The sequence below is a fragment of the Marmota flaviventris genome, chromosome 1 (genome assembly GCF_047511675.1).
Source record: "Marmota flaviventris isolate mMarFla1 chromosome 1, mMarFla1.hap1, whole genome shotgun sequence".
NCBI classification, from domain to species: domain Eukaryota; kingdom Metazoa; phylum Chordata; class Mammalia; order Rodentia; family Sciuridae; genus Marmota; species Marmota flaviventris.
The window spans coordinates 176600101-176744279 of record NC_092498.1 but is presented as its reverse complement, the minus strand read 5'-3'; the positions used below and the strand labels follow the sequence as shown (position 1 = coordinate 176744279).

The 144179-nt window shown below is 34.1% G+C and overlaps 1 pseudogene; it reads left to right on the top strand.

The window, feature by feature from the left end:
• Window positions 1–59158: 59158 nt before the first annotated feature.
• On the top strand, window positions 59159–127617 carry LOC139706690 (chromobox protein homolog 1 pseudogene; annotated as a pseudogene).
• The last annotated feature ends 16562 nt before the right edge of the window (window positions 127618–144179 follow it).

Sequence of the window (144179 nt, the reverse complement as noted above, 5' to 3'; positions counted from 1 at the left end):
ATAGCATCTTCAACAAATGGTGCTGGGAAAACTGGAAATCCATATGCAACAAAATGAAACTGAATCCCTTTCTCTCGCCATGCACAAAAGTGAATTCTAAATGGATCAAGGAGCTTGATATCAAATCAGAGACACGGCGTCTGATAGAAGAAAAAGTTGGCTACGATCTACATACTGTGGGGTCGGGCTCCAAATTCCTCAATAGGACACCCATAGCACAAAAGTTAATAACTAGAATCAACAAATGGGACTTACTCAAACTAAAAAGTTTTTTCTCAGCAAAAGAAACAATAAGAGAGGTAAATAGGGAGCCTACACCCTGGGAACAAATCTTTACTCCTCACACTTCAGATAGAGCCCTAATATCCAGAGTATACAAAGAACTCAAAAAATTAGACAATAAGAAAACAAACAACCCAATCAACAAATGGGCCAAGGACCTGAACAGACACTTCTCAGAGGAGGACATACAGTCAATCAACAAGTACATGAAAAAATGCTCAACATCTCTAGCTGTCAGAGAAATGCAAATCAAAACCACCCTAAGATGCCATCTCACTCCAGTAAGATTGGCAGCCATTAGGAAGTCAAACAACAACAAGTGCTGGCGAGGATGTGGGGAAAAGGGTACACTTGTACATTGCTGGTGGGACTGCAGAGTGGTGCAGCCAATTTGGAAAGCAGTATGGAGATTTCTTGGAAAGCTGGGAATGGAGCCACCATTTGACCCAGCTATTCCCCTTCTTGGTCTATTCCCTAAAGACCTAAAAAGAGCATGCTACAGGGACACTGCTACATCGATGTTCATAGCAGCACAGTTCACAATAGCAAGACTGTGGAACCAACCTAGATGCCCTTCAATAGACGAATGGATAAAAAAAATGTGGCATTTATACACAATGGAGTATTACTCTGCATTAAAAAATGACAAAATCATAGAATTTACAGGGAAATGGATGGCATTAGAGCAGATTATTCTAAGTGAAGTTAGCCAATCCCTAAAAAACAAATGCCAAATGTCTTCTTTGATATAAGGAGAGTAACTAAGAACAGTGTAGGGACGAAGAACAGGAGAAGAAGATTAACATTTAACAAGGATGAGAGGTGGGAGGGAAAGGGAGAGAGAAGGGAAATTGCATGGTAATGGAAGGAGACCCTCAGGGTTATACAGTGGAGGAGGTAGAGAGAGAGGAGGGGAGGGGAGGGGAGAGGTGGGGAGGGGGGAGGGTGGAGGATGGGAAAGGCAGCGGAGCACAACAGACACTAGTATGGCAATTTGTAAATCAATGGATGTGTAACTGATGTGATTCTGCAATCTGTGTATGGGGTGAAGGTGGGAGTTCATAACCCACTTGAATCAAAGTGTGGAATATGATATGTCAAGAAATTTGTAATGTTTTGAACAACCCACAATAAAAATTTAAAAAATAAAAAAAAAAAAAAGAATTAGAATGTCAAATTGTTTTTCCATAAGTCATGTGTTTTTGGTCTGAAATGGAGCTTATTTTATGTAAGTTTTTCACATTTAAACTCTCCCTCCCCTTCTAATTCTTGGAGATGAATCTTACTTTAGCAATTTAGAGATAGTTTTAGCTACCCTGCTAAGTCATTTGCTTTTGTAGTTTCAGGTAATACTATGGGATTTGGGTACTTTTTCAAATTCATAAATATTACTTCTACATCTTTTTTTTTTTTTGATTTGGCACATACAGGTAGTCCTCAGCAAGGTGCGATGAACAAGTTCGGCAACCTTCACGCATCTGCTCAGATACCAGCTATCCCTGAATTACCCTTCATGGTAAAGACTTTGATTATTATCAGACAGCGCTTGTGAGAGCCAGCATTTTAAATCCATTTCTTTAAGCTTTGAAGGAATTAATGAGAAATTGTCCTTTTATCCCCACAATATCACACCATGTAGAATGCAGCAGTATTTCTTAGAGTTTAGTCTAAGGAGAGCCTAATGTAACAACTTTTGAATAATAAAAGATAAAAAATATTGCACATTTTTTCTTCCTCAGAGTTTTCCAGAAAAGACAGTCAATATGATCTAATTGGCTTTCCTTTTTTTTAATTTGTCTTGTTTTTTTAATTTAATTTAATTTTGTTAGCTTTGAATTAGTTTTTTTTTTCTTAATTCACCAGATTTAAAGTGGAAAGAATTCCATCTTTTAAATCAATATTCCTTAATTATTGGCATATTCTCCCCTCCCCACAGGTCCAAGTAACTCTTCACTTTTAATTTCTAATTGTATTGCTATTTTCAGTTTATTGTAGTCAATTTTTCATTGTTGTGACCAAAATACCTGATAAGAACAATTTAGAGGAGGAAAAGTTTATTTTTCTCATGATTTCAGAGGTTCAGGCCATGGTCAGCTGACTGCATAACTCTGGGCCTGTCATGATGTAGAACAACATGGCAGAAGGGTATGGTGGAGGAAATCAGCTCAAGACATGGCAAATAGAAAGGAGAGAAAGCTCTGTCCATCTGTAACAAACCATAAAGACCAAGATCACAGCTTCAGTGATCTACTTCCTTCAGGCACACTTAACCTGGCTATGTTACTGCCCAATTAATCCACCAGTGCATTAATTACTGATTAGGTCAAGTCACTTATAAACAAATCACTTCCCCTCTGAAAATTCTTGCATTTTTCTCACAGATGAACTGTTGGAGAACACCTTCTATCAAAACCATATTCCACCCCTCATTTCCAAAAGTCGATACCCAAGTGTTATGGTTTACATATGAGGTATACCACAAAAGCTCATGTGTGAAACAATGCAAGAAAGTTTAGAGGTGAGATGATTGTGTTATGAGATCCTTGACCTAATCAGTTAATTAATCCCTTGATTGGGATCAAATGAGTGATAGTTGTAGGCAGGAAGGGTGCAGCTGGAGAAGGTGGATCATTGGGGGTGAGCCTTTGGGATATATACTTTGTCCCTGGTGTGGGGAATCAATACTGCACCCCCCCCTTCTTAGTGGTCATTTCCTGGATCTATAGTCTTTATTTCCTATCTTAAAATTTTACTTCTTGATCTTTGCTGTTTCAGTATCTGTAATACACTTTTCTTTGTACAATTCCTTTCTGATACACTGAAAGAAAATATGTAAATGTAAATTTTATGTTGTCTACAGCCGTTCAGCACTTTTTAAATGAGAATATTATATTTTTCATGTTCAAGATCTTCAGGCAGTTTGTTCACTTGTGTATGTGTGTGTGTGTATGTGTGCATAAACTGCTCCCCACTCATGTTCCATTGATGAATACCTCTGTCTTCTTTCTGAAGTCATTAGTTTTCTTGGGTTTGACTCTTGCTTTGGCTGACCTGTCATCTGTTTCTTCTGTTTGTTTGCTTTCAATTTGTTGGTCTTTGGTGTTTCTTGGACGTCTGGTTGTGTTTGATGATGGTTGCTGATCCTCTCTCCCAGGCCTCTCCCCATTTTCAGCAAGAGTCCCATTCTATCCTTCTCAGATCCCTTTTGCTTTCAATCACTTGTGTCCATCATAACATTTGTTGCTTTAAGATATCTCCTTTTAACTTGTAGGCATTCCATATTTTTTTTTCCTTTTACCTCCAACATATACTGAGTGTAGAAAAGGAAGCAACAAATTGAAGCATCTTAAACTTTTGTTCTAATGTAGGTAAAATTAATGGTGGGGCAGCCATAAAATTTATCATGAGAGTTAAAGGTGACATTATTAATGGTTAGAACTGTCATGTACTAACTTGAACATATTTTGTACTTTAAACTTTCTGGTAAAAAAAACAAATTATGAGAATATTTAATAAGTTTATAAGCACATCATTCCTACTTAATGAGTTGTCATGAAAATATCTGTTATATGTGTTTTATAGTAATATTTATATAAAAAGCCTATAACTTATTAAGTATAATTTAATTTAGAGGAAACTATATTCTTAATGAAGTTTGCAGATTGCTTTTCCTTTACCATTTTTTGCTTTCAAATGAGGTAAATGACAAATTATTTTAGTACATCAATTATGTGATGCCGTCAAAAAATAACTATGTATTTGAAAATATCCCCCACATTAATTAAATTGCTTAGCATAATCTTTTGTAATGGCAGAAAATAGTTTCCCAATGTTTGCCCACCTTAGCCAATTAACTAACTTTGTTCCTATCTTTTTTTAGGAGAACTAAAACTGGTCTAGGAAATAGATTTGTAATTAATAGGGATTCTAAAAGTGTCATATGAGAAAAGTAAACTTTTGTTGTAAAATGTGGAGCCCATACTCTTGATTCTGATTTAATAAGGCTTACCCATTAAGTCCTCCAGAGTTCTGTGGTAAACACAATAATGCCTCTCTACCAAATGCCCATGTGCTAATCCTAGAACCTGTGAACATGTTACTTTACATTGTACAGGGGGTTTGTTCACTTTAAAAATCTTTCATGTTGGAAGGTTATCCTGGATGATGTGAGTGAGACCAGCATGATCACAAGAGTTCTTACAAGGAGGAAGCAGGAAGGTCAATTCTAAAGAGTCAAAGCTGAGGTTAAGTGGTGAAAGAAGAGTTGGAAAGTGCTAAGCAGCTGGCCTAGAGGATGAAGCAAGTGCCCATGAACCAAAGAGTACAGGCAGCTTCTAATAGCTGGGAAAGTAAAGAAACAGATTCTCCCCTAGAACCACTAGAAAGAACATGGCCCTGTTCATACCCTGACTTTAGGCTTTGTGACTATATTATGATAAGTTTCAAAGAAATAGATTTGAATTTATTTGTTAGAGCAGTAACAGAAATGGATATATGTAGCTGTCCTTGGTAAACTGTCACCATATAACATGTCTTCTGGTCATTAGGCACAGTTTTGCTGATTTGATCCCTTGTTTCTGTCACTCAAAGGGAAGGCATGTTATCTAATAAGGAATTAAATATACAACTATATATATATAATTATATAATAAATATATTATAATATGATAATGTACAATTTGTTACATATTATTTAATATATGGATATAGCATATATAATTATATCATAGTACATAATTAATTATATATTAAATCTAAGCAATATATTTGCATTTGAATATAAATACAGGCACAGTATCAGATATATTTTAGAAAGTTGTTTCCAGTCCCTAAATTGAATTCACACTAATCTATGAGGTACTCCTTGTACTTTTGACAGAAAAGTCTGTTTCCACAATCCCATTTTAAAGTTTTTATTCAATTTTCATCCAGGGTTTCAACAATGAAGGACGAATATAGGTTACGGATATAACTTGGCAGGTTGTTTCTAAATTCTCCAGCTCTTCTCTCTCAATCCTCTCTAATCACCTTTCCATTCACAACCCTGAAAATGTTCTTAAATTCTTGCTGCCTTGCTTGAGGCTTAGGAAAGAGCTCTTCTCTCATCAGAGCTTCTTCCTCAATCAAAATAATTACTCCTTTAGTGTTTTCTTATAATATGCAAGACACAGTTGTAGAATGCCAAAAATACTTTCCTAAAGTCAGGCTCTTACTAATAAAAAGTGCTCCCAAATTTTATTTTTTCTTTCTACTGTGCATACAAAAATATTTATTTAGAAATTATCATGTCCTTTTGTTTTGGGCTGAGCTGCAATCCTCAAGCCAATAAATGTCACTGGGTGGAATGTTGGTAAGAAAGAAAAACAAAACCTTGCTTACTTTAACAAAATAGTGTGTTCTACTAGATCTACTGTTTGGCTCACTCACCCCAAGAAAAAAACCTCAGCCCTAGATGGTGATGCCCTTTCCATCCCTCCGCTTAAGGATTGTGAAAACAACTATGGGCATGCCTCAGGTTCAAGAAGTTTCAGGACCTTAAATCTGCCACATCCATGCTGAGAAATTTATTCTTAAACAAGTATACTGCTTTTATCCTCCCAGCCTGAAGTGTGCTCTTTTTTTTATAAGATCATTTATATATCTCTTTTATATGATTTGAAAAAAAAACGTATCAGAAGAAATTTTCTATTGATAGGAAGTCAGGTAGCAGCCCTCACCACCACCACCTAATGATGCTTAAAGAATGTGATGAGCATCTCTATATTTCATTTTTGTTTCTCCAAATAATTAATTTCTGGTCCCCCATTTATATGTATTAGTCTTTGAATTATGGACTAAACCTCTGAGAATGAAGTCTCCATCACCTGAAAGATTTTATCAGTCTGGAATAGTTATATGTATATATGTATGTGTATACACACACACACATACATAATAATTACTTATTAAATGTGAATAATATATTTGCTCCAGGTTCCCTGGTGGAACAGAACTCTACTGGAGGATCAGGTGAATCTGTGTAGTAGGGGAATCATTTCAGTATTCAAAGAGCCCCCAAAAGAAGGCTTTGCAGTTATATGGACTACAATCAAAGCAAGGATCTGGGAGAGTGTTAGCAATAGAAAAGTGTATTCAAGGGACCCTCCCCTGCCACACCACCACCATTGAGGAGACCTGAGTAGAAGCAACTGACACGATCTCTGCCCACAGCCTTGGATAAAGAAACTTAGGAAAGAAGGCTCCAGGGCTAGAGATGTAAATGCAAAGAAAATGAACAGCCAGGAAGGCACCAGTCCTTCACTGCAACCCCCTTCAAAGATCACAATGCACGGGCTGTGCGCCAAGCCTGGGAGGGTAATTTTCCTCTTTGGCCTGCCAGTGAAAGCCTTTGTACTCAATTATGGTCAGATGTGAAAACTCACATAGAGATGTTTAACTAAGAGCCAGACTTCTCAGATAGTAGGTGCCATTTAACATACCTTAAATTCTTTCTTTGACGGTCACTTAAATTAAGTAATACAATAACTATGCATTTTAGTTTTATTCTTCTGGTTTAGTCTAGAAGTTATCTTTGAATTAAGGAGAGTGACATTTGATTTTTATCTTTGAGGAGCTACATATTACCTGGTTAGAGGTGTCTCATGATGACAGATATTTGAATGAAAAGAAATGCCTCACACAAAATTTTTTCAGTATTTCAATTTGGGGCATTCTACATCCATCATTTATAATTATCCAAGTTTATTGTAACCAAAATTCATATTTTTTATTGCATTTATTATTATTACTGAAACTGCCTTAGTTGAAGCACTGGTGTAGGCAATATGCTAAGTGTTTGCTAGAGTGTATGCAGGAAAGGAATGTTAAATATTAAATGAATATACATATTGTAGTAATCTGCCTGTGTGTCATTCAGAGGATCACCCTTCAAGTAAGGTATTCAAGGACAATAGTTTATTAGTTTTGGCCACAAACTGTAAAGATTAGAACTGACAGAAACTCAAGCCCCAGTAGAGGACTTTTTTTTTTTCCATATTGGCTGCTGACTTCAGCGGTGGCATAGCTCTGAGAATTTCACTTAAATAATAGCAGTGAGATTATCATACCCATGGAATCTTTAACTTCCTGTGAATTGCAAGAACCCATTTTAGATAAAATTCTAGGTGAAAAACATTTAGAAAAAGTGGCATTTGCTGAGAAACACACATTAAGAATGGAGCAAAGTTCATAGCTTTGACTGATACATTGAGCTTTGCAAAATATACCTCAATGGGTAAGTAGTTTTTGGAGCAAAAGCTGATATTTTTTTCATTTAATTCTAAACTTAACAGAGTACTGGTAAACTTCAAATCATTTGTGCTGTGGACTGTACTACTTGAATATCCAATTGTCTGAATAATTGGGAATTGGTGCCTTTATCCATATTACAACAGATATTTGCTTCAGTTATTTGATTCTTTTTTCTTCCCAGAAATAGGATATCTGATGTTTATCTGACCCTAGCATCTACTGAGACATGTGGCATAAAATGTTATGCATATCCTGAATTACATGGCTTTTGTAGGTTTCTGATTTCCTCCATTGTTCTTGATTATCATTTTTCAGGACAATCATGAAAAATGGGAAGAGTATTAAGTATCAGTCCTCTCATAAATTTGAAAATCTGTGACTCTGAAAGACAATATTTTAAACTGACCCAAAGAGTGTATAAAATAAGAATACCTCTTGTCTGAGTGAAAGCTTGGGGTCTCATCTATGAGCAAGCAATACTCTTTTGACTACCTAGAAGTAAGTATTAGTTTCCTTTGTCTAATTTGTGAAACAAGTGGAATTTCTTAGCATTTCTACCAAGGAGAGATAATTCTATATATTTCTGGATTACCTCTCTTGTTGTTGTTGTTTTCACAATGAATTGCAAAGTTTTAAATGCCACACAACAGTGGAAAATAAGTTAATCTGTTTCCTGCATTCCCTCCTCCCCCCCCCTTTTTTTTACACCTTCAAGACAGAGATTTTGGACTCTTGTGGCCCACTAGAATTGTCTAGGAAGATATTTAAAGTGTATGTATCATCATTACTTGCTTTTCTCTAGGTTCTCCAGAGGTAAGGCCCTAGGCAACAGATCAAAGTCCCCAGGAGTCTTTAACATGCAAGAGGTTGAGAATCACTGGTCTAAGTTAAGTCAATTCTATACAACACTTGCTGTAGCAAAGGATTCAGCCACCACAAAGTGCATTGGCAAGGCTGAAGAATAGAAATCTTTAGAGTGGAAAAAGGAAAGGCTTTAAGTGTGCCCTGATTTTGGAGGCTCTAGGAACAGGGAAGCAGTAGGCAGTCTAACTAGAAGAAAGGCACCCTGCGGGATTAGTTAGAAGTGCCTATTTGTCTTTCTTTGGTTTTTCAAACTTGCACACAGAAACAGAAATTAAGAAAGCTGTAAGTAATAAATCATGTCCTTGCCTTTTGGGACTGATTGTTACAAAAGTTCTAGCTTCTAGATTGTTATTAGAAATAATAATCTGTCAGTCTACAAGTTTGACTTAGAGTGCTCTGGCTGCCTGGGTTATTTACTATATAATTAAAAGGATTTGTTTCTAAGACAGGAGAAGTCAGTTGTGAGTCACAGTTTTGTATTTACAAATAGTCTGACCATTGTCAATTTGTATATGTAATCTCTTAAACTTATCCAAATTCCTGTCACCTAAAAAAGAAAAGGAAGAGACATTTTGAAAATGTCTTAAACCTTATGTCATATAATTGTAGGATCTATTTCTCCCTCAACGGTTGTCAATTAATTATCTCCTTTCTCTATCCTGGGGAAGTGGACTTGGAGAAATCCCCCTCTTGAGTGTTTACAGTCTACTTTTCTGCAATTTCCTAGCTCACAAGAATTGTTTTATCATCTCTGAAACATGCCTTCCATTCCTCCGTAGGGACCCATTTTGAATCAGCTTTTTCTTTACTCTCTCCCTAACATAAACATAGCTATCAGTATCATACTACTATTAATATTTTGCAGTCTAAATGTTGTATTGTGATAATTTTAACAAGTATAATGAGGAATAAACAAATTATAACTCTAAAAATCATTAGCTAGGCACAGTGACACATGCCCATGATCCCAGTTCCTTGGGTGGCTGAGGCAGAGAATTCCAAGATCCAGGCCAGGCTCAGCCACTTAGAAGACCCTATCTCAAAATAAAAAATGAAAAAAGGGATGAGATGTAATTCTGCTGTAGATTTCCATGTAGTTCAATTCCCAGTTCCACCAAAATAAAATATATAAGTAGGTAAATAAAATTAATTGATCATCTCTATCACAAGAAAATCCTTATTGATCATTTTTCAGTGATCGCACTTAGTATCATCATGTTGCACAGTAAACTCCCTATGTATGCCCCTCTATGACTCCTCTTCTGCTTCTTGTGTACCAGAGTTACTACCAGAATACTAGCAGTGTTCTGTTTCACTGGTACAGCAGGAGGAAATTGTGTATGGGTCTTACACCATTATATAGTGCAATTGCATATTTGGTATTAAAGTTCTCATACAGGTCAGACACAAAGACTCTTATTTTGTCCACCAAAATGCTAATTAAGATATTTTCTGGAAACTGAATATAACACTATGTTGGAGGATCATATACCATGGTGAAGTGTGATTTATCCCTGGGATGCAAGGAGGATGTAAAATATGCAAATAAGTAAATGCAACAAGAGACATTCACAGAATAAAGAATAAAAATCATATGATGACCACATGGACCTGGAAAAAGCATCTGACAAAATTCGGCATCTTTTCGTAACATGAACTCAACAAATTAGACATAGAATATACTTCAACATAATAAAAATCACACATAAAAGCCCACAGCTAATAATACATAACAATAAGAAACTCCTCTAAGATAAGAAACAAGTGTTCAATATATTATTGGAAGTCCCAGAAAGAAAAACTAGGTAAGAAAAAAAATACAAGCTAACCAAATTAGAAAAAGAAAAATAAATTTTCTCAGGTTTCAGATCACTTGACCTCAAATATAGAAAAACACAAAGATTTCACACTCAAAAATAAATACCTGTTAAAACTAATAAAGTGCATTCTGTACAGTTGCCATGGAATAGAAGAGGGAGCTGGGAAATGTATTTATTTATTTGCTATCAACTTTTTGGATATGAAAACCTTCCACTTGATTCAGAAAATTTTCTTGCATTAGAGTTATATGTGTATATATATCTTGTTTTACTTGACCTGTGGACTTCTTAAAAATAGAGATTTTAACTTTCCTATTCATACATCAAGCATAATAATTTACATAGATAAAATGGCTAGTTTATACAGAATAAGTGCAGTAAAACATTGCTATCCTCTGTCTTTTGAGGTTATTAGCATTTTATCAAAATGATCAGATTAGTCCCTGAAAATAAATGTAATTAAGATTTGCATGAAACCTCATCTCCTCTTATAGTCATTGACATTCTGAGGAAATGTAGTCCACAGGATAATTAAATCTTAAATATTTTAGAAGAATCCTAGGTCTGGAAAATAGCCTAGAAATCATTGAAAATAATAATAATAATAATAATAATAATAATAATAATAATAATAATAGACTACACAGCCTTTTCTATGTTGAAGTTTAGTGAATAACAAGTCCAAATTTTATTTTGATTTCTTTTTCAAAGAAAGGTTGGCCATTTTTACACCAATCTGATTTCCATGACTATCTTCCAGTCTTTTTTGATGAGTTTTGCCTAAAGTTGTCTAGGACTTAACGCTGATTAGTATTTGTTTTTCCTTGCTGCATATAAACCTGTGTTAATTTATAATTTCTTCCAAATTCTTCAGAGTTTTAAAAATCTTTAGCATATATTACTGGATTTTAGTAATTTATTCAAAACCAACGTAATTGGGCTCCCAGAATTACCCATCTTTAGATTGCATAAGGTTTGTTCTCCTATTTAAAAGCAAGAAGTAAAGGAAACCGTGAACTTGATCAACAAAGCTAAAGAACTACTTTTCCACTGAGTGCTTTCTAATTTTATATTTATCTTATTTCACGTTTGTTATTTTTGTTGGGTAAAGAGCATGAGAGTAGGGAGAATAGTAGAATAAATTGGACATTATTATACCATGTACATATATGACTACACATCCAGTATAGTTCTACATGTACAACCAGAAGAATGAGAAGTTATACTCCATTTATGTATGAAGTGTCAATGTGCATTCTACTGTCATGTATAACTAATTAGAACAAATTTTAAAAAGAGCATTTTTTTTGTAGCTGGATGCCAAAAAGAAAAATAAAGATCAAAGCAAATCATATACTGGTCCTAAGTATATGTAATGTTAAATAAATATTCTGGAGAATAAAATGTGTAAAAAGCAAAATCAGGCTGAAACTTTTATTTACAGGAGAAGGACCATGTTAAAGGTTTTCAAATGCAAAGTATGTTGTGTAATTTCATGTAAATCAGTATTCCGAGCTTATTTCACATGTACACAAGTACACACGTGTGTGTGCATTCACAGTACTGTTTCAGTCTTGGAATATCCTCAAAAGGCTAATGTGATAAAGCTTTGGTACCCAACATAGCAGTGTTGGAGGTGATTTTAGGAAGTGCTTGGATCATGATCATGATCAAAAGCTTATTAATCAATTGATGGATTGATAATTTGAATAGACAATTGGGAGATACTGAAAATTTGGGGAGGTAGGACCTAGTTGAAGGGAGCAAGTGTGGGAGTGTTCCCTTGGGGACTATAATTTGCCCTCAGTCTTTTCTCTCTGCCTCTGCTTCCTGACTTCTATGAGTTGAGAATCCTTTCTCTGCTATTCTCTTTTGCCATGGTTCTCTGCCTCACCTCAGCCCCAAAGAAATAGAACTGGCCAACCATTAACAGAAATCTATGAAAGCATATGCTAAAATAAATCTTTCTTCATTTAAGTTGTTTTTCTCAGGTATTTTGTCACAGTGATGAAAAGTTGACAAACACAAACTAGAAACTATGTGACTATGTGTGTGTGTGTGTGTGTATATATATATATATATATATATATATATATATATATATATATATATATATATATAATGTGGGAGGATAATTTAGTTAAAAAGTCAAGGATTTTTGTGCACTCATACTTTTTTGTTACTTAGCAATTTTTTTTTTTTTTTTACAAAACACCAGGAAGGGTGCCTATAGAGGAAAGAATAAGTAAGGCAGTAAAATTGGGGAGTCCAAGTTCATTATGAAAGTGAAATTACAGAGAACTGCCTGGAGGCAACACACAGCTCTGCCTCTCTCTAGCAGAGCACAGAAGGATAACCCAGGAGTGAAAACAGCTTATGCTTTGCAGCTGGAACCACATCCTGCCAGTAATTTGAAGGGAAGTTCTCACCACCTTTTTCAGTAGGCGGCTTCTAAAATGGCTCCAAAGGATCCCCCTTTCCTTGTAGTCACACTCTGTCAATCAATCCCAAACCTTTGAATGTGGATACACCTGGATAGTTGCAATTAGAATTCAGCAAAAATGATGACACGCCACTCCTATGCTTAAGTTACAACAAGATTGTGCCTTCTGATGGGGCACTGTCTCCCTTTCTCTTTAATTCACTCTGAGGAAAGCAAGATATCCAGCTGTGAGCTGCCTCAGGTGAGGCAATACACTTTCAGGGGCTGGAACTAGGCAATGTATGTAAATTTAGTGATAAGCAGGGCTGATACAATCTTGATTTTCATGGTGATATCATTATTAATTAGTAGAAAAGAGAATGATTTCTTTGTTGGGCAGATTTAGGCCTTCTTTCTATTTTTTACACATATTGTCATGAGGTGGGACAAGTCTCTTGGCCTTTCTGAACTCTAATTTCTTCTTCTATAAAATGAAAGTGATAAGAATACTTTCCCCATGAAATTGCTAGGGGTTAAGTTAGATAACAGTGGTAAAGTTCATGGTAAGAGATCATAGTATTTAACAAAGGATAAGTGCTATTTTTCTGTTCTTCATAGTATCTGTATTACCATCAGCATCATTGTTCAAAAAGGGAAAACATCTTTTCTCAGTTTTCAATTACCAGAAAAAAAGAGCTGTTCCGGAGTACATTGTGTATCTCTCCCAACTTTTTACTCTCCACCTTTGGGGAATTGAAATAATTTGTTTTAAGTTAAGAGCGAGAGTGATGGGGGGAGGGTGGACATAAAATCATTGATACTAAAAAACAGATCAGTTTTTATAGTAACAAAGAACAGTCAAGAAGCATCTTGCCTTAGTTTTCCACACTCCAGTTCTCAAAGGGTGATAGGATGAAGATCAAGGACTACCTTTGTGTGAGGTGATGTAGATATCACAAGGGAGATACCTGACATGGGGAGACTTGGAGTTTCTATAGGACTGCTGGTGCACACATTCTTCTTGACTCTGAAAAGAAGGGAGAGAGAAAAAGAATTTCTCATAATACTAAAATGAAAGGCAATGTTTCCAGGAAGTAGAAAGAGACGGTTTTGTAATATTATAGTAGGATATTTCTGGGGAGGCCTATCTTCAAATTTCTCTGGAGAGTTGAAATCCCAATATTAGTTATTCACAGGTGTCCTGCCACTTATGGTGATGCACACCTGTAAATCTCAGCAGCTCAGGAGGCTGAGACAGGAGGTTCAAAAGTTCAAAGATAGCCTCAGCCAACTAAGCAAGGCCCTAAGCAACTTACTGAGAACCTGTCTCAAAATAAAAAAAAAAATAAGACCAGGTGTGGTGAATGGTAGTGCACCCCTAAAATCCCAGTGGTTCAGAAGCTGAGGCAGGAGGATTGTGAGTTCAAACCAGCCTCAGCAACTTAGGGAAGCCCTAAGAAACTCAGACCCTGTCTCTAAATAAATATTTAAAAATGGTCTAGGGATGTGGCTCCATATTTAAGCACACTTGGATTCAATCTCTGATACAAAAAAAAAAAAAAGAAGTAATCACATCCCAACCCCCCACCCCACCCTCTTTTAAAAAAGAGGGTGGGGTGGGGGGTTGGGATGTGATTAAGTGCCCCTGGGTTCATCCCTGGTATAAAAAAAAAAAAAAAAAAAAGATGTTCTTTGCTGAGAAGGCCATGAGTATGTGAAAATGCATGCAAAATTTTTCACCCAACAGTTACCTATTGGGAAATCAAGAAAGAATAATTTACCATGTTGGACTCAGTTCTCCTTTTTTTTGCTCAGACAGATGCTTTCCAATTGGAAGCACTGAAGATCTACAGAAAGCTTGAGTCAGAAAGATTAATAATAAGTGTGTTATGCAGGCAGAAGATCCAATTGGTCTTACACAGTACTTGAGCATTGATCAGACATGAGGTTAAGTGGGAACCTTCTTCCATGCCTCTTTCTTCTCAGTCAATATTTTGGACTCTCTCTTTGAAGAAAGGTACCAATTCTCAAGGATCACTAAGATCTTACAAATTATTATAGTTAGTTATAACCATTTATAATAGTCTTTTGTTAATGAAGCAACAATTGGGCTGGGAATGTAGCTCAGTGATAGAGCGCTTGCCTGGCATGCTCAAGGCTTTGTTTTTAATCTCCCACACCACACACACATCTACACACACACTCACATACATACATACACAGAGAAGCAATTACTTTTAATATGATTTATTTTAACATACATGGAAGTATAATTTAGATTGAAAAATTTTCATCCCATCATGGTAATCAGTTTGTGGTTTTTAAAAATTCTCGCTTATATGTTTTTCAACTAATTTCCACAGGTTGATGATTTAAAAAGAATTTTTATTCTAAGTAACTTTCACACTAATGGTTCAATCCATTCTGTTTACTCAACCAACTTCTTTCTAGTTCTCTGAATTGCTGCAGGGCCAATATGGCAGAACTTCCAAGAGAAGAAGAAAAAAGGCATCAAGACAAGTTCAAAAAACAGGAGCAGTAACTAAATCTGACAAGGACTTGGAGTTCTGGTTGTGGACTGGACACCTTAATAATGATTATAGTGTCCTAAGGAGGACACTGTGATGACTGGATAATGGATTAAAAGAGAACCAGAATTGGTGAGGAGACCAGTTAGCAGAGCATGGCAGTTGTCCAAGCAGGAAATTAAATTGGCCTAAAAAGAGAAGGCAATTGATGCAAAAGAAAGCAATCAGATTCCAGATAAATTTAAGAAGAAGGATTATATTCATTTTTATTCTCCAAAGTGAATCTTGTCTTTTGCACTTAAGAAGCACCAGCAAATGTTCACTTATTGTATTGTTCACATCATCCACAGAGCATTTTTCAATTTACTTAATTCCCTGCTTTTATATAAAGTCAAGAAAAACTGCACAGAACATTATTTCTTAAATAAAATGCAAGCTCAAAGCTAAATCACACAAAGCAGGTAACTAATTAAGAAACAATTGTTTAGACAACCATTGTAAATCTACACTTTTCCTGGTTAATAGTCAAATGTGGAAGGTGGAGTATTCATTGTGATATGTATAATGTTTCCTGTGGGGAAAACGATAAAAATGTGTCTGGAAGTCGTAAAGTTGGATCTGTAAGAGATGCCATTTCAACAATGCAAATGATAGCCATATGACTCCTTCATCAGCGAACAGCTGTTGGGAAAGGGCCTAAGATTTTCTTTCTATGCATTGAGTCCAATTAAGTTGTAAAATCCTGACATACTAAATTGGTCTGTGGCCCACATTTTTGAAGAGTTTTAAATAATTACTCACTCCTGCTGGATACGTTCAATTTTTAAAGACACTGGAGTTATTTAATTGGGGGCATTTATCCTTGCACTTAGAATTTCTACTAGGAGTGATGTGGTTGTGATAAATCCACTATAAATTGATTCTACAAAGATGATTTTTAACACTTTCTCAAAAAATCTGGGGACTATGTTTCTGTAACTTGAAGAAGTAGCTAAAATAATAAGGTTTTGTTTTTTATTTTAGCAAACAAAGATATGGAATGATCCATTTATATTTTATCTAATCAGATTTTTTTTCCTGAGTCCTTCTATTTATCTGGCATTCTGCTAAGCACTGCAAATAGAAGAAATTCAGAAACTCTTGTTTTTTTTTTCAAGTGTGTGTGTGTATATATATATATATATATATTTTTTTTTTTTTTTTTTTTTTTTTTTTTTAAAGCATGATAATGGTAGTGAGACTAAATTAGAAGTGTGCTTTTGGTATGGTAGTAGCAGAAAGAAATTAGTGGTCACTTACCTGAGGTGAAAACAAGATGTTTTGGAAGACATTTAATATGAGTGTTAAAATGAATAGATATTCATTAAGTATATAGAGAAGTAAGTATGCCTTCAAGACAGAGGGATCTGCATATGCAAGAGCACAGCATTTTAAACTAGTGCATGCTTTTGGAAAAAAAAGGATGCAATTTTAGGTGGATTGTAAAATAGGCCAAGAGCTCAACAGAAGTAGGAGTAAATAGGGGTAAAATTCATAAAAGATCATAGAAACAATACTGAAAGTACATACTTGTTAACGAGTTATGAACTCAAATATACTCTGGGACTCAGGGAAAGGTACAGCATGAAGAAAGTCAGGAAGTAAGCACTAGGAAAACAGTGAGTTCTACATTATACTGGGGGGTGAACAAGGTCACTAATTGGACACACTGAAATCATTGTTAATGAAACACCAAAGAATGTAATGCCAAATAAAGTATACCTGAAGAATGAATGAAGAATTTTAAGCTCCTACATGATTTTACAGGCAAAGAATTTCAATGAGGGAAATTGGCAGAGTGAGATTATAATAGTTGCTCTGGCTATAGAATGAGAAAAGGAAGATCATAAGGAGGTCAAGGAACAATGACGTCCACCAGTAATGTAAGTATGGAGGAGGAAAGCCATATCTTACATACCTTAAGGCTCCTAGAACAACTTAAAACTTTACTTCAGGGCAGGAGATGGAGTTCAGTGGTAGCTCACTTGCCTAGCATGCATAAAGCCCTGGATTCATTTCCCAGAACCATAAAAAAAAAAAAAAAGCAAACAAAGAAAAAAGTTTAGTCTGTATTCTAATAAGCTACTGTAATAATTTAGAAATGATAAGAGCAGGGGTGGGATGGGATTAAGGAATATGAAAATAAGTAGATATTTTCAAGAGCTATTTAAAATGCAAAATTAAAACTATTGGAGATGATATGGTCAGAAGTTGGGATGGGAAGAGGGGTGAGCTAAGGATATTCCCGTTTTATGGCTTTAATTCCATTCAGATAAAATATTATTTGCTCAAATTAGTGATTTTAGATTAGGATATTTGAGAAGCAAAAATATCACCAAAGATGAAGTGGTTTAAATATACAACTCATCTCTCAAAGAAAGTCAAATATTAATTTATTTTTTTGATTTAATATTTGAGGAGTCGGAAGGCACCTAAATGGACATACATTCTCTAGGAATCTAGTGCCTAGTGCCTTTAAAGACTTATATTTAGTTATGTGGAGTCAAAGAGGAGTGCTATGGTTTGAATGTCCCTCCAAAACTCCTGTTGAAATTTAATTGCCATTGTAAAAGTCTTAGGGCCTTTAAAAGGGGATTAGCAAAGGAGGGCTCCACTCTTCCCAATCTATTGATACCATTATCCCATGAGTGGGCCAATTATAAACGACTGTTGAAGTCTGACTCCTCAGGATCTCTCTCTCTCTCTCTCTCTCTCTCTCTCTCTCTCTCTCTCTTTCTGTCACACACACACACACACACACACACACACACTTTCATGCTCTCTGGTCCTGTCATATCCTCCACCATGTTATGATGCAGAAGAAAATTTATCACTGGATTTTGGCTACTTATTGTTGGACTTCCCAACCTCAGGTATTGTAGAAATATTTTTTTTCTCTCTCTCTTTTTTTTATTGGTTGTTCAAAACATTACAAAGCTCATGACATATCATATTTCATACATTTGATTCAAGTAGAAATATTTTTTTCTTTACTAACTGCCTGTTGTTGTTGTTTTTAAATTCTGTTATAGCAACATAGAATAGACTGTGACAGGGGGAGTTTAATTTGTAGTAGGTGGCATAAAAATAGTTTGAAGCCATGAAAATGTAGGAATCTTCCTAGAGGCAGTCACAGAATGAGACCACAGAAGAGCTGAGCATAGAACCTTGAATAACAAAACAAATCCCAACAAACTGGGAAGAACTGACTTAGAATTGAGGAATGTCAATTGAAATACTGGAAAAGGAAGAAAGGAAGATCATAAGGAGGTCAAGGAACAATGCTGTCCACCAAATAGACTATTCATATTGTCAAACATAGATTCTGAGTACAAGTTAAGGAATGGCTAAAAATCATACATTGTGTTTAGGAATAAGCAAATTGCAAAAGATTGTAACAAACTTAGCTTTCAGAAAGAGGTAGGAAAGTAAACCAGATTATAATTCAAAAGTTAATAGCAGGTACAAAAAAAATAGATGAAAAATATCAACATCTCATGCAAGAGACTAACATTAGTGAGAAGAAAGATTAACCCCCAAAAATCAACACCACAAATGAATACAGCCTATTCTAAGCTATTGGCTTTAAATTTTAAAAAGAAAAAGGAAATAACCCTTCATCTTTTAATCACCATTAACTATTCCTTTTGAGATTAACTTAATCTCAAAGACACCTTTGTGAGGACTCTATTATCATCATTCTAGCACCAAAAAGTCATCAAATAACTGGGAGGGGATAGGAGAGATTTTTTTTTTTAATGCATATACCAAAGTATGCAGAAGAGCATTGCTAAAGGTTAGGTGGTTTCAATCAATACTGCATGTACTCAGCTGATGATTAGAAAGTCAAATTTTAATTAGAATCCTTATGGATTTGAAAATTCTTAATTATTGTTACAGTTTTATCCTTTACTAAATTTCACTCTTTTCAAGCACAGTAGAGCCTTAAGTCTCTGGTGCAATGCAGGCAACCCTTGCAATTCATTAAGAAACGTTTTCTCTTAGAGAGCTTAGAAGTGTCAGAATTTATGAACATACAAACCCATTTGATTTGATTTGGTCTCTGGAGCATGTTTGCTAATGCACAAATATTATTCATTAATGTGCTAAGGGTGTTCACTAAAGCTGAGCTGTGGAATTACCTTAACTTCAGCAGAAAAGTGATCATTCTTTACAGGTCAAGAATGTTGATTATGAAAGTCCTCTTGTGGTGTAGAACTGCCCAATAAATAAAATAAATGTTACTCTTTTTGTTATTGTGAATGGGAAAATTATTAAGCTTGCATATTTTCCCTTGGAAATATTTTATTGTGCACATGTAAACTGATTAACTTTTAAATTCTTCTTATCATTTCTACCAAGAAGAAAAATATATACTCAGTACATACTCTCTAGCAGTAAGAACTTTGATTCTGTCACATGGTTTAGTGCTTAGGAAATAACCATAGATTTCTTACTTTGTACATAATAAGATGAAATATATTTCTCTCATAAGAGAAACTCAGAAGTTTCCATTTTTAGGGATGGAATAATACTATCCTGGTCATATCATCTGGGATCCAGGAGCCTCCATTATTATTTTTCTGCCATCCTGAGAATGTTCTCTTGACTAGTAGTTCATTACATTCACATTCCAAGTAGTAGGAAGGACAGAGATGGTAAAGAGAAGTATATATTTTCTTTCTTTTTTCTTTTTTTTACATTTATAGTCTATTGAAATATCTTGTTTTGAAAGTGTGTATTAAAGTTCATGCAGTCTTTCTTTTGACAGTCTCTGCTTCTTCTAAAAATTTGTAAAAATTATTTAAATACACTGGAGGAGTCGACTGTGTAGTATATGGACTGAGAATAGCTACTCTACTGCTATGGCTTATATTTTTACTTTCTCTTAAGGTTATCATTTAGAAGTTTAAGGCACCAGGTTTAGTAAAGTTTTCTTTATCAATATCTCCCAATTTAGCTAATATTATTTATATCCTATTTAAAGAACCTTTGATTTTTTATAAACTTGAGAATATTATTATATTTCTGTATAAATCATTAATTATTTTTCCATTTAAATAGATATGTGATCCATTTAAAACTGATTTTATTTATGGAGTGAAGTAGGGATAGGGATTCCATTTTCTTCCACAAGAAAATTCCAATGCAAGAGCATCATTAATTTACACCATTTTTGTACCTATATATTGCAGTGTTAAAAAAACAAGTAACTGTTATAAGATGAATTACCATATCCATGTGGATCTGGCTTGTTTCAAGGCCCTTCTATTTCTTTGGTTTATTGGTATTTTTATATAACAATATTACAGTGTCTGAATTACTGTAGTTTTTTTTTTTTTTTTAAACAAATCATGGTTTCCGTAGTGCAAGTACTTCAGCTTTGTTCTTCAAGATTGTCTTGGCTGTCCTTAGTTCTTTATATTGCCATATAACTATAAAAATAAATTTGCCAACTTTTAAGAATTTTTGGTAGGGATTTTTATTGACACTGTACTGTACTAATGGTTAAATCTTTGGGATGTTGGCATGTTAACAATATTGAGTCTTCCAACCCATGAAAATATCCTCCCCCAACTTTTTTTTTTTTACTTTCTTTATCTCAATAATGTTTAAGGTTTTATTTTTGTTGCAAGATTATTTAGTGTAGATGCTTCCTATTTTGCATGGGAAATTTAATAGCTTTATATCTTATGTAATAGGAAATAGTATAGTTTAAGATTAATTTTCCTATTTGTGATGAATATATAGAAAACAATCAATTCTCTATTTTAACAACATGTCTAGTGATTTTGCAATATTCCCATACTAATTGGTTTGGATTTTTAACATGCATTATTATGTAATCTATAAATAATAACGGTTTTATGTTATCTCTTTTGTTTATTATTTGCTTCACATTGTGTTTTTATCTTTGCAGTGTACAGTTCTGGAATCTCATATTCAAGATGAATAGCTGTGTTGATAGCAGGTGTCCTTGGTATTCCCATTATAGGGAAAAGCTTTAAATATTTTACCATAAGTATAAAAATACACATTTTTCACTGAGACTGTTAATCAGATTAAAGAGTTTTCTTTGAATTTAATTCAATGAGTGATTATAATGACTAAATATTTTAATTTATCAAACAATTATCTTTTATCTGTTAAGATAATCTTATAACTTTCTCTTTGAATCAATTATAGTTAAGTACACATAAAATAAAATTTACTATTGTGACTATTTTAATGGTATGGTTTTATGTAATTAATCACACTCAATTATACAACCATCATATCCATTCATCTCCAGAACTACACTCTGTATCAATTAAATACTAACTGCCCATTCTCTTTTGTGGTTATTGTGACCAATGTTCCTACAAACAGGGGTGTGCAAGCATTCATTTTCATCCCTGCTTTCAATTGTTGATGTACATATCCAAAAATGTAATAGTTGGATCATGTGATAAATCTGTGTTTAATTTTTGAGAGTACCAGCATACTACTTTCTACAGCCACTACACCATTCCATTTATATCTTTACATTTACTTATTTTTTAAAATAACAACTTTAAAAAAATTTTTTGTTAAAAATATCATATTAAATATTCTAATGGTGTGTTTGTCATTGTAGTTTTGAATTATAATTTTCTAATGATTTGTGTTTAGTGTCCACTTGAGCTACTATAACAAAGTATCATAATGTGACTACCTTATAAACAATACACATTTATTAGTCACAGATGTGGAAGCTAAGAGACCCAATATCAAGGCATGGAGAGGTTTAGTGTCTGATGAAGACCCACTTTCCTTATTCACACATGGTGCATTGTTCCTATGTCCTTGCATGGTGGAAAAGAGCAAAACATCTGTCTGAGGCCTCTTTTTTAAAGACAGTGATCTTATTTATGAGATTTCTGTTTTCATGACCTAATTACTTTCCAAGAGACCCCTTTCTAGAAACCATCATATTGGCAATTGTCAGGAAAACATTTAACTGTATATGTGAATGTTTATTTCTGGGTTCTATTTAATTTCATTGATGAACATATGTGTTTTTTATATTCTGTGTCATAATGTGTTGATTACCATAGTTTTGCACTAAGTTTTGAAATCAGAAAGCGTAAGATCTCCATCTTGGTTTTTTTCAAGATGTATTTTCTATTCAGGGTTCTTGAGATGTCATATAAATTTTAAGACTAGGTTTTTAATTTTGCCAATTATTATTGGGAATTTGATACATAGTGCTTTGATTTATAGAACATTTCAGGGAGTTTTGACATCTTAGAAATATTAACTCATTTAATCAATAAATATATTTTATCTTTCCATTCGTTAGAATCTTCTTTAATTTCTTTCAGTAACATTTTATAGTTTTCATTTTAAATGTCTTTATCTACTTGAATAAGTTTGTTGGGGATGCAAATCAAGTCAAGATGGCACCTGGAAGTTTGCCAGGAGGAGTGGTTTGTGAAGCAACGCCAGGGAGCCATTAAGATGATGAGGATTCCTTATTGGCTGACTGCTGTATCTAGATGATGTTAATTGAGTCAAGCTGTATGTATTTAGTTAGGTATATATACCTCTGCTGCCCAGCAGAGAAAGGGCTCCCACTGCCTTGGGTGCCCACTACTTTGAGTTCTCGCTCAGTTCCCGCTGAGTTCACTTGCAATAAAGTAGTTCCCTGTTTCAACCTTCAAGTTGCTTGTCACCTCCTGGATATTTGGCCCAGCAGCCGGACCGCAGCATAAGTTTATTGAATAGTATTTAATATTTTAATGCTATTATAAATATTATTAGTTTTTTATTCCCTTTGTTTTGAATTGCTCTTTGTTATTCTGTAGAAACACAACTGATTTTTGAGTGTCAATTTTCAATCCTCCAAAACTTTTGAATTTATTTCTTAATTATATTTCTTGTTTTCACTACAGCTTCAATCAAACACAATGTTTAATACAAACAACATAAGTAGACATCCTTATCCTCTTTCTGATCTTAGAAAATAATGTCAGTTTCTTGTCATTGATTTTGATGTTGCCTGTTGACATTTTATATACTACTCATATTATGGTTGGTAGTATTTTTCTAGTCTTCATTTGTTGAATGATTTTATAATAAATGTGTTAAAATTTTGTTAAAGATGAGATTATTATGTTAGTTTTTCCACTTTATTCTGTTAATGTGTAGTACTACATTTATTCTTGCATGTGCTTTGAATTGTTCTTGCATTCTAGGAATAAGTCTCACTTGGTTATTGGTGTATAAACCTTTTCATATACTTTTGAATTTGATTTGCTGGTATTTTGTTGAGAATTTATATCAGCATTTGGTATAGGTATTGTTACACAATTTCCTCTTTGCATCTTCTGTTGATTTCCTCTAGTGAATTTTTCAATTCAGCTGGGTATGTCAGCTCCAAAATTTCTGCTAGGTTCTTTTTATAATTTCTCTTCCATTTTTGACATTCTCATTCTTATTTATATTATTTTATTGATTTCTCTTAGTTCTTTGTGTTTTCCTTCAGCCCTTTGAGCATATGCAAAACAATTATATTTGATTTTGTCTAGTAAGTTTGATGCATGTATACCTTCAGGAATGGTGTCTATAGACATACATTTTCCCTTAACTTGGGACATGTTTCCCTGTGTATTTTCATGTCTGTGATCTTTTGAGGGATATTTAGAAAAAAAAAAAGCAGTCATTATCCCATTCCTTGCAAACCATTATAAAAGACCTTTCCTAATTAATGGGCCTCTGAGCTTTTTCAATGATTCAAGGTGATGGCTTAGGGTTTTTGCAGGTCTTTTATGGGCAAGTATCATATCTGGGGATGTGTGGCTGCTTTTTATGTCTGTTTTGTTTGTTTTTTGTTTCTCTTGGATGTTTTTTACTTAATTTCCTAGTCTTACTGCAGCTTCTTCTCAGCTTTAGTTGTTGTATTGTGTCCCGCTGTTCATAGTGTTTTAACCCCAGTGTCTGCTGACATATGTTCGTTTGTAGCCTTCCAAAATTCTCATGTGCCCACAAAACTTCCTCAATGACTCCATTTTGAGAGGTGAATTATGCTATTATCCTCTGTCTTTGATTTTGACTGTGATACATCAGGGAGAGGTAGAACAAAGATTTTTTTTTAAAGCCTTAATATTTTCTACTGTTTTGCATGTGGATAATTTTTTTTTTTCTGAGTTGGACATTCACTTCATTACTTTAGACCTTTGGTTTCTAGAACTTCTATGAAGATGTAGGTTCTGAAAATATATTTTTGACACTTACCTCTAGATAAGTATTACTCAATTCAAACCAATTAAATCTGTAGCTACATATATACAGTCCTAGGTATTAGTATGAGTTCTTCAGAACTTCATTGGTGATTCTAAATGTTTATGCAGAGTTGAAAAACATTATTATAGTCTTGGTAGGTTGAGAGAAGTGCAGAGTACTAGACTAATGATAACAGTTTAATTTATTTATGCTTTAAAAATTTAATGACTACAAAGATATTAAAATGATTGAATGGATTTTTTAAAAAATAGAAGCTGAGAGTAATGTCAGCGCATTGGCAGATTAGGAGGCTCTAGACAACCCTTTCTCATGGAAACACACAATAAAAAGCTGGCTTTTTGCCTTAGTCTCTTGTGGTTGTTTTCTTTTGATAATACCTGTCTAGCACCACCTGCTCCATCCGTAAATCATGAATTGATGTTTTGACTCCAAGAGGAAACTTCAACCAACCTCCATTCCAGATTCCAATGTTCTTCTATTGTTGACTTTGCAACCTTTAGGATATATCTCCCTAGAGGGGAATGTGACTGATTTGGGGGTTCTTGTCAAATTCTAGTCACTCAATTTGTTATTGCTCTTATTTCTGGATATATTCCACCTCTTCCTGTCTACTAGGATACCCACAAGGTATCCTAATACATAGAAATAGGTCTAGTTTTAGCTATTTGCATCTTTTGTCTTTCTTTAGTCTCTTTCATTACCTCAGCTATTGTCTACCTTGGCCCTTTCAGGTTTCTGAAACCATACAACAATGTATATGGTATATATTCAGGTAACAAGAGTTACATATCATTAGCTGCCAATAAAAATTTATTTTGCATCCTGAAATTTCACTCACTAATCCTTCATGTGATCATGTGAAAAATAATGACATAAAAATCTACTATAAAATAAACATTATTAGTATAATACAAACTCTAAGAATAAGTTAAATTAATATTAACTTGGCCAAAGCTAATAAAGAAACCCAATTCCAGATTTTCTTTGATATTCTTTCTATTGACTTAACAGTTCTTTGTGCTTTCTCCTTTGAAGTCTGTTTCAAAAAAACTGAATGAAAGGACTATGAGCACTCTGAATTAAACATGTGAATAATCACATGCAGCTAATCACTTTTGCTGTTGATGGTATAAGTGGCCAATCATGCTGATAATTAGATACATGCAAGTGCAATTAGGCAATTATTAATGCAATATCTTACACAATACTCTTTTCTAGACATGTCTAATTATATTCACAAATGATGGCATGGCATGCAAATTTACTACCTTCCTGGAAATAAAGTTAAGCCTAGTAAAGAATGCATACTATGAAACTTCAGTCAATTTTCAATTATAGTTAGGATTATTGAAGTAACAGGTTATTAGGCAGAAATTATGAATGTAAAGCAATATTGATTATATAGATAGATGGCACAGCTGTAGCTATAGCTATAGATACATATCTATCTTTCCTGTATAGGAGATCAATAATGCTGAATAACAGTGGAGTGATTTAGAACCAGGAATCCCACATCTGTATTATTTCTCCAGTTGTAAGAGTCAGAGTCAGAATCTGACAACCATCAGTACCACCAGCCTGCACACACACACATATGCACACACACCAGATGGATACATCCTAAGCAGAATTTCAGTGGTTTTTCTCCAAAATAAAACTATTCAGGCAGAATTGAAAACTGACTCAAAGTAGCAAGAACCACCTGGCAATTTAATGTGCTGTACTTTCCAAAAGAATCACGTCTTCTAAAGAATGTGAATTATAATTAAAAAAAAGAAAGAAAATGCACATCTAGGGTGAAAAGGGACTTTTTGCATTATGCTTAAAGTGAAATATTCTAACTCTATTAGTTTTTTTGTGTATTCTATTTGTTTTGAATTCATGAGCTTTGAAGAGTAGAAAACTATGCTCTAATATAGGCTGTGCCCATGTCACTTAACAGCTAATGAAGCTTAAGAAGTCATTTTCTTTTCATGAACTATAATTTCTTCATCTGTAAAGCATGAATAATACTGCCTACTTTCAGAGAATTTTTAAAGATCAGAAGCAACATACATAAATTCTAGCACAAAACCTGGAAATAATTGTTTTTATAAGTTATAGTTATTATTCCCATTATTATAACAATTTTCTTCCTTTTTGTATTTTCATTTCAGTTTTCAGCTTAAGGATTTTCTCCTGATTCATTCCCTCCCTTCTTTTTCATTCTGAAATGGAATCTCTACTATATAAAGAATTAGAAGACATGAACAATTAACCCTGTAGTAGGTACCCTACTAGAATGGCTCTCAACGACTTCTAATACCTGGTACACAGTCGACAAGGTAATCCTTTCTTTTTTAAATGTCAGCAAGACATAGTGACTGGCCTCTAATGCATTTAATATGTAAAAGTTATAGGATGTCACTTTCTAGATTAGGGTATAATGAGCCAACCTCATTTTGTACTACACTCCTTTTCCTTGTGGTTTGCTCACTCTAATGAATCAATCTGGGATATTCACAGCTGGTCCATGGAGTATTCCACATAGCATACAGGAGGGAGACTTCAGACCAAGAGCTCATGAGAAATTGAGGCTTCCAATTCAACAATGTGTAAAGATTTGACCCTTGCTGACAACCACTTGACTGAGCTTAGAAGTGAATCTAACCACAGTTGAGCCTTAGAAGGTATACAATGTTTGACAATACTTTTATTCAACCATGTAAGAAGCCCAGAATCAATGGACTTGAACCATCCCTGACTCACAGAAACTGAAATAATGACTGTTAATTAGTTTTGGGGTAAACCATTAGATTTTAGAGTAGCTCAGTGTATAGCAATAAATAACTCATGGAAATCCACTTATACCATATTTCCCAAACTGCTCTATTTGTAATTCATTTTCTCCTGAGTGTTTAAAAAGAAACTACCTTTTATGGTTAACATATCTTCTTCCATACAAATGTTCTTTTCTATTCTGATATTTTCTTTCTTTTCTTTTTAATCTGCATCTAGAGCTTGAACCCAGGGATGCTTTGCCATTAAACTACATAACCAGACCTTTTCTATTTATTTAGTTAGTTAGTTTGTTTTTGAGACAAAATCTCATGAAGTTGCTTGGGTCTGCCTAAGTTGCTGAGACTGGCCTTGAACTTGCTATCCTCCTTCCTCTGCCTCATGAGTCAGCAAAGGTCATTTTATTGCTATTTTATCTCTATCTTAATTTCCAAAAAAATGTTTAGGCACTATTTTTCTTCAAAGTAGATGCCAAATGAAAGAAAAGATATTTTATGTTTCAGTAGGGGTATAAAATAATATATTTGAATAAATAAATTATGTAATAGAAAATAATTTTGAGCATCTAATTCTTGAAAAGACACTTCAGAAATATGAATAAAAATTAACTGCTTCTTTTCCCATGGAAATTACATTCTAATTAGGAAAATAAGATCTATATAGATCAAAAGTTTACTAATGTTCCAATGTAATGAATGAAACATGGGGTGCACAAACAGCAAGCAATCTAGAAATAAAGCAGAGAAGGCAATTTCCAGGGGGAGGAAGAGCATGCTCTAGTCCTTTGAAACTGTTAGAACTAGGAATTAGCACAATTTTTATAACTCTGCTTCTGCCAATATCAGTGCAATATTCCTATATCATTTCATCTCTGATTATCTATTTCACCATGGGTAGCATCTCATTTTACTTATGAATCTATAGAATGCTACATAAAGTTCAAATAGTTTCCCTAAAGTTAGCACCAGGGTTAAAATAGACTAAGGTTCAGAACCATTAAATAAATAGGAATAAGAAATAAAGTCAACCATTTATTTTTTAATTAGCTTAAACAAAACAAAACAATCTATATCTATTATATTCTGTGTTTAATATTGCATAGATACAATATCAAAATTATAATTTGTTTTAAAAATTTGTCTTCACTTTTCAATAAGTTGTTTTTAATCATTTCCATGTTAAATTTCAGAAGACTCATAAAATATCCAATCAAATAAACATCTTTATTTGCTGGTACTGATGAAGTGTTCCTAGTAAACAATCTTCTATTATAAAATTGTATTGTTTTTAAAGAGAAATAGTTGAGAAGGATGTATAATACCACAGAATTATGACACTTTAAACAAAAAGAAATAACTAACAAAAGCAACTTGAAAGCATAATAAACACTCAAAAATTCCTGCCAGATTTAGAAGTTTGGAGGCTCTTTATTAAATAACTTTAGTAATATCATGAGACAGAATTCGGAATTTAATGGATTAAGAGTGAATAGGAGGTGAGAAAATAGTGACAATGAGAATAGACTGTTTTTTTTAAAAAAAATTAGACAAAAAACACAAAGAAATATTTGAATATTGGTTATTGGAAGATATTCATAAGTGGATTAATGAGGAGGAGAGAGCAATGTCTGGGAGAAACTCTAAAGCAAATCTAGGAAGTACAGTCAGGTATACAAGAAAGAGAAAAGCAGATTGCCCTTGAAAAGTAGGGCTGCTGCATCTTCTGAAGGTAGAGAAAAGCCCTGCAAAGGGGACATTTGAAAGTGTGGTTGTATGAGGGGGTGTTGTATTTGAGAAGAATAACATCTTACCACTTTTTGCTTTTCAGAGAGGTAGAAGATGAACAGATGTATTGACCAAAGTCAAATAAAAGACATCTGTGGCTTAGAAGATGCACACTATATATAAGCTGTAAACATGTAAGGCTAACAATAGGCTTTTTGTGCTGTTCCATTTATAGGTACTCAGTATCATTACCATTTGTACTAAAAGCTACACAGGTTATTCATACTTGTAATTTCTTATTTACATAGAATATGATGACATTGAAGTGTTTTGTCTGATAAAAAGTTTGCTAACCATTGGTCTAGACTGAGTTCTGGATAGTCAAAGCCAGAAAATTAACTGTATATTGGTCAAGTAACTACTCTTGATTCAGGTTATCCTATGAAATGATTTTTTACATCTGAAATAATGTAAAATTATTAGTTGCTTTTATCTTTTTTGATATAGGCATACAGTGAGATAGAGGCTGAAGTAAATGGAAGACTCCAATATAAATGTCATTATGAATTTATTAGAAAGTTATTTCTGTTTTAGGTTGGGGGTGAAAGGGTGTGTTTGTCACATATTTTTTATATCAGAATGTACTTTAATGTCTATCATGAAAACATTTGCTGACCTTTAAATTTTGTATTTCAACTTCTTATATTCATGTCATTTGGGGGGGTAACAGAAAAAAAATTATTAGTTATGAATAGAAGAAAATTTGAGACCTGTAACAGCCTCAGAAATACCATAGTTTATGTTAAAGAAATTGACACATTTTGTTAAGTGGCCCATCAAATGGGCCTTTTCTAAAATCAAAGCAAGCATTTTGCATATGACTGTAGGTTAAAAAATAACTATACTTTTAAAACAATTGTAGAAATATTTTATTTTTTCAAATAATTTGTCCTGACATACAGGTGATGTCAGAGGTTATTCACGTAGTAAGAGACAATATGTGCACAAAAATGTCTTGGGTCCAGAGTTATGAAATGGGAATTTGAGGCTCAGTTCTGACATTTACTAAATCTTTGGTCTGGGGCAAGTGATTTAACCTGAGTCAGAATTTCTTGATTGTGAAAAAGGGATAATGTTTATTGCCCAGGAAGATTGTGTAAAAACCACAATGACATATATTTCTGAAAGTATTTGTTGAAATGTAAAACACTGTAAAATATCACTTTTATTTGAAGAGATCAATAAGAAACAATTCATCTGTAATCAGTGTGTTTCTGTACATTTCTGTCAGTTTGAAATCTCTTCATCCTAGGTTATATGAAAGTCCATGTATGTAGGTAGGCCAAGATAAAATTCATGTGAGACATAATTTGTTTTTCTATAATGCAAAAACGTTTAGGAAATGGTCCTATCAGTTAAGATAATGTAGGCTGTTGTTTTTTAGTATCCCTTTTCCATTTATGATTTTTTGAAGAGGGTACAGGGTATTTAGCTGTTATTTAACAAAGGGAGGATATATGAGTCATTTATTATTTAATTAAAAGAGTATATTACATATACATCAAATGTTCTGTTAGTGCAATCATTGTAGACATATGTTCAGAAGGCACTGGTTATCTGTTGTTTGGATAACAAATAATAGTTATTACTATTATTATATACTACTAACAAAATAGTAATAACTGTTATTGATAAATTAATATATTTCCAGTGTTTCACTACCATGTTTAATATATATCATATATATGTAAATATACATATATATTTATATATCATTGATATATTTAGCATTTTGTTTTTATCCCCATGGGACTGATTCCTTAGGGTTTGATTCCTAGATAGCTGAACATGCTAGTTGTTTATACTTCAAACCTTTAGTTTCATTTACTTATTTTTTAAATCATATCTTTAAAAACAATGGATTGATAGAATAAATGTACCATAGTAGGTGATCTCACTTCTAGGAAACTGTATTCTTTGTAAATATTCAGATTAGTTCATTCATTTGAAGTCCCCCAGGATACTCAGAACAGTATTTCAGAGAGAGAAAGATGGCACCTAATATTTTGAAATAAGTTCTTTATCAGTTTAAAAGATTGGTTCATTCCCAGTGCTAAAGAAGTTGGTCTTTTCCAATGACTAAATAGAAAAAAAAATGGTGTCATGGCAGGGCTTATAAAGTTTCCTCATATGAAATAGATCATTTCAAGGCTAGCTGGACAAATGATAATGTAGGCAGAACACATCCACAAATTGGATAAACAGATGGACTTTTATTGCTGGAAATAATTTGTTCTTGGAAGGAACATCTAACACTGGTGACTGTCATATTCTGACAGCAGAGTGACATTTGGGATTGGAGTCAGAACTGATCTGGCACATTTCTGAAAGATGGAATCCCTGAAGCAAATGAGGATCAATTATTTATTAAGATAGCAAATTTAGTAAATTATTTATTTCAAATCACATTTATTTAGTTTTATTATTCATTCCTAAATGTATTACCTTTTATAAGAAATAAGTACCTGAGACTTCAGGTACTTATTTCTTATGAAAAGGTACTTGTTTATACATTAGATAATTCTAATGTCAAATGACTACATTCAAAAGCATTTCATTACAGTAAAAAACTGTAGGCTGGGGTAAAAATCTGATGTCATGTGTTAATGCCCACTTAAAATTGATCTGAAAACTTCAAATTCTAGATAAACATAACACTATTGTTTACGTGTTTATGTTATGAACAATTTGAAGTTAGGAGCTACTAACATATTCCATATGGTTTATTTGTATTTTCCAGTGTTCACCGCTGATATCAATTATAGATATTCAGAAAATCTTGATGGTTGATTGACAAATTACCCCACCATGTTCAGTTATTGCCAAACTTGTCCCATTTTCTCTTTAGTACATGAGCTTCTTTGAATTCTGAAGTTTTAATGAGAATGATCATTATTTTAATTTTCTATTCACTCAATGGCCATGTTTTGAAAGTCCACAATGAGCTCAACACTACAAATAACTCAATACTGCTAACACTGCAATGGCAAAAGATGAATTGGCACTCTAAGATTACAATGCAGTAGACAAATGGCATGTTCTATGAAGTCTCAGAGGATGCAACCAACATATTTATGACAGGTACTTAAATTGCAGGTGAAGGTAGTAGAGGGGAGGGTGAAGAGTCAGAGAGATAATTAGACAATGTGAGAGACAAGACAGAATGGCTTTGAGGAGTAACAATGAAACCATTCAGCAAATACACCCATTAAAGATGTTTTATGGCATCAACTTGTATCAGGCACTATGACATAATTCAGAGCAGCAGTGGTGAGCAAGAAAGATACAGTTGCTACCATTGCAGACTTTGCAGTGAAAAGGCCTAAGTGTATGGTCTGGTTGAAACAGAGGACTGAGGCAAGTAAATGAGGTCAAGAGTGGCAGGCCTCACAGGATAAAATTCCCAAACGTACCAAATAACTGGACAATGCTTGATATAATAATAAAGGAAAAAAATCAATCTTCATAATATCTTTAAGTAACTTAATTTACTTGAAATAACTACACATAGGAAAGTCACAAATCCTTTATTGAACACCTACAATATACCTGATATTTTCTCAATATTATCTCCTTACCTATTTTTAAAGTGACCATAAACTTTATTTTGCAAATGAGGTCATTAAGATTAAGAGTTAATAAAATCTATAAAGATCAGATTACAAGTGGATGGTTAATTAGGAATTCAAAACAAGATTGCCATGTTCTAATGACTCTGGTCACATGCATTTAGAATAAATCTTTTAAACCAAAAGGAAAAGAGAAAGTGATGAAAGTTTTGTCCTAAGATTTTGTGTTTCAGCACTTGATTAAAAAAATACAATGTAATAAAATGGAACTGCAAGAGTGAGAATTCAAGAGAAAAAAATAGTTAAATACATTTGTGGCTTTAAGAAAGTGCTTATTGCTTTTTAAAATATAGATGCTCAACCTGATTTTCTGAGCAAAATCTTCTCAGTTTCTATTACAGATTCCCCCTTCTGAGCATAACTCATTACACAACCTGTGCTTATTATAATTTATAGATGCCCATAGCTCCAGGACGGGAATGACCTCTGTCAATACTGTATAAATAAGACATAAGGCTGCAAGGATTTTCAAATCAGGAATGAAATTCTTTCAGGTGTTTTGCTGAAAGAGTGTCAAATTATAGTTTTATTTATTAAAGATAAAATAGTTTGACTAACATAAATGTTATCAATATATTATCTGTAAAAACAAAATCAGTGTCTGGAGTAAAACTGAAAAGAAAGAAAAGAAGAAGCACGTTTGAACCTTATGAAGAAATATCTCCCCTGGTTTGTGCTGGGAGAAAGTCAATAAAAGTTCAAACGATAATGTGATACTAAATCTCAATTACTCTTTGTGGTACCATTAAAACTATTACATAGTTTCATTTATTTGGGAAAGCATATCGATGGTTCCTCCTTCTTGGTTTTAATAGTTACCTACTGGGGAAGCTGTAGAAAAGGCTATCAATTATTTCAAGGGTTTTGTTTAACACATTTTTTCTTTTATCAAGTGGTGACTTTGTCTACCATGAAACAGGAACCTATAGTTAAGCCATTTGGACAATGGAATGTGCAGCATATGAGCAATTGATAGAAAGCTCAACTAGTATGGATCAAATTAGTATAAAATGGTAGGTGAAAAATTTAAAACTTAAATATTAGACAGTTTTTTCTTTCCAAAAATGAAAGGTGATCCAATTTAAGCATTATAAACTGGGCATATATGAATTCCAATAATTACATTATACATGTAATTGAATATTAACTTATAGGTTGTTTTTAAGAGTGTAGTCCAAATTAATTGATGACTTGTAATAAGCATGAGGATCCTCAACTGCAGAAGGAAATAAAAAAACAGGCAGACAAAGCTAGAGAGAAGGTAAATAAATTTCTACATTGCTAAGATATTTTGCTTTATTATGGGGTGGGTAGAGAAGGACAAAGGGGGAGAGGAAGTAGGTAAATTAGAACATCTCACCTTAGAGAGCTTTATATATGATACAGCAATAGAATGGATAGATGTAATATAACAGATTTTCTTTATTAAATTTTAATTGCTAAGGAAAGATTTGAGGCAGTTAATATATTCATCATCCATAATATAAGTAGTATTATATTTTAGTTTCTATATTTTTAACTGGTTGTCTTAATTAACAATGCATCATTTATAACAGAAAGTGGAATAAAGACAAATATAAATACATTTCAGAGTCCACTAGAAAAAGAAATTTTTCTTTTGAAAATTTTTTCTAATAGGTTATAAGGTTAATAACACATTTTCATTATACAAATAATGAAAAATTTACATGAGCTAAAAACTAATTGTAACATTTTGTATCCTGTCCTAGAAATAACTATTATCAACATTTTGGCAAAGATTTTCTCAGATTTTGTTTCTTACATATTATTAATTAATATTATTTTTTTAAAAATTTTCTTTATTAGTTTCATTTTGTGAGATGAGGGTCTCAGTCTGATCTCCTATTTCAAGTGATTTTCCTGTCTCAGCCTCTGAAGTATCTGGGACTATTAAGTGCATGTCATTACATACGGTTCTTTGTGAATATTTTTATAGGACCAGAAAATATGTTTTTCTTTACTAAACCACTTATCAAGAACAACATTTCTATGTTATAAAAGTCCTTGTGATTAGTATTTAATTTATAAATTAATCACAGTTTTTTTTAATTGTTATAATAAGAATGAGAAAATTTAAATATCTAAGAGAGCAACAATTAACTTAAATCTCTGAATTACACAATAGCGGCCTGTGTAACAACCATAGAATCCAAGTCCAGCCTGATGGGTCCTAGGATTAATGTAACATGAAATAAAAGTCACAATCCTATCCAAAACTAATTCACCTCTTTGGGGAGTAAACAATCCTAAAAAATCAGAGTAAAGATTTTTTAGAGCATTCCATGTGTCAGGCACATAGACCTCAGGGCAGCAGTTGTGAATGGGAAAAACATAGCAGCTCATACCTCCCACCTTCACAGTTCGAAGCTCAAAATTTACAATCCAGTTTAGCAAAAGAATGGCTGCAAATAGAGGAGGCAAGGGGCACTTAGCTTCAGATGTTCAAATTCTCAAATTCTGCCCTATGATTACTACTTTGCTCCACTTAAATATCTAATTTTGTATATTTGGTTTGATAAAAAAAAAGTTTACCATATTTTTCAAATCCATTTGTCAACTGAAGTACATTTGAGATATTTCCATTTTAGGGTGATTATGAAATCAGCTCCTATAAACTTTTATACACAGTTCTAGTGAGATTGTTGGTTGATGTGGGAAATGATGTTTTACTTTACAAAGGGACCATAATATTATACACCCTCTTAGGCAATGCATGAGAGTTTTATTTGCTCCACATCCTGTCTGTGCTTGGGACTATCACTTTCTTTAGTTTTGCTTTATTGTTTTAGATGTTCTAGTATCTATAAAATAATATTTCATTGTAATCTAATTTTCCTATTATTGATGATTCATGATGCTGAGCTTAATTGACAAATGGATTTGAAAAATATGATATATTCACACATGAAAATATTTCTTAACAATTGAAAACAAAGTATTGATACACACACACTATGGTTAAATCTCAAACATGCTTTGTTAAGGAACAAAAAAAGCCAGACTTCAACAATTCCATTCAGATAACATTTTGGAAAAGATAAAACTACAGGGAAGAAGAACATATCCTTGAATGTTAGGTTGAGGGATCAGGAGAAGGATTTACTGTAAGGAGCTTACACAGGGCAATTTTGGTTGGTTGGTGGTGGAAATGGCCTGTATCTTGATTGTGACAGTAGCTGTGCTTATTTAAACTCATTAAACCATGTACCAAGAGGAGTATATTTATTCTGTGTAATTATAAATTAAAGTATGAACAGTGCGGGTAGAAAGCAGAATTAAATATAGAATAATCATAAAAATTAATTCAAGGGAATAAAAAAAAGAAAGTTTACCAAAATTAACCAGGATATGGAATAATTAAATACTCCCACTTTACCCTATAAGAGGCAAAGTAGATAGTACTTGAAATTTTAGCCAAAGTAATTAGACAAGAGAAGGGATACACAAATAGAAGGGATATAAATAGAAATGGAAGAAGTCAAATGATCACTGTTTCCAGATGATATGATCCTATATTTGGAAGCTCCAAAAAGTTCCACCAGAAGATTTCTAGAGGTAATAAGCAAATTCAGCAAGCAGCAAGATATAAGATCAATGTACAAAAATTAATAGCTTTTCTATGCACCAGCAAAAAATTCACTAGGGGTTGGGGGTGGGGCAAGAGAAAAAGTAATCATAAAAATCATTTGGGAATATAAGAGGCCCTAAATAGTCAAAGCAATCCTTAGTGAAAAAAAAATGAAGCTGGAGGCATCACAATATCAGCCCTTAAATTATACTAGAGTTATAATAACAAAAACAGAATTGTATTGGTACCAAAACAGACATGAAAACCAATGGAACAGAAGACACAGAGACAAACTCACATAAATATAGTTATCTTATACTAGACAAATTTGCCATAATCATATATTGGAGAAAAAATAGCCTCTTCAACAAATTGTGCTGGGAAAACTGGAAATCCATATGTAGTAGTTTGAAATTAAAACCCTATCACTCATCCTGCAAAAAAGTCAACTCAAAGTGGATTAATGACCTACACATTCGACCAGAGACCCTGCACCTACTAGAATAAAGTGTAATCCCAACTCTCTATCATGTCAGCTTAGAAACCAAATTCCTCAACAAGACTTCTAAAGTGCAAGAAGTAAAATCAAGAATCAATAAATGGGATGATGTCAAACTAAAAAGCTCTTCACAGCAAAGGAAATAATCAAGAGTGTGAAGAGAGAACCTAAAGAATGGGAGAAAATTGTGTCCACCTGTATCTCAGATAGAGCATTAATCTCCAGTATATATAAAGAAGTCAAAAAACTTAACACCAAAATAATAATAATAATAATAATGCAATCAGTAAATGGACAAAGAAACTGAACAGACACTTCAGAAAAGAAAAATACAAATGGTCAACAAATATGATGTTCAACATCTCTAACAATTAGAGAAATGCAAATTAAAACTATACTATAGTGAGATTCCATCTCACTCCAGTTAGAATGGCAATTATTAAGTATACAAGTAACAATATATGTTGGCCAGAATTTAAGGGAAAGGGTATATCCATACACTGCTGGTGGGAATGCAAATTTGTACAATCCTATGGAAAACACTATGGAGATTTCTCAGAAAACTTAAAATGGAATCACATTTGACCCAGTATCCTTCTCCTAGGTATACAGCCAAAAGACTTAAAATCAGCACATTACAGTGACACAGCCATATCAATGTCTATAGCAGCTCAATTCACAAAAGCTAAGCAAAGTAACCAACCTAGGTGTCCTTCAACAGATGAATGGATAAAGAAAATGTGGTACATATATACAATGCAATATTACTCAGCCATAAAAAAGAATGTCTTCATGACTTTTACCAGTAAATGGGTCGTCCTTCAGATCCATCTTATGCTAAGTAAAATAAGCCAATCCGCAAAAACCAAAGGATAAATAATCTCTCTGATATGCAGATATAAACAGACAATAAGGGCAGAGGGATGGAAGAATAGAAGTTCAGTAAATTAGACAAAGTTTCTGCAAAGCAAAGGAAACTATTAGGATTGTGAAGAGAGAGCCTATAGAGTGGGGGAAAATCTTTTCAAACTAGTCTTCTGTTTGAGGATGAATATCCAGAATAAAGAACTTAAAACTTCAAATAATCTAAATCAGTAAATGGAGAAACAAACTAAACAGACACTTCTCAAAAGAAGAAATACAAATGACCAACAAATATATTTTTAAAAGTGTTCAACATCTTTGTCAATCAGGAAATTACAAATCAAAATTACATTGAAATTTCTTCTCATTCCACTTAGAATGGCAGTCATTAAGAATACAGATAATAATAAGTGCTGGTACAGCACGCTTGTAATCCCAGCAGTTAGGGAGGCTGAAGCAGGAGGATCTCAAGTTCAAAGCCATCCTCAGTAAAAGCAAGATACTAAGCAACTCAGTGAGACCCTGTCTCTAAATAAAATACAAAATAGAGTTGGGGATGTGACTCAGTGGAAAAGTGGTTCTGAGTTCATTCCCAGTTCCAAAAAAAAAAAAAAAATTAATTAATTAATGCTGGCAAGGATGTGGAGAAAAAGGAAAACTTACAAACTGTTGGTGTGATTATAAATCAGTACAAACAGTATAGAAATCAGTACAGAGGTTCTTCAAAAGTCTAGGAATGAAAACACTATGACTCAAACTATCACTCCTCAGTATTTATGCAAAAGAATTAAAGTACACTATAGTCATATATGCATTCATACCATGTTTATAGCTACACAATTCACAATAGTCCAATTATGAAACCAGCCTAGGTGTCCATCAACAGATGAATGAACAAAGAAAAAGTGATACCTATACAAAATAGAGCTGAAAAGAAGAATTAAATTATGGAATTTGTAGGAAAATGGATGAAATTTGAGAGCATTATGTTGAGTGAAATAAGCCAGATTCAGAAAGTTAGGGTTCATATATTGTCTCACATATGTGGAAATAATAGAGGAAAAAGTAGGTGATAATAGAAGGGAGAGTAGTATAGTAGAAGAAGGGAAACATGAGAAGAAGGAAGAGAGATAAATGAGAGGTACTGGGGAATAAAATTGACCAAATTACGTATTTGCATGTATGAAAATGTAAAAACAAATCCCACTATTATGTATAATTGTAATGCACCAATAAAAATTAATTTTAAAAACAAACTAATAGTATTCTCAACTTAGTGGAAATTTCTGCCTTTCAAAGTTGGATGATTAAAACTGAAATATGTCTTTAAAAGTTAATAATACAAAATGCAAAAATCTAGTAGTGGATACATATATGTTACAAAATGATAAGAGTAATTGTCTCTAGGATCAGATAGTAGGCTTAATATTCTTTGTATACTATTATCTTTAATGTTGAGTTTAATCATGCTTTGAGTTGGTATGGCTATACTTTTCTTTTTATTGTTTCAATATCTGTTATACTTTTGAAACTGAGAATTCAATTTCTTCATTAATTCTAAAAATTTCTTAACCCTAACACCTGCATTAGTGCCAAAACAAATAACCATAAACTAAATAGTTTAAAATAATTGAAATTTATTTTCTCACTGTTCTGAAGGTCAGAAGCATAAAATCAAAGTATTAGTGTGTCAGTTCCTTTTGTTGAAATTCATGCCACGCCTCTCCTCTGGCTCCTTGCAGCTCTTTGGTTCTTGATATTCTTTGGCTCAGATGAATCACTCTGATCTCTGCCTCTGTCTTCCCATGATCTGCCTTCTACAAGAACAGCCACAACTGGATTGAATGGTCCATCCTAATCCAGATGATCTCATTTTGGCGATCCTTATTGTAATTACATCTGCAAAAAGGCTTATTTCAAATAAGACAATATTTTTAGATTCTTAGTAGACTTATCTTTGGGGGAAGTGAGACATATTTAACCACTTCACATTTTCTATTGAAATATTATCTCTTCCCCCATTCTATAGTTGTCCTCTAGAATTTCAGTTAAGCATGCATTAGATCTTTGCATAGTATCTTTCCTGTCTCACAATCTGTCTCATAATTTCTATCTTTATATTCAGGATACTCTGTTTGACTTCTTCACATATGTATTACTAGCATTTACTGTTTATCAACTGCTCTGGACTTTGAGAAATAATTTATTCAGCTCATGGTTCTGGCACTTCGGTCTGTGCTCAGGTGGTTGGTATTCTTACTATGTGCTGGGCTTAGCTGAAGTAAAGTAAGTGTGCTGATGTATCTGTGATGCATTGCAGGGCCTGTTGCCTACTTTGGGATATGCCTGGAACAGTTCTTTCATCATTCATCATTTCAGCCTGGACTTATTTGTATCATGAAAGTATAGTTTGGAGAGCATGAACAGAAGTTTTGTAATGCTATTTTGAAATCTGAATTTGGAACAAGCTTTCTGTGGATTCATTGACATACTGTTGGCTAAATCAAGTCACAAGCCAAAATTTTATTCTTGTCAATTTTTAATTTCAGTGATCTTACTTCTCCATTTATAGAAATTGCACTAAAATATGTTTCAAAGTTGTATCATTATAGGCCCTTTCATACATCATGTTTTCAATTCCATTTTTAATGGTTGTACACAAAGTCATACAACAAAGTGCACATAATTCAGTATTTTGGGGATTTTCCAGGTCGTGCTATTATATAGATATACTGTAATATGTTTATCCATTCACCTTCTGAATAACATCTTCAGTGTTTCACATGAACTATTATTTTTTGCATTTATCTGTGTTTGGTTCTGGGATTGAAACCAGGGCTTCTCATATGCTAGGCAAGTTCTCTACCACTGAGCTACACTCCAAGCCTTTAGGTCTAATAATCTTTTTAAATGCTGCTATGTATGTCCATATTCAAATCTTCATATGAATATATATGTTTATTTGTATTTGGCTAAATACCTAGGAAATAATGGCTAAATGATGATTGATGCATATTTAACTTTTAAGAAAGTAGAATGCTTTCTTTCTAAAGGGTTGTATCATTTTACATTCTGACTAGCACTATAGGGAGCATTCTAACAGGTGTGTGTTTGTCATTCCATAAAGACCGATTTCACTGAATGTCTTATTTGCTTATATCTATGTTTTTTTTTTTTTTTTTTAGTAAAGTGTTCCAGTGTATTGCACAATTTTGTGTGGATTGTTTGCTCTCTTATTACTGATTTTAAACACTTCTTTATTTGTTCTTCATATACTTTATCAAAATATTATTTTCAATGACTTATGTTTAACCCCCACCATTCCTATAACTTTCCTTCTAGTTAGCTATTCTGTTTGTTTGTTTTCTTGGCAATACTGGGGATGAACCCAGAGGCACTTTACTACTGAGCTACATCCCCAGCCATGTATATATGTGAATGATAGGGTCACCTTAAGTTGCTAAGCTGACTTTGAACTTGATATCCTCCTGCCTCAGCCTACCCAATCACTGGGATTACATGTGTGCACCAATTCTCATGGCCTTCTAATTTATATCTTAATAATAATTTTTGAAGAACAAAAATTCTTAATTTTGATGAGGCATATTTTACATTTGTAAATTTTTTTGTTTTGGTTTTGGTGTTATATTAAAAAAGTTTTGGTTCTGCATATGAAGTGCTTGAAAGTTACCATTTCATGTTAAAAGCAAACAAAAATCTAAACACACTGAACAATAAAAAATATTCTTAGAGGACTGGGGGACTAGCTCAGTGGCAGTGTTTTCTTGGCATGTATGAGATGCTGGGTTGTTCCCCAGCAACACACACACACACACACACACACACACACACACACACACACAATCTTCTTAGTTCCATAAGAGAAATGAAGTCATAGGCAAAGCCAATACAACCCAAATTAGAGAAACAAACAAACAAACAAAAGATACAGGGAATCCCAGCACATCATAATGGAAAACCCTGAGAACTATATGCCAAGGTAGAAGAATCTGAAGTATAATTAGTGGATTGCTCAAGAACAGGTGTGCACAAACCTGAATGTAAAAATCTCCAGAAAGACTCAATCATCAGGGAGGAAGTCCCCACACTTTTGTGAATTTAACCTCCAGGAATTCAACCAGTTTCCTGTAACAACTACTGGAGAAAAATCCTCTTATACTGAAAAATCAAAGGTGTTGGAAACAAGAAGAAAGACAATCCTAGTTATAAGTAAGAGAGAGAGAGAGAGAGAGAGAGAGAGAGAGAGAGAGAGAGAGAGAGAGAGAAGGAGAGGGAGCATACTTGGTTGAATTGAATTCTATTTGTGTCCTGGTGTTCTCTGGAAGGTAGATCCAGTGAGGAGTTAATTGATTAATGGCTTGGCTCCTAATGCATATAATAAAATTTGAAAAAATAAATAAATAATTTCAAGATGAATTTTTAACCAAAGGGGAAGCAGAATTAAATATTTGAAAAATTTTCAGCCTACCCATATTGAAAAGAAAGATGTATGTTTAGCAGAGAATAAGGGTGTAAATAAGGGCACTATTTAATAAGGAGTTTGATATGGAACTCCCACCCCCAATAGAAGCCAGGTTCTGTTCATTAAGGTAATAGAGGACTGATCCTAGAGGCATTTCAGTAATGATTGAGGCTTCTCCCATCACAGGTCCAGATTACCCAAGGTCAGGGAACAGAATAATTTCAAAGTTATGCTCCCTGAATTCCTGCACAGTGCTCCATGGGTGCCCCAGTTGTGGCACATGTCATTATACATTTCTCTAAATCCATAGAATGCACCAAATTACCAGTTAGCCCTGATAAAGTCTGTAGAATTTGGTGATAATAATGTAGTATGTATTTTCATCAACTGTAACTATTATATCCCTCTTGTAGGGGATATTCATAATGTGGAAGGCTATACAAGTGTGAGCACAGGGAATATATGAGAAATCTCTATATTCTCCTCTCAAATTTTGCTGTGAAACTTACGCCCTTCTTTAAAAAAAAAAAAAAAACTTTAAAAATATAGAGGGCTAAGAATGTGTCTCTGTGACACATTTCCTAGCATGGCAAGGCCTTTAGTTCAATTCCCAGCACTGAAAAAATGAACAAATGATTGTACAAATGAATGAATGAAAAGATATGTTAGAACATCCCATCACCTCATATATTTATTTATTTTGTTTCTTTTTTTTGTATATACTACATATTCTTTATCCACTTGTCTACTAAGGAACATGGACACTGGCTCCATAACTTGGCTATTGCAAATTTATTTTATTGATTTTATTATTATTTTTTAAATACTCTACAACAGTGAAATGCATTACAATTCTTATTACACATATAGAGCACAATTTTTCATATCTCTGTATATAAAGTATGTTCAATTTATGCCATTATACATGTACTTTTTTTGCATTTCAATTCCTAATACACATATATACCACAATTTTTCATATTTCCGTTTGTATATAAGGTATGTTGACATCCAATTCAAGTCTTCATACATGTACTTTGTTTGTGTTTCTTTTCAGTGATTCTTCCACTATTCTCATCCTTGCCTGTTTAGAGGTAATGAATATTCTGATTTCTATAAACAACAAATAGTTCTTACTGTTGTTAATCTTTATATAAATAGAATTATATACTACCCCCAAAATTTGCCTAAACCATGGCCACAAAAATTTTCTCATATAATTCATTTCAGAATTTTTATTACTCTACCTGTAATTTTAGATCTTTGTTCTGTTTTTAGTTAATTTTTATATGGTGTAAGTTATGAAATCAATTTCACTTTTATTATTGCATCTGACTATCTGATAGTTCTGCCATTTGTTGCAAAGTCTATACTTTGTCTACAACATTGATTTATTTGTTGAAAATCAATTAACTATTTGAGCATGAGTTTACTTCTTATCCTCTAACTTTATTCTATTGATCTCTTTTTTGTTTTATAACACTGTACAATCTTTATTACTACAGTTTCCTATAATCAATCTTGAAATCAAATAATGTAAGCTCTCTTTTTCCTTTTCAAAATTGCTTTCACTATTTGTAGGCCATTTACAATTCTTTATGAATTTAAATATTTGTAATTTTCTACAATAAAGACATCTGTGATATTTTAGTGCTATTACTTTGAATCTGTGGACTAATTTTGTGAAAATTGACATCTTAACAATATTGCAGTTTCTGATCCAGAAACATTGAATAAGCCTCCAATAATTGTGGCTTTCCTGAATTCTTAATAATATTTCCAGGGTTTCTGTGTATAGGTTTAGAGCATGCTTTTTTTTCCAATTTACTTCTAAATAGTTCATACTTGATTTTATATAAATTATATTTTAAACATCAATTTCTTTTTGTAACTATTGTACCTAAAATGGAATTAATTTGTGCAAGTTAGTTACATTACTAAACTCATTTATTGTTTCCAATAGGGTATTTTTTAATTTGTTTTATTTTTGTAAATATCACAGGATCTTGAACAAGAATTATCGTATTATCTTCAAATAGAGAGATTTTTGCTTTCCATGTGTATCTTTTATTTCTTATATTGATTTCTCATACTGGCTAGAAGATATTTATTAAACAAAACTGGAAGGAGAAAGCATTTTTGCCTTCTTCCTTACATCATGGAAATTAAAAATTATTTTTTAATTAAAACGAATTTTTTATAGGCAGCTTTGAGTTTGGTCTTATTTATTTATGCAATCTGAAAAGATGTGCTTTTTAATTGTAATCTTATACTCCCATATAGTTTATGATTATTGATGTGGCTGATTATAAAATTTCTTCCTTATAATTTATTTTCTAATGATTCTGTTTTTTCTTTTTCATTTTTGCACTTTGTCATATTTGGGGTGAATTGCATAATATTTTTGGCATTGTCATATTATTTGGTGCTTTAGGTTGAATGGTCTACATATTCTTTTCATCAAAATATATATTTAAGTGATTATATGCCATTTCATGTGTGGTATAAGAATCTAAGATCTGTACACCTATATTTTTTCTAGTCTTTGTGTTTATCTCATATAACTTACTACTTTATATGTTTTGAATATTATGTTGTTAAGTTTTATCAAATATTGCATTATTTTATTTTTTCTCTGTAGCTTTTTTGAGGTAAAATTGAAGTACAATAAAATGCACATATTTTATATATGCAATTTGATCAGTTTTGACATGTATTTAATATAAAAAGTATTTCCATTACTTTTTAAAAAAAATGAAATTATGCAAACTGTGTTTCCTACATGATCTATTACATGAGAAATCAATCACCTTAAGATATATAGAACCCCACCCCCACATGTTAGCTACTTCAAAATTAAATGGCACACTTATAAATATCTCAGAGGTAAAGGAAGAAAGGACAAGAAAAGTAAATGAAATAAGGGATAATAGAAGCTTAAAATATCAGGATCTCTGGGATGAAATAGTATTCAGATGAACATTTATAAAACGTACTTGTATCAGAAAGAAACTAGAATAGCAATCAAATTACTTTCAAATTATGTAGTAGGAAGGAAAATAAATAAGAGTAGGACAGGAAACATGAAATAGAGAAGAAATAATATAGCTAAAATTTGATAAAATCAAACAAGTCTAATCATAAAAAGGAAGAACAAGGGAGCTATCAAAATAACCCTAGAGAGGTTAAAAATATATTAAGGTAATATTACAATTATATGCCAAAAAATGTGATAGCTTACATAACATGGTCTATAGTAGAGAAGGATCTGTGTGCTGCTGAGAAGAAAGTGTATTCAGTCACTGATGGATGAAATAGTCTTTATATGTCTGGTAAGTCTAGATTATCAATTATATATATAATCTTAAATTTGGTCTTTTCATGTTATCCCGTAGTTTTTGGTATTAAGGTCTGTAAACAAGTCTGGATGGCACCTGGCATTTTGCCAGAGGGAGGGATTAATGTTAAAGTCTGTAAACAAGTCTGGATGGCGCCTGGCAAAATGCCAGAGGGAGTAGTTTGTGAAGTAACACCAGCGAGCCATTAAGTGTGGAGATTCCTTATTGGTTGACTGATGTATCTAGTTTATGTTAATTAGATAAGCTGTGTGGAATGTATAAATACTGCTCCTGTCCTGCAATAAAGGGCTCCTACTCCTGCTGTATCAATCTACACAAGTCGTTCCTCACCCTCTGGTTATTTTGCTGCAACCGAACTGCGGCATTTTGGAAGTTCTGTTCCTGGTTTCTTAACATCTTCTCACCATGCTCAACTCTATTTTCAAGATTATATATATATTTTTTGTAAATCAATGGATGTGTAACTGATGTGATTCTGCAATCTGTATACGGGGTAAAAATGGGAGTTCATAACCCACTTGAATCAAAGTGTGAAATATGATATATCAAGAACTATGTAATGTTTTGAACAACCAACAATAAAAATTAAAAAAAAAATAAAATAAAAAATAAAAGCAAAACAAACAAACAAACAAAAAAAGATTATATATTTTGTTTTCATTGACTGATGTTCTGTCTTCCAAGTGGTGTAGTCTGTTGGTGATACTTTCTATTGAATTTTTAATTTGGTTTATTGTTTTTTTCATTTCAAAAATTTTTGCTTTTTTTTCCCCCAGAACTTCTGCCTCTTTATTAAAGTGATGTTTTACTTCCTGTATTTTCTCTCTGATTTCATTTCTTATACTATACTTTCCTTTGCAGATCAATGTAACTATGTATATTCTAAACTCCTTCTCTGAGGTTTCTTCCACTGTGGTGTTGATGGATTCTGTTATTGGAATATCTTGGTTTGTTTGGGATGATTTGTTCCCCTGTTTTTTCATGTTGTTTGTGTGTCTACCCATCTAACAGTATGGATCAGAGGCAGTAGAGTTTCTACCCTGTGGACTTATAGTGTCTGTGAAGATTTCTAGTACCTCACTATTTAGGGGGAGACAAACAATAACAACAAATGCAAACAATATAAAACACTAAACCAAATAGGTTCTACTATGAAGTCTATAATGTTAATTATCACAATAAATAGAAATGATATGATCAGTTGTTGCCTACAATAAAAACAGCAAGTTTGCAAAAGGATTTATAATTCCAAATGATGGAGAGGAAGAGAACAGAAGTGCTGTAGGATGTGATGATAATGAGGGAGAAGGAGGGAAGAAGGAGTTAAAAATTAATTAAAGGGTGAGTGAAAGAACAATAGAGACTGGCTGTTAGCAGAAGAAAGGAGAAAATCAAGGGAAACAGGAGAAAAATATATATGAAGTAAAAGTTTTTAAAAAATTAAAAATAAAAATAAAAGGATACAAAACTAAAATATACTAATCAAACATCCTAATTAATAAAAAACTAATCCATGAAAAATAGCTGGCTTCAAAAAGGCTAGAAATGAGAAAAAAATTATGAATATGTAAAAATGTCCATGTAACATTTTTTTAAAAAATGTCCATGAAAAAAATTTCTTTCCATTGAAGTTCAAAAGATTCTCAATTTCTTTTCTCAGCAGTTGTCTGGAGTGTTTTCCCACCATCTGGATTGCTGGAGTGAAAGAGGTAATCCTGTATGTAGAGTTCCTGGAGACAGGTTTAGCCAGGCTCCAGGATCTTCACTAAATGCTAATTGGTCTGGAAATTTTAAATGAGCTCACCTCCAGCGCCCAGTATTTGTTGGTCCATGATAGAAGACTGTACCCAGGGATCTCTCCAGGGTTCCACTCATATGGCGGGGGACCCAGTTCTTAGTCCCCTAAATCATCTTTGGATCCCACATTTCCTGGTCTTGGGTTCAGTTTCCAAACAATCTCTCTCACCCCTGCCCTTCCAAGTTCCCGGCCAGATGTGTCTCTCCCAGCTGTTCCTGCAAATAGTTTGATTGGAGAGAGAAGTGGGTTTCCATGACCAGTTGTCCCCTGAGAAACCCTCTCTCCATGCTTGATTTTCTCCTGGTCACTTAAGCACACTCTATGTTGTGTGTATTTCCTGGGCCTGAATTTGGGGCCACACTTGAATTTGCCAGGAATTGGATCCCTCAGCTGCCAGTCCAAGCACTGTGGATGCAAAATGGTTCCTCCGAGTAAGGCCTGAAAAGAGGATAGCTTCTTTTCCCTCACAGGGATATTTTGCAATGTGTCTTTCAAGTTTCTTTGGCATTGACCTTGATCTCTACATGGCTCTATACCCAGATATGCCTTGGGCCTCCCAAACATGTGGGTTCCTTTAATTCCCTTATCTCTCTGCTATGCTCATGGAGGTACTTCTCTGGCTGGTGCTTCTGGGCTGGCAGCAGCAACAGCAGCTGTGCCACTGGGGATTAATTTCTTATTTTATTATATCCAACCTCCTGTGTCCCTGGTCTGCTTTGAATGTCCAATTTTAAATTCCAATAAAGTCCCCTCACTATTTTTTTTTTCACCCACCTTGCTGAGAAGCTGCCTAATCTGCTTTCTGGGTTTCACTCCACAGAGTAGGCACTTCCATGAGTTTAATGGCATTTAAATAATAAAAACTACTTTTCATATTTGCTGAAATACTCATCATTTTTAGAGATTCAGATTTCCATTGGGTGTTAATTTTTCTCTTAAAGACATAAATTCTTATAGTTTTGATAGCAATGGATTATTTAAGGTGTATGTGCCTTTTTTGTTTGTTTTGTGGTGTTGGGGATTAGAACTCAGGGCCTTATGCATGCAAGGCAAACACTCTACCAACTAAGCTATATCTGCAGCTCTGAAGTTATATGTTTTGGAAAAAGTCTTTAGTAATTCTTGGTTTTCGAGTAATGATTTCATTGGATATAGAATTTTTGGTTGACATATAAATTTCACTTTGTATACTTTAAAGATATTGTTCCACTGCTTCCTGGATTCCAATATTTCCTAAAAGTGATTTGCTTTCTTTTATATTTTGTCTTCTATATGGAATTGGTCTTTTTTTGTTCAGCTGCTTTGAACGCTTCCTTTTTGTTATCAGTTTTAAGAAATTTGATTATGATATGCATACATGTAGTTCCTGGCTTGGGAAGTTTGTTGACTTTCTTGGAGAGAGTTTTTAAAGTTTAAAGTTTCTCTACTGTTTGTTCTTTCAACCTGTCACTCTCCATTTGTGGGCACCAATTAAACACCATTTGACTTCTTGGATTTATTCCACATTTTTCTGACATCCTGGGTGATTTTTTAAAAGTTTTTTCTTCCTCTTTGTGTTTCACTTGTATGTTTTCCATTAATATACTGAGTTCATTAATCTTTTCTTTACTAACTAACTTTCTATTCCTCCTACCCACTGTGTTTTACACTTCAGATATTGCATTTCTAAGCTCTAGAAATTCAATTCGGGTTTTTTTTTTTTTAAATAAATAAACAAAAACAACAACAAAATTCTTTTGTCCATACTTAACTATGATCAATTTTTCCTCTGATTTTTAAATGTGAAATAGGTGCATAATGAGTGATGAGCTAATTTTGCCATCTGTTCTTACTAGGTCAATTTGAAATAATTATGTTTTTTCTCCTTTATGATAAAACCATAGTTACTTATGTTTTCTATTAGTTTTCAGTGATTATGACTTTTATCATGTTGATTGATGCATATATTTTTATATTTTTATATGATGCATATATTTTATATTCACAAATGTTCTTGAGTTTTTCTGTGAGACTTATCTAACTAGGAATATTTTTTCAAGTTTGCTTTTGAATTTTGTTAGGTGGTATTAACATTATTCTATTCCATCCTAGGGGTAATATTTTTTTCTCACTACTCAGTCAAAATTATTTTGGGTACTTTATCTGTTACCCATAAATCATTAGGCTTCCCACTATATTTATTGGAAAACCATGACTATCTTTGGCCCTATTTGAATTTCAGCAATAGTTCCCTAAAATCCTTTTGTGAGGATCATGTTGACTCAGGCACTGATCAGTACTCATAAGGACTCAGATAAAAAAAAATCTGAATATATCCAAAATTTCACTGGGCGACTTTTACTTCTTTATTATTGTGTACTTTGCATCCTTCAAATTCTGATTTCTCCAGATACCCATTTCTGTTCCCTTTACTCAGGGAGAGTGATGAACTTATCCTGGTCTTTCTCTCTCTGCACAGAAGCCTGAACATTCTCTACAGTCAGTGATCTGGGCAATCATAAAGCTTACTTTGTTTCTTGGCTACAAAGCACTGCTGTTTTTCATTGTCTGATATCCAATGTCATAATGACAACTTTTCCATATTTGTCTGGATATTTTTAGTATTTTTCAAGTAGGAGAGTAGATTCAGTCCCGTTTATATTTATCAGCAATGGAAGTCTTCATTTTTTAAGTGAAAACATACCTTAGAAATCTTATTTGTAGTGTATATCTTATAGTTTATATATGTAAGGTCTTTAGTGGTTCTCATTCAGTTAAGTACCATTCTATTTTCTGCTTTGAGATTTTTGAGTCTGTGATTTTCTACTAAAGAAGCACTGTTCTAAGGAGTCTAGGTTAGGGGATGTATCCTTCTGGAAGAGATTTTATTTTCCTTCTGCTAGAGTTCCTAGTATTTAACAATTATTATTTTTTAAATAATTTCAGAGAAGTTGCAAAAATAATTAACAGACTTGTATTTTCCCCTCACTATATTCCCTAAAAATTAATATATTAGTTTTTCTCCCTTTAGATATATGTATATATGTGTTTACAAAAACTCATCTGAGTTTAAAAATATAAATAAGTAAATATTAGTTTACATATATATAAATTTGTATGTGTCTGTAATTTGATTTTTTGACTTGAGGTTTTCTAAACTACATTATGTATTCCTTATTTAGTCTGAACTCCTTCTAATTTCACACATTTTTCCAAAAAGTCTTAACTAAAACAAAGGAAAAATTTACATTATTTTGCTTTGAGGTCTCATTGGTGTGTGTTTTATGGGCATTATTTTCTTCAGCTGAGGATGTTATGGTTGAAGAAGGATGGATACATGTGATTTTGATGGACCCCGGCATTTCTCCTTTCCTCAAGTAATGATAAATAGCCATAGCTTAAGGTTCCTGGTATCAGTACAGGTCAGTAGAACAGATATAGTTACAGTCCTTGCTTATCACTTTGGTTTCAGTGTTCTTTTCATTTTTGCCCTTTCTAGGATTTATTCAACTTTTTGAGAACTCTGCGATACATTTTAAGATATTTATTCAGCATTTCTATATGTTTAATAGTGCATGGTTTATTCAGAAAAACCAAAGCTGCCATATTGCCAGAACATTTTAAATGAAAGTCTTAAAGGTATCATTTACAACTATTCTCTGCAATATAATTTTGATTATTTTTATCATGAATCTGGAGAACAAAAATTAGCTAGAATTCATCAACCTGTTATATACTCTTCCTCATGAAGCACTGATGAAATCAATATACGTGACTTTAAGTGGCATCAATAAATAATTTTGCTAATAATCTTCCGCAACAATTAAATTGAGTCCTTGTTCTGATATTATGAAGATGAATCCTATCTTCGTCTATAGACGTTTAGTTGTTTTCCAAACATTAAAGTTATTATATTTTTAAAGTTTATTGTAATGACACAATTTTGTATACAAAACAGCTAACAAATTATGAATATCTGAGCAACACAGTAAAGAAAATGAATGCTTAAGAGATATTTGATACTGAGAAATGGGTAAGTAAATTATTCATAATAATGTTGGTTATTTTAGAAAATGGATTTTTAATGGAAACAAATTTGGGGCAATGCCAACTCTAAAGTATTTATTGGATATGGCATAATTTGGCATTATAATCATTTTGCTCATACCCCATGTACTCATTGTTCATATTTAGTAAGTAAGAATGGTGTTAGAATATTTTGGCTTCCCATGTGATCTCCTGCAGAGTGAGTCAGTTGGTCAAAGAAACCACAAATCTCATCTTCTTCCCAGTTATATTTTTATAAGTTATAAAATTAGCTTTCAATTTTGCATTCCTTTTTATGAGCTTGGCTACTCTGAAAAAATATGGGAAATATTGGAAGATTAAGAAAAAAACCTGAAGCAGTGTGAACACATAGACTCTGGGATGTTATAGATACCTCCAGCTAGTTAGCCACTTGCTGGATGACTCCTATGCCTGAGGGGTAAAAGTAGCCATTTATTTACACCATTATTCATTTAGTCATGCACCTTCAATTCATCCTTGTGTTTAGTCACTTATTCATTCACTGAACAAGAACTTACTCTGAATCTCCTATATATTTAGCTCTGTGTTATTTGCTAATGATAAAGAGAAAAATTGTTATTCCCCTCCAGTTAATTTTTATTAGGAGGAAGGGATATGTGAAGTGCATAAACATAACCTTGCATTATAAAAGCAAAAATTGAAAAATGGATAGTATTCAGAGGAATCACAAAAAAGAGAGATGAGTTCTAGTTTACTCTGTTTAAAAAAAGAAAAAGAGGGAATGTGGATTTGCAACTCTCAATATCTTTACTTTTTCATTTTCTCTGAAATTGTATTCATGGTTTTGAGAGGGTTAGAATTGATCCTGGGCATATATATTAAAATGGAAGAATTTATAAATAAGTAACAGTTCAGTGAATAAAAAGGTCTTATCATGATAGCAATAATTTTAAGAGTATTTTTTGTTTAAAAATATGTTAGAACATTTATGTTTAATGATTTTAATCTTTAAAATATGTATACTATAGAGATCAATTTATCTCTTTATATATGTGCATATGTATGTATACATTAAAATATCATGAAGAAATAATATTTGCTTTCTCAAGACAGTAAATTTCTGCTCAGTAATTATGCAATAAAATAAAGGGATCATAGAAATTTAATAGGCAGATTGGTTATTAGCTAACACTTTGGATTTCCACAAATGATAAGATCTCAAACTACTCATTTGCATTTTAGAAGTGTTCTTTCCAAAATTTGATTGCCTTTGTAAATATCTGACCACATGTTAAGAATTTTGAACATTCATTTATACTTTAATGCTACTGAAGAAATATATAATGTCTTCCTAATAAAGTCCTTGAAGGTCTTATAAATTTCACTCTAATGGCTGATACTGAGAAATAAAACAGTAATCAATTGCTTTAAAATGTTTGACAGAACTGACTAACATGAATTCTGTGCACATTCTTTAACTAGTTTATTGAGGGAAATAAAACAAAAATCAACACATGATAAGTATGTTCACTCAAAATCTCAAATTTTGAGGTGTTTGATTTTGTTCATCCATCCTGAGCATTACCAATGTGTAGTGCTTGGTAATGTAAGAAAGAATTTGACATAAGCCTATTTCATGTTGAATTAAATATGATAATTCATGAATTCAAATGACAGAACCGATGTATAAAGCAAAGGGATAATACAGAAAATGGAGGGACTAATTATTCTTGATAGAAGATAATATTTGTGAATGAAGTCTTGCTTGAACTGGATTTTGATTACAGATAGAAATTGATGAAGTAAATGGGGGTAGTGAAAAAGAATATTGGCTATAAAGTGAAGTAGAATAGCACATTTCAGAAGCATATAATTCAATGTCTTGAAATGCAAGGTGAAGGTTTATAGGAAGTGGTGAGGGACGAGTCTGAATACATACATATATATATATATTTGGATTCTGCAGGGTCATGTGACCCACACTATTGTTTTCCTCATAAGGAGAGTGGCAAGCCAGAAATTGATGTAAAAATAGTTACAAACAAACACACAATAATTTTTGATTGAAGAAATAAGTTATATAACTTATATTTCTAAGAGAAAACAGAAAACAGTTAAATCTTCTTGAAGTCATACAAATTTTAATTTTGGATAGAGCCACAGAGCCACAGGAGTTTTCAAGTCCAATTCCCATTTTGTGCAGATAAAGAAAGTAAAGTTCTTAGAAACTTAATGAGATTTTTCTTGAAGTTGACCACCAACCAGGTGCATTTCACTGGACTGGAATACAGTTGTCCTAATTGAAAGTCCAGAGTTGTTTGGAGATTTCAAATTGCTGTGCCTTGGGAAGATTGTTGTAAAATGTCAGGTCTTGGCACTGCTTGGTCCCAGCCATCATTTCCTCATAATGGCTTTTGTCTTCAGCTTTCATTAATGTCGCCTTTTAGGTTTCCTTGTCTTTTAGATGAATATTTGACATATGCTTTGCTAATAGGAATAACATTTGGTATTTATGTGGCTTCCTTTAATCTGAATCTGATTGAAAACAAAGTGAAATCTCGTGACTATCTACATCCCAACTCCAACACTAAAGTCCAAATACAGAAAACCTGTGCATTGGCAGAGGCCCAAGACTGAAGCAGAAGGAAGTGCCAAAGGTCTTATGACAGAGTCAAGGTTTTTGGCTTATCTGTGAAGGAAAATTAACACATGGGCTTTAAATGAAAAATACACCATCTTCATGCAAAATGCAACCACATTAATTATAAGGGTAAAGTCTATTCATATCTTATTTCAGAAGGAGGTGGGTTATTTTTCATTCTGGATGTACTGATTGTTATTCAATAACCTTGCTGGATTTTGCCCTTAACAACATTTATCAACTATGAGAGTTGCTCAGAAAATAAGTTTATAAGGTTAATTGCCAGTGCATTATGCAGAATGCAGAAAATGTGATGGTGGCTGAATATTCTACTGGCGTGGGAGCGACTATTTCAAAGGACTCAACTCTGATTGTTTGTGACACTTTGTATTTTTAATTAGGAATGGCTGTTCTCCTACATACGTGCTTTCTGAACAAGATACATGCTAAAATTCAGCTTTTTTCAAATCACAGGGTTTTTTTTTTTTTACCATGAAACAATCAAGATTAATTTGTTGAGTTGATGAAAAATGGTAACACCTAAAAATTTTAAATTGCTATTTAAGAAATGGGGGTTTCTACCAGTGTAAGTAGACTTGATTTTTAAAATATTCATATTTGTGCTTCTGAATGTGTTTGTGTGTGTGTGTGTGTGTGTGTGTATGTAATTATATGACAATAATAGACTGCTCAATTCCCTCAAAGATGTGGATATGCCATGGAGTGCATTGGCTATGGCTCACAGTTTTTCCCCCTGGTATTTAAATGAAATGTATGCTTTGAATGTTTTTGAAGTACATGATTAAGATATGAGCATCAGTCTGTCTACTTCCTGAGATTCATGAACTGAGTAACTCATATATTGAATAAAACAGCATGGAAAAAGAGAACACTCTGAACAGAAGCTTATGTCCACACAATTAAAATTGTATGGCCACTATTAACATCTATTAGTTAAACTTAACAAATTTGATTGTTCAACCATAATCTCAGTCTGTTATACTATTGGACATTCATTTCCACAAGCAATAATCAGCCATTTCATTTGTTTTTAGAAACTGAAGTTAAATGAAAACAGACCAAAAAAGAGGATTCCTTTTTGACATTTTTCTAGTCCCAGGAGAACTGGAGGAATCTTAGGTAGCCATAGCCACAAATTCTTGGACAATATGAACCCTGTCTACTTCTCTGACCCTTTCTGTTACCACTGCTCCCCCAGTTCACCATGTTCCTGCCATACCAATCATCTTCCTGGCCCTCAAACATTCCACACTTCTATTCACTGTACGGTATTTGTTCTTGATGTTTCCTCCACCTGAATAATCTCCCTTCAGGTCTTGAATTTCTAACTCCTGGTTGTCATTCAGATCTTGTTAAAAAACAACCTCTCCTCAGGGAGGTTTTCCTCATAATTTAATCTTCAAAACCCCAGTTCTTAATGCCAATCACTTTCTTTTCTTTTTCTTTTTCTTTCTTTTTTTTAGTACTGGAGATTGAACCCAGAGACGCTCAACCACTGAACCACATTCCCAGTCCCTTTTTGTGTTTTATTTAGAGACAGGGTCTCACTGAGTTGCTTAGGGCCTCACTAAGTTGCTGAGGCTGGCTTTGAACTTGAGATCCTCCTGTGCTTCTGGGATTACAGGCATGCACCACTGCACCCGGCCACCAATTACTCTTTCTCCCTTCACACTTATTTCACTCATATCATAGTTCTTAAAATTATCAGAGAGTGCCTAATTATATTTCTGTTTACTTGACTATTGTCTCTCTTCTCCTTAAAATGCCAGGAATTTGTGGTGCTTAGAAATACAATATGTCCATGATTTAGAAAGATAATAGTTTTAAAAGAGTTGGTTAAGTTGAATAAAGAACAAAGGAGAACTTTTCATATTTTCCCAAAATGAATACATTGAATATGCATTTATTTCCTGCATTGATGGTTATGAAGTCAAACGTCCACAGATGTCAGGCAAATGATGTAAGTGTGTGAAATAGCCGAGGTATAATGACAAGTAGAGATTAGGAGGAATTAATCAAGATTGACACATTGCCTAACACTCCTCATTTAAACTCAGCTCTAATTAACTCTTAGTATGATGAGTTTGGACCCACAAAAGCCGTATTTTATATTAAATTTTTAACTCTTAATGTTTGTCAGGTGTTTTTTTTTTCTTTAACACTTATTGGCAAAAATAAACTTTATATATATGCTATATAAATCTCTTTTGCAATCTTCCCTATAAAATTCAATGTGACAGTTGGCAGACTATCAAAATATTCTAAGAAATTTGGTAAGAAATGCCACCTCATATAAGGTATGTATTACCTGGCATTTGCATTCAAATTCAGTGATAAAAGAAACTAAAACATAATAGTAATTTGAATAAAACATAGATTTTTGTCTCATAATGAGATAGTATGTTGACTTCTTGGAGTCAATTATCTAATACCCTTCAACTTACTTGATTTACTATCTTTACAAATGAGTTCTACCTCATGTTCTCAGCGGCTGCTTTAGGTCCAGCCATAAGGTCTGTATTACAACACACAGAAAAAAAAAAAAAAAGATGGAAGAAAAGTTGTAAAGAATGTCTGTCACTCAACTCTAAAGAATTTTTTTCTGAAATCTGTTATATACAATTTCTATATATTCAGTTATATATTCAAATATGTGTACTGAGAGAAATTGGATATAAATACATATCCTATTTTTCATTTAGCCTCCAGGAGATGGTACTTACAAGGTGCCATTCCAGGAGATGAAGAAATACCATGAGTAAGACTAAAAATATCTGCCCACATGAAATTTATATTCAGGTAGAAAAAAAGATAAAAGAAGGAGGTGGAACTGAATTGTATGTTGTGACATACATGGGTCAATTTATCCAGTTATATACCATAACATACTTTGCAACATCAAGGTGGAAAGCACAGAGTAAATTGTTGAAATTAACCAAGTGGGAAGTGTGCAGGGGCCATACCTGTAGTACAACTACAAAGGTGATTTTGAGTTGGAAGCAGTGGTACACAGTGGTCAGTGAAAAAGAGCAGATGTTTGAAGTCTTTGAGATCATGGTTCTCCTTGTAATATCAATATTTGTCTTTTAAAAAATACCTCAAACAGACTTTTTGGGACAACACATCTTTATTTTTAAAACTTTAATGTTAGTAAGAAAAAAAAAAAAAAAACACTCTTTAGAGTTATAGGATCACAGAACAAGTGGATGGTCTTCCTAGTCTCGTGTTCAACAACAAATACAGTCCCATCTGGCCTCTGCAGTTTCCATCTCTGCTACTGAAAGATTCCCTATAGTGTATTCATGAGGACAAGCTTTAGCATGCTCAGTGTCTGTGACCTACAATTTGGCAAGGCAGACAACCATAGGGTGAAAAGTCATGTATTTTAAAAGCCCAGCATCTTTCAATCTTGAGGGGGAAAAAATAGTGCAAATTAGACCATATGCCTGTTCTCTGAATGTAATTATTACTGGCTCTAGCTAATGCTGCCTGAGTCGCAGATACAACTAATGAAGATCTATGGCCTCAGTTTGCACTGAGATCCTTTTTAATGGTGTAACCAAGGATCCGTATCAGAAAGCAGGAAGCAACTTTAACTCTTTTTGTTCCAGATCATAAAATTTAGTAAATATCTTGTATATTGTATTATTTGTAGAGAGGTGTGTATATATCTCTAGATGATGGGTTAGAAGTGAAGTGAAGAAAAAGCAAGTCATTTCTAAGGGATATCAGGCTACTGTTTAGACTGACATTGTCATTCACTTTCCCAGAATGGCTACTTGTTATGATATTGCCTTGGCATGCCTTACAGATTGTCAAATCTCAAAATAGAAATATTCAAATGGGAAAATCCATCAAGATAAAAAAAACTCATATTCTGGGATAAATGGTTTTGCAACATAGGAATGAGCCATTTTCAGTTGCATATCAACAGAGAAGCTCAGAAAACTGAAAAAAAACATGGTCAAAGGCATCTGGTTGTTTAGAAGAGGTACATGTATTCACCTTTCTTGTGATGTTGAAAATGCTTCGAAGTTTCTTATACCTTAGTTTCCTCATTTATCAACTGAATATTGCACTTCAAAAATAGTAAGACCTTACATTTGTATAATGCTGAGTCTCTAGCAAGAATAATAAATCTTTCAATTCACTTTTGTTTTTGTTTGCCTTCGTAACTAATAGAATTTAGAAATATAATTCCCTAGGAAAAGAGGAGTTTTCCCACACAAATTATCCACCACTGATATTGTTTCACACTTGTTTTGCCTAGAGCTTGGGGGAGAAAAGAAAGATGTGCTTATGCCATTTTATAGAGTTAAAGCTGTTTGATATATGAGGAGAGGAGTAGATTGGAGATAAAATGTGAAAGGTCATCAAAAAATGACTGACCCAAAAGGTAGTCAGCTACCTTTTTTTTTTTTTTCCCTCAGCTTGGCTTGGTGAACAGAAAAGCTAGTTAGAAATATTTCTATGAATTAGAGCACAGAATCACAAAATTTGTCTTAGTCACGTGAAAACAATCGCCTGATGCAAATCTTCATTGAAACTCTTTAATTTCAATATATGTTAACTCATGAGAACTAGAAACCATTTGGCAGGGAACACTCTTTTCTAACCATCTTAATGTTTTCCATCCTCAAAAGTCCCTTTAAAAAGTACTTAGGATATATTTGCGTTAGAAAAAAAGAAACATCTTTGCTGCAAGGTCTTCCTGTCTCAAGCTATTGCCCCCTTTCTTCTTATCTCATCTTAATTTCTCTACTTTTCATCTGGTTTCTGGCTGCACACCTCCACTGAAATATACTCATTAATCTCTCTCTCCCTTTTTATGCTTTCATCTTTAGTTTGTGCCTCTTTCTTCCTGGAGGACCAGTAGCAATTTGAACTTGAAATATCCTTCTTTATTGAAATTCTTTTCTCTCTTTGCTTCTGTGGCCCTGGACAAAATCATTCACCTTGTGCTTCTTTGGATAATTTTTTCTGTCTCTTGGGGTGACTTGCCCTCTTCTTCCTCCTACATTTAGTCTTTCTTACATCAGATTTCTTTTGACATTTGAAGGTTAGGGCTAATTTTCCTAAGACTGAGTCTCTCCTATGGGCTACTGTAATGCTTCGTGGAAGCTGCTGCACTGAAAGCTTTATGGAGTCAGTCCTGGAAGAGACGAGCAGGGTCACTTGGAAGAGACCTGAAGGGCAATGGTTCTGCCAGGACAAATCCCTGTAACCACAGGTCATGAGCCTCATGCACCAAGGATGCCTGCAGAGGGGAAAAAGACACCCCCACAAACAGGTACCAGAGAAACAGATCCGAACTCCACTACCGTTAAAGCCATCCTTTTGAGACTTGGTGTCAGGTTCCTGAGTGCTCCACGAGAGGGAGCACTGGTGCTCTCAGCCAATCAGTGTGTAAATGTCAGGTTAGGTTTGCATCCAAAGTTCTGCTGCATTGTACTGTGGAATCTAAGTCCCTGGTCATGCCAGGGAAATGTTAGCACCTCACCAGTTAAAGATCTTAGAAAACCACAGATAAAGGGCCTGAGTCCTTCTCCAGAAGTCTAATGTGCTTGTGTGTTGCCAGATTGCAAGGAACTGAAGAGGCCTGCTTATGTCTTACCACGGTTTCCTTTTTTTCTGGGACTTTCCCCATTGGTTTTGTTTCAGAAGTCTGGAGTATGTGCTTCCTGATAATTCACCTTTGTTTGATCTGCAGCATTCTGATTCTCAAGGAATCCATCCAATCTCATGACTTCACTTACACTGAGTTCAAGGGCAGAGAGTGCAGTTTATTAAATCTTGTGTCACTTACTCCCTAAGCATGAAGACTGGAAAAGGAAATCATTTTGCTCTACAGAACTCAACATGCAGGCAGCATGAAGCCATGGACATTTTTTTTTAAAGCAGGAAAGTAATTCCATCTAAGCTGTTTCTTGAGATTCATTTTTTCTTTCAAGAATAGCTCCCTTTGTTTACTTCCTCTCTTTGTGAAAAGTGCAATCATTAACTCTGTCACCCAAGCCCAATACCTTGGAGTCATTTCTGAATCTCCTCTCTGTCATTTCCTGTGTTGGTGACAGTGGGATTAGGGGATATAATGCTAGTTATAAATTTTGATTGCTCTCCACTGCCATTTCCTGTTGGATGTCAGACAAATCCTGGGCAGAAACCAAACTACCTAACAACTGTCCAGTAGTAACTTTTACCTCTTATTGTTATCAACCTTTTACTTTTAAACACATTGTCTCCTCATCTAAATTAAAAGCTATTTAAGGACAGCAACCCCGATCTGCCATGCCTAGAACAGTTTTGTGCATAATTGCTGCTTAAGAAATACTGCTTAATTTTCATTAGATATACAGAGTGCCAAGGTCAGTTGCCCTTCAGTTACATGAGAGTAAACCATAAGGGCAAGGGAAACACCACAGGGTACTCAGAAGTAAAAAGAAGATAAGAGGTGTTTAAAGATGTTACACATTTAAAACATTTATTAGAATAAAACCTTCCTAAAAAGCTAATTTGCCACCCTGATCAGCTGTCATAAGCATACATCAACCTTGATTATACCTTATATCACTGATGTATTTTAGTCTGATGACAGTCTGCTTTCTAATCTAATGAAGAAAACCTCTGAATTTTCTGTTGGAAACATAAGAGAGTTCAGTGTGGGAATATTCAGGATGTTTTCTTATGCAGGTAAAATTCATATAAACAATCTCTGGACAAAACACAAAAGGAGAACAAGGCAGACAGAATAAACAAGCACATATTTTCCTGGAGGGCAACAACTTGAACAAATGTCTGAACTTGTTTGCTGAGTTCAGGACAACATTACGAGATTTCCCCGTCTGAAATTAACGTCATCCATCTACACAACCTGCAAGTGACTAGAGAGACAGCGCCCAAGGAATCTGCTTGCACACTGAATGAAAACAGAATGCCCAGGTTACCTGGGTCTCAGATGGAAATATTTTCACAGGACCTCATCAGTGGGTGCTTGTTCTATCTGTAAACTCATTTTGTAAACTTACTAAGAAATTTATTAGAATGATATGAAATCTTCCACCAGGGGCCTGGATTTACCTGTGAAGATTCTAGCATTATCACATGTGTGTGGCTCTATACCCCAAAGACTATATGTATAAAGATAGAATCCAGTGTATAGAATTCCACCGTTAACCTTTCTCTTCTTGTCTCAGAAAGCCAAGGCAACATTTATTTGTATTCTCTCTCCATATCTGTGGATGACTATGTTTTACACGGTTTTATGTTTTTTGTAGCACAGAAACAACATATTCATACCTTTGATGGAAGTTTCTATGCACTCTCTCTTTCTGAGTCTGTATCACCCATGGCCAAACCAAAAAACACCTCTTAAATGGGATTCTATAAACTGTCCCCTTCCCTACTTGTCCAGCTTTATCTGGATTCATTGGGAATCTTCTTTTCTAGAGATGAACTATGTGCAGTTTTCTCAAATACCAGGTACCACATTCCCGGGCCCTGGCACATGCTGTTTCTTCTGCCTAGAATACTACTTACTTTCTGTGCAAATAATAAAAAAAACAGGTGTGCTTGATTTGAGAAAGAGACTCAGATATATGAAGATTTCTCATCTTTATCATGAAGGGCAATAGGAGAAAAAAATGTATAAAAGTATAGAGTATTTTTCCCTCAATGTTATAGAAGGTATTTTTACTTTACCACTTTTCTCTGTGAAAGTTATGAGGACTCTTTGAGTTTTACTTTCTCATCTGTAAAAATGAGGATCATAATGTATTTGTCATGCAGTTGTTATGAGGATTAAATAGGTCATATGAAATGTTATGGGCAAAGTAAATACTAGGCTCTTTTTTTTTTCTCAGACTATCATTCCTAAGATTTTAAGACTCTCTCCTAGTTAAGGTTCTTATGATTCTGCGAGTGTTATTTTCTCCCTCAGGACTGTCCAAGTACTGTTACAAGGACACATCAATCTCTTATATGTCTATGTTTTTGCATTTGCCTTCAGGAGGTTTACCTAAAACAATATTATTAATAAATAAAACAGAAATACCACCCAATTTTGCTTAAGACTTTGAGGAAACATGCAGAAGGTAAGGGTGGAGGTACTTTCAGAATTTAGGGACCTCAGTACAACTGTATTTCACAGAAAGAAAATCAATGAATAGGGTCTTTCTCAGCATTTCTCTTTTTTCTTTTCAGGATAACAAGCTCCTTTTTCTTGATTTTCCATATGTGTGTTTCTCATTCTTTTCTCTACAGATAAGTCTCCTTCCTACAGTTAGTAATTTTTGTTCAGCCATGACCTCAGCCCATCGGCACCTGTATATGATACCACTTTATAACCTTAGTGTCTAGCAGCAGAGGAAGAGAATGTTTTTGTTCCCCAGTTCCAATTCTCATTATCTGGTTGAAAATATTTTTTTCTATCATGTTTTAGGCAGGAATACTAGGGTTAAATGGCACAATGTGGCCTCTGATGGTCACCCAACACCCTGATGAATGTCAAAGAAGACATTTTAGGCATGAAGACAAAAGATAGCAACTGTATTAAAGGTTTTACTTTCAAATCTTAGCAGAATTTTAAACTTCTTAAAACTCTGATGAAGGTTTCAGGACCTATTGGAATATCCTAGTTGGATTAGGGATAGGATAGAAAATAGTTCCAAGGGAGTGATCTCAACTTCTGGGTCTGAGGAACTTCTTCTGACCTACTTTGGTTTCCAGTTCACTTTCTAGAAAGATTCTTTCTGCAAATTATTCTCTCCTCTTCATCTCATCTAGCTATCTGGGCTTCCTAAATTTTGTTTTGTTTTGCTTTTTGTAAAGAAGGACTGAAGAATAAGATAAAAGAGAAACTGTAAATTTCTGTCCCTCCTTTACGTCTGATCTACAACTAGGTGTTATGGAAACTAAGGTGCAAATCAATGAGATACTCTGTTATGGCAGTGTTAGGTGCTCATGACAGGAACCCCCCCCCCCCACACACACACACCAGCTGGCTGTGGTGGCCATTATGATATCACCCAACAGCACAATTACCCCTTTCCTATTATATATTCCCTATGTAAAGTGGATGAGGTTGACCCACTCCACTCTCTGGGTGGGTGAGTCTAGACAGGTTTCTGCCTTATGATCATACTTATGGCTTTAGGAAATCTGCCTCTAAATCCATCAGCCATGATTTTCTTCTGACCATAGGGATTGGGTAAGAATGAACTTTTCAACAAATTTGGCCAATAGAACATAAAGATAACATTTTATAGGGAAAGACTTTTTTTCAGACATATTTACTAAAAAGAAGGATCACTCTTGCTTTGGACAGGGAAGTATATAAATCAGATTGCATATTACCTTATTTAACTATTAGCTTTATATGAAATTGTTGTTATGGAAATCAGATAGGAGAAATCAAAAGAAAGTGAGTCTTGATTATTATTGTTATTGACAGCCTAAATGTCCTAAAGCTCTTCCTACTTTTGTATTTGTGATCCATGTTATTTAAACCATTTATAGTAATATATTTTTCTCTTGTTTCAAAACCATCCTAACTGAAGAGCTGACTTCAGCACAAATAAAAGCAGCTGTTGGTTTACATAACTGCTATATTCCTAGTATTCTATCTTTAAGCATGGCTAGATATAGGAACTCAAATGAAGAACATCAGGATTTGTTTTGTCTCTCTTAAGTCTCTCTTCTACTTCATTGGGTTAATTTTGTTGCTTCATGTATTGTTCCCAGAACTCTATCCTCACTCAACCCCAGTCCAAATAATGATGTTTATTTCACAAACTCTCATCCTCATGTCCCATGGAGCGAAGGAGAAATCCTTGTCTAAAATTCCCGGCCACCACCTCATTTCTTCTCATTTACTCTCATTCCATCTTGCATCTATCATTGAGCAATCAATGTGAACAAGAGAATATGCTGTTCAGACAGTTAAATATCTCCTTGGGAACCACCCAATAAACATGATAAGAATAAAGAGAGGGGTGGTTCTTCACAGGAAAGTCAGAAATGGTGATCAGAAGAATGGATGAATTCTTGGCAGGAACAAAAATAGACATACTAAATATGGCATCATATCAAATTAAACTACATTAAAATCAAAATAAACCTTAAAGTTTGCTAAGGGTATTAATGTCACTACTGAAAAACCAAACTTGAAAGTGCATAAGTGACTTTTCCAAGGTCATATCCAGTGAATTGCAGAACACTTGTAAGTGGAACTCAGGACTTCTCCTTACTCATGATCTGTCCTTAAAATGAGAAGGAAGTAATATATCAGCAAGAAAAAGACTAAACTGTCAAGTGTCTTATTCAGGTTTCTTATACTGTATCACTTTGGGGTCATTAACCTCACTGAGAGAAGGAAGGTCTTTTGTTTGTTTCTTTTTTTATTCTGGAAGAACAAAAATAAATGTGCACATTTTCAAAAATGTAGTATAGTTTGGGAAAAATAAAATCAATGTATTAGAGCACATCTCTGTGAAGGTCCTTTCTATTTCTTGATATGTTTGCATTCTAATTCATTTCATTGTTAGATTTGTGCATGGATTTCTCCTGTTGCCTGATACTCACTGGAAATGAAGGTAGTTGCTTTGAGGTGGCCAGAACATTTTCTTCCATAAGAAGAATTCAATACAAGTCAGTGAGTTTTATCTGTCTTAGTAAAACATCTGAGTGCCTGGCTCTGAATTAGAAAGGCAAGACGGGGAAGGAAAACATGTTTGTGGTCTGCTCATTTCCAGGATAAGGAATCTCTTTCTTGTACCATCTTCCAACAACATGTAACTAGACTTAAATAACAAAAGGCAAAAGAAGTAAACAAAGACAGTTGTACAGTGACTAAAAGCTCAACAGCATAGATTCAGAGAGGAACAAGGAGGAAAAATGAAATATTTCTGAGAGAATTCAAGGGCTCAATTCAAGAGCCATTGAGATAGATTTTGAAATCATGAGGCTAGTCCTTTGGCTTCCAAAACTACTACGTAGGTTACTCACCTGACACTGTCAAAAAGAATTCTGAGTATCTTGTAGTCAACTCACATGGTGGAATCCCAAAGAGCTTTTGAAAGTACCATAAAGCTTGTGATAATACATATTTTTCCTTAAAGAATACGTCAGAGGTTCTGTTTTAAATCCTCTTTAATAGAAAATGAACATATGAAATTTTTAGACAGAAGCTCTACACAGCACAGAGAATGTCTAATATAATGACATCAGATTTTGTCCCAACAGAGGGGTCAACAAGTTTCAACGGGGGAACTTCAGCAGCAATAATTTTGTATCACTAATATTCCATTTGTGGAGACAGGAGAAGTTTGGTTGAAAGAAGGGAGGTAACAGCCATCAAGTTATTGGACTTGTGCATGGTTCATGTGAAAAAAACAAACAACAAAAAAGAGCCATGCGTGGATGTAGCAGTTGTAGACAGAAAGAAGAAACACAGCGAGAGCATGACGTTCTGCCCATGGCTTGTGAAGAAAAGTCAGTCATCCACCCATATACTCATTTATCTCTCTCAAATATTTCTGAATGTTTCCTGTGAGCCAGAATGTTGTATTATTCATTTCTTTCTTCTGGAAGCAGTCTTGTAGGACATGAAGTGCATTGATGGGAAAAAATATTTTTAAAAAGGGTGTAAGAAAACAGCTAAGAGTGTATGTAACACTCTTATCTATATGTACACATGTAATTTGACATATTTTTTAATGTTAATTTTGAAATCATTTTACATTTCCAGAGGTTTTGCATAAAGAATTTATTTACTTCTAGGAATTTGTTTTAGGGAAATAATCAGGCACACATGCACAGACTTATTACTTAAAGACATTAATTTTGACCTTTTTATGATAACAAAATTGTGAAATACTAAAGGAAGATAAGTTGAGGGCTACTTAAAGAAGTTAAGAGGAATTTGTGTTATTACATATTTTATAGCCATTAAAATCCTTAAATATTTCTATATTAAAACATTAATGTTATGATATATGCTTCAGACATACATAACACTTAATGAAAACTTATATCCATATGTGGTTATTTCTAAGAATACTTGTGGTGTTTCCTATATAGTATGTTTCAGGAACAGTAGTTTGATATAAGGCAAGACTAGTAGAATGGTAACAAGGAAACATCGAGTCAGGACTGCTGAATCACAATCCTCTATTTTGTATGGTATTATCTCAACTAAGTTCAGGTTTCTATGTAAGCAGAGAATATCGGAATAGAATAATATCTTCATGGATATATGCTCACTGCACAGAAATGCCACCTGCCTGCTTGCTGGGGGGCATGAGTTCCACAAATAGACACTGGGATTAAATGCTGACAAATCTCAAAGATGTAGCTCAATGAGTAAAATTCATATTGTGTGTTAACAACTGATACTAAATTTTTGAATAGGGGAATTTTGAAATAGGCAGAAGGAAATGGATGAAGGTGAACTTGCTTTTAAAAAGATGGGAGAAGTCACAGGAAAATCAAGACAGCCAAAAGTTATTTCCAATTTCACATCTTTTCTGAGCATTGACTTAAATTTTGGTCATAAAATGATCACATTTCTGGGTGCAGTGGTGCATGTCTGTCATCCTAGAGCCTCTGGAGGTGAGGCAGGAAAATCAGAAGTTCAAAGCAAACCTCAGCAACTGAGCAAAACTCTGTCTCTAAATGAAAAAATAAAAAGGGTTGGGGATATGGTTTAGTGGTTAAGTGCCCCTGGGTTAAATCCCTGGTTAAAAAAAAAAAAAAAAAAAAAAAACACAAACAAAAAATACATGTTTTCTGATCTATAAGTGCCCATTTTTTATTCAAAACTAAATTTAATATATTGATTTATGGGCATTCCCATTAGATTATAAGATTCTTGAAGGTGGAGTTTCTATTACACATAAAATTATAATCCCAGTACCCAGTAACTTTGCAAATAAAATAATCTGAACATATTAAAGGAATCCATGCATATTTTTAGTAGTAATAAGAGAAAAGAGTACCTTTTGGAACTAGAAGGTACTCATTCAGCAATGCAGGCTCTGCCACTTCCTATCTTGGTCATTCTTTTTTTTCTCATTCCTTCACTTTCTTCATTATTTTATCTCTACTTTTGCCTGCCAACTAGATATCTTTGTTAAACAAAGCACAAACAGCAAATTTTGTACCTGTGCAAAATATCATGCAAGCAAGCTAAAATCTTGTAGACCTAATTTTTTTGTTTTTGTTTTTGTTTTTGTTTTTATCAATGGCAAACAATCATAATAGTCTTCATCTTGTTGAATGGTTGTGGATTTTCCAATGCAATAAGAAAAAAAATGTATTACAGCCCTCTTATACTGTTTTCACAGCATCTTAACTTAGTCAATGATAAATGATACATATGGATCGTATTATGATCATGTATAATAATGCATTATTTTTGCTTTTCTCATTATTCAAATCACCAATACTTATTGAAAAATCACTGTGAGCCAGCCAGTATTCTAAAGATTGAAAATACAACAATGACTAATACTAAGTCCCTGTCCTGAGATCTCACCTCACAGTGTAAAATGAATCATGTGGTTGTCAAGTTATTTGTATGCACTCTTTGACTCAGATGACCTCTAAACAAATTACATTTTTCCAAAGTGCAGATTCTTTTTTTTTTTTTTGGGCAGAGATTATATATATATATATATATATATATATATATATATATATATATATATATATATACACATACATATATATATATATATATATATTTTTTTTTTTTCAAATGAGGAAAAAAGACTCTTAGAGATCAGGAAGGAGACCTGTCAGCGTCACATAGCTCAAAGGTGGAGGAACTGGGTTTAGAATCAGCTCTTCTGATATCCAGGGTTTGAAGTGCTAAGTCCTCACCACAGCTTCCTGGAGAACAATTTCTGGCTTCCTTAGCCATTGTGAAGTTTTTTTGCATGTAGATAGTTGTTCAAATTGGTGTTTTCTTTTGGGGACAGCACTATTGGTGGAAGAGCACTATTCCATCATCTTTCTCTGCCCTCCTGGGGGCTAAAGTGCAGATCCTTAAAGATAAATTTGTCTAAGTCACTGTACTCTAATTCACCATTTCAGTGACTATTAGTCTCAAAGAGTGGGAACCATGTGAATGGAAGCAAAGAAATTTTGTTTTTCATCAAGATTCCATCCTTTTAAATGGAGATAGTATAAACCTTTCTCAATCAACTCAACCAGGCCACTGGACAACTGAAAAATGGCTTGGGTTAAGGTTTGTATCTCAGTACAGAATAGGTGAGACAACACCTCCCCAAGAGTTCTAGGCATGGAAGAGTTAGAGGTAAATAGACTAAGATTCTTCCAAGGATCATGGAAAGAAAGGATATTGATGGGAAAGACAAATACAATTTGTGAATAAAGTTGCTCTTTATATAGAATAAAATCAGAGCGACTGAGTAGACTACCAGAAATATATCTGTCATTTGAATTTTTCTCTTTACTGAGTCTCACTCACAGCATTCAGGGATGGGTCATGGTAGCTTACTGGTAGAGCAGGGAGGTATCATTTTGATCCCTGTAAAGTGTTGATATCCCTGCAGTGAGGAAACAGAGACCATTGATTACACAAAGAGACAGGAAAAGACTGCCTCAAATCTTCAAGTAGGAATCCAAGGCAAAAGCTTCTAGGTGAGCCCTACAAAGTAAAAAAAATTTTCTGCTGGCTGCAGACAGAGATATGTCAGTTCACATGCTACTGTCAACCCAGCGGAATTTTTAGGTTAATACTTCAGTTAAAATAAAATGTTAGGGGATATCAAAAGTATACAAATGGGGGGGGGGGTGCGTGGGGAATTTTACTGATTGCTAAGGAACTTTCTTTTGGTTCCAAGTAGGGACGAGTAGATCTGTCATGACAAGTCTTTTTTAATTATCTTTCAAAAATAATTGGAGCTTAGGAGGTAAATCTGTGTGACAGCAAGTACAGGATTCCTGAGTGGAATTCTTTCCTTTAAACGTGAATAGTTCATAAGGTTGGCACCAAAGAGAAGCAGCTATTTGCCTTCCCTGTTTCCTAGCTACACACTGAAGCATGCTCCCACATAGGCAGCTGGAAATGAGTTCTGACTGGGGCAATTATATAAATGTCACTGTAAGCTGTTATCTTATCAGCTTTTTATTTTTTCTTTCAGAGTTCCAGCATCATCTTTCTGGGGTACTGGATTACCTAAGATAAAGAAAAGTCTGAGATATATTGCCACAATAAGAACAAAGATGCCTCAGACACTGGCTTTATAATATTAGCTACAGATGGGGACTGCTTGAAACCCAGCTCACTCATTGCTCCAGAGGTAATGATAGCCATACTTTCCAAAGACCCTTGACAGTGACTGATTTATCCATTACACACTCTGCATCTTACTTGAGGCAATTCTTTAAATGCAAGGTCACTACTTTGCATGGCACAATGCCTTTTAACATATATTAGGAGCACCCAGAATCTTATCAATAAATCTAGATTCTGTGAAACCCACTAACCTCTCTGCACAATAATATGCAAACCCAAGAGGGAGATCTCAGAGAATAACTACAGACTTGCCACTTTGTCTGACTTAGATATGTTAGGAATAGACAGTGCCTCTGAAGTGGCCCACAGAAGAACAGGCAAGTGAAATAGATAAGTGCAATTTTGTACGTCGGTGAAATAGAGACGGATTTAGAGAAGCAAAAGTGACATGCTAGCTCTGAGCTACATTTTCCCTTAAAGGTTGGGGACAAAGTAATCATATGTTAATTCTTAGAAAACTTTAATTCAGGTACTTATGGTTATAACAGAGATGTACCTTTGTTTCTGGTTGTCATTTCCTCATTTGTCAGAGGATGGTACTTCACTCTCGGTTGATATGCATCTTGAAGTGCCTTGTTTGGTAGAGTGCACATACCTGCTGCACTTGACTTTCCTTGACCATTGTAAAATAAACAGAAGTGCCAAACACCCCTGGTGACCCTACTTTGAGAGTGGTTACAATTGTGACCATAACCCTTTTGCCTCTGCCACAAGACCACTTGTGCAACCTGGGGCCTGGTCAAAGCACAAGTTACGCCAACTGAAATCAACTTTCAATAGATACATGAGAGTGAGAAATACTGCTGTAAACCCAGATATTTGGGGGCAATTATTATTTTTAACTGTGACATAAACTTAGTAAGAGCTAATTGATGTGTGATTTCAGAATGTATCTGAGTTCAAAGTGCATTTGGTGGGAAATATGAACTCTTTTCCTATGCTCTCATACCACAACAATCAACTTGGTAGACTTATACAGTCTCAAAAGATGTGGGGATTTCTACCCACCAGTAAGCAACAATCAGTTCTACGGTGGACACCAGCTGTATCCTCTTATGCAAGTCATTTTTTATATTATCTATATGTACATAGTTTGGGATTTCAGAGCATAAAAGCTCAGTCTCCAAGACAGCCTGCTCCATGTGCCAGATGCCAATTGCAAGACCTAGGTTATCTTACCAGTGTTTCTACCACTATGTACTAACTGGAATTGCCACAACCCCATCCATGGGCATACTTCATTTGTCAGAATGGCACACAGAACTCAGGAAAACACATTTATTAGTTCAGAGGCATATTGGAGAAGGTATAGATGAAGAGATGCATAGGCTGAAGTATGGGAAAGAGGTATGGAACTTGCCCTTTCTGCATGTATAAACTTCCAGGAGTCTCTATGTGTTCAGTTCTCTGAAAGTTCTCTGAATGCTTCCTTTATGTTTTTTATGGAGGTTTTATTACATGGGAATAATTGATTAAGTCATGAGCCAGTGTTCATCAGCTTAACCTTCAGCTGCTCTCCTCTCCATGAGGTTAGAGCATGGGACTGAAAGTCCTAACCTTCTAATCATGCCTTAATCTCTTCTTGACCAACTCCATCCTGAAACTACTAGCCTTCATTCAACTTATTTGCATACAGGAAAAAAACTGTTATTGTGAAGATTACAAGAATTTTAGTAATTGGATGCAAGAAAATAGGGAGGAAGACCAAATGTATATTTACTATATTACATGCATCCATGTACACTTTTAGTGCATCAGGTTCTTCTACTGAATTCACTCATATTAGTCATTCAGTAACCTACAGCCACCTCTCATTTGTATTTTTGCCCTTTGTCCTTATTGATTTTTATGTTGTATTGACCTGTTGTTTTGGGTTTGTGTGGGCATCAATAAGAAGTGAATTTAAGTAAATTCAACAACAACAACAACAAAAAGAAATCAAGAATTCAAATTTAGGTGGAAAATCTTAAAGCCTAGATTTCATTAAGATGGATGAATTAGCATAGGTAGGTCAGAGTGACTTTATGAACCACAAAGAGAAATGCCTTCTCACTGCAGTTCACTATCTAAAGCGATGGATTATTCTTAGACAGCCTGGTCTCTGCACTCATCTCTGAACAGAACATGTTATCACTGCCATGCCTTCCCTTTGCCTTGCCTCTTCTAGAACTCAATCATTAAGGGAGCAACTGGTGTGGGCCAGATCCCTGTTCTCTTTCCTATATATTATCTTGTTGAATACTCACAATTATCCCATGATAATAAATAATTACCTCCTTATTATCACTTTACATAATAGAGGATAAACTGAAAGTCAATGTGTTTTAAATTTTATTTCCAACTTGGAAATAAAATTTCCAATTTTTGCCTCATGTCAATATAATTCCATCATATTGCAACGGTCTCTTCATTAACCTTAGAAAACTCTACCAAGAACTCAGGGCACAGATTAAGTACTGTTGCTCTGTGAAATCCTCTCCCATTCATTTAGCCCAAACTTTTCTCTTCATCCTTAAATTGTTATCTTGAAAATTTCTTCTTTACAGTATTTAAGCAAACATTGTATGGCTACTTTTCTAGATCTTATGCATGGATGATATCCCTGATTATCTCAAAATCCATTAGAATTAGACAAATGCCTTTCTCAGTCATCAACTGTGCTCAATCCTTTGTGAATGAGTAACTCACTTCCTTTTTCAGGAAAACTTCTAAGTGGAGGGAAAGAGATTGGATGGGACAACCCAACATCATTATAGATGATTACATTCAGTTAGGGTAAAAGGAGGGAAAAAAAAGAAAAAGATGATACACGGCTCTTAAGAAGTATAAATGGCATTTAAATATTTTAGCATATATCTTCAAATTCCAAGTTTAAGATGTTTTCTACTGTACCATGTGGCCCTTTTGCTGGGTTCTCTCATTTGTATTTTTCCCCTAACATCTTTTCTATTTTCTAAATCAAGAAATTCTCTGTCTTCACTTTCCAAATTGCCCAAGAAAAATATATATTGGAAAGAAAACTCCCAAATTTATTATAAGTTGCTTGTGAAAAATTGCTTAAGAAATAATTCTTCAACTCATTCAGTCTCATTAGCTTTCCCCTTTGAGGGATTAAAAAAAATGGATCTTTCTGGCAAAAATCAAATTTGTGCATGACAGCCACTTGAGCTTGGAGGTCAAAGGATGAATTTGGGCTGCTTCAGTGCATTCCCATCCCTTCAATCTTTTGTAGTGCTTGCACAGCAGGTAGGATTTGAATGACAATCTGCCCTTGCCTAAAATAAATTTCTAAAATAATGTAAAAGGCTGAAAATTATCAAATTTAAACTTGAGAGGAGACACAGTCAATGCCACTTCCAATGCTAATATAAACCTTCTGCCAATTCTTAGGATAGGAAAAGTATTTCAAAAGTGCCACATTTCATGAAGAAGGGTATTCCCCCTTTTGTGGAATTTGTGAATGCTGAAGGGTGGAGTAGGAGAGTAAGAAAAGCAGGATTAACTCTCCCAAGGGAAAAATCTCAAAAAAGATGGGGCACTTCTGCAAACATGTGCAAGAGGATTCAGACAGATAAGCCTAAAGTTAATATCACCAAACACCAATATCCCTGTCAAGATTTAAGGTCCGGGTGACTTTCCTAGTGCAATTTCAATTTTAGCTTTTATGCTCTTGTTCTTACAAAGGCTTACTAAAACGTAAAGGACAAGAGTCAAAAATAGAAATGAACACTAGAAATGGAAATCAAAAGGAGAAACCTCTGGTCACCTCTTATTATAACTTAGATTGTAAATAACTCTGTATTCAGGTATATGGCACTTACTTTTAGACAAAAACTGCTTTTTGTGCATTCAGAAAAAAACATGGTGGCTTTAAAGGACTGAAGATTTCTTGAGTCTTAGACTTCAGTGCCAGGGCAATGCTCTCTGAAACAGTGAGGTACTGACATTTGTTAAGATAGGGCAGTCTTGTTTTCTTGAAACACTTCTAATTTGCTGGGTATTTATGATCTTTAAACCCACAGAGGTAAAACACGCGATCAGATTTATTTGAAAATTTTGATCTTCCATTTCTATGTGGGCCATGCTTTTCCTCTTCAAGTCATGTGGTGTCTGTCCCTAAGGGGCTTCCAACTGGCACATCCTAGGAAACAGTTCTTTCCTCATCAACCAGAGTCTTCAAAAGGTGTAATCTTAGTTTATATGTCCTCTAGTCCCTGGCACCAGAATGGAAAGTCTCACCAGCTTTCCACCTGAAGAGTTTAGCCCAATCTTTTGCCAATGAGGCAATGGTGTGTAGCGGGTATTAAGTTTCAGTGAACTAGAAAATAATTAATGATCACAAAGCTGTTCTTATGTAGTGAGGGAGAAAATCGGGATGGTATTTTCATGTATAGTCACTAATGCTTGAAGTATATGAGAATATTTTTGAAGATTATATTAAAAGAAACTTTAGTAAATATGTATTTGTATACTAATATTATTTTTTAAATAGAAAAACTGAAATATTTGTTTGATTTTCTATAAAAAGCTCTGGTTGGTATTAAAATTATAGACATTTAATTTGGAGAAAAATCTTACTTTGATTAGATCTTGATATTTAGGATATTTCTGTATTAACAATGATGGAAGCATACTGGTAACTAATAATTATAAGTATTATATGCACATACATATTATATATACACTTATTTTTGCTATATCTATATTGGTCTAGGTATATATAAGTACATGTATATATAACTATGTATGTGAGTACATGCATATATAGATAGACGGATAGATATAGATATATATAGATATATAGCTTAACATACTAGTTATAAAACCTAAATTCTCATGTTTGTTTTAAAAATATTTCCCAAAATTCTATTTATTACTATTACTCTAAAAACACACATAGAAATAAAATCTTGAACTGTATACACATTTCTCAAATATGTCAGTTATATTTTTATTATTTATAAAACTTAAAAATATCCTCCTTTACCGTAATAAAAAATATTAGGAGCCAAGAGCCCATCTCATGTGTGCATGTGTATACTCAGTGTCAGTCATGTAGTATGCACACGGTGAAGCTGTTGAATAAATGAAAGCGTGTTTTGGATAATAATGATACTTTTTAAAAAACACAAAGTTGGAAAGATTTTACTATTCATGGGAAATTATTAGCAGAACTTTCAAAGGGAAAACCTTAGAAGTCAGTGCACGTGCACATGCATGTACACACACACACACACACACACAGAAGATTTCAAATACCTAAGAAATAGTGCAAGGTTCTTCACTGCAAGGAGCAGGGGCTAACTTTTGCTAGGGTAAACGGAAAAGGAACTTACTGGAAAGCTAACAAATATCTTACAAAATGCTTGAAAAATCTGAATTTTGAGACCTTGATGTACAGGCAGGGAAACAAGATAAATGAGAAGCAGAAACCACAGCCAGTGTCCAGCAATCAGAAGGGTTGGAATAGACCTCTACTGACTCTGCCTTTACCATATGGTGATAGACACTAGGGTTATTGGGAGTCTGTGTGACCATTCGGCCAGGCTATTGCAGATTATGTTTAAACTCCTTATGCCCCTGTAGCATGCTCTTTTTAGGTCTTTAGGGAATAGACCAAGAAGGGGAATAGCTGGGTCAAATGGTGGCTCCATTCCCAGCTTTCCAAGAAATCTCCATACTGCTTTCCAAATTGGCTGCACCAATCTGCAGTCCCACCAGCAATGTACAAGTGTACCCTTTTCCCCACATCCTTGCCAGCACTTGTTGTTGTTTGACTTCATAATGGCTGCCAATCTTACTGGAGTGAGATGGTATCTTAGGGTGGTTTTGATTTGCATTTCTCTGACAGCTAGAGATGGTGAGCATTTTTTCATGTACTTGTTGATTGACTGTATGTCCTCCTCTGAGAAGTGTCTGTTCAGGTCCTTGGCCCATTTATTGATTGGGTTGTTTGTTCTCTTATTGTCTAATTTTTTGAGTTCTTTGTATACTCTGGATATTAGGGCTCTATCTGAAGTGTGAGGAGTAACGATTTGTTCCCAGGGTGTAGGCTCCCTATTTACCTCTCTTATTGTTTCTTTTGCTGAGAAAAAACTTTTTAGTTTGAGTAAGTCCCATTTGTTGATTCTAGTTATTAACTTTTGTGCTATGGGTGTCCTATTGAGGAATTTGGAGCCCGACCCCACCAAATGTAGATCGTAGCCAACTTTTTCTTCTATCAGACGGCATGTCTCTGATTTGATATCAAGCTCCTTGATCCATTTTGAATTCACTTTTGTGCATGGCGAGAGAAAGGGATTCAGTTTCATGCTACATCGATGTTCATAGCAGCACAATTCACAATAGCAAGGCTGTGGAACCAACCTAGATGCCCTTCAATAGACGAATGGATTAAAAAAATGTGGCATTTATACACAATGGAGTATTACTCTGCATTAAAAAATGACAAAATCATAGAATTTGCAGGGAAATGGATGGCATTAGAGCAGATTATGCTAAGTGAAGCTAGCCAATCCCTAAAAAACAAATGCCAAATGTCTTCTTTGATATAAGGAGAGTAACTAAGATCAGAGTAGGGACGAAGAGCAGGAGAAGAAGATTAACATTTAACGGGGATGAGAGGTGGGAGGGAAAGGGAGAGAGAAGGGAAATTGCATGGAAATGGAAGGAGACCCTCAGGGTTATACAGTGGAGGGGGTAGAGAGAGAGGAGGGGAGGGGAGGGGAGAGGTGGGGAGGGGGGAGGGTGGAGGATGGGAAAGGCAGCTGAGCACAACAGACACTAGTATGGCAATATGTAAATCAATGGATGTGTAACTGATGTGATTCTGCAATCTGTGTATGGGGTGAAGGTGGGAGTTCATAACCCACTTGAATCAAAGTGTGGAATATGATATGTCAAGAAATTTGTAATGTTTTGAACAACCAACAATAAAAAATTTAAAAAATAAAAAAAAAGAAAATACCAACTACAATAAAAAAAAAACTCCTTATGCATTTTTGTCACTCATGCAAATTTAAAAATCATTGGTAGAAGCCTCTTCTTGGTAAAATCAAATTTATATGTTTCCATTCAAGTCGCCAAGGGTCTACAGAAATTAATTTCTAAAGGAAATTACCTTCATTAGTTTTCATAATGCTCATGATGAAGAACTCCTACAAGTTAGGATGGACACTGAAAGAGTGACTCATATCCTTGACAGTCCTCTCTTTATACTTCCCCAGCACACAGGTATACTTTCATTTTCATATTCATACTTTATGGGAATCAAATAACTAAAACCCCCAATATAACATGAGGAAAATTGAAAACACATTCATCCCATTACCATAGAGATAAAATCCAAAATCTAGTTAGATCATTTGTACAACTTGGTTCCCAGATGCTCTGGACTAGATGTCCATTAGTCTTTTGGTTTTATAACTGCTATCTCAAAGTTTGTAAACTATTACTTAGCTACATTGTAGAGATTTCTCACTGGATTTAAACTTTTATACTGGTTTTAAAATTTTGGTAAAAGAGAAGTAATAAACTAAATATTAAAGAAAGTAACAACCAAATTTGTTGTTTCCTCAGATTGTCTTGGGACTCTCTTTATGAGTTGATTTCACTGTTACCTTTTCCATATACTTCTTCATATTTCCCTTTAACCAGAACCTGGGTTGATTGGATTTTTTCTTTCTTTTTTTTTTGCAGTGAAGGATTCAAATCTTAGTCACCAAGGGTTAAAAACATTAAAAGTACTTGAACATATCAGGTTAGTGTGATATAAGAAGGCACAATGAGAATCCACAGGACTCCTGCTTTTCCTCCCTGCTCTCATTATACATCAACAATCTTATATCTTTGATGGTTATAATCAGTTCCACAATCTGAGTCTTTCTGCTTATTCATGGAGCACCTGGAGGATCCTAAAGCAGCCAGAGGAACAGGCTATACTTTCAATTCAGTGGAATCACCGGTGGTCATCTGGTGGAATTATTCTCCTTTAAACAAACAAACAAACAAATATATAAATAATTAGATTCAATGGCAATATAATAAGAAACAGAAACCCAAATCATAAGATTAAATCAGCATAGATTATTCAACTAACCATCTGTGAACTGATGTCAGTTGTCTTTTTTACAGAGATGTATATTAAATCTATCATCTATCTATATACGTATCTATCTGGAGTACAGAGGCACACGCGTTCTTCTCTTTTTGTCTTTCTCCCCCCATGTATTCAGAGTCAGTTATAGACTTGGCGTCAATATGAACATATGGGATAAGGAGGGAGGAGTCACCCAATCTAAAGATTCAGAATTCAAAGAAGAGGTTGCCAAGCAGTAAACTAAGAAGACAAGTATGATCAACTACTGAAGTGGTTTTCAATGTGGAAGCTCATGGGGAGAGCTCAGGGAAGCTGTGTCTGTGTGTAATCATTCTTAGTCATAAGGGAAGAAAATACGGTAGCTGGATAAAAAGCAGAGAGAGAGTTCCGGGAACTGCCAAACAACCTTCACCTGATCATCACTGTGTAGGACCATGAAAATAAGTTCAGGGAGAAATGACTGCTATTTTTCACCTCTGCTTTCCAGTCCCGTGCCATAATTCTACCAGAGGACCATCAGTGAATATTTTTTAGGAAACACTAAAGTAGAACAACATTGTTCCCTGTTAACCAAATTGACACAATGCAGCTGTCACATTGTGAGTCTGTATGTGTGTGTAAAAACTGGTACAAAAATAGATCAATATAGTAATTTTAGCTATGTATATATCACTAATGTTTAAATTGTGAATATTTACTCATGCCATCAAATTTTGCCCCCCCTCCAAATAAACAAACCAATCAACAACATGAGATAAGACACATTTTTACAGATAAGTAGCAGTAACTGTGTGTGTGTGTGTATGTGTGTGTGTATTTTACAGGGAAGTGAATCCTGGGCCACATGCTTGCTAGGCAAGCACTCTACCACTGAGCTACATCCCCAGCCCTTTATTTTTATTTTATTTTATTTTTTGACACAGGGTTTCATTACATTACAGACACTTGCCTCAACCTTGCAATCTTCCTTCATCAACTCCCTCATAGCTGGGATTATAGATATGTGATACTACACCCACCTAGATGTAATGTTTCAATTGTCCTTTCATGGGTGGAAAAAATTTAGACAGAAGGTGACTTTTAGGTAGAAGAAATAAACAAAAATGAGTAGAATACATAATGTGTTTAGAGAATGACTTTAGCTTGCTGTGGACCAAAAAAAAGTAAATACAGCATTTAGAGAAAGAATATAAAAATAAATTCAGCTAGATTGAAGAAAACCTTAAATTTTATCTCATGAAATTTAGACTTAATGCTGTAGGCTCCAGGGAGCCAATTAATATTTTAAATTTGGGAGTGGTGATCAGCTTCTTTTTCAGATAAATCAGTCATGAGGAAGTTTAGGCACTGAGTTAAGAGGTCCAAGGGACTGAAGTAGAGAAAGCCATTGAGATAATTGGAAGAGTTCTGGAGAGACATTACTCAGGATTAACTACAGCAGGGGCTGTGGGGAATGAAATGATAGAAGAAATTTGAAATTCATGATGGTTGCCAAATTCAATGGCTTGATCTCTAAATATGGAGACATGAACACAAAAATATGTAAAAGATGATTCTGAATATTCTATTTTGGGTGGAAGTGTGGAGAATGAAGCAAACTTAAATTCATATTAAAAGCAATTTAGGTTTGCGATATCAGAAAGAATATTACACAATCTATATAGAATTGTTCCTGGGATTCTCAAGGAAGTTCCCACAGAGCCAATCCTCAGTGACCTAGAGAAGTCTTTTCCAGACTTTAGTGAATCATCAGAATTACAGTGTTGAGGTTTGAGGGGTGGGGGAGTGGGAGATGGGAGGATAGAGACAGGAAGGGAAGGGTTTTAAACATATCATATATTAGGTTTCATTCCAAATTTACAAAATCAGTTCTTGACAGAGAGCCTTAAAATGCATAATTTTAAGCTCCCTACAGTGGTTCTGATCATCAATGAGGTTTCAGAGCTTGGGTGTGGACTTTCATGATTTTAGTGGTGCCAATCCTGTCACAGCTGTGAATATGGAAAGCACACAATATATGCACTAGAAAGCAATGGACCCACTTATTGACACCCAACGGCAGGTCACTGATGGAGCAGAATGCAAAGAATAAGATGAAATAATCCCAAATGAAGTAATAAAAACAATTTTTTCTAGGGATATCCAAAGAGTAATTTATAAGGTACACAAATAACAGTAGTAACAAAGCCTCTCTAGTGTAGATATGCAAACTTGCCTTTATGAACTTTGAATACTAGATCCATGAGGTGAGGATTTATGTTCACAAATGTGGCCCCAGTGGCTAATACAGAGGCTAGAAGGCTAGAATATAGGAAGTGCTCAATAAATAGTCACAGACAACTTTGACCATTTAATTTCACACATACTATCAAGTTTCATAAATTGTCTAGACTCTGTGCCAAGTGTCATGACATATAAACCAATAATACTGTCTCTAACAAAAGGGAACCAAAAGTTGAGGAATAGGAGATGAATTTGTATGTGAACAAATATGTTCAGCAAAATGTTACAGATATGTGGATATGGAACTACGAGACCTTGCAAGGTCAGCCAGAAGTGGAGAACAGCAGTTAAGATCAGTCATATGAAGACAGAGATGACAATATGGTAGAGATGTGCAGGGGCACAATAGCAGCAGTGTTACCTAGTCAACAGGAAGAGGGAAAATTCAGAGTTAAATCATTTTCTATAGGCCTTATTTACATATTGGTTAATGTGCATGTGCTCAGTTGTTGCTAAAATCCTATAACAACCTCTAGGATGTTCTGTTGGTCTATTCTGTGCACTGTGGGGTTATGATCTAGATGTGTGGTATCCTCTAAAAGCTTATGTGAGACAATGCAAGACCATTTAGAGGTGAAATGATTAGATTATGAGAGTTGTAACCTAATCCTCATTGATGTGGATTTACTGGACATTAACTACCAGCAGGTAGGCCATGGCTAGAGAAGGTAGGTCAGTTGAGAGATGCCTTTGGGGTATATAGCATATACTTTTATCCATGGTGAACAGAGCTCTATTTCTGCTTCCTTATTGCCATGACTTGAACACAGTCATGCCCCCACCCACCATGTCCTTCCACCTACCTTATCTTACACCCAGAGGTATGGACTCCATTTTCCATGGACTAAAACCTCTGAAACTGACAACCATAATACACTGTTCTTCTTCTAATTGCTCTTGCCCTATCTTTTGGTCACAGCAAAGAAAAAATTGACTAAAACAGAACTCAACTTTAGTAAACACAAAAAGAAGCTCTTCTTGGCACTAAGAGGAATGACTCTCTTGGGAAATAAGACATTCTCTCATTCTGATTTTTCTCATCACTCCTGCATATTTTCATGCAAATAAATTTTATTATGCCAACATTTTTGAAATAGTGTTTTGTCCTATACCAAAGTATTACAATGGAGAAAGGTACATTATACTAGACAGTCTATAATACTACAGAGAGAAGTTCTCTAATCTACCAACCTGAAAGACTCAGGGCTTTTCTGCTATCCCATTGCAAGTTTTCAGCCTTCCTTGACATTGTAGAATAGACCTTAGTTAAGCAGAGTTTTAGATGAAAATTAGGGTTCACCAGGTAGATGGAGCAAGCAAAGGGAAAATTATTATGACATACATATAAGGTTATGTTAGGAAGTATTATGCAAGAAGAATTAGGGATTTAGAGCTCAAAAGAGAAGTATGATCTGGAGAAGAAAGACATGAGAGTGAGAATTGTACACGGAACTCTTCTTATGTGTCTGGAAGGCAAAAACATGGGTGGATGGTATCTGTCAAGGAAAATCCTAAAAGTGAGAAAAATATGGTATAATACTGGTACTGTAGGGTGGTAGAGAAGGAAGAGCCATTAAAAAGAAGTTGAGAAATTTTGAGTGGAACATTAAACTTAAAAAAAGAAAGTGAATAGTAAGTAGCAGTCTATGATCTAGGACAACCAAGTCCCTAACTCTGATTATCCATAGCCAAAGGGCAGTCAATATTTTAAAAAATAACACTATTCATTAAACCAGTCAAAACTGTTGTTGGAATAGTGCCATATTAATGCTTTTTTTGAAACAAGCTATCCACTAAGTAAGCATGTTTGCCATTTTTTACCATTCTTTTGGTCTTCTCAAATCTTTTATTATTTTCTTAAATTCCTGAGCTAAAAGACCTCTTCAGGTACTTTAAATTAAAAAAAAATGCACGAAATTTCAGAGACTTAGTAATTTATTAGAGTTTACAAGAGAAATCACTTTCTCAGGACTACTTCATACCCAGAGAACTTTCAGAATTATTTGGATGGATGATATTTCTCTGTCCAAAAATAACTATTGATGATTGAGTGCAGCAAGTGTGAGTTCTATAAACTCAGGGGCTTGCATGTTGCTCTATAAATATTGTGGTAAGGGCATAATTGTACTAGCATAGCGTCTCAGACCTTGATATGTTGAGCTATAATATGAATAAAAATAGGAATTTTGACATTAACTATAAGCAGAACTGTCATATCAGGCTATTTGCACCCCTCATTGTAGCTGACCTTTAAAGAAAAATGAGTCTTAATGGACATATCTGCATAATGGCTTTTCCTTTACTTTCATTAAATGCTAATTGAGTATAGATTAAGAAAAATTTAAAAACTGATGTTTATGTCCTGGAGTATGAAGGAATTTGACCATTCCCCTATGAACTATCAACTTCCTAGGAAAGCTATAAATTTTGCAGAAGCAAAGTACTTACTGCTCTTAAAACTAATATTTATGTGGGTCACTGTAGTCTTTGTAGTAGGGAGGAAAAACAATTGGACTTTATAGTAGGCTGAACATTTATAAAATTCCTTTGTGAATTTCTGTCACTTGGGTCAGGTGTAGACAAGACCATCACCTGTATCCCAAGTTATTGAGTAATTCACATAAAAAAGTAATTCCCTTAGATTTAAATAACAAAAAAGACAGAGTCTTACAATCTTTTATTTTTGTTTTTTGGTACTAGGGATTGAACCCACAGGAGCTTAACCACTGAACCACACCCCTAGCCCTTTTTTATAGTTTATTTAGAGACAGGATCTCATTGAGTTGCTTAGGGCCTTGATAAGTTGCTGAGGCTGGCTTTAAACTCATGACCTCCTGCCTTAGCCTCCCAAGCCATGGAGATTTCAGGCATGTGCCAATGCACCTGGCTCCTATAATCTTTTAAATTATGTCAGGTTCCTAGTGATGATGACTAGTGGAGTCATGAGTTTTGTATTTTTAATAAAAAATGTGGAAATTAAATAAGAAATTTCAAGTAAGTTGGCCAGAGACAAGGAATTGAGAGTATATATGAGACTAAAATTCAAATCTCCATTCTCCACAAACAGTGCATATATATATATATATATATATATATATATATATATATATATTTTTTTTTTTTTTTTTTTTTAACCACACTATGCTGCTCTTGACAGCAACTCCGGAAATCAAATGTACCAGTGGAAACTTATTAACCTATGGAGTAATTTTGTTGTGCCAAGAGCTTTGTGATGGAAGAATTGATCTCCCCAAGCTAAGTCAAAAAGTTTTCTGATAAAAAGTCAGATTGTGATAAAACTAAGTTAAGAAGACACATAATTGGCTGCATACATGGTGATACATCATTGAGCTCTCACTAATCTTTTAATCTATTTAATTCAGAAAATTTAAATTAGATGTAGAAGAAACTCATGCTATTAACTACAGCAGTGGAACAACCCATTAGCAATGGACCCTGGAGGTACATCTTTTTCCCCTCTAGTGATAAAGAGAGATCAAGTGTGCTGATTGATTGGAACATCATAGGTGTTTTTTAATTGCACAAAGAAGTTGAATCTAATTTGCTTTCCTTTATGTGAATGGCATTGAAATGGAGTGAAGAAAAAAAGTGCATCATGTAGATCACTCTACCTTATAATATATTCTGGAATCAGGATAAATGCTTTTCTTGAATAGATTTTAAATGACTTGGAGTGGAAATGGAGAAAACATTACTCTATCTCAAGCTATTTGCTAATCAGTGATGCTCTGTAACTTAATGCTTCTTGCTATGCACATGTACACACATGCACATGATATATATTATGGTTTGATTATGAGGTGTCCCCCCAAATCTCACCTGTGAGACAATGCAAAAAGTTTCAGAGGAGAAATGATTGGGTTGTGAGAGCCTTAACCCAATCAATGAATTAATCCCCTGATAGGAATTAACTGAATGGTAACCAAAGTGGTGGGGTGTGGCTGGAGGAGGTGGGAATTGAGGCATGGCTTTGGGGTATATGTTTGTATCTGGCAAGCAAAGACCACACTCTCTGCTTCTGATCATCATGTGAGCTGCTTCTCTCGAGCCCTAAGGAATAAAGCCTGCTGTCTATGGATGGAGACCTCTGAAACCATGAACTTTTAAATAAACTTTACTTCCTCTACCATTGTTCTGGTCCAGTCTTTTAGTCACAGCAGTGAAAAAGATGTCTAAAACAACACATATGTATGCAAACTGCTATTTCTTTTCTCCTGAATATTCAACACAGTTGGAGTTTTTGAATGGCTTTGTTTTTCAACTTAAGTTTAATCTTTTCCAAGAGTTCTTATTTAAGAACTTCTTTGCCAGGTATGGGGTGCACACCTGTAATCCCAGCATCTTAGGAAGCTGAGGCAGAGGGATTTTGAGTTCAAAGCCAGCCTCAGCAACTTAGCAAGGCCCTAAGCAACTCAGTGTGACCCTGTGACTACATAAAATACAAAGAAGGGCTGGGGATGTAGCTCAGTGATTAAGCGCCCCAGGTTCAATGCCCAGTACCAAAACCAAAAACACTTCTTTAACTAAAGTAATAGTCCAAATATTATTACCCAATTTTAATTAATTAATTGAACTTAACATTTATTGAGGCCAATTTTATGTTTTTTGCCTTTTTTCCTTTAATTATTCTGCATGATGAAAATGGAAGAACTACCAGCCCAGTAGATTCTTCTGGTGGTCAGTCTTTGTCATCCCTGAATGCCTTGTACCCTTAATAGTCCCTGCAAGAAAGGGGAAGCTTAATAAGTATTCATTGTATATCTATTTATTAAAATATTGAAATAACAAACTTTTATTATTGGTAAAATGTTCTAAAATATATGACTTATATCATTAATAAAGTCACATTTCAAACAGTAGAAAAATTATCTCTAAACTCAATTAAAAATCCTTTATAAGTGATGAAGCAGAAACTCACAAACTAAAGAAACACTAATATATACATAAGTGTGAGCACATGAAAAGCCAGGAAGTGGGCCAGTTACTTTGTGTTTCATGAAATGTTTGTTTATTTCATCATTAGCCATGGCACATAAATAAATTTATGTATGGAATCAGATAATGCATATTCTTTAAGTATTTATCATGTATCCATCAGTCCCTAATCTTTACCTATATCCACTTAAAAAAAAAAACTAATCTTAGGTAGATGAAATTTAATCCTCTGAATATAGTTTTTAGGAAAACAAGCATTAAAAACAGTGTTTGGGCCCTTCAGAAAAAAAAATATTCAAATAATCTTTAAAACAATATTTTACAGTGAAAGTAACATAGGATTAAGAGGACTGTTTAGATCTCTTAGAGAGCTAAAGGAATGGAAAGAGCACCATTCATACAAAGAACAAAAAAAGTGAAGTCAAGAATTTTCATGAATCTGAGTTGACATTACTGGACAGTAAACTAGTTCAGAATCTAATAAATGCAGGCACCAGAACCTAGGGAATACCAACCCACTGACTTATTGGGTAGACATAACAAGATGCTGATAGCAAGAATTCCTCTAGAGAGGGTGGATAATCGGTACGGGCTGGCCACACATTGGCAAGAGAGAGTGAACCCCTGAGGATCACAGTATTTAGGGCATTAATACTAGTCATGGTTTTTCTTCATGATCTCCACTTGCCCTCACAGAAGGTACTGGTAAAGGTAGCAAAAAAGTAGACCTTATGGTACAGACTAAGGGTAGGGAAAGGGCAAACACTGCAGGAGAAACACAAACTGCCCCAGATTTTCTTCCCCAGGTCCCTTTCAGAGTTAAAGCTTTCATCTATGGGAGAACAAGCAACAAATACCATCATTCTAAGAACATTTAAAAACATATTGCCAATGAAAAAGGGGAAAGGTGACTGCTTACTGTAGAGCTAGGAATATGTGTGAGCTCAGAAGATCCCAGATAGGGGCAGGTGAACTTAGCAGTCTCCAAGTCCCCAGGGAAAGTGTGTCTGCACTATGGGCCACTCACCTACAACAAAAAAAAATAACTGCAGGGTAGCGCTGAGAGAGAGAAATAAGAAGGACAAGAACATAGAAAGACATTCCCACCGGGGTGCAACATCTGAAGCCAAGCCAATGCCAAGAAAATACTCTCTGCCAAACTAGCCATCACTATGCATCATTAAAAATCTCCAATACAACACTACTTCTAATTCATTGGCTTGCCCATTGGGCCTACAAGATTAAAGAGCATGGCCATCTCCAAGCATAAGGCTTGTTTACCTCAGTCTCTAGCGTTTTGCACAGTATCTTTGGCTTGCAGGAAAAAAAAAAAAAAAAACAAGTGGCATAAGAAAATGCAAAACAAAACCAAACCAAATAACAAAACTCCTCCCTAATGAAAAAGAAGTAATCAGAATAAAATTCAGATAACACATACAAATTAGAAGTTTCTGACACAGAATCTAAAATAACAATGAATAATACATTAAAGCTTTGGTTAGAAAACCTGTGAAATAACAAGAGTAATTTCAGCAGTTAAATGAGAACTCTAGGCAAGAATGAAGTAGAAATGATAGAAATTAAAAGTTATGTTAGAAATGTTCCTTCAATGGGTTCATCAGTAGACTTAGTACAAAAGAGAAAAAAAAAAAAAAACAAGTAAAAACAAAGAATAGGAAGGATAAAGAACAGGGTAAATAAGACCTAGTGAATAACATAAAGAAGTTTAATATATGTATAATGCAATCTGAGGACAAGAATAATAGAATAGAAAAAATATTTTTTAAATGATCAACATTTTCCAGATTCTACAATTGTGTTTATGGGATATTAAGGAAATGGAAAAAGTATAAGAAATAATAAAAAACTATGATAGCCCAGTATTTGGGGTGGTATGGGCGTGGGAGTAGGAGTTGACTAAAAGGTTGGCATGAAGGAATTTTAGTAGTTATGACGCTATGCCATAAGTAACTGTGGTGGTTGCTGCATCCCTCTAGGCATCTGTCAGAACCCATAGGACTTAACACCACAAAGTGCATTTTCACTATGTGCAATTTTTCAAAAATTCCACCAGGATGTGGGGGAAACTCAAAATGAAATGTAGACAGTGACAAATGAACCTGCCTGATTCATAAATCAATCATGTAATCATATTGAAGGGCCTGTGGGGAAAGGAGCTAACCTAAGTTACTTTAGAAAAGAGTGTTTTCACTGGATATTGTAGGGCTAAGATCAAGGGAGCTGTGAATAAACATAATATTAGGTAATTGTGTTTTTTATAGGAAGAAGAACTATCACCTTGAAACCCATATAATTTCTAGGGTTGTAGGCCCTATAAATCTAAGGCCCAGATTCTCACTGTTGGAAAAGTAGCTACAAATTAGGAAGACAGGAAAGGAGAAAAAATAAATCCTGTAATTTTAGATATAGATGTGGATAAATCTGTACATATCAGCATAGACAAGAACATAGATATAGATATGGATATAGATTCCAAATGTAGGTTGGAGTTGGTGTTATCAATATGAATTCATATTTAGGATACAGAAATAAAAGTAGATATGTATGGATGGATAGATTAGTTATACACACACACACAAACACACACACACACACACACACACACACACACTCTTAGCTTTGTTCTCTGAGAAGACTTCAAGCACTGTCTGCTCCAAAGTTTGAGCAATAAGCACAAACCATTGGTTTCTAAATACTCTTCTTCAATAAAACTAACAAGGTTTTCTGGAGAAGTGGTGATTTTAATAGTTGCTCAGAAAAGATACAAGGTAAGTCTAGAGCACTTTGCATTATAGAAAGTAGTGTCCGGAAAAAGAATCATATATTGAAAAGAAATAACATCCAGTTTAAAGCAGGTCCCAACAGTCAATGCTGGAACAATTTGGAAAACAAATTAAGTACAAATCACATTCAATTTTAGTCCCTGCCCCCCAATAAAGTAAATTTCCTTTAGACTACTTTCTCTTATTATACCAAAAATATTTGAGGCTGGGAATTTCATAAAGAGAAGAAATTTATCTGGCCTACAGTTTGAGAGGCTGAACTAAAATATATGACTCTGGATTTTGCAAGGACCTACTTGGTTATATCACATCATGGTGGGGGGCATCATTGTGGCAGTTGAGTGCAGAAAACATATCACATCACAAAACCTGAAGCCAGAACAAGGTGAGAGGTAATACTTGGTCTTTTCATACCAATACTTTCACAAGAATTAATTCAGGTTATCACATTTCCTTACAAGGGCATGCCTCCAATGATCTAAACACATTCCAATAGGTGAAAGTTAATAGGACATTGTTAATTTGTTCCCATGGTAATTATGCACACTAGATTGGCTACAATAAAAAAAAAAAAAAAAAACACCTCCAATATTATGTACTTGAAAGGATGTGAAACAACTAGCACTCTCACAAGAAGCATACAACAGTATTACTTTAAAAAAATAATTTGGAAGTTTCTTATTAATTTAAACATACATCTGCACTCTGATCAGTAATGTACCCCAAAATAAAAAAAATGCATTAATGAGAAAGATTCTTCTAGTGTCTTTTTTCAGAAAAGTGATATAAACAACTGATATATCAATTAAAAATTACATGAATACGCTATACTCTCCTGCCACATGTTTAAGTCAAAACTCACTTTTTTCCTACATACTCTTATATTAGACAAACATGCCAAAAACATGCACTGGAGAAAAGATAACATCTTCAACAAATGGTGCTGGGAAAACTGGAAATCCATATGTAACAAAATGAAATTAAACCCCTATCTCTCACCATGCACAAAACTTAACTCAAAATGGATCAAGGACCTAGAAATTAAACCAGAGAGACTCTGTCTAATAGAAGAAAAAAATAGTCCTTAATAAGACTCCTATAGCGCAAGAATTAAAACCAAGAATCAGTAAATTGGATGGAATTAAACTAAAAAGTTTCTTTTCAGCAAAAGAAACAATCTGTGAGGTCAATAGAGAGCCTACATACTGGGAACAAATTTTTACCCCTCACACATCAGATAGAACATTAATCTCTAGGGTATATAAAGAACTTAAAAAGCTAAACACTGAAAAAACAAATAACCCATTCAACAAATGGGCTAAGGACATGAACAGACACTTCTCAAAAGAGGATATACAATCAATCAATAAATATATGAAAAAATGCTCATCATCTCTAGCAATCAGAAAAATGCAAATCAAAACCACTCTAAGATATAATCTCACTCCAGTAAGAATGGCAGCTATTATGAAGACAAACAACAATAAGTGTTGGCGAGGATGTGGGGAAAAAGGTACACTCATACATTGCTAGTGGGACTGCAAATTGGTGCAGCCAATTTGGAAAGCAGTATGGAGATTCCTTGGAAAACTGGGAATGGAACCACCATTTGACCCAGCTATTGCTCTCCTCAGACTATACCTTAAGGACTTAAAAACAGCATACTACAAGGACAAAGCCACATCAATGTTTGTAGTATCACAATTCACAATAGCTAAACTGTGGAGCCAAACTAGATGTCCTTCAGTGGATGAATGGATAAAAAAAATGTGGCATATATACACAATGGAATTTTACTCAGCATTAAAAAAGAATAAAGCCATGGCATTTGCAGGTAAATGGATGGCGTTGGAGAAGATAATGCTAAGTGAAGTCAGCCAATCCCAATAAAACAAATACTGAATGTTTTCTCTGATATAAGGAGGTTGACTCATGGTGGGATTGGGAGGGACAGCATCGGAGGAATAGATGAATTCTAAATAGGGAAGAGGGGTGAGAGGGAAAAGGAGGGGGCAGGGGATTAGCAAGGATGGTGGAATGTGATGGACATCATTATACAAAGTACATGTATGAAGACTTAAATTGGGTGTCAACATATTTTATATACAGAGATACAAAAATTGTTGTATATATATATGCATTAATAATTATAATGCAAAAAAAAGAATAGCATTACCTTAGATTAGGTAGAGGGAAGTGAAAGGAGGGGAAGGCAGGGGGATGGGGGGATAAGAAAGATAGTAGAATGAAACAGACATTATTACTGTATATATGTATGTGACTCTATGATCAATGTGATTCTACAATATGTATACTCAGAAAAATGAGAAATTATATCCCATATATATATATATATATATGATATATCAAAGTATATAAGTGTATTCTACTGTCATGTATAACTAATTAAAATACGTATTTTTTTTTAAAGAGTCAACTGAGATTCCTCAGATATATCTTGGGACCATGTGTGAAGCCTCTTGGCTCTTTTAGCTTTTCTCTACCCGTGGTGCCAATCTGCCAGGATGGGTCATGGTTCTGATGACCATATGTGGCTTCTCTTGGAAGCATCAGGGACATTTCCTCTCCAATGTCCCTCCTCTTTACCAAATGTGCATTGGTTGGCTTACTGTTGTCTAGGGTCCTCTTGAAGTCTCTGAATGGCAATCAGGTGACTCATTAGAATTGCAGGGCCTCTAGAGAGGTCCTGTCATTCTGTGGGTCTTGGATGACCTTAGAAGGCAAGGGTCAAATTGTTGGCTGCCTTTTCCTTGGCTTTTGACTTCCTTGACTTCGGTCTCCCAGTTTTTGCTTTTAAACATCCAGCAAGCCAGTTTCACCATTCTTAAAGTGGGAATATCAGGTTATGACTTCAATATCTATAATTCTGCAGTTACCCCTTTCATTTAATTTAGATTAATATCAGTACCGGAAATCAGCACTATATACTATCTGTCCTATAGGTTGATGGCTTACTATCTCAAATTAACTCAAGTTGTTTTATTAGAAACAGTACCTCTGCAAAACAGTAACAGGAAACAGTTATAACAGGAAATAGTAAGTTATAAAGCTTACAAGGAAAATACAAAATAAAATTAACACAGCAAAACCATATTCAATTTGTGTAATAGCTATCAGCCAAGAAAAAAATACTTTTATAATTGTAAATCTTTACTTAGTTATACATTATATTCCCTGTTTATTTTGATATCACAGTAATCTTTACAACAAAAAGCAATCTTTTGATTACAACTTTAAATAAACTCAAGTCTAGTCTACGTTGGAGCCATTCTAACATGGAGTAAGATGAGAGGGAGAGACTTATCTCAGGTAAAGTGAGGTTCTTGACAAATAACACAATACAACATTAGATCTGAAACTTGAATAAACAAAAGCTAAGAGACTGTTGAACTCTCTTTTTATGGAAAAAGTGGCAAAATGCTTCCATGTGTTACAATGTCACCTTTAAACAGATCAGGCTCTCCTTATTACCTTCCAAAATACATTTAAATTCCTATTTCAGTATGAAGAATAACACAATAGTCTATGTATAATTTATTGATAAGAGGAACAAAGTCAGTTTTGACCAACTTGATCTGAAACACCTGGCAAGAAGGTATAGCCTAGGCACAGCCCTACATGTATATTTAAAGAAAAAACAATGATATTCTTAATGCAACTGGGGAGAATCACAGCCTCTGGGACAGGAGTTCCTTGTATTTCTCTATTGCTAACAAATCAGTAAAACTCTTTTCTTTTTCAAAAACAAACAAACAAAAAAAAAACTAATAATAAAGAAAGAAAGAATTACATGGATAAACAATTCTATGTTGATATAATAGACTACTAATTAAATATAAAGGAAAGATGGTAATAAGACTTAAGCTCAAAAATACTAATTTAAATACAAACAAGTCAAAGATGCAAATACTGTAGCATTCTAAACACTGAAAGTAATATATGGTAATAGAAATCAGAACAATGGATAAATCTGGAAATAACGAGTGAGAATTAATTAGAAAGTAGGGAAAACTTTTAGTATTTCATAACTTAATAAATGTGATGGACTTCCATGACTTTATAAATTGGTTAAAACTCATTAAAATATACATATAAAAGGAGTAAATTTAATTGAATATAATGAATATAGTTAGGTTATGTCTCAGTAAAAGCATGAGTTTCCTGCATATCTAAATATATGTATAATCACAATAAATGTAAGTGGATTAAAACTGCCATTATGCTAAGTGAAGTTAGCCCATCCCAAAATACCAAATGCCGAATGTTTTATTTGATATAAGGAGGCTGATTCATAGTAGAATATGGAATGGGAGCATGGGAGGAATAGACGAACTCTAGATAGGGCAGAGAGTTTGGAGGAGAAGGGAGGGGGCATGGGGTAATTAATGATGGTGGAATGTGATGATCATTACTATCCAAAGTACATGTATGAAGTCATGAATTGGTGTGAATATACTATGTATACAACCAGAGATATAAAAAATTGTGCTCGATATATGTAATAAGAACTGTAATGCATTCTTCTGTCATATATAAAAGAAAAATTTACATAAAAAAGTAATTGTCAGACTTTGCTTAAACAAACTTCTCTTGTATGCTGTGTTTAAGCAACATACATAAGATTGAAATGTAAATTGGAAAATATGTACCATAATTCATTTTGTTTAGTCTTATTTATTTTAGAAAAAGTAGGCATTGCAGGTGAAGCAAAACTAGAGATAAGGTAGATGACTACATTATAAGTTTAATCTACCAGAGCTATTTGAAAATTAAATGAAGTTATCATCCATATATAGCTATTTAAAAGAAGATGTGGGGAAAGTAATATAACAATTTTTCAAACATAAGTCAGTAGTTAAAAATATTTTCTTCCTGCTATATCAGACATTGTAAAAACTCAAAGGAATGCAAATCAGATAGAAGATATATAGAACCAGTTTCAAAAAATCAGTTTTATGATTAATTGCCTACATAAAACAATTTATATCAAAGTACTAGAATCAAAGTAATACTTAAGTATTATATCATATTTCTTTTGAGTATAATAAAAGTTAGAAAATGATGTATTATAAAGCACACACAAACACACAGACAAGTGATAAGGTCAGAAAAGAATATAGGAAATATTTTTCAAACTTACAAACTGGAGAAGAGACAGATATAAGTTGTTGTGAGAGTCTTCAAATAATCATACAATTTAATTTCTATTAAAATCAAAGGTCTAAAAAGTTTTGACCATCTTTACAGTGTGTGCAATCTGCAATTGACTTTACTTTCCTTGATTTCTACAATACCACTGCCTATGACTTGAGACACCTTATTAAAGTTACTAAACCTCAGAAAAGTGGAATATAGAAACCAGAATAGCTGCTGTATAGAGTTTTGTAGGGATTGGGGAAAGAATGCAGAAATATAAAAATATATACTAAATGTTTAAAACCTCTTTGGGACAAAGGGAATTATCTATGAATTATCATCTTATTATTTTTATCTTACAGGATGTTGATGAAGAAATCTATTTACAATTAGGGAAGACATGATTTAAAAAAAAATAAAAAGTGATCATGTCACTGGGGATTTCTTAATATCCCAGAAAAGGAATACTACTTCCATTCAGAGTCAATATCTATGAATTTAGAAAAATAAATGTCAAGCTTCTCAGGGAAGAGAAAGTGCAATCCTCTGGGCAGGGGCTTTGTAAGGGACTAAGGCTCAAGGGAAATGTATGGCCTTTTGGAGGAAAATATAAATAGAATGAAGGAAGTGGTTAGATCAATTAAAGGTGGAGTTGAAACTAAATAAATCATTTTGAACACACAAACACACACACGTTTTTGAGCTATGATCTCAACAAGAAGGATTTTAAAACAACAAGACAAAAATGTTAAATAATCCTGGAATTGTAAAGTGAAGCAAAATGTTACATCCCAAAGTAGACTATAACAAATCATACTAAGAATAACATAAGGATTTAAAAACTGTGTTTGGAATAAAAAGGAGAACAAGGAGGAATATATCCAGAGTTCAAGTTGTAATGTTAATAGCCAATAGACACTAAGCTGAGGGACACAACTTTAATTTTGCTCCATTTTCTCTTCCAAGAACAATAATCTTTCAACTAAAAATGTCCCCTTAACTACTGAGGTTATGAAGACTGTTTGAAGTTTCTAGAAAAAAAACAGGAAAAGTAATAGCCTACAGATGGATGAATTACTTGGTTTCCAAAAGGGTAAACACTAAAGATGCCCCAGATTATAGCACCTAATGTAAACTCCCTCAAATACCCAGTCCATATTACAAAACAGATGGTCAGTGAACATTCACAAAAGAAAGCATATAACATTTGGGCTCAGCATGATCTCAGTAAATGAAACATGACAGACTAAATTTATTTCCTTTTTTTGATACAGCTACCAGAAGGCTAGATGAGAGAAATGCTCCAGAAAATAATGCATCTGGATTTTAGAAAGCAATTTGACAAGTGTCTCAGCTGTCCTTGCAGACACTAGAGCAATGTGGGCCAGCATAGTGCACTGGCTGGATGTGAGCCTGATTCTGTGCTCACATCCAGGGTGATGATTTATGAATCAGGGTCAGGCAGGTAGAAACTATCTCACACCATGCTCAAGTTGTAGATTATTGGCCTTGTTTTGTCCAACCTGTATATCAATATCTGCTTGTGCTCTGCTGCAGCTGTTTGTTAAACATATCAAAGCAGAAGAGAAATTCACTAACATTTATTCTGCATAGGACCACTATATGTTTGTCATAATGCATACATTAACAAAATTTATTCTTACAATAACTTTATATGGTATAGGTATTATCCCCATTTTAGTGGGAAGGAAATTGGAACTCAGAGGTCTGAAATGCTCATCCTATAGCTAATGTTAATCAAACAAGGAAATAAGTTTGCATAATTCCAAAGTTTATGCTTTTCCACTGTAGTGTGCTATCTCACAATAAAGATCAACTGCACAATGTGATTATCATCAAAATTATCGCTGGGTTCTGCGATATTTATACATATAGACCAGATTAATGGAGATCATGCTCTGCAGTGATCTGGCCATAAACAGAAGCACATGTGCAGAGAAATGCATAATGTGCAGAGCGTTGAGAGAACAATCAACGTGGGGAAACCAGTTACATGATTACTTGGATCAACAGCAGACATTTGAAGCTATTATAGTAGTTTCAAAAAATACCAGAGGCTCAATGAGGGAAAGGAAACATACAGTGGGGTATAAGTAGTAAGATAGTGAATCAATAAGACAGGTCACTATATGAGAAGAACTTTGTAAATAACAGGACATTGCAAGGAAGGGAATATTCTACTTTGTGAGGTAGCAAACTCTCTATAATTGGACAAATCACAAGGATAACTGTTTTTTTTTTTTTTTTTTTGGTATGTTGCAGTAAAGATTTTTTGCATTTAATGTAAAGTTAGACCAAATGACTCCCAGAGACTATAAATTTCTATGCATATTCATCCACAGTTGCCCTGTACTATCTCATATTCTCAGATTTTAAAATTTATTGTGGACTACACTAGCAAGATAAGTGTATATTAATAACAGTATTACCATATCATATAATAATATACTATAAATAAACTAAAATTGGATAAGTCACTTATTTTATTCATTTCAAAGGAGCCCTTGCTTCACCAATACTATGCCCAACCTACCTCAACATGACCCCAGGTCAGCCCCAAGGCAACCCATAGAGAAGCAAACTCCTGCCTGTCCAATGGTATTTTTCTGTCAAGACACTACTCAACTCTTCTTTCTTTGAAACCACTCCAGTCTACAATAATCTTCTATTATGAAAACTTAACAGTATTTTTATTTTTTCCATTAGTTTTTTAACTATCATCTTGTGTTATGGCTTTTTTAGCAGTTTTTTTTTCCTTCTGAAGAGAAAATGGCTTAAATACTTGTTGAAACACACATAGTTCTGTTTTATTAATTAATCATAAATAAAGGTAACACCTAAATGCTTCCAAAGCCTTAAGTATATTCATAATTTGAAAAAATTCTAGTTTGACTCCTAATACAAAGCTATAAATGCACATTAAAATTAATTAATGTTTAGTGAATGATCTTAAATTACATTAAGAAATGAATTTGGGTGTGGTGTTTTATATCTTATGGGTTAAGAGGGATACCAAGAAAGAGGGTAAAGTGATCTTCCACAGTAAGTCACTCCAGGTTAGCTCACAGTAATTGCTGAAATAAGTCTTATGCAATTAAATTGTATTCCTTTTAACAATGTCTGAGTCCAAGACTTAAATTAAAGCCACATCAATAAAGACAGCATGATGAAAGTAAAATTATAAACATATAAATAAATAGAAGTAAACAAAGAATTCAGAAATAGATAAACTCAGAAAAGATGTAAAGAAAATTTAGGGAGGAAAAGGAAATCTTTTCAACAATTTTTTCTGGAATAGCTGGTATTTGTAAGAGAAAAAAAATAAAAATTAACCCTTACTAGCAACATACACACAGTAAAATAAATTTAGCTGGTATGGTGGCATATAACTGTAATCTCAGCAACTTGGGAGGCTGAGTCAGGAGGGTCACAAAATTGTCTCAATATTTAAAAAATAAAAAAATAAAGCCACAGAGATTGTGACTAGATGTTAAACACTCTAGGTTTAATTACTAGTACCAAAAAAATTAAAATAATAAAATAAAGTGAATGAAGTGAATCATTGACATAAATGTTAATGTTGAAACAACAAACCAAGATAGGATGAACATAAAAGAATGATTTTTGAGGGCTGGGGCTGTAGCTCAGTGGCAGAGCACTTGCCTAGCATGTGTTTGATATTCACTGGGTTCAATCTTCAGCACCCCATTAAATAAATTAAATAAAGGCATGTTTTCCATCTACAACTACAAAAAATATTTTAAAAAAATAAAAAAAAATAATGTTTTATGAACTTAGGGGTAAGCAGATTTCTTAGTACACACACTAAAAGAATCACTTAAAATGAATTCTACTTTATGAAATTAAACATGTTGCTCTTTGGAAGGTATTCATTAGCATGTGTAATTATTATTAAATAAAAATAAGATAAAACTTTAAAAACAAGATTAAAATGAGGCTGCATTTTATTTATATATATATATATATATATATATATATATATATATATATATATATAATTTAGTAAAGAATTTATATCCAGAATATATGAAAAAAATTCTTATAACTCAGTAACAATAAGAGAAGTAATCCTATAAAAAAATAGGCCAAATATTTTGAGACACTTTACAAAAGAAAATATACAAATGGTAAAAAAAAAGTGCATGTAAAGATGGGTAATATTACTAGTCTTCAGATAAATGCAAATGAAAATCCCTTTGAGAGAGGACTTCCACTTCTCACCAAGATGGAGAGATTTCATCTATCATTTGAAATAAGAGCAACACTACCAAAACGAAAAATAGAAAAAATGCATGAAAAAATGTTTTATCAAAACCCGCACACAGGCAATGAAGTACTGTGATCCCTGCATAAAGGGAAATAAGCAAGGGAAGCACTTTGATTGGCCCAGCTCACTATTCTGAGATAATGTTCAAAGAATATCACCGGGGGAAGAAAGCCAGGCAAAGTTTGGCAAAATACTAGAGTTGAAGATTCAGGGGATCCAGAGATACTATAATGCCTAGAGTTTGCAGGACAGAAAACTGCTGAGGAGAGAGAAGACAATAAGAAATAAAAAAAAACTCAAGAAGTTTGCAAGATGTCTTCCCTGAGCATTCAGCTGATTACTGAACAGGAGCTATGTGTGAGAAATACCCAAGGCTGGGGAATGAACCACCAATAGAGGTAATGGCACTCAATGATCACAAAAGGCTGGAAATAGTGCTTACTTCCATTGTAAAACTGATGTCCTCACCCTCCATCAGACACTGGGTAGTGTGCACAAAAAAGTTTGTCTCAGTACTGAAGAGTAGTTAGTCCTACAGTGAATAACGTATCTGATCTACCTAACAAATCTTGAAAGTAAATCTGAACAGATTTAATTGTTTCTAAGTAATTTAGAAAAATAATATCAGAACAAAATTCAAAAACATATTTAGGAATACCCAAATTTCTGTACCCAATGAGGTAAACTTTATAATTCCTGACATCCATTCAATGTTACTAGACATTCAAAGAAAAAAAGGCCAGAATATGGAACTTACAACAAAGGAAAACTTAAAAAAAAAAACTAACCACTGAAGGGCATCTAGGTTGGTTCCACAGTTCAGCTATTGTGAATTGTGCTGCTATAAACATTGATGTGCCTCTCCTTGTAGTATGCTATTTTTTTTATTGGTTGTTCAAAACATTATAAAGCTCTTGACATATCATATTTCATACATTAGATTCAAGTTGGTTATGAACTCCCAATTTTACCCCAAATACAGATTGCAGAATCACATCTGTTACACATCCACATTTTTACATAATGCCCTATTAGTAACTGTTGTATTCTGCTACCTTTCCTATCCTCTACCATCCCCCCTCCCTCCCCTCCCATCTTCTCTCTCTACCCCATCCACTGTAATTCATATCTCTCCTTGTTTATTTTCCCATTCCCCTCACAACCTCTTATATGTAATTTTGTATAACAATGAGGGTCTCCCTCCATTACCATGCAATTTCCCTTTTCTCTCCCTTTCCATCCCACCTCATGTATCTGTTTAATGTTAATCTTTTCTTCCTGCTCTTCCTCCCTGCTCTGTTCTTAGTTGCTCTCATTATATCAAAGAAGACATTTGGTATTTGTTTTTTAGGGATTGGCTAGCTTCACTAAGCATAATCTGCTCTAGTGCCATCCATTTCCCTGCAAATTCTATGATTTTGTCATTTTTTAGTGCTGTGTAATATTCCATGGTGTATAAATGCCACATTTTTTTTTATCCATTCATCTATTGAAGGGCACCTGGGTTGGTTCCACAGTCTAGCAATTGTGAATTGTGCTGCTATGAACATCGATGTAGCAGTATCCCTGTAGTACGCTCTTTTAAGGTCTTCAGGGAAAAGTCCAAGAAGGGCAATAGCTGGGTCAAATGGTGGTTCCATTCCCAGCTTTCCCAGGAATCTCCATACTGCTTTCCAGATTGGCCGCACCAGTTTGCAGTCCCACCAGCAATGTACAAGAGTACCCTTTTCCCCACATCCTCTCCAGCACTTGTTGTTGTTTGACTTCATAATGGCTGCCAATCTTACTGGAGTGAGATGGTATCTTAGGGTGGTTTTGATTTGCATTTCTCTGACTGCTAGAGATGGTGAGCATTTTTTCATGTACTTGTTGATTGATTGTATGTCCTCCTCTGAGAAGTGTCTGTTCAGGTCTTTGGCCCATTTGTTGATTGGGTTATTTGTTTTCTTATTGTTTAATTTTTTGAGTTCTTTGTATACTCTGGATATTAGGGCTCTATCTGAAGTGTGAGGAGTAAAAATTTGTTCCCATGATGTAGGCTCCCTATTTACCTCTTTTATTGTTTCTCTTGCTGAGAGAAAACTTTTCAGTTTAAGTAAGTCCCATTTGTTGATTTTTGTTATCAACTTTTGTGCTATGGGTGTCCTATTAAGGAATTTGGAGCCCGACCCTACAATATGCAGATCGGAGCCAACTTTTTCTTCTATCAGACGCAGAGTCTCTGATTTGATATCTAGCTCCTTGATCCACTTTGAGTTAACTTTTGTGCATGGCGAGAGGAGGGGATTCAGTTTCATTTTGTTGCATATGGATTTCCAGTTTTCCCAGCACCATTTGTTGAAGATGCTATCCTCCCTCCATTGCATGCTTTTAGCTCCTTTATCAAATATAAGATAGTTGTAGCTTTGTGGATTAGTCTCTGTGTCCTCTATTCTGTACCATTGGTCCACCCTCCTGTTTTGGTACCAGTACCATGCTGTTTTTGTTAGTATTGCTCTATAATATAGTTTTAAGTCTGGTATCGCTATACCGCCTGATTCGCACTTCCTGCTTAGAATTGCTTTTGCTATTCTGGGTCTTTTATTTTTCCATATGAATTTCATGATTGCTTTATCCATTTCTACAAGAAATGCCGTTGGGATTTTGATTGGCATTGCATTAAACCTATAGAGAACTTTTGGTAATATCGCCATTTTGATGATGTTAGTTCTGCCTATCCATGAACAGGGTGGTATATAGGTATGTGGTATATATACACAATAGTATATTATTCAGCAATAAAAGAGAATAAAATCATGTCATTTGCATGTAAATGGATGGAGTTGGAATATATAATTGTAAGTGATGTTAGCCAATTTCAAAAAACCAAATGCTGAATGTTTTCTCTGATATAAGGAGGCTGATTCATTGTGGGGTAGGGAGGGGGAGCATGGGGGGAATAACCAAACTCTAGATAGGTCAAAAGGGTGGGAGGAGAAGAGAGGGGGCATGGGGTTAGAAATGATGCTGGAATGAGATGGACATCATTATCCAAAGTACATATATGATGACACGAATGGTGTGAATATACTTTGTATACAACCAGAGATATGAAAAATTGTGCTTTATATGTGTAATATGAATTGTAATGCATTCTGCTGCCATATATAACAAATTAGAATTTAAAAATTTTAAAAAAATTTTCATCATGTAAAAAAAAAAAAAAAAAACTAACCCATAATTGGCAGGTGCTAGAATAATAAACAAGAACATTACAAAAATTATTTTAATTAATTTTGTATACTCAGAAGGCATAAGCTGGGTGAGGTAGGTAGCGCACACCTCTAATCTCAGTGGCTCAGGAGGCTGAGGCTAAAGGATCACAAATTAAAAACCAGCCTCAGCAACTTAATGAGGCCCTAGGAAACTTAACAAAACACTGTCTAAAAAAAAAAAAAAAAAGCCAGTGATGTGGCTCTGTGGTTAATCATCCCTGGGTTCAATTCCTTGTGCAAAAAACAAACAAACAAACAAACAAAAAAAAAAAAACCACAAAAGAAATCATACAATCATACAGGAAATATTTAAAAGACTTATATTCAACTTCTTCAGAAGAAAATTAAAATGTACAAAATGAAAAGTACCCTGGATAGGATAGGATTAACAACAAATATTATATTGGAAGAAAAGATTATTGAACTTGAACAAATAGCAACAGAAATTATCCAAAATGAGAAACAATACAAAAAAAAAAAGGAAACTAAAAATATCAACAACAACCACTACTACAACAAAAGAGGGAATCAGTAAACTGTGATACAAGTGATCTCATATATATATATATATATATATATATATATATATATATATATATATATATATAATACATGCTCTCAAACAAGAGAGGGAGATTTAAAAAAAAAAGTGCCACATCAATGTTTGTAGATGCCCAATTAACAATAGTTAAACTATGGGACAAACCTAATGCCCTTCAACAGATGAGTGGATAAAGAAGCTGTAGTATTTATATACAATGGAATATTACTCAGCCTTAAAGAATAATGAAACTATGGCATTTGCAGGTAAATGGATGGAGCTGAAGAATATGATGCTAAGAAAATTAAGCCAATCCCAAAAAACCAAAAGCCAAATGTTTTCTCTGATAAGTGGAGGCTAATCCATAATGGTAGGTTAGAGAAGAATGAAGGAAATTTGGATTGTGCAAAGGGGAGAGAGGGGACGGGAGGGTTGTGGGGATGGGAAGGACGATGGAATGAGAGGGAAATTATTACCCTATATACATGTATGATTAGTTACACTACCAGTGTGACTCTGCACCATGTACAGCCAGAGGAACGAAAAGTTGTGCTCCATTTGTATACAATGTGTCCAAATGCATTTTACTTTCATTTATAACTATTAGAACAAATTAAAAGATAAAATTTTTTTTAAAAATGCCAGTGCAAACAAACAACAACAACAACAACAAAACCCAATAACCTCTCTACCCAAAGCCCTGTAAGTAGGAGAATAGTTTTGGTTTGGATGAACACCACAAGTCCACAGATGCCAAAAGTCTGCAAACACCAAGAACAAGAAATGAAGAGAAAAGTGACACCAAGTTTCATCATAATTAAATGCCTCAAAATCGCTGATAAGCAGAAAATTAAAAATAAAGTCAGATTAAGATGCACATTAGATATAGAAGATAAAATATATATATATATCCTCAGATCACACATGGGAAATAATGTAAGTAAAAAAGACGTGAACAACATCACTAAAGTATCAAAAGAAGAAAACTGTCAAGCATGTAAGTCCAAACCTATCAATAATAGCTTCAAATAATTAAGAAAAATGAAAGACATTTCCAAGCATGTAAAACCGAAAGATTTATCACCAACAGATCTACACAATGAAAAATGTTAACTGAAATCCTTCAGGCAAGAAAAATAACACTCCATGAAAATATGGACCGACATATGATAATGACACTAGATGTGGTAGCTGCACTATCCACTCCAGTGCTGGAATTCTACAGCAGCGGTGGACAGAACTCACAGAGACAGCATCTTTGGTCTTCACAGATGTGCCATACGTACTCCAGCCTCAGACCTCTGCACCTGCCCTTCTCCCTTCCTGGGGCTCTTCCTGTAGATATAGAAATGACTCCCTCTGTTATTTCATGAAGCCATCCTCTGTTCCAACATAATTTCCTTAGAAAGCTTTTTTCTCACTGAATTAAGATAATGCTCCCTATAATCTTTAAACCCACACACTGTTACAACATCGTTTTGATAAAATATATCATATTTAACTTAGCATTATACCTTCTATTTTTTTTATCTGTCTAAAGGTTGCACTAGGGGTTCACTTCATGAAAATGTGTCCAACTATACATTTTCATATTTTCTATATGTGCATTATTCTTCAATTACAAATTATTTAAATAAGAGCATAGTAAGACAAAACCATATTCTCATTAATTAGCAAGACTAAAATTACAATAACCGTCAGTACCAAGTATTGAGGAGGCTGATGTGTATAGGAATGGAACATCGTACTGAAACTTTTGAAACTTGCTGTGGCAGGTTTTTAACTGTTTAACCTCTTCCTAACTGTTCTATACATGGAATTAAAATATATTCTATACTACTAAATTAAAATATATATTCTCTCAAAGACTTACATATAAATTCCCCTGTAACTGTGTAAGAACTGGGAATAACTACTCATTTAATGGTGACTATCAATTAAGTGTTCAGTGGTAAAATAATATACATAATTCTACATGCTTAGATTCTACTTAATATTAGAAAGAAAAGAACTACTGTACATGGAAAACTATGAATATATCTCAAAATTAATAAGCTAGTGAAAGGCCACACAGGGGAATATACACTATATGATTCCCCTTATATACAATAATAAAGCTACGAAGTAACCTAAAGTGATGAAAAGCAAGTTGATGGTTTCCTGTATCAGGAAGCAGACAGAAGGCTGCAAAGGGGTTTGAGGCAACACTTGGAATAATATAAAATATTTTGTATTTTGATTGCTCTGTGAGTAAGTATCATTCAGCACCCATCAAATTGTTCCCTTTAAATGAATGAATGATGTTATACTTAAATCATACCTCATAGGTGTTGCTCCAGAATTTAGTTTTGCTGGGTGCTCTAGTGTAGAGAGTTCCTATCTTTTGTGCTTTTTTCTCTTCTTATGTTTTTCCCCATCCTTGGCCACAGAAAGACACAAATTACGCACAGAACTTTCTCATACTTGGCCTCAAATTACTTACAGGCCCAGGTTAGAAGCCTGAGTATGCGTTAGTCAAGATATTTTCTCTTGAAACTCTACTATGCTAAGAAATTTATTTTTGTAGCTTCCAATATGTGACACTGCCCGACTTTAGCTTTCCCACTTTACTGGGGAAGTGAAATAGCAATATGCTAGTAATGGATATTCATTGCATAGGTGCAATTACCATTCCAAACCACACGGATCAGAGTGAATTCCATCACCTGAAGCCTTCTGCTATGTATGTGAAACCCATAAAAATGGTAATTTGAGAAAAGGCAGGATTTAGTAAGTTTGGGGAACAGGGGCCTGCTCTCAGGGCATTATTATGTAATGAGAGTTTGTTCTCACAAAGTAAGGCTTTTAACTAGCAGTTTCATTTGCCAAATGTGGATTCCCTCTGGATTGCTCTGTTAGCACGCCACAATGCAATCATGCAGTTTTCCACGAGATGAAAGGTGTTGCTGCAGAGGCAGCCAGACTTTCTCTCCATCATGACGAGTTCTACGAGCAGACCGATCAATTTGGCTCTTCCTTTTTTGAGCTGGAGATAGTTCCCTTGCTATTGAAAGCATCTTTCATTTGTTTTTTTTTTTTTTTTAAGTCTTTTTCCTTTTATTTTCACCTCACCACAGTCTTGTAGAGTAAATGGAGCAGGCATTATTTAATTTTGATGAGTAACAAATAAACCCACATCATGGAGACTGAGTGAAGGCTGTCAGACCTGGATAAGGATAGTTGCAGTGCCAGTTTTCTCTAAGTAAGTCATAATCTACTGGAGCTTCATGCATATTCCTCAGCAAATGAATATGCACATACTCACCTGACAGAGAGCATATAGCAAGGATAAATACAATATGCATAAGGCGCTTGATATAGCTTTCAATGTTATCCAAGATATAAGCTGTATAATGCAAGTAATAGCAAAAAACACTTGCATATCTTATGTAAATTACATTATGAAGAACTAATTTCAAACTAAGAGCCAACCATGCTAGTTAAAGAAGGGTTTTATTAAGTATCCGAGGGGCGGGGAGACTATCATGCTGAGAAAAGCAAGAAATAACCAATTGTTTTGAAAGAAAAGACTTAATACCTCTATGAGTACTGCCAAATTCTGTGTATAGGGAAAGCCAAATAACTGCCAGGTAGGATGATAAAGCATTACATTTTTAAGACAAATGTAAACGTAGCACAACCTGAAAAACTCAAATATCTTAGGCTCACTTAAAGCAATTGTGAATTGACAGAAACTAATGACTGCGATAACCCTTAAAATTAATGAGTGTTACACAGAGTTCATTCTCTGATTCAGCAGCTACTCTGCAGAAGCTCATTCTATAAAACGATGAGAGGTAATTTGTAACTTATTTACATAATCTTACATTTTGAATGTGATGAAAGTGATGGCTAGGACGTCATTTTGGCAGCAGATTGGATTCCTTTGAATTTAATAGACGGTATAGGGACATCCTATTCTGGATTATTTTGTTACATACTGGTATAACAATTTTTCATTATTTATAATAAAACAATATATTTTCTAATATACCTTCAGAATCTTTTCTATGGAGGCAGGCCAATTATTCTATTGGGTTTAAAGAGGTGCTACAGGCAACACTTCTAAAACAAGACAGCATGTTCAAGAGAATTCAGAGGCTGTGAATTCACAGAGATGCTGGATTGATTCTCTGCCCTAATGTGTACTTTGTGTACAATTATGGATTAAACATTCAACTTTATCAAGCCTGTTTCTTTACCTATTTAGTGAGATACTAATATTTCACAGGGCTATTGCAAAATTAAGATTTGTAAATTGCCTATCGTATAGTAGGCACTCAAGAAATAATGGTTATACTTTGAGAACATGGAAGAAAAATAAGCTATGTGCTTTCTAATGCTTCCTTTTCCTAATATTATTTTCCTCCTGTCACTTTTATATGTTCGTATTCACTATTTTTTTAACCAATAGTGATTACTATTGACAAGATTAACACAACCCATAGTGCTCTGCAAAATTATCCTAAGACTAAAAATAACTACAGGTCCTCCCTCATGTTTCTAAGGACACAGAATTCACAATGTACTTGGAGAGTTATTTATTGACCAGTGAGGTAATCCAGATTTGTAACCATTAGTGCCACCTTCCTGTGGTGGGTTGTTCCCTGCAGAATCAGCAAAATACCTTGGCAAACAACTGAGACTACATTATTCCTTCAAGGTCCAAATTCTTCCAAATGTTGGGGGTGGGCGGGCATTGAGGCTTTATTAGAACAGTGACTACTTTCTCTCTCCAAGTCACCTGACAAATGTCTTAAGAGAGACTATGCTGGAGATGGATTGTGACTTCCAAAGCATCTCTCTCTCTTTGGAAATCTAAAGACACAGAAAAAGGAAATAAAAATCTTATCTCTTTCCCTTTCTTCTGTCCTTCAACAAATATATTTTGAGAAAAGAGGATACAGCACTACTCTAGACACTGAGGATAATAACAACAAATAGATGTGAACAAGGGGATTCAGACAATCAATAAATAAACAGGTAGCTATCCAGCATTTCACACAAAGAGAAGCAAAGAGCAGTTTCAGGAGCATAGGGACCCCTTGGGTGGGGGTTTCTTGTTGATACTTTACTAAATGTGGTCAAGAGGTTTCATTGAGCAGATGATGTTTGAGGAGAAGAAGTGAGAGGGTGAACAATGGAAAATATGGAGAAGAACATTCCGACTTCACTGATGAAAAGCATGTTTTTCTTGCGGCCCATCAGTGAGGTAAGAATGATTAGATAGACTAAGGCAAGGAAAAATTGAACTCTAGAGTTAATAAGAAACAGATTGCTAAGGGTCACCTGGGTGATGGTCATGACAGAAGCTTTTATTCTGGAGGCGATTGGAATCTATGCAACAATTTAAGCAGTGGCCTGATGTTTTTGGCATTCAGATTTTTAAAACACTACTCTGATTTCTCTTTTGACAAGACTATTTGAAAAATCTAAGTAGAACAAGACCATGTGCGGACAATTGCAATAATCTACAAGAACCTCAGCAGTAATTTGTACCTTAATAGCAGCAGAAGAGTTGAGGGAAAGTATTAAGAGTCCATGAATTTTGAAGGTAATTGAAAAAAATAAGCTTTTGGTTTGGTTTTCGAATATAAGACAAAGAGAAAAGTAAATTTTACTCTTACTAAGTAGTAGAATAGAAGTAGACCTTTAGAAAGATTGAGTGGGGTGGGGAAAGTTTTGCATTGGTAGAGGAAAGAAAATATGTTTGTTTGGACTTTTCGAATTTAAGACCTGTTAGACATCCAAGTGTGGATCTGAACAAAACAATGCATTACACCTTTCCTGAAAAGGTTATATATCCATTTAAAAAGTAAATATTGCAACAGTCTTTAAAGTCAGCATGGATAATATTGAATACCGTTCTAAATTCTCAATATAATATTAAAACATCTTTGAAGGACTGTAATCCTCTCAGTTTTCTCAGTGGAGAAAACTTAAATAAGTTATTTAATATATAAAATTTTAGAAGCAAAATCTTAAGTAAAAAAAAAAAATTATTTCAGAGCTTACCTCCAGGCCCTTTGTAAACCTGACCATATGCTCTGCCTTCTTTCAAAAGATAAGAGAAATGGCTATAATGAGCATGCATTATGTGGCTAAGAGTTTGCAAAGCTTACTACCTTTAATCTTTGCAAAAACCCTACAAGCAAGGAGTTAGAATTTCTGTTTGAAAAAAATAAGAGAATACCCTTCAACTAATTAAGGGGCTTAACAAAGATGTTCAAATAACAAATAGAGCTGAAAATCAAATTCAGAATTCTTTGCAACTTTTTTTCATTAAAAAAATAAAATAAAATTTAAAAACTGAAGAAATTTCACATTTGGTTTCCCACAGAGTGATGAAACTAGCCATGCAGAGTCAAAGCTAAACTGACCACTTAGACTAAATTGAGAAAGAGTGATGAGATTGAGCCTGGGTTGCAATGTGACTGTTATTTCCCCCAGTCTTTTTACATCATGCCTCATCAAAGACCAGTCTTATTGTATGATAGATTCCTATGCTATTATGGAATCAGTTTCAGACATGTTTCAATCTACTATTTACAGACAATTTAATTTGTATATTCAAGATTTGCTCCATAGAGATTCTCTTCCAGTTCTTTCTTTTTCCCACAGGACACTTAATTGTTCTATCACCTCCATGTGGTGCTTCTCCAGCCATGACTCAAAGACTTTAAATGACTGTATTTATTTTAAGAGAAACTTTAGTGCCTATAAAATCAGCATGTTCTCCTGCAGCACATCTGTTCTCTCTCTGAGTTTTATATTATCACTTTGCTAGAGATTTTACTTGCTAGATCAAGGGAGTTTGGTGTGCTTTGATTCAACTGGATTCCTATTGGTACTGAGTATAATTAACACTTAGCATATACTGATATTTTTGTAATTGTATGATCTTTACCTGTTCCTCAACTCTTTGGATCTGGAACCTCTTCCTCTATGACAAGGAAATGGTTGTCTTTTCATTGTAAGGAGGGACCCTGGCAGTGAACTTTCCTGGTGTCTTCTTTTAGTTACACTTCAGACTGGCAACATATAAATGGTTTTATCTATTTACATTTTACATACATCTGTGTATTGGGTTACTTTCTTATCTTGTATTTACTGTCTTTAGAACCCTTTCTAACTTGGATGTTTTAAAATGAAGAAAATGGTGGAATGATTTTTGGTGAGCTTTATGTATTTGCACCAGATTCTGAGAAATGACTCCATCTTGCCTTAAAATGAGCTTTGCTGCTCAGCGACTTCTTGGCAGAACCTTGTTTAAATTTAATGACTGTGTTATTGCCTTTGCATACATCACTTAAAACAAGAGCTGAGATCATACTAATTCTCAAGTTTAGATGTAAGTTTAGATTAAATTTAGTGTACTCGATGCACGAGATCAAACCCTTAAAATCTGGTAAAGGTCAGCCAGTCGTTTTCCATCTTTCACGTTGCTGTCTAAAGTGTACAGCTTCCAAGGTTATAAGAGCAGAGAAGGAAGAGGTGTGGGAGGTCCTTGCCTGCACCTGCCACAAAGTGACAACAACTCTGCTCACAGTTCATTGGCCAGGAGTACCAATATGGCTCCAATCTAAATGTAAGGAAATTCAGTGAGTGCCAAATCACCAGTAAGAAGGAAATTTCTATTTCTCCTTCAGAAGTTAGCATCGAATTCCTCCATATACCATCTGGATTCTATTGCTTTAAAGAGAGAAAATCCCAGGCTAGTAGTTCTGCAACTTATGGAATTTTATAGCATACAACCATAAAATCCTAACAATGAAATTCATAGCTGGAACACAAAACATTGGAAGAAAGTAAATTGTTTTAAGATAAGATTATACACATATAAGTGAATATATGTTTAATGGTATAAGACTATTTATTCTTTCTTATAGTAATTATACAAAAAGTATTAATGGTTTCTGTAATTGTGTATCATGGGACTTGGCTTATTTTATTAGTAAATAATTTTCAATAATTCATAAACCTCCTTTAATTCTCAGTTGGAACTGAGTAACAATAATATTAGAAACGAGAGTTGTAGTTTAGTTATCTTGCTTTCAAGTTTCATATAGGTGCATAACATTTTTTAATGTATAAGATTTCTTAAAGACAGAATAAATTTCTAAAATGTCAATTAAAGATGGGTTTTACTTTAAACAAAAATATTATAGGCACCAAACTATTTGGGTTTTTATCTTTAAAATATTGTCAGCTCACAAGTGGATTTTTTTTTCCTTAAAGGTTGAAGTCTTCTAACATAAAACAAATTTGACAAAAACTGTCAAAAAATAGCTGAACAATATCTGGAGGGTAAGAAAGAAAACCATCACATTTAGTTTCTTTGATTACAGTCAGTTCATTTGGGTTTTTAATGTAGAATTAATTAATTCAGAAATATTTTTACAATGGCAATACACATCCAAAGATGTCAAAAATGAGAAATAAAGCCATTTCCAGAAAGCTAGCGAGTACAAACTAGCAAACTAGCAAATGCAAGTCTGTATTTATGTGGACTGAAATTTTACTTCAGTTTATACTTTATCCAAATGCTTGCTTACCCACAGACACATGGGACTAAGATAAGTAACTTTTCAAGTTTCCAGTGAATGTTTGATAAATCCTTTAACACAGTTACTAAACAATTACAATGGTATAGCCCAATTGATATGCACATCAATGTAAACATACTTTACGTAGTATAAAAAGTTGATGCATTTCTGAAAGTCCACAAGATTATGACAGGATTGTGTGTGTGTGTGTGTGTGTGTAATCTGACACTGCACAGTTGAAGTAGATTCATATTTTGGTTCTTAAAAAATAGTACAATTAATGGAAACTATTTCAATCCAAATAAAGCTTATTGTGGTCCTGTCCTAGCCCATGTATTGCATAGCCACTATTACTTATACTCATGGATAAGTAGCTTCTCTAAGCTCATGTGCTAGAATTAGTTTGTAAGAACAGTACCCTCGATTTTCTGTCAAAATCTGTTTTTTTTTTTTTCTTGAATTTTGAAAGAAAAATTTTAATGGACAATAGGTTGCCATTACTATCTGAGGTTACTATACCTAAATAATTCTCTTTAAAAGTTCTCCAATCCTTATTCTGCAGTAGATGATTAAATGATAAGTTTCTGTAGAAAGTTAAAAAAAAAAAAGTGCCTTAAGGATGCTCATTCAAACCTATTTTGAAACAGAAAAATAAACTTCAATGAAGAATTAGTAAAATTAATTATGTCATACCAATATAATGAAGTCTGTGTAGATACAGCTGGGGTTGGGGCTCAGTGGTGGACCGCTCGCCTGGCACATGTGAGGCACTGGGTTCAAACCTCAGCACCAAATAGAAATGAAATGAAGATATTGTGCTGACCTACAACTAAAAAATAAATATTTTTTTTTTTTAAAAGAAAATCTGTGTAGGTATAAAAATGTGTTTTATATGTTTTATATTTATAAATATAAAATGCATAAAATGCATGTGTATTATTATAAAATATATTCTACAACTTGCTTTTCATGTATGATTATTTTATCTTTACATAACTATATGTCATCAATTTATATGTAAAAAACAATATGCATCTTGATATTAAATCTTACTTTATACATATATTATAGATTTAATATATATATATATATATATATATATATATATATATATATATATATATATATAATTCTAGGATATACTAGATATAGTAAATGTGTATATATGTTATATATGCCCATATGTATACATAGTAAGTATGTTATATGTTACATATATGTACATATGTATATATGATATATATATACACATTTTACATACACTATATGCATATATTAAATTCCAAAATTTACATCTTAAGTGAAAGAAACAAATTTGCATAATCATTTGCAAAAGATGACCCATTTGTGTAAAAAAAGGGGAGAAGTCAATAAGAATCTATAAAGTATGCTACCTTACCACATATTATGTATTCCTATGCAGAAATTTCTGAAATAGTACACTAGAAACTATTAATCTTAGGTAGCTACCACCTAGAATTATTAATGAAGAATCAGAATTTTAGGATCAGAAAATATTTATTGCTGACATTTACTGCTCTGTGTTTTATAGTTTGATCTTACAAAAAGTTTATACTTAAAAATTATTTTATATTAGGATCAATATTAGCATTTAGTTGGTGGCATGTATGCATAATACTTAAACTCAATTGTCAATATTCCAGATGTTCTGAAGAAGAATGTACATGTATGTATATATATATATATATATATATATATATATATATATATATATACACACACACACACACACATGCCACACGTGCACACTTGGCAATGGAGATAAATATTTTTTAGAGTTTTAGAAGGATTCATCTATTTCTATTTCTTGAATATTTTATTTTTATTTTTAAGTATTTTAAGGATTCAAGAAGGTACACAGAATATAAATGTGTATGTGAGTATATAAATTACAACAAAATGAAAAGCTATGTAAGTTTTCAGCCAGGACAAATAAAAGGTAATGGGCAGCTTTCACTCTCTGGCTCACTACCCCTTTTTTCTCCAAAGCTGAGCCTTCTAACTTTTCTCACTTCTAACTATGTGGCATAGTGTTGCTTCTAAGTATATTTTAGGATTTACTTTTTTACTCAATATTAAGTTTGTGACATTCATCCACGTGATTGTGTTCATTTTTATTTGACTATAAAGTCAATTGTATAAATTTACTATTTCTTGTATACCTTATTTACTATAGATGTATACTTGGAACGTTTCCAATTTGAGGATAATATACAAAATGTCACTGTGAATATTCTTATATACAATATCCTAACTATATGCATAGTGAGTATACTTTTGGGAGTAGAATCGACAGATCATAAAGAATGCATATATTTAATTTTAGTTGTTACATTCAAATATATAGCTGCCCAAAATGGTTATAAAATTCACACTCCCACCAGTGATATATGAGGATCCCAGATGCTTCACATCTATTGTAAAACTTGGCCTTGTTGAGTTTAGCATAACTTTTAATACTAATAATTACAGGGATTTTTTTTTTAAATTCCATAAAGAAGAAAGTAAAATAGATTGTCAAATATATGTATTTATTTTGTATAGTCTATACATGAAATTAAAACCTCAATCATGTGGCATAAAAATTTCCAGAAACAATAAAACTGATAAATTAACCTTTATGTGGTGACATTTGACACACTTTTTTATATCTTAAATTTATACAACTGACTGTATAGTCCAGTAAAAACGAACACAATCACATGGGTGAATCCCACAAACTTAATATTGAGTAAAAAAAAAATCTTAAAAAATACTTACAAGCAACACTAAGCCATATAGTTATAAGTGAGAAAAGGGCTTAGCTTTGGGGATAAAAAAGGTGTGGTGAGCCAGAGGGTGAAAACTGCCCATTACTTTATCTTTGTCCTGGCTGATAACCTACATAGCTTTTCATTTTGTTGCAATTTATTTACTCACATAGACATTTTTATTCTGTGTACTTTCTTGAATCATTAAAATACTTAAAATGAAAAATAAAATATTCAAGAACTAAAAATAGATGGATCCTTCTAAATTAAAAAAAAAAATTACACTTAAAAAATATTTACCTCCTTTGCCAAGCCAGTATGGATAATAAGAAAACAGTAAAGCATTCATTGTTGAGCCAGAAACAAGAAAAATAGGTCATGGACAGTGGTTTGTTGTTATTGTTTGTTCTATTCTGGAGTTGACACATGGCAGACTCTACCATGGAATTGACACATGACAGACTCTACCATGGAATTATTCCTCTAGCTCATTTTTTGGTGAGATAGGGTTTCTCTAAGTTACCCAGGCTGGCACTGAATTTGTGATCCTCTTGTCACCTTCTGAGTAGCTAGGATTCTAGGTGTGCACCACCATAACCAGCTTCTTTTTGAATAATTTTTGCCCAAAGGTACTATGGAATGCATTCAGATAAGAAAAAATTAGAAATTAAAAACAAATATTGAAAAGAAGAGTTCAAAAGATATATGATTTTATTTAAATAATAAAGTTAAAACTTTTATTTTGCTTGCACATATGCTATAATTTTATCAGTGTGACTGATAAAAGAGAAAAAAAAACATAAATGAGTAACAAAGGTATTAAATTGTCATTGACATCAAAATCAGCAGCTACCATATGAAAGATAAATGGGAAGAAAAATCATTTACCATAATAATAACAATAGAAAATCAAACTCTTAGGAGTATAGTAAATTAAAAAAAAATTAATCACACATGTATGAAATATTTTAAAATACTAGTAAAAGACAATAAATGAGTCTCAAACAAATGAAAATAAATACAATATGTTTGGATAATAAGATAAAATCACAAAGTTTCTAATTTTTCTTATATTAATTTATGTTTGTTGAGATCCCACTAAAAATCCTCTATTTGTTCTTTTAACTCTGTATTTTACATGGAAAAATGTACTAAACAGAAAAACTTTGAAAATTCTAAACAGAAGAAAAATGAGGAAAAGACTGAAACTTCCACATACTGATACATGTATTTTAAAGTCTCAAAGTTAAAAGACAATAGAGAGTTTTATTAGTAAAGAAACAGACCAAAGTAAAAGAGTAGAAAATCCCAAAATAGACAAAATATGTATGGGCACTTATGTATTACTATATCATAAAAGTAGCACCTGAAATTGGGTGGAGACTAGATATAATTATCCAATAAGAAGTATTGATAGGAGAGGGATAGAGCTTTGAAAATATTTTAGGTAGACACATAATTTTATTTGTTTGGTTGTTTGTTTCATGTGTGTTTTGTTTGTTCATTTTGCAGTGCTGGCAATTGGACCCAGGGCCTTTTGCATGCTAGGCAGGCAGTCTACCACTGAAGCGCACCTTCAACCCTAGACCAAAGATTTAAATAGGATAATAATCGATAATTTAAAGAATAGAAGAAAACATGGGTCTTTTCTTTATGGGATCAAAGGAGGGAAAAAGTCCTTCTAACTATCTCAGAACCCAGAAAGCACAACACAATAAATTGGTAAATAGTTCTAAATCATCGAATACTGAGAGAGCAGTTTCCTGTCACAGCCATAAAAAAAAAGAACAAGTTTCTTAAATCATATTTCAAACATATCAGAAAACTGTAAATTATAAGAACTAGCTAAAATAAAAACACAACTTGTTAGAAGAAGTGAAAATGACCAGCCACTTTCTTCACTAGAAGAATTTATCAATTCCAGGCATTGCCTGAGGCATGACCTAAGCAGAAGTACTCTCCTGGAATACTGACGTGATAGATCACTCTCTTACAGGAGCCCCCAGTGCTCACCTGACTTTTCCCCTGAGAAATTTGTTGCAAGTTGCAATAAAGCAGAAAAGTTTGAGGGCTTGTTCTGAACCACCTAAAAAGACAGAGTAAAATCTCTGTCTTGTGGTGTTTACAAATCAGAGTCCTGCTAGAAGAGGGACCTGCTTTAAATAGACCAAGTCTCTTTCTTCCTGAAGACATGTAACAGAGTCTAAATTTTTGTGTGGAAGCTAACATGGTAAGCTCAAAACCTGCAAAGCACAGAACCAATTCTTTTGGAATGTTCATGACTAAAGCAACAGAAACCACCACATTGAACCGAAACAGAGAAGAAGACCAGGCCAAAGAAGAAAGACAAACCAAATTGTAGTTCTAAAACTGCAATTCAACATAAATCAACTCAATTCCTAACTGGTTAAGATTACCAATGGTTTTACCTCATTTGTTGTCTTGATCAGTTTGCTATAACAAAGTACAATAGACTAGGTTGACTATAAACTACAGAGATTTATTTTTCACAGTCTAGAAGCTGTAAGTCCAAGATGGTAGATCAACATGGTTGAGTTCTAACAAGTGCTCTCTTCCAGTTTGCACATTGCCTACTTATTTTTATACACACATGGAAGAAAGAGAGCAGACTACCTCTCTTTATATAAGAGCATCCTCTTCCTATAAGAGCACTAATCCCAGTTGTGAAGCCTCCAACTCAAAATCGAATTACCTCTCAAAGCTTCACCTCCAAACACTATCACATTGGGAATTAGATTTCAACAAATGAATTTTGAGGGGGCCCAAACATCTAGTCCATAGCATTTGACTAACAGAGAAAAGGAAATTGCTTTCTGGTGGAAAGTAGCAGGATCTTTAATTCTCTTACACACCAATCTGGCACAGAATTAAAAATTAGAAGAAAGGTTGGGGCAAGAAAGTATGGTCTATGGTCAAGAAGAAAACACAAATAATGAAAGTAAATGATGATCACCATTCTCCAAACTTCTTCCTAACCATAGGTTGGGTGTACCAAGGTTATCATGCAAACTGATTATTTTCCAGTGAGGAATTCATCTGAGGGACAAATTCTATCTGATCCCCATCACCATGTGCCACAGTCTGGCTGGGCACAAATGCCGCAGTCTGGCTGGGCACACAATCACGAGCCACCACACAGCTTGTAGATTCAAACAGCAACTCTTTATTCCCGAACTCACACCAGCCGTCTACAATCACGTTCTGGGGAAATCCACGTTCTCTGCCCAAATCCACCTCCACTGGGCTTCTATCTCCAAAATATACTGTCTGAATCCCGTGAGAACTCAAGGGGAACTCAGGCAGCAGGATACGCCCTATTCCCAGCAGGAATAATCTTAAACCTTAAACCTGGAACCTAAACTGGGAACGCCCTAAACAGGATTATCTTAAAACCGGGAACACCCTAATCTGCCTTGGTCCTTGAGCAAGGTCACCTACATTCAATGTCGCTGCAACATGTCAGCAACATGGGGTACGCTGGCAAGGAAATTGTCATACCTACTTGGCTAATGGCTCCCAGCAACCATGCCAGAAGCTTTCACAGAATGGTGCCATCCTCTGAAGTGTTCCATCTGTGCCTTCCTCCCTGGACAGGAGTCAGACCTTCACTGTGGTCTTTATCCTCTCCCTGTTTACCCCTGCTTTTTCGTAAGTTTCTTTCAAAATAAATATCTTACACATCTGATTCTATCTTGTCCTCTCTTTCCCAGAGGATTAAAAAAAAGACACATAGTGTAATAAATTTAAAGCTATTACCTTGCCTATTGGGAGTCTAACATAAAGGAATCAATGTTCTGAAGCTAACTTTAATACCAGTCTAGAAAAATGTTAAATAGAGAGCAAATCTTTTATTGAAAAAATGCATTTAAGCCAGTGTAAGCTCTACTATATAACATTATTTGCTATTTCTGATTATGAAGGTCATTGCCAACTTCTATGGCTTAGAAATTTGAAAGTTTTGTGCAATAGAAGTGAGGACTAGACCTTCAAAAGTGAGTTATTAAAGGTTAAACATGTAGTGAGAGGTCTACCCACATCATATTTGGCAGAATACAATTCCCCCTATAATATAATTGAATAGCTCTAACTGGCCTGATTGAGATTCCCTTGGAGCTTAATTCCACAATATTCATTTCCTTCCACCATCTGTTGATGGTGCCATACCACCAGTCCCTTGAGCAACCTCTCCATAGACCAGTGATTACTAACTTCTAGTGCTAAATGAAAACATTTCCAGAGATCTAGCACTGTCTCAGGAATTGAGAGGAAATAATGGCACAGACACACCAGCCACCCACAGCTATGGAATCTTACAATTACTGTAGAGCTCCTAATCTACCAGTTTTCCCTGGTCACATTTTGTCAGCTATACATGTATGCTAACAATGGTCAGTTTAGCAAGTTGGCTAACACACAAGTCCAGGTAGCCAAATAGACAGAAATATATATGAAGTTTTATAAAAATTTCAGGATACTGGCTACCAAGCGCTTCCCACAAAGTAGAAAGAAATCTTGAATTTCAAAAGTAGATTCCCAGGCCCTTCCTTGGTCTGTCAGAAATATACTTCTGGGCCAGAAAAGTGAGGTGTCAAGAGTGAGGTTCAGAAGTTCCTCAGAGAGCAGGGAGTACTTGCAGAGAGCAGTGCAGCTTGCACAGTGTTCTCTGGGGAGCCAGGCATGGTTGTTCCTGTACTAAAGGTAACAGAACAGAGCCTGCTGGGAAATATCCCAACATATGTCTCTTCCTTCTAAAAAAGATCATTTATCCACTTACCTGAAGGTCAAGTTGACAGTGATTAAAGTTGGACACCTGTGTTCTTTCTTTTATCCTAGGAGCATGTCCTCACCTGCCACTTCCCTGAAGGGAATGAATGGATCAGAGGCTAACTAGTTTAGTTCTTTGTTGGTGACAAGAAGATGTGAGAATGCACAAAAAGAAATAACTCTGTAGAAAATGGCTGAGTGATTTATTCAAAAGATACAAGATCTGAACTTCATACTTGGGATCTGGTTTCCACCTAATTTTTTCTAACTTTTCTCATGTACCCCCATGTTATGTCATCTCTTTAGTCTTAGATTCCTCAACATAAAATGATAATAACATTTTCTCACAAAATTCTATGATGATCTAAATGAATCGTATAAAGATGCCTAATACTGAATAAAAGCACATTAAATGTTTTTATTAAAATTTACTCTAAAAATTAGAAAATAATAAATTTTATACTTCTCCCCTATTAATGGACATAACACAAATATCTCAAATATCTGTCATCTTTATTCTTATATGCTTTGTTTGTTATCAAAATAGATGCTATATTCCCTTGGGGAAAAAATGTAATTGTACTGACTACAGAAATTTAAAGACTTAAGAGGTCAAATGTCGATTCTATTGCAGTCTGTTACTATAAAACTGAGTAATTGTGGTGCTTTTGACTAACGTTATCTCTCTAAAATCTAGTACATCACCAGGAAAATCATAACTTATAAATTAAGAGTCAGGGAAAGGGCAAGTAATTAACTAACTTCATTCCAGCTCTTTTCCCTTTTGCATCAATAATATTAATATTTGTGTGATTTTATAGCACATGCTGAAACTATATCTAAGGCTCCTCTCTAGAACATGTGACTTTCTATTAAATGACATGATATAAATCTGAATAAAATGAAAGAGAACTTCACTTGCTGTCTCTGATTGACAAAAGTTAGATACTAACATCACTCAGAGCATTGAGCAAAATCTTCAAATTGGCAATTGTTCTCAAGGTGTTAGGGAACAATAATAAAACACAGTGCCTCTGGCTTATACCAGATTAATGTTATTTTCCAAAGAGGTGCTTTCTAGGTTCTGTCAATTTGAAAAGAAAGTATTTCTTTAGGGGTTTACAATAGTACACATGTGCCCGTTTGTGTGCATAAAATCTTATGGCATTTCTCATCTAATTATATTTTATTTCAGAGTGATAGTGATGTCCTTAGAAAACAGAAAAACTAAGAGTGACACTGCATTTCTATTTCCTAGAGTTGTCACAATTTCCACCACAGATAAGCACAAAGTTGTGATTTACTTTGTGTCCACAAAAAGAGTTGATTTTGGAAACGGTCCTGCCACCAGTAATTTTGTAATAATTTTAAGCAACAGTGAACTTAACATTATTTCCCCACCTTATTAGATTTTAAATCTTTTAAAAATGATTTTTTTTCCTTTTGAAAGAACTTCACAGAAAATAAAAATAGAGATATTTGTCAGAGACCTTGCATATTCTACTAACTATAAATTGTTTATTTCTCATTAAGTAATACTTAATTCTGATGAATGTAGCATCAGACTGGTGATTAACTCTGCTAATTGAGTGTCATGATGAGGAAGTCAGACTTTTCAGAAGAAATGAAACCAAAATATTTTCATAACTAAAAGCCTTGAATGAAGCTCAGAGTTTTGTTTAATTTTTGCTAATTTTTAATTAATAGACTTAATTCTTTTTTAAATTTATTTTTTAAATTTATTGTTTATCCTAATTTATTATCCATGAAAGCAGAATGCATTTCAATTCATAGTACACATATAGAACACAATTTTTCATTTCTCTGGTTGTACAGAAAGTAGCGTCACACCATTTGCGTCTTCATATATGTACTTCAGGTAATGACGTCCATCTCATTCCACCATCTTTCCCACCCCCGTTCCCCATTCCTTCCTCTCCTTTAATTTTATTTTAGTGTGATTTATCAATTATTCTTTTATGGATTATATTTTTGGTGTGTCTAAAAAGTCTTTGTCAAATTCAAGGTTATTTAGATTATGAGTTAACTTTTGGAAAGATATGAAGTCTATTCTCTCTCTCTCTCTCTCTCTCTCTCTCTTTTGCATTGGATGTTCATCGTGCTCCAGGATTGTTAAATGATTCTTTCGCTACAGGATTGTTTTTGCTTCTTTTACAAATATCAATTGAATATGTTTCTGTGGGTTCATTTCTGGGATATCATTCTGTTCCATTAATCTGTTTGTCTATTTTTTTTTTAAACCAATGTTACACTATCTTGGTTTATAGGAAATCTCGAGATCAGGTAATGCCAATATTCAGAGTTACTTCTTTAATACTGTGTTGACTCTTCTGAGCCTTCTGTCTTCTTTACATGAAGTTCAGAATCAGTTTGTCAATATAGGTACAATAATGGAATTTTGAATGGGATTCCTTTGCGTCTATAACTCAAGTTTAAGGACTGATCTCTTGATAATACTGTCTTCCTTCCACGAATATAAGATATATCTCCAATTATTTGTTTTTTTTTTTCATCTTTCATATATTTTGTCTCTTTTCTCATGTAGATTCTGACAATAGTTTGTTAAGTATATGACTTTTTTCATGTTAAAGAGAATGCTAATATAAATGGCAATGTGTTTAAATTTTATATTCCACTTGTTATTTCTGGCATATGGAAACTTTTAAATATTGACCTGGTATCCTGCAAAATTTTATAATTGCTTATTAGTTCTAAGAGTTGTTTTCTGTCGATTTTTTGTATATTCTGCATAGACAATCATCTATGAATGATGATAGTTTTATCTATTCCTTTTGTATACCTTTTTCATCTTTTTCTTATCTTATCAGGTTAGCTACAATTTCCTTTATAAATTATCTCCTGTAAGGTTGAGGTTAGCTGTAGAGTTTTTTGTAAGTTTTACCAACCTGAGAAAATTCTCCTTTATGCTTAGTTGGATGAAAATATTTATTATGAATTTAATTTTGTCAAATGTGTGTTCTGCTTCAAAAGATAGATCATATGATTCTTTTTTGATATAAAAGTTTAACATTAATTCATTTTCAAGTGTTGAACCAATCTTTCAGACCTGAGATGAATCACATCCAATCATGAACTACATTTATTTTCATGCATTGTTGGGTTTAGTATACTAAAATTTTTTTTTGAGAATTTTTAAACATGTTGATGAGAGATTTTGATGTGTAGATTTTCTTGTTGGTATGACTTATATTCTTTTAAAATAAAGATAATGCTTACCTCATAGAATAAACTGGGAAGCATCCCCTCTGTTTGTATATCTTTCCAAAAAATTATACAGAACTGATATATCATCATGAAACGTTTGGTAGAATTCACAGTGAACCCTTTAAGTTCCAGTGTTTTCTATTTTGGAATATTATTAACTATTGATTCAATTTCTCTAATAAATATCATTCTTATATTACCTATATTTCTTTGTGTGATTTTTTAAAAAAAAAAAATTGTTCCTTTTCCAAAGTTGGTCCATTTCATCTAAATTATAAAATCTGTGATTATAGAGCTTTTTCTTTTAATATTCTTCTATTTTTCTTTCTTATTTCACTATTCTTTCTGTTTTTCTCTTGATACCAATTAAACCAGTAATGATAGCCCCTGTTTCATTTCTGATGTTAGAAATTCATGTCATCTGTGTTACCCTTGGATTTATCTTGACCTTTTTTAAAGCCTGTGTGTGTGTGTTTGTGTGTGTGTGTGTGTGTGTTTCCATTCTTGAGAAAAGGTATAAAAATGTATATTGTGGAAGATTAATGATGCTTTTGCTTCTGTTGGTGAACAATGTGTACAATAGGGAGAAATCCCATTAATGTTACCAAACCCAAGCATGCACTACATGGAAATCAAGAGAATAATATTAATTATCATAGTTTTGATGGACTACTCTGTAGGCAAAGCCATCAACACAAACTTTTTCTCTTTTTTCTAGATTCCTACATGGGAATTCACCAAAATTTACAAAGAAAACTTATATTCCTATAAGTTAAATATCAGTCATGTAACTAACAAGGCAAGGCTTTGAATCCTTACTTTTTAGACTCAGAAAACTATCCTCCTTTAACACTTTATTGCTTATAATGATTCAATCCCTATTATCCTGAGCTGTAAGTTCTCATAAAAAAAGTAAACCTAGTATAATTTTTGCCCTTTAGCATAATATGAAGTAGATGGCTATGTGGACTACAGCTGCTTGTCTGCTTATTAAGCTATTTTAACATTATTGTCTACTCCTAAGACTAGAGTTCTGGTAAAGAAAAAATTAGGGCTATAATCTTAAAATATTAACAAAGCTTTTTTGAAAGTATAAGTAATTTTCATAAAAAGTGGCATGTGCTATATAAAAATCAATGAACAAATATGTTTGATCAAATATATTGATGATATGTCTAGAATTCTGCACCAGTTATGTGGTATTTCATGTCATCAGTGATGTAAGTGGTTACAAATTAGTCACAGAGATGAGCCAGATGTCTTAAGGTCATTCTTTTCATTGATTCATCTTAATTATTATAATTATTACATTTGTCAGTGACAGCTCTAGTATTAGAGGCTTCTAGATACATCCACTTAAATCACTTCTAGAAATAAAATTGTTTTTTAAGTTCACATGGTTTGGGGTACATTTTAGCAAAAGTCTTTTAGGTACATTTGAAGAGACACGTTAAATGCTACAGAATAAATGTTTAGCACAAAAAAAAAATGGTGCTCAAAGAAAAAAAAAACGCTCTTATCATAACCTAAAGATTGTGATTAATTTGATACATTTAAAGCTTTTATAAATTTTCACATAGGTTAGAAACAGCTTTGCTGGGTTTTTAGGTCCAAAGCTATTTATTTTCCTCCTGTAGATGTATGAGAAACAGGGACTTGATATCAAGTATAGAATGCATGTTTTATTCAAAGCCATTCTCTATTGCCACACTTGTCGGGAGAGCTCCCAAGAGGAGGTTAACAAATTGACAATACAAGCTGGGAGAAAGATAGAGGGATCCAGAAACAAAACAAAGAGAAGAAATTGGAAAAAGAAAATGAACAAACAGGATATCTTCAGAAGCAGTGACTCCTTCCTTTGGGAATAGTCACAAATCTCCCATCTGAGTCTTATTAGGTTCTCCTTGTTTGAAACAGGAATGAGGCTAGTAGAAAGAGTGTGGAAGAGTGCATGGGCAGAGTGTGTCTAAATGACAAAGAGGGACAGATTCCTTCAGTGACATATTGGAGATCCCTTTATCATGTATTTCAAGTGTCTTTATTTGACTTTTAAATCCTGATAAAAACTTTGCAATTATACTATCTTGGGAAAAAAATCCCCGTAGCATTTTTTAATTCCCAATTGACATAGGTGATTTCATATTTTCAAACAGTCTGTCAAACTTCTGACAGGTGTAACTTTTCTCCTCTGGAGTACCAGAAAGACACTGTGTGGGAACATTGTGCTGGTAAAGCAGTGAGCCACATTAGAATTTTGAGATGCTTGGGAGCAAGTGCCTTTGCAACTGCATATGGATGCTGGTGGCTAAGGGGATGACTTACAGTTTTAGGGTCTCTGCAAGCAAATGCTTCTCAGTATCATGTACCTAAGCCAATATTGCCCAGGAAGCCCTTTCCAGTGCCAGGGAAGCTCATCCTGGAATAATGAAATCACAGTCTCTAAAATGAGACATAATCATATTTCCTATTTCATTTGAATAAGTATACAATGTTTAGAATAATTTTCCTAATCTATTGATAAGGTCAAGGATATTGGTTTGATATGTGTTGGTGGGTACTAATAGCAGAGTCCCTGGCCATCTAGTTTTAGTTCAAATCTATCTACTATGAGGTACTATCTACACTCTTAAGAGGGGTGTTCATGTAGGTTTTTCAAAGGCATCAGAAATTGAGTTTAAAAACAAAGGGCATTTCCAAAGATGAGTGGAATCAGACATTCAAACTGATCTCCAGAATGAGTATCGTCTGCATAATCAATGCTGTTCCACTTGATGGTCCCTGTTCCAGAGAAAGAAACCGCAAACTATAACCTACAGACTAAATCTGGCCCACTGTTTATTTATGCATCTCCCATAAACCAAGCATAATGTTTACATTTTTTTAATGTTAAAAAATAGCAAAGAAGAATAATATTTTTTGACATAGGAAAATTCAAATTTTCATAGATAAAGTTTACTGGATCACAGTCATGCTCATTTGTTTGTATGTTGCTTTCACACTACAAATCAGAGTTGAATAGTTGCTATGAAGACCATATGGCTCACAAAACCTAAATATTTACTCTTTAGACCTTATATGAGTTCCCTAGGGCTGCTATAACAAATGGCTTCAAATATTGTCATGAAACAACAGAAATTTAGTCTCTCACAGTTCTGAAGGCTAAAAGTCCACAGTTAGTGAGATGTGCCCACTCCAGAGGTTCTGGGGGAGATTCTGTGCCCTGCCTTTGCTGGCTTTGGTGGTTGCAATGATACCATCTCTCTGACCTCTGCCTTGACTTTTCATCAGCAACTCTCTCTGTATTCTATTCAAACACATATTTATCTTTAGATTTAGGGTTTACCAGAATGATCTTTTTTGATATCCATAACTTAATTTTATCTGTAAAGGCCTTTTCCTTTCTTCCCCAATAAGTTCACATTTATAGGTTTTAAGTGTTAATAACTTCAGGGAAACTGCCATTCAACCCACTAGAATCCTTTATAGAAAAAGGTGTTGTGGTGTTGTATTTTAAATCCAAGTCATGGAAAATGGGAATGTGGGAGAGAGAAAGGGTATATATTGTGAGAACTATTGTGTTTTGCCTGTGAGGGTTGCTGTTTCTCCTAAAGGGATAAGGAAGTCTGCTAGTAGCTGGATGATCTTTACACACAGTTGAAATGATGCTATTTTGAGAAATAAAGGTATTAAGTCCACCTACATGTAATTCCTTATTTTCTAACAATAACTCCTTAAGTATACCATATGCCAGTGGATTGAAAACTGGCTTAGAAACTTGCCTACAAAAAATAGCTTCTCATTTAGAAAACACCAGTAGATACAAAATGATACTCTGCTGATAGAAGCTATAACAAAGTAGTAGATCTGGCTCAATTAAGACAACCCACTTACAGCTACATCTTATTTTTATTTATTTCATAGAAATATAAAATTTGATTATCTCCAATTGTCCCCAAAAAATTTAGTTCAGAGAAATTAAGTCTTTAGGAACACGAAAAGGGTATCTTAAAAGGCTCTCTAGGAACTTAGAGGTTAGAGAGGACTCAGAATCCAGTGGCAGGCCTCCCTCTGTGTTTATGAAGCCTATGGATTTTTCTTGAAAGATCCCCTCTAAGAGGACATACACTGAGTATTCAGCTGCAGCACCTCAGGACAGCTAGAACTCTGCCAGGAACTGTGGTGTCACTATAGGCAGCTGGCTGATCACAAGTTAGGACTCCTGCTGTGGAGAAAAGCAAAGGGGAGTTTCTGTCAAAAGAAACGGATGGACTATCAAGGAATCAGGAAGGTTGGATGTCTTACTCTTCCTCCAATCTGTGATGAAGAGGATACAAATTTTTGTCTCTCAGTCCTAGTTAGGTGAGTAGACTAAGAGGTAGAAATGCCATTTTTCATTGCATCAATGCAGACATCAAAGAACCTAGAGTAATGTCCTAAAATTTGAAAAACAATGATGGAGAATTCCCATGGAAATGGAAATTTAGTAGTAATAAATATGAAATAGATTTTATTTTTCTCTGTAGAAGGAAAAATGAATTTAACCCAATGAATTTTACTTTGCTACTGATAAGACCTGTGGGACATCTACAGGGTGTTATATATGTCCCAAAAAAAAGATGACAATTTAGCATAGTTATATAATTGTAAATATATACACACATGCATATATATATATATATATATATATATATATATATATATATAATATAATATATATATATATATATATAAATATATTAAATATACACACAGGAATATTAGCCATATTAGTATGACTGTTTAAATGTGTATATAAATGAAACTTTATATAAAAAATATATGACTAAGTATAGGTAATAAACATAACTATAAAATCAGTTGGATGGAAGGAAATTACAACTTACCTGATATGAAATTGTTGAGGAGGGAGCTCAATAAACTCACTGAGTTACCTGGAGTTCCAAGGCACAGGGTTGGGACCAATTGCTATGAGAAGTTAAGACCGTTTTGTTGTTCAGGAACATCACTTCAACAGGACCTTTAGATGTAAAGACCAAGATAAGTATTGACTATTTTCTTGGCAAAGACTTAAGTGCAATGAACAAATCTAAAATAAGATGCTATGATCGTGATGCCATATTCTTAAAAGGAATAGATTCCACTAAAATAGACTTATTTTAGTGAAATCACACTCATGCAAGCTAAATAATGTTTTCCTCTAAATCTAGATTTTTTTTTCCTGCTCCTGCTTCAACATTATATTTCTTCACAAGATAGACATTCTTATTTTCTTTTTCAAACATTTGTTGCAAGATATTGAAGATTTGGAATCATAGTTCTAGGAGGTACAGTCCTGGTCTGTCATACTAAGGAAAAGAATGTGAAAAGTAACAAGCCTGATTCTGCTGATGGCTGTACTTTAACAAGTATCTCAGGTCTGTTGTCATTTAAAATAGTAAGTTAAGGGAAGGAATACAATAGATACAGTTTTTAGGAGGCTGAGGTTCACTTAGGGAATGATGGCTTTGGATAAGTGGCAGAAAGGCTGGGTTGGGTGCCTTGGGGTCCTACCCCATGGTGTGAGTGGGTGAAATATTTGATAGCAACATGCATTGCTGAAAGCCGTAGCCAAGTAGGAATGACGCATGGCATTTTTGGTTGAAAGGTGACACCAGCAAGCCATTGAGATGATAATGATTATGTTAAGATGTGCATTCAATTGGAGATTAGACCCCTACTGTCCGCCTGGGCCTGCTACTTTGGAGCTTTCGCGGGACTCCCAGAGAGTTCCCATTGGTTGGGGAAGTGTAGTAGGAGGGAATTCCGGAGGAGGGATTTCCTGTTGGTGTAGTGTGTCCCGGGAGAAGGCCGCGTGCGTGCGTGGCATTCGCGGGAATTTTGGAAATAAAGTTTGTTCCTGCTTGAGTGGCTCCTGATTTTGTGCCCAGCCAGACTGTGGCAATGCATTGCTCAGTGCATGCTATGAGTTTAGCAAATCACATTAAACCTTCATTGGACTTCTTCTTGAAGACAAAAGAGGCACAGTTCTGTTTCATGAGGATGAGATGAACTGAAACATTAGGGACAAAAAAAAAAAAAAGAGGGAAAGAGAGAATAATTAGTAATTAATTCAATAATTCTTCATTATATGTTAGACTTGGGTTTGCCTATCTTATAAAATCAAGGGATCAAAGCAGGATTATCTAAATGAAGAAAGGATTAGAAAGCTCTCACTTTCTAAAAACAAAAACAAAGCAAAGATAAACTTATGATAGAAAACTGCTGGAGAATAGGGTGTATAAGGAAAAAAAATCACTTGCCATAACAGGAACTATATGTAGGACATCATCCGTCCATGAGAGAGTGCATCTTTGACTGTCTCTTCTAGATAACACAAAGAATAATGCAGCAGAAGCCCTAAGTGTCATGTGGAATAAATCAGGATTCTGTCAATGACCACACATATAGTGGCAAGTAATTAATGGCTTAGAAAGGAAATGCAAAAGTAAATAGATGAGGAGGTGCATGGTGTGAAGTAATTTTGTGTTTAAAATAATAAACTGACACATCTAGATCCAGACACTTCTTTTAGTCTTTGCAAATATCAGAAAGAGGCTTCTGAATCGATAAGGATGTTTGTTTATCTTGAACATGAGCCAAACAGTATCAACAGTTGGCAGAGGATTATGCATGAAAAAGGAGGCTGGGGAATCAGGGACATATGTTTGTTGTGAGAAAATGCTATTGCCCATGCACAGGGTCTTCCCCAGAGGGATCCAAAGGAGAATGGGGCAAATCAATCACAGGGTATAATCCCTCCCCTGTCAGTTATATATAGCTGAAATTGGATTAACTTGAACAACTTTTTTCCTTAAGAAAAGAAGGAAAAACAAACAAACAAACTATTATAGGCTTTACTGGGTGCCACTCCCCAGGAGAGCGCGATGCAATGCCACCATTGCAACACCAATTCCTTCTGGACTCTTGAGCGCTGCTCTGAGCATTGTCACCCTTTACATCAGAAAGCTGTAGGGCAATAAGGAGGGGGGTGGGGGTGGGGGGGAAACAAGAAGAAAAGTAGAGGAGGTAGAGTAGAACAAGAGGAAGAGGAACATGTGGTGGAAAAAGTTCTCAATCATCTGGAAAAGTGGAGAACCTCCTAAAGTGGAAGGTTTCTCAGGTGAGTAAAACACACAGGCACCAGAAAAAAACCTGGCCCTCATTTCTGAGCTTCTACAGTTGCAGAAAACAGCAAGTGAGACATAAATCAGACAGAGGCAAGTGTAGAGCTGGATTCTGATTCTGAAGATAAAGGAAAAGTGAGCAAACCAAAGAAGAAAAAGAAGAGTCAGAAAAGCCACGGGACTTTGCCCTGGGGGTTGGAGCCCGAGCAGATTATTGGAACTACAGACTCCAGCCCAGAACTCCTGTTCCTAATGAAATGGAAAACTCTGATGAGCTTAACCAAGGAGGCCAATGTCAAGTGCCCACAGGTTGTCATATCCTTCTGTGAGAAAAGGCTGATGTGGCATTCCTACTCCTCAGAGGATAATGACAAAAAACGATGACAATCCTGAGTACCAGCCCCTGTCACCTCTGACTGTGTATTTAAGTAGGGAGGGAAAGAGTTCAACTGTCTTGACCCCATAAGGTGGTTTGAGAAGATGTCCTTTAAAGAGCCAGTTTATTTTCTGTGCCCTGCAGAAGCCCCAGTGCTTTAAAGCCCATTCCAAGCTGTATAATTTGCACACTCATCCTAGTAGGAGTGAGTGTTTGAAGGCAACCCATTCTTCACTTTACTGAGAAAGGCACAGGGAATTCTATGAAAGACAAAATTTGAAGACTTGGGTGTGTGGGAAGGCAAAAAAGGTACTGTTGATCTTCAAAGAGCATCCCCACAACCCACAGCCTTCTAACCCACAGTGTTAATTCTGCATTTTTACAGCTAGCATGTGTGTAGTTTTTGTCTATTACTGGTATATTATTTGGGGTGGGAGGGATAAGGTGGTGAAGAAAGAGATGAGTAGGATCATTTTTGTTAAAATTTGGGGCCTGATTGGGAAAATGGTGAAACAATGGAAAGAATAAGTAACTAATGATTTGGTTCTATGTACAGAATATTTTACCTTAAAAAGAAAAAAAAAAGTCATTGGCACCATAAATGAGGACTGTGAGAGACTGTTTAAAAGCTGTGAATGCCTAAAACCTATAAGCCAAGGTGTTCCCAGTCTGAGTTAATGTTGTTCCCCACAAAGGACTAAGCCAGTTCCTAAGTAACCAAAGCTGCCATTTTGGAGATAGAAATTGACTGAGATGGGAAAGTCTTTTATTGGAGAGTAGACACAGGCAGATTATTTTGTCTTAAAGGTGCTAATTCTTGCAATTAGACCTAAAGACCCTTTCTTTTCCAATTACGAATTTATAAATAAAATCAGGTTGTCCATTTAAGCCACTGGCTGAAGTACAAGGGGAGAGGCCAAAGGGGGGCAAAGAGGAAGAGTAGGGAAGGAGGAGGGGCCATACTCTTGGGATGGAAACTTCTTGGAGCCTCTGCTTTTCGAATTTTAAACTCTGAAACCATTAGCAGCAGGGTTCAGTCACTGACAGCAAGAGTTTCATTAAGTGAATTCAAGGGTTGAGTGGTTTCAAAAGCCCTGGTCTCAGGAGATTCGCTTTCACATTGGGGCAGTGGTTTACTTTAAACACATTAAAATTTTTTTTTTTTTGAAGAAAAAATTTAATGGATCAACTGCTGCCCAAAATGCTGTCTTAAATCATGAAATCCAAAAGTTCCTGATATCATGTAGACCTGCATCTAGAGCTACATCGTAAAATCTTTTTAGGCATGTCTAAAGTTTCAGTGAAATTTTTGTTTAAATGGAAACTTCATACACACTATCTGTTTTTTTTTAAATTTTTTTTAGTTGTTGATAGTCCTTTATTTATTTTATGTGGTGCTGAGAATTGAACCCAGTGCCTCACACATGCCAGGCAAGTGCGCTACCACTGAGCCCCAGCCCCAGCCCACACTATCAGTATTTGACTTAATAAAGCTATAGATTTATAATCACTGAAAAAAAAAAACAGTTTATAACTTGGAAAAGGGTGGCAATCATGAAGAGCAGTTTATAGACTGACTGTAATAATAATAATATGTGCTGATTATGTATGCCAGGCAATGTGTTAAGAACTCTGTGTGCACTGTTTTACTTCATCTTCATAACAAACTTTTAAATGGATCATAAAAATATCCATGTTTTATAGAAAAAAAATAGAGGAATAGAAGTACTTTGCTCAAGTACAGAAGTACTGTCACTAGTAACACTATAACATCTATTAAACACTTACTTGATGCTAGTAATTATTATAATTTCTCCTACATTTGGTCACATAATTTTCATTTTTCCCTACCTGTGAATACTATTATTCCATTTTTAAAATGAGAAGAGAAAATGGGTGACTTGGATTCTAAATCTAATTAGCAAATCCTTGAGCCCATATGTTTAACTTTGGACTAGCCTGCTCATGTGTTAGTGCCCACAAGCCTACCAGAAGAAGACACACTCAAATCTCTGTGTGCCAATTTATCTGATGATGAATTTAAGCCTCTTTCAAATTCAAGTGGGAACTGAAGATGTTTTGATACAGTAAATAATGATAGGACCCAAATTTTGCAGTCAGTTATTATTTTTGCATGTTACCATTTTACACATATTATTAAAAGTGATCAAGGAAAAAAATCAATGTGAAGCTAGATCAATATAAACTATGACCATTGACATTTTCCAGGAATATCACGCATGATATAACATTTTAAGTGAAGTTTATAAAATACATAGAAATTCATTTTCCTTAATAGAAGACTAGAATGTGTGGCACACACATCTCAGTTTCCATTTTTTAATAAAATTTTTACCAATTCCCAAGGACATAAAATATGAACTTTGCATGAATACAAAGACTTAAATTTAATGATTTGAATCATATGAACTTGCCATTATAATTAAGAAATAATGACATATTCAAATGATATTTGCAGAAAGTAAAATTAGTTGTCAAAATAAATTTATCTCAGCGTTTTGCTGAAAACATATAATTTTACATAAAATATGTGGTTAGTTATTTATCACCTAACATTTAGTGATCCTCACTGAGAACATATGCACAGAGTATGTGATATAATACTTGGATCTCAGCACCTGCCATCACAGTCACTTTTATATAAATAATTTCATTATGTTACCATAAAAATATAAGCAAAAATCTTATGCCAAATTTACAATTATATAATTAAATTGATCAATTAAAATATCTCACATTTAAAAATAGAAACCATATGAGTATAAAATAAAGTCTAGAGGGGAGTTAGGATTAGAAGTAAGACTATTTTAAATATTTCGTTTCCTATTTCTAATTATAAAATAAAAAGTGTAATTATTGCAGGAGATTCAGGCATGGGCTTCAAAACATTTATAGACCTCAGAATATCTTAGAGATATTTGAAAGATATGTTAGAAGCAACAGCTCTTTTCAGCAATATTTTAATTATTTTTTTGTTGTTATTCATCTTTTTCGGTTATGGACTAAATTTATCCATTGAGGTTTTCAATAAAGTAATAAGTGTATAACAGGCTTACTTCTCTGAGGATTCCAATCTCATTGAAAGTGTCAAATGTTGGTATAGAGCCATAAAATCATTAACCATACACCCTGACATAAGATTAGTTCTCTTTAAATTGTACTTATAATTTCTAATGCATTACAGGATTCTGAAGTTACTCTATAATGTTTTTCCTTCTTTAAAATAAAATCATAATATTTCCTGACACCAGAGAAGTCATCTTCTGAAAAGTCAACAGAGGGTAAAAGCAAACTTCATCCAATCATCTATTTCCCTGTTTTTGAAAATGAATGAATATATTTATATTCTGATAAAAATCTACTCTCCTATTATCTCCTCCTAGATATGAGTGAATATTTATCAAATATTATGGAATCAGATTGATCAATACACTACCTAGTCTCCCTGATTGTTTGCTTATCTAAGAATGAGTTACTATGGGAACAGTGGCAGATCTGTGAATAGCTCTGTAAAAATATTCCACTTAAACAGGGATTCCTAATATTTCATTTCTAAGAAAGTTTGCTTAAAACCTGACATTTTCAAAAGCCAAACATTTAAAAAGTCATATAAAACCTATGCTTTCAAAAATGTTTCTTAACATTAGAAAGTAAACCTATGATTAGGAAATCTACAAAATACGGATTGGTATGTGGCATGTGAAATACTCTGGTAAACTTTTTGGCTGGAATGCAAAATGATTTTATTCATGGAAAATCTGTGATGATGGGGACAAGTAAAGACAGTCATATTTTTTCAGAACTAATAACCAATTACAATAAAAAAGAATAAGCAGTGGAGCCAGTAGTTTTCTTTATACATCCTTACAAGAGGCTTGATCATAAGGAATATGCATCTCTATCCACATCTGGAGAAGTGTTACATGAGCCCCCCTCAGTTTATAAGTCTATTTTGTAGTAAGTTTGCCTCTACTCCAAAGAGAATATCCATAAGTGGAACAACTGAACTACTAAGTTTTCAGTAGCAACAGTACACTTCATATGCTGTTCTGGAGTGATCACACTTCCCAAATGGTCAGAAATGAAGCTCAGTGAAATTATTAAATATTTTCTATAAATGACACAGAAAATGGTTTTAATTAGCCATATCCTCAAAATAATTTGGCATTTTGTGTCATTGATGACAAATATTACAAATATGAAAACGTTTCAGAATCCATTAAGTTTCACATTTTTTTTCTTAGTGTGGTTATCAATTTGACCAGCAAATGCTGCAATAATTTCCTTCTTCCTCAGTATTGAGGAAGAATACTTGACACACAGGCAACACCAACAAATATTAACTAAATGCTCTCGTTAAGTAGAAAGAATCAAAGTTAAATAAATAGAAAATAATAATTTTTAGTGCCCATTTATGTGGCGCAGGTGTTAGACTTCACATTGTTTATTTTGCTTCTTCTCAACAAATATCCAAGGACTTTAGAAAGAGTAAAATGAATTAATTAATTGCTAACAATCTGAATTAGACATTTCATTTTTAAAATAAGGAACAATAGAGATAATTTTATTTCACCCTTAATTCTTTCACCTTTAATTACTGTCTTTGGTAAAGTACTCTTATCATGCATAAACTATTTTTCCATGTCAATTATAACCTATTATAATCAAAGTCATCATTTTACTAATTGTGTAGCATTTGAGTACAAGAATCAAGCATAAAGACTTGGTCAGGAAATATGACATATAAGAAGGCATTTGAGGAGTTGATAACAAAAAGAAAAGTTTAATTATAGTTATTGATTATACTACCATACTAAGAATGAAAAAGTAAAAGGGAATGACAAAAGGTTTTTTCTTGTCAGTAATCTCAAATAAACATTCATCTTCAATTGCTGCTTTCCTAGAACAGTAGCAAAATGAACTAAGGTGCTTGGGTTCTTGAGCCCTGAGAGCTCCATTCTGATGTAAATTGATTTCTATTGTTTCCCCTATTGAGAATATATGTCCCTAATGCAGGCAGTCTTACATGATTTAATTAGCGAATACCAGTCAAATGTATTCAGAGTTTATACAAGAGTAGTGGATTCTAGCAACATTTACAAGCTGTTAGAAATGATTCTTTACATTGCTGCCAGTTCTGCAAAACAAGACATGCCACCATGTTAGAGGATCTTAGCAACAGAATAACATTCAAACTAGTTTTCCCAGATTTATGAAATGAAACCAACAATACTAGAAAAATAAATAAACTTTTTAATAAATGGTGATCGAGCTGTGATTTTTTTTCTTATCCAGTGTCCTATGCTTCTCATACTGAACTTAAAATTCCTTCAGTATTCTTAATTTTGGCTTTGACTTTATTTAAATGACATTTGATCCTAGGAGAGTTGGAAGGGAACTAGTCAAATATGTATAAATATTTTCTTAAAAGATCTCATATTTATTATGGCAAAAACAAATGAACTTATCTTTCACTGTCATGGGTTCAGTTAATTTTGGTTCAAAAAACACCCTTTAGTTCCTCTGATAGATTTATAGGACCCAGGTACAGTCCTCTTTCTTATAGGAGTTTATGTTAACTGTGACAAAAAAAAATAAATAAATTTTACTCATCAGGGAAAACCATTCATTAGTAGTTTGTTGATGTTTGTTTTGCACTATTTTTCGCTGAGATCAACCACATTGCATGTCTATCAAGTTCAGGTATGATTTCCTTGGGGATTGTGTTTATTTGCTGTTTTCTCATGAGTTCCAAGCACAGGGTCCAGCACACAATGTATGTGAGTTGAACAAATGTCTTCCATGGAATGGAGCAGGATTCTTTGTTCAGGTGTTGGGTGTTAGCAATCAGGAGGATTGCTGAAATATAGGTGTCCATTACTCTCCCTTCAGGATTTTAGTGCTTCTGAGCACCAATATGTTTATAAGAATTTGTTTCTATTCATTTGTACAAGTTTCTTCTATTTCATTGTTTATGATATTTTTGTTTTATTTTTTCCACTCAAATTGTTTGATATGAATTGACGAAGGCTCTTCTCACTGTATAAGCATGTAATCAACAGTAGAAGAAGAAATTTTATATTGTCACATTGGAAAATCTTTTAAAATGTCAAGGAAAGAATTCAGAAACAAAAATGCACAAGTCTATCTGGCCGGCATGATAAGTTATGACTTTATGCTTTCAAGCAAGAACGAAAGCATTAATTCCAACAGCTTTGGTTTTTTTTATAACAGTGGTTTATCACAAATCCTCAGCGTCAATTTTTAAGCATTTGCCAAACTGCAGCCTAGACTCATGGTAATGATTCACTTTGAATATTCAAATACTTGAGCTCTCTATTGCATTTTATAATTAATATTATAACAAAATGATTTTGTTCTCTATTGGTAGTTTTGTTGTACCCATGTGGTGTTTCTTTAGGGATCCTTGTGCTTTTGATTCTGGTGGGAAATGGACTTCTCTCTGAACAGATATCTGCTAGTTATTACAGAGATACAAAACATGAAACAGCATGTCTGTGGCACCTCTGAAAAAAACAGCTAAAATAACAAAATATCTGTTGGATGGATGTACATTTTCTATTATTTTTTTTCAGGAAAAAACTCAGCTCTTTTATGACTTAAGATAGTCTCAGGGAGTTATATAATCTACTTGAAATTTGCAATAGCAATAGATTTGCATAGAACTAAAAAACTTGCTTAAGAATATCCAAAACCATTTAAACAGAATTTGCTAATTTCAAAGGTTGTTGATTTTAACTCCTTATTCCAATGTTCTGAGTTCATTAATTACTACCCATCTTTGGAAGGCAATCTTTCTTCAGTGTTGCCATTTTTGACCATGATAAACATGGCATTTTGGATTCTATGAAATGATGTTCCAGATCTGAGGCTCAGATAGACAATGCATCAAAAATCCCCTCTAATTCAAGAAGATTTGATTAAAAAGTAGTGCTGGGAGCCATTAGCCAAGTAGGTATGACAATTTCCTTGCCAGCGTACCCCATGTTGCAGTGACATTGAATGTAGGTGACCTTGCTCAAGGACCAAGGCGGATTAGGGCGTTCCCGGTTTAGGTTCCAGGTTTAAGGTTTAAGATTATTCCTGCTGGGAATAGGGCGTATCTTGCTGCCTGAGTTCCCCTTGAGTTCTCACGGGATTCAGGCAAATGCATTGGTCTGCTCCCCTGATGAAAAGAATTTCTTCAGGAAAAAGCATATGATCACTTTCCATCTTCATTTATTCGTTTTTCTTTCTTTAATGTGATTGCATGAGCCTGCAGCATCCAGCATTCAGCATCCACTCTTACTCAAGACTGAAAAAACAGCTAGCTAAAAATGGCAGAGCAGGAAAACAAAGGTCTACTTGATGGTATCACTGAGTCCTTGAAGACAACTACTAAAGTTTGGTTCCACATTTATTATCACCTGCCTCTCATCTTTTTTGGTGTGATAATTAAGCATATTTATTTTAAATCACTGTCTGATAACCAAATATTTTTATTTGTAAAACAATATACTCAGATAGTCTGTTATTCTGTTTTTTTTTTTTTTGTTTGTTTTTTTTTGACCATTTACTCTATTGTTTCACTTCATTTGGGAAACATACACTGGATTACCAGTGTCATAGTAGGTGTCATTTCTATTTTATATAATTGGAATAGATTCACCCTCTATCAAGAAAGATTTGGAGAATATTAAAATTTCCTATTCATCTAAATGGATAACTACTATATTCTAATTGTTAGAGTAAATAATATGTCTATCTGTTCTTTTCAATATTTTATCGTTGGCTTCTTACCCGGTGTCTGGTCTATAAATAAGACTCAATAAATATTGAGAAAGACCTAAAATCTTGTTTTTTACTATCATCAATAATTTTGAAGTATTCATATGCCTACACCTTATTATATACTTTTAGTCGTAAAATTGCTGTATAATAGATGATGAACATTTTTGTGCATCTTTATTATAGTGTTCTTATTTTGACACCATCTGCTATCCAAAGTTGGTCCAAACTTGAGACTGTTTGAGGTTTGCTGAGAGCCATAGCCGAGTCCAAATGAAGCATGGCATTTTTGCCCGTAAGGAGTGGTTGAGAGGTGACCCCAGCAAGCCATTGAGATGATAATGGTTATGTTAAGCTGTGTATATTAGACCCCTGCTGTCTGGCTCAGCCTGCTACTTTGGAGTTCTTGCACTACTTTGGAGTTCTCATGGGGATTCCCGGAGAGTTCCCATTGGTTGGGGAAGTGCTGAAGGAGGGATTTCCAGTTGGTGTGTGGGGTATGCTGAGAGAAGGCCTCCTGCATTGCGTTTGCAGGAGTGCGGAGAATAAAGGAGTTCCTGTTTTGAACCTACAAGGCTGTGTGGCGGCTTGGTTATTTTGTGCCCAGCCAGAGTGCGGCAGAGGTTCAGTTTTTCACATTGCCAAGTCTTCTCATAAATTTTGATTCCAGTTGCAAGTTGCAACAATTGGAGTCCCCACGGCCACTCTCAATTCAGACAGACTGTCTACATATTCCAGGGTCTACATGACTACCTTCCCATTTGATAGATTACAGATTTCAGGAAAGCACTATTTTTACCATTACTTTTACTATTGTATTTATATAAAAGGTGAAAATTAGGAATAGCAAAAGGAAGAATCATAAGGCAGAATGTGGGGTTAGAAAAAACATTACAAGTTTAAGCCTTTTGTGTGTTAAAGGAAGATATTACTGTGAGCATCTAAATGTGGCAATGTGCACAAGGATTATTGCCAATCCAGGATACTCACCTGGCTCTGGATGTCTTTAATTGAGGCTTCATTAGGCAGTCATGATTGATTAATTTCCCACATAGTTAAACTCAACCTCCAGCTCTTATCTCTAGAAGTTGAGCTTGTATTATATAGTCCAAAGTCCCAACTCTTTAATCAGATGGTTTTTCTAGCATGGCCAGCCCAATAATGAGTCATCTTTTTAACATAAACTTTCAGGTAGGGTCTGGTAAGAACTAAAAAGCTGATTATCTATATAAAGACTTTGAACCAGAGCTGGAAATTGAAGCCTTTCACCTGTTTTTCTTTTTTTTCCAAGTACAGCATTATCAGAACATGTCTTAGCCCTTACATATTATCTGTACCTGGTTTTGCACTATAATATCACTGTAGTTACAAAGACTATATGGACCACATATTCTAAAATACTTACATCTTATCCTTTATAGAAAATGTTTTACAATACCAGGTCTGAATAATACAAGCCTCTCATCACAGGATATGAAAAGCCTCTACTTTGTTTACAGGAAGGCTATTAAAACTCATAAAATAATGGACTATATGCACAAATAAAGCACCACAGAAAGCTTTGAAGGAAAGGACAGTCTCATGGAAGTGGTAATATGCACCAGTTTTCAATTCTTGTTTATAATGTAGTATACTACTTTTTAAAAATATAGAGTGATTATCTTACTGTTTAATTTGTATGTGTACACATTTTTTAAGAGGATAATTGTGTACTATAAAATAAATTTGTAGCACATATATAGACAAGCTCTAATTGTTACAAAAGAAGACTTAAACAGACAAATGATATTGCACTTTTAAGAACTGTGGAAATGATTTCTAAAAATTGAATAATGGGGGGAAGTCGAGTTCAAAAGCTGAGTAAATGGAGATATCTTGGTCAGAAAATATAGTAGCATTATGACATTTGTAATTACCAAATATGTCAAGCATTGATAAAAGGATAGAGAATAACTAAGTAAATGCTCATATATTGTATGCATCTCTTTCTTCAGGTCAGTTTTTGGAGAAAGTTAAATCCAGTTAAGGATGTACCCATATATTTCCTGTGCATGTTTTCGTATTTCAATTATACCAGTATATATCCATTAATGTACATAGTCTTATTTTCAAGTATTAAATTTATTTATGCTATAATACTTTATACATCTTTCTTTTAAAACTTTAAATATAATTTGCTTTAACTCACTCAGATTGATATAAATTCATTTTATTTATATAATCTGCTATACAATCTATATTCATGTAATTAATATTAATAAGGGCTCACAATTATTATATGCCCATTATGTGTTTGATTATACATGTTGAACTCTATATTAAACATGTAATGTTTTACAACAAAGACATGTGATTGGTACAATTTTTATTCCACAAATGAAGAAACTGGAGCATAGAGTTACATTTTGCTCAAAGTTGACAGAGCTTGACTTCAAAATTGACAGTTTGGCTCCCAAAGAAGCATCACTTTTAATAATTATGCCAAAAATGTCTGCCTTAAGCACGATTTAATTATTATCCTTGATGTCAGTGGGAATTTGGGCTGATTATGATGTTTTCCATTATAATATTTTACTAAACATGATTGAGCATGACTTTTCTTGCCAGTGTGATAATTTCTCTAGGTTTATAGCAGTGGAATTGCTGAGTTTTAAGGTCTGTGAGTCTCCAACTTCATTAGATATTGACAAATGTGTTCTTCCAAGTAGTGCACTTAAAATCACATCAATATATACGTAAATGTAGGTGGTATTTGCAGATTCAAATGTGCTTTTTTTCACCTCATATGATGGATTGAAAGTGGTAGCTGCTGGCTTTTAAAATAGCTATTTCTTTAATTACTAGTGATTTTGAGCAGCTTTACGTGTTTATTGATCATTCATATAACAGAGGAGACTTCAGCCTATTATTTGCAAGTGCCACTCCATAAATAATACTTTATATGTGTACACCACCTTCTTCAGAACACAAAACACTGATGTTTTATTTCTATATTATAATGCTTACATCTAATACCTCTCTTATGCACCATCCTACCTTTCTTTGTTTAATCCAAGCTCATTACTCCAGAAATCCTTCATTTTCTCACCAGTTTCCCAGACTCCACTGGATTATTTTTATCAACAGTCAAGTATATTGTTTCTCATATAAAATAATTTTTATTATGTATCACTATAATGCACTAATGAAAACATTTTAACAAAAGAGTTTTTCAGATCTCTATTTTTCTGACAAACTACTTTTCTTGTGTTTTGCTTCCCTTTGTAGCAACACACCTAGATAGTTTCATTTACTCTCTTCACATACTCTGATGAACTCACTCTAATCATGATTTCTACCTCCTCACCCCATTAAAAATTCTGACATCAATATCACCATTAAAATAATAAGCTCAATTTTTGACCTAGAGGTAGCATCTGAAGTATTTGATCATGTCCTTTGTCTTTATCTACTTTCCCATTTCTCTTTCAAGATGACTCCTCTCCTCGGCTGTATAGTGATACTCCACACTCCCTTGGTATGAATCCTACCTCAGTAGTCTTTGTCTTTCCATTTCAGTTTTTGTTGTTGTTGATTCTTCTCCTTACTCTCTAAATTAGATTATTCTATATTTTAGCCTTTGTTCTCACTCTCTGCATTCATTCATTGCTTTGGAAATCTCATCTATTCTCATAGATCTAAAAATTATTATATTTCAAATATATTAAAATTCTTTTTCCCACACATGGTACACCACCTGATAGCCAACGTGTAAATCCAGTTATCAACTTGTAATCTCCAATGGATGTCTAGTAGACATTTCATACTTGATGTATTTGAAAATGAGTTCTTTATAATCTGTCCTCAAATCTGCTTTACATATACCCTTTCCCACACCCTTTTTCCCATGTTCATTCCAGTATTAATTTAGTCATCCTTGAATTCTCATTTTATTTCATTGCCCATACCCAATTGGTCAGGAAATTATGTTGCCCAAAATCCAAACATTTCTATTCCTTCTACCGCAACCACCAAAATTCATTCCCAGAGCTATTAAAATATCCTCCCAACTGATCTTTCTATTTATACTTTTCTCCATTGGAGCCCATTCTCAACACAAGGCCAACGTTTACTGTGAACCATTCTCAGTATTGGAATCACATTTGAATCTGCTTGGTGAAGGAGAAAAACATCTTTGAGCAGAGAGAGAAGTGGAGCTGTGATACAGTCTCAGGAAAGGTCAGTCAATCCCACAAGAACTTCTGAAGCTGTGTTGGCATTCTTTCCAAGATGTCACATTTAACCATTCATGGAATACAGACTACCCCAGAAACAGAATGAGACTTTGGATAAGTAGGCTTTCTTCCACTGAGAGCAAATATAGAAACCCTTAATAGCTGAAGACTATGAAGGAGCAAAAAAAAAAAAAAAAACAAGTTGCCAGAAGCTGTAAAATAAACCCTTCAGTACTAATGAAGAATACAATTAAAACATCACAATATCCACTATACAACTCATTGGAAATGATTAGTCTTAGGAAATCAGTAAGAGAGGAGGTTAAATTTATGTCTTATTAGAATATTTCTAAGATAGTTGTATTTCCAACAAAATATAAATAGTATTCCTTTCTTGCAAATTTTAATTATACTGTGTGTACCAAAAAAAAAAAAAAAAAGTACACTCGAATGCACTTTCAAACAGCATATGTGATTGATGATTCAAGAAAAAATAGGCCTACTGTTTTGTGATTTTCTCTTCTCAGTGGCTATAGGAAGGTTTGCTCATTACCAGATATTTTTCAACATTGCTTATGAATGAAATCAGTTTTATAACTAGTCATTTAGTTTAAGACTAGTTTAAAGACTGAAGAGTTTAGAAAATTTTAGGCCTTTAGCCTAAAGATTTTTCTTTAGCTTAAAGATTTCTTTTTTCTTAACTTAAGACACATTCAGTATAAAGAAGAAGGGTTTTTAAAACTTTTTGACCACTGCAATTCATTTTTTCCAGGCCACCACCAACCATTCCATAAAAATGATTGGCCCCTTATGCTCCAGATAGGTTGCAAGAGTGTGGGCTTGCTGACTTGAATAAAGTTAAACACATAGGGTCTCAAGAAGTTCTTCAATTTGGTGAGAGAAAAAAGTAAAATCATATTTTTTAATGCAGCTTGATATGTTCATTGGCAGAGATTTGCCCAGAGTCTTGCTTGAAGGTCACCAGAGAGGAGTCCTGGAGGACAAGTAAGGTTAATCAGTTGAAGATCAGAGGTGCAGATAATGTTTTAGACAGAAAAAGTGGTGTCTGCAAAAGGTAAGAGGTCAGAGAGGACACAAAACACACTGGATATTGGAGGGGTCAATAGTCCAAGGCTGAAAGCTTGAGGGGGACAAGCTGGGACATGACAGAAGCTTGTGACAGAGGCAGAAAGGAAGGCAGTAGTATTTATGATTTTTTTTTTTAAATTAGAATTTTCTTAGTGTAACAGTGAGTATCCTTGGGAAAAAAGAGGAAGTTTTGTACAGAAGTCAAAATTTGTAAGATAATTCTTTTCTTTATTAATACTTTATAACATATTGAAAGCATCACCATTTAAAACTATGTACATACTTCTTAATTCCCAAATTAATTACAAAAAGTATTTAACCCTTTTGTATATGATTGCAGATTTTACAAAGAATCCAGTGAAAGATGTAGATCTCCTTCCTTCATATAAATGAACATAGGCATGCATGTAAAATTTTATGTAGTTAATTTCTAGGTGTTTATAGGTTTGCCAAATCTCACCTGTTGTTGCTTTAGGACACTGAATCAAGAATCTAAGACCTACTTTGTATCTATCAGTTTGATGAAATAGAAATAGTATGTCTTTCCCCTCCCTCACCTACACAATAATAACTTTTATTGCCAACTCATTCATCTGGTGACACCCAGAATCATGAAATACTACATCACTTGACTTCTGGGCAGGGCCAGCTGTATATCACCCTGGTCACATAACCTCTTATCTATGAGTGTATAAACTTTCAGAGCGAAGTGCCTTTTCTTATGACTCTTCTAAATCACTCAGATGGTATTATAGCCTTATTTTCCCCTGTTTTGCCCTCACTGGAGTTGGAGGCCAAATGTGAACACAGCTTCAAGAGCCATTTTGCTGTAGTAAGTATTGGTGCTTGAAGCAGGAACCCCATCATTTATAGTTACGAGATGTCACAATAATTTTATTGGAGGGATAGATTTCGCCCATGTCGTTGGTGAAGCTCAATTAAATAATTACCCCTACACTTTTAGATACTTTTCCTCTAGCTGGCACTCAAAACAGCTGTCTTTTGCTCTAATGTGCAGTGGAAATCTTTTGTTAAAGTGAAAAAGATGAAAAGGTTTTCTTTGTTTTTATTTTATTTCTCATCTATCACTTCTATATGCCCTCCATTGTAAGCTTAATTTTTACCAGCACACACAAACTCATTTAATGAAATGCCTATATTTTGAACAAATCTTGGATGATTATAAACCTAGTTAATATAAAAATGAATAACTCTTTTCCAAATTGGAAAAATGCCAATTCCTTTTCAGACATTTTGATCACTACAGTATGAACCTCCTGTGATAGAAATGAATGCTACTTATGAAATTTCCTTCATCTACAGATCATCTAACATTTTCTTCCATGAAAACCAGGCTGAAAAAGTCTGGGACACAAAGTCTGGGGTTGTGTATTTTTGGACAGTCATGTTTGTAAAACTCAGAGGCTACTGGGAGTTAGTTGTGAATATGGACTAACAGACCACATCCATTAGCAGAAACCCCAATAAAAATTGTGGCTACGTATAATACTTTATTACCTTGAGCCATGTGTTGAATGCACAAAAAGCTGTCTATGAAGAGTGACTATAAAGTCACTCAAAAGTCTTTTTGTCCCAGAATGTTTTCATCTCAAGATAAGCCTTCCATGTATTAAAGACATGCCTTTCAGTCAGAAACAGTTTTTGGAAAACTTTAGGAAATTATGACATTTAAGCCTACTTGTTAGCTGCATTGAGATAAATTAATTAAGTATATCAGTCTCATCCAGCATGATTCTGAGGGTATATGGTCCAAGAGAGGTCAAAACCACCATTTTATCTGCATAAAGACACAATGTGAATTTTCTGATCTCTAAAACATGTCAAGATAAAGCTAAGCCAAGAAGTGAAGACAAACTTGGCTTATATCATTCACAGTTTTTTTCCCTTACTGTACTAGATTTTTCCTTATCCATTTATATAATTATATTCATCTGTATATTTATTCTCTCAGTCTTAACCTTAGACCAACAATCTACTTAAGGCACTAAAAAAAGTCATGTTTTTTTTACCTTTAGAGAGCTTACATTGTGTTATTATGGATGTAATCACACATAGTTCTGTGCAATAGTCAGAACATCCCATTTCTAATGCAATCATTTCAAACTGTTTATTGAATTAACCATGACATGCAAGTGCAGACATGCTAGTCATATCTGCCATACATCATCATGTTATAAGAATTATAAATTAACTTAAATTTTTCAGAAATCTAGACCTAATGTGTGAATTAGATATTTGCAATTTCACAACTTAGGAATATGAAAATACAATTTTCTCTTAAAAAAACCCAATAATTTGAATCCTACTCCTTTAACAGCAGAATCTTAAACACAGGGAATTTTGTATCTCTTTCCCACTACCCCACCCACCAGGGCATTGTCTAAGTTGAGTGAAGGACATTTACATGGAACCAAAACTTTGGTTAGACAGGCAGTTCATTGGATATCAGTGTATTGCAAAAGGCCCTTGCACTCATCCAACTTCAGCTATTCTTTAATGAGCTGTATGCCAGGCTTTGGGGCATACAAATTATTATTCCAAGCAATTCTCAGTATGGAGATCTATTTTAGGTTACCTTTGGCCCTCTCAGCTGAGTTTCACTGTTTCAATGTATAGCTTATTTCCCTCCCCCCCTTTTGAGAGTGTTGTATCCTCTTGGCTCTAAATAAGAAGTGAGGTAATATATCACACTGATTTTGGAATCTAATCAGAATTCTAATTTTGGATTTGCTTTTCTTCTATGGGATTTCAACCTGCTTTATCTGAACATATGATTAGAGTTACAAAGTAAACACCAACCCCCCTCCCCCAAACCAGAAAATCACCATATTCAAACATTGACCAATAGGCAGAACAGGACAATGATCTTTAAGAGAAGGGAAGCAAAGAAGATCAGTCCTAGCATCCTCCAACTTTTAAACTATTATTCATGCCTTAAAATGAATTGGCTCATGGGGAGTGCTGGTGCATGCCTGTAGCCCCAGCAACTAGGAGACTGAGGCAGGAGGACCTTGAGTTTGAGGCTCACCTCAACAATTTAGTGAGGCTCTAAGCAATATAACAAGACCCTTTCTAAAAATAAAAAATAAAAAGGTTGGGGAATGTGGCATATTGGTAAAGTGCCCCTGGGTTGAATCCCTGATTTCCAAAATAAATAAATAAATAGATAAATAAATAAATAAATACCAACAAAGAGAGAGAGAGAGAGAGAGAGAGAGAGAGAGAGAGAGAGAGAGAGAGAGAATTGATTAGCTTCTTTAATTCACGTGATATTAGTATGCATCTCATCAAATTTCTATAATAATTAAGTAAATCAAATCTTAGTGCTTAACAAATAAAATTTGGGTGAACATATCTATTGTTATTGCAATTTATAATTTCTATATAAATATACAACATCATAATACATAATATATACAATATATAAATATATGCCT